Source organism: Pteropus medius, unplaced genomic scaffold (genome assembly GCF_902729225.1).
Source record: "Pteropus medius unplaced genomic scaffold, Ma_sr-lr_union100, whole genome shotgun sequence".
Classification (NCBI taxonomy): domain Eukaryota; kingdom Metazoa; phylum Chordata; class Mammalia; order Chiroptera; family Pteropodidae; genus Pteropus; species Pteropus medius.
In genome coordinates, this window is record NW_024354875.1 from 26,699,813 (window position 1) to 26,843,991 (window position 144,179).

At 35.2% G+C, this 144,179-nt stretch overlaps 1 protein-coding gene across 3 annotated transcripts; it reads right to left on the minus strand.

Moving 5' to 3' along the window:
• Window positions 1-6,940: 6,940 nt before the first annotated feature.
• GRB14 (growth factor receptor bound protein 14) lies at window positions 6,941-119,261 on the minus strand. 3 transcript variants are annotated; one of them, XM_039855291.1, is made up of 14 exons: window positions 118,551-119,261; window positions 117,164-117,296; window positions 49,311-49,467; window positions 32,065-32,186; window positions 30,148-30,222; window positions 27,176-27,313; window positions 22,318-22,428; window positions 22,029-22,124; window positions 16,065-16,145; window positions 11,271-11,387; window positions 11,108-11,180; window positions 10,883-10,970; window positions 8,596-8,689; window positions 6,941-7,307 (listed from the first exon to the last, which is right to left on the minus strand). In XM_039855291.1, the coding sequence occupies exons 1-14, from the start codon at window positions 118,739-118,741 to the stop codon at window positions 7,161-7,163; spliced, it is 1,623 nt and encodes a 540-aa protein (XP_039711225.1). In that variant the 5' UTR covers window positions 118,742-119,261; the 3' UTR covers window positions 6,941-7,160. The 3 variants fall into 3 exon arrangements, with proteins under 3 accessions (XP_039711225.1, XP_039711226.1, XP_039711227.1); XM_039855292.1 differs by lacking the exon at window positions 8,596-8,689 and having other exon boundaries at window positions 118,551-118,912; XM_039855293.1 differs by lacking the exons at window positions 117,164-117,296; window positions 118,551-119,261 and adding an exon at window positions 67,313-67,613.
• Window positions 119,262-144,179: the final 24,918 nt, after the last annotated feature.

Consider the following 144,179-nt stretch of genomic DNA (forward strand, 5'->3'; position numbering starts at 1 on the left):
GGCAACAAAAGCTGTGGCTTGATCTTTCTCCTTGGCAATCATCACCATTTGGTTCTGTTGCTAAAAATAATGTTGCTGTTATGCATCTTCTGCCATTAGGTCACCTTGGTGTTCTGGGCAGTCTACTTCTGACTACAGGTCCTGCCACAGAAACCAATGTCTCTATTCTCAAATACTTAGAGTCTAGCTCTCAAGCATCCTCCAATCATCCGCAGAGCTGTGGGTAAGAGAGACATAGATTTCTGCTTCTCAAGCAACCCAAAACAACACCCTGCTTCTCAATTTCAGCTAAACTATATTTTGCTCTCCTTTGGTTTGCCCGTTTCCACTTCTTGCAAAATTAAAATCCCTTTTCTTCTTTTTGGATAACCTAGCTCTTACTACCCTTCAAAAGTCCTAAAATACAAGGTTTTACCACCCCTTTTCAGGTGGATAGAATACAAACGTGTAAGGGTAGCTCAGATGTTTACAGTCACAATGTTGGCCTCTGCTTCCTGAAGTAACGAAAGGAAAAGAAATAGTTTCTTCTTCTCTGAAAAGTTCTCAGCAACAACAACAACAAAATAATTTTAAAGTTATTTCAATCATTCTTACTTTACGATACATCTTAATATCTGTGATAGTAACACCCCACCATTTCCTAAGTGCTCTCGGCTAGTTTTGTATGTTTATTCTTCAAAGAATCACAAAGTTAGAATCATTACATCAAGGAAAAAAAACCAATAGGATCTTGATGAGAGTTGTATTGAATTTACAGGTTTGGTGAGTATTGAGACTAAGCAATTTTTAAAGCAGAATGGGAGAGATACTATGCCATTGGCCTAGAAAAATATGATGGGAATTCTTGTATGTTTTCAATCAAATTCAGTGTGAAAGCAATTTTTATGAGTATAAATTTTCAATGAAGTAAAATAAGAATGGAAAGAAACCAAAATGATTATTATGCTTAGGTGAACAACCACTGGGTATATACAAATTCTGATTTTTATCTTACAATGTTTGAAACCAAAGAGATAATAGATGATGATGATAGATGATAGATGAGAGACAGACAAACAGACGGAAACAGAGTGACAGATTGATTTTTATTTCCAAAGGCCTGGAATCATTTCTTCATGGATGTTCCACAGAAACTCCAGCTTTAGCAGTTCCAGAACTGATCTCATATTCTATTCCTTCTCATCATTGAATTGATTCATTGAACAGATCTGTATTGAGTACTTTATATTAGCCTTCGACATTTAGCTAAGTTCTGAGGCTACCACCATAAACAAAACAGTCCTTCCTTGCCAGGAACTTATACTTAATAGAAAAAACAAAAATGACTTTGTCAGATTTAGGAAGATAAAAAATTGTTAAATTGTAGAACCACAGAGTAAACACCCTAAAAAATATATGTACTCGATATCCACGTCTGTAAGGGTCTTCTTGCAAACTGGTCTCTGGACTTTCTCAATGTTCATCCTTTTCCTTAGCTTCAGCCTCCCACCATCTCATCAAGTCTATTAGTTCATCCACTCACTGCCTCCTCTCTCCACTTCCATGCCCAAATTCTTAACTATCTATGTTAAATGAAGTCCTCTGTACTTATTTCTTTCAGCAAAAAGACTTCAGGCCCGACCCTCCTATATAAAGAAGTTCTAAATATAGATAATTATTTCTCTAAGAATTCCAATAACATCTGTTAAAATCATAACTTTTCACCCTCGTAATTATCACCATCTTCCTAGTTTCTCTGGCCCTTAACCTACTAATCATTTTTGACTCCTTCCTTTGCTTCTCCCTCATCCCTTTCATCCAATCACTGATGATTCCTCTTTCACAAAACCATTTTTTTTTCCATGCCCATGGTTCTAGAGCTGGCTCTCCTGATTATTGCCAAGATTATTGCAATGGCTTCTTAATGGGTCATCTTTCTTTGGTTGCCTTCCTCATCCTTAGTCACACACAGTTGTCCTTTTAACTCAGACATCAGGGTACTTCTACCCTCTAATGTCATTAATTCATTTCATAGACATTTCTGAGAATTTCCAATGTTCAGAGCAAAGATAAAAAAGAAGAATACGGCCTGTTCCTGACTTCGACCAGGTAAAACTTTAGCGGGGTGACACATTCAGGAATCAATGGCTTTCCTTAACTAAAACATAAACCACTTTGCTAAGCGCTGGCGCTCTCCCTAATGCAGCAGGAGCTTGCCTTTCTAGTGTTATTTACCGTAATTTTCCTCTCTGTCACAATACTCTGTATACTTGTTACAATGAAGCTATCATTTGCTGAAAAACTCTTGAATTCAATCTATGCCCTTTCTATGCTGCCTAGCATTGCCATTGCTCCTTTGATGACACCGTACAGTTCTTTCTCCAAGGTTTTATAAATGTAACACTTACAGGCCTTCCAGAACGCACCATCATTCCTTCCATTTTTCAGCAAATGTTACCAATATGTCTCTTCCATTGTATTTATAGATAACACTTACCCAGCCTAGCTTCTAGGACAGGTACTTGTACATCTATACTATTATTCAATTTTGCATCTCTAAAAGTGCCTTTCAAATAATACTCAATACATGTTGAAGTGAACTTAAAAAATACACAAGAACATCATTTATAGCTCTTAATCAGATCACTAACATTACATGAGCTTCTGAGGGGAGAAGAATCCACTCTGAAAATATGACCAGAGACACATTCGTTCTGTCAAAGTTTATTAATTTCTCAGAGATGCATCAACCCCCTCGTAGTCGCTTTAATTTTCTCCACTTGGCCGTGTATTAGCCCATTTCCTGTGTTGTACGGGATTCTTTAGCAAAGAAAATGCTGGAGAAAATAGAAAGCAGCATGAAAAGAAGGACACGTATGAGATGACTAACTCCATAAAAGAAGCCATAGGCATGAGTCTACAGGAGCTGAGCAGGGACACTGAGGGCAGGACATTAAAGACATCACTCATTCATAGACGCCAGGAGTTGGAACCAACTCAATAGCATGTAACATACATGTATTTCCTAGTAATCAGTGTTAATTGAGGGAGGGAGATGGAAAGTGTGAGATCTCAAATCTCACTTCATATTTTTAATCAGCAAGAAGAAAGCCGGAGGGTCTGGAGGACCTGGTACAGGTGAGGACAGTTGTCCACATAGTTCCTAGAGATGGACTGGGCACACCCTTCCTCCCCCACCCCCACCGCCGCCCCTCAGTGTACTGTGACCATGGCTACTTCCATAAAAGCAGTTTTATAGAAAGGACTGAAACCAGGGCAGAGGCACAATGTATAAAGCACACTGTATTATTCTTGGCAGGAAAGGCACGCAAGTGGAGGCAGAGCAAAGGCACTTGATGTTGAAAAGGACAATGTCCTGGGGAGGTGGAGTTCTTAAATGTACAATCACTGATGTAATTAAGAAAACACACACACACACACACACACACACACACATCAATTAAGATTCTAGACCATGTGCTACTTTACAGGCACGATTTTATTTAATCTCCGCACCTTAAGAGGTACATGATGATGGTGATGGTGACCTCCTCTATAGAAACGAAGAAACTGATTTGATCAGGGCTACATAGCTGCTATATAATGGGCTGGAATTCAAGTCCACAAAGTCTACTTCAAAGCTATAATTTTAACTCCTGTTTCTAATGTTTTGTCTTATGTGGAGTTAAATCGGGTAGCGGCAACTTTTAAATATAATTACAAGGAGAATTGGCACAAAAAAGAACTAGTCAGTCACCTGATAAACCAACTGCAGAAACAAATATTTATGGTTAGAAATTCACTTGGATACCTTTCTCAAGCTGGAGGATCTCTGCAATGGACTTTTGGGTGAGCATAATCATGTGCTCATCCAAAGCTGCTTGGCCTTTCTCTTGTACACATCTATAATTTGTGGCCTGTGGTATATGCAGTTAGAGACATTATAAGCAGTGGCCTGGTTACAAGCATACCTAAATGTGGGAGCCCGAACTGGCAGGAGATTCCACATCCCAAAAGAGGCAAGAATGAAGGTTTGGTTGAGTGTTCAGTGTATGAGAACTCTGCATCTCAAGCAAACTACTCTGTGCCCCACTGGTATAGGTAACAGTGACTGACAATCACCTACTGTATTCCGTAGAGAACACAAGACAGAACACTGGAGGCCTTTTATGAGCAATAGTCAACACAGCCAGGAGACATAGCAGGCTTCCCACCTGAGGTCCACCTACATACACAATTATAAGTTATATTTCTATAATTAGTTTGTTTTGAAATTCTATTTGTTTTATTTTATGCTTTTAAAGACACATTCTGTGATGGAATCCATAAATTTCATCAGGCTGCAAGACAAATCCAAGGCACAAAAAACTTAAAAATGCCTGGCAATTGTGAGAAGAGCTTTCTAAACATTGGAGTCAGCTTGAAATAACAAGTTGTAATCATTACCAGTGACAACCTTTCGTCTTCAGAGAAGTTTAATCCAGGGACTAGTCTGATATCACTACCATAATACAACTACCATATGTAGAGTTGGCATTGTTGGCAATCAGAAAGCAGAGACCACATGACAACTCTGATTAATTGATGTTGACCAGCGTAAAACAAGGCTAAAACAAAACTCTCCACCTAATATACTCAAATCAGTCAGGGTTTATACCATTATACATGTGAAACAAGTAATTATTCTGAACTGAAACACTCCTAATAATTTTATCTTGTTTGATTAGGTTTTCTAAATGTTTCAAAATAATTACTTAATTTTTCTACATAAGGAAATTTAAGAAAACATGACAGGTGGTCTGCTAGGTGTGCTTTTTTTTTAGGAGAATGAAGCATGCTAACTCCAACACATGAAAAAAGAAAACAGCTGATTTGTCCTAATCTCTATCCAAAATGGTGCAAGATAGCAGAACGTGGCTAAATCAAAATAAAAAATAATTCAGAAGTAATTCACATTTTTCTTGGAAATCCATTTTAATACTGTACTGACACTGAATGTATCTGTTTCTGATTTAATTTCGTATTAGATTTACACACATGTACATTCAAAACCCTTTATCAGAAGGAATCAGAAAGGATAGTGTCAACTTTTCTTCAATAATTTTTCTTGATTCATAGTTTAAGATCAAAGTAAGCAATTACATACAAAATCTGGGCTCTACATTAATAACCTGAGATAATGAATGAAGTTAGAGACAAAAATAATAAGATCAAGCATAAACTGGTCGATTTATAAGAATCTAGTATTTAAAATACTATATTTTCTGATACTGTCAATTTGAACTGGGTGTAAATGGGAAAATGCATTTCAAGCTGAAACACAAAGTATTTTTATAAATAAAAAATAAATCACAAATAGTCAAGGCTATTCTAAAGGACTGAAAGGGCCATGTGTGTTTACTTCTTGCTTCTCCATTTAGAGGTCCTATGTAACTTCCAAGCCTCCTTAGACACCTGATTGATATAACATCAGATTTATGTTCTAAGTTTCAGTATTTTAAAAAGTCGGTTTGTATCAGCTAAAAATAAATTGAATAATTTTAAAATGCCATGAATAATTCTTTTTCAGTAGTAATTGATTTAATTAGCATTTTATGTTTTTAGATGCTGTTATCAAAAATGTATAGCTTTTATTTAAAACTAAAGTGTGTAATTTTAAAATATTGTTTTAAAAAACCTCCCTAACTTTCCAACAATGTTGTTAAAAGGGTCAATTAAAGAAGATGGGTAATATTTTGTATGGTTTTACTGTTTATTTGATGTTTTGTCTCTTTTGTCATTTTTTTTCAGTTACGATAAATATCTTTCCCATAAAAAGTGGGAAAAACAGAATCATAGATTACCAACAAAAATCTCCCAGATGATCTCAGAGAGGTGAAAAGAGAGGTGAGTGTCTTATGTTTCCAAAATCTTTTACTTCCATATTAATGTTGCCTAGGTAAGGAACTGAAATGAAAACAGGATAGGTAAAAAGAAGAGCACAAATTTACCTGTTAGAATCTTAACAGATTTTGAATCTTTGATTTTACTGATTTTGATAAGGTTAATGATCTAGTAGCATAGTAAGAATCTAAGGAGCCTTCATAAAGTTACAGCATGGGGGCAAATGTGAAATATTAAGCTGATAATGTAACATAGTCACAGGTTATGTGCCACAAGAAAGCATAAGCAAATTATATAATTCCCCTCTATACTTTGATCATTTTCTTAAAGACAGTCATGCACCACATAACAACGGTACGCATATATGATGATGGTCCCGTAAATTTATAATTGAGCCGTAAAATTGCATTCACCTACTGGCATCATAGCTGTCATTAATGTCAAAGCAAATTGCATTACAGGCTTGTAGCCTAGGAGCAATAGGCTATGTCATATAGCCTCATTGTATAGTAGGCTATACCATCTAGGTTTGTGTAAGTGCACTCTACGATGTTTGCATGACGAAATCGTCTAATGTCACATTTCTCAGAATGCATCACCACCATTAAGAGACCTACGACTATAGATAATTCTAGTAAATCATTAAATGAAAAAAAAATGCAATGAAAAATGTGTCACTACTAGATGCAATACCAGTATAAATATTATAGTATAATCAATAATTTAATAAGTCATCCTGAAAAAACCAAAATATTTCAAATTAATTTTAAGCTGCTACTTCAAAACATGCTTTGATTTTTATGTTATAATAAACTCAGAAAATGTATAATTCAAAATAATTTTTAGTTTTACTAACAAGTCGTGGGTAGCTTCTTTTAACTGATTGCTTGAGTTTTTATTACTCTTAGGTTACAAAAAAATAGTATAATTTAAATTCATTCTGAACCTCAATTTCTGCCCATATTTTGTAGTTAAGAATTCTAATGCTGCCATATAGTAAGGACAGGAAGATATTTAAAATATGCACATTCAAAAGAAAATAATATAGTAATGTAAAATCACACAAGAACACACCAAATTATTTTTTTCTGAGGTTTAATTTTAACTAATGAATTTTAAATGATGAATGTAATGTCAATCCAATTCTTCGCTTATTTGCAATGCACAAACTATTTTTTCTAACTTTGAGGTGAAACAGATTCTTTTCATCACGGCAATACTTTCACCGTTATTTATGATCTTTTATTTTTCCTTGAGTCTTTTTTCTTCAACACTTTAACGAGTCATTTCTAGTTTGGCTAAAGTGCAATTTTAGCACAATAATGTTTCAGTTTGCAAGGAAGAACACCCTTATTAAGTTGATAAAACTCCACCAGCTGGATTAGATCCGTAAACCTTGTGTGGCCATCGTCCAGGGTGTGGAACATTTCACCATCATCTTCCACCTACGAGAGAAAAAAATAATGAACTGGTAGGATGGGCAAAATATCCAGAACAATCATATTCTATTGCATACTGGGTCTTCATATACCAAAATTGACAAGTTATTAAAACTAAAAGACAGCAAAAAGAATGTCATGGCATGTCTACTTCGTTACTGTCATTCCACTTTGCATTTAAAAGAAACAGCATCTGATCCCAGGCTAAGCAAGTGGCTCTACCTTACCTATAATTCTCGCAATGTTTTGTAATTAGAACAGTACGACTATTTTGAATCAATATACAGTGAGAAATCTGCGCTATTCAGTGTAAAAGTAAACAAAAGGTTTTAATGCTCCCATTTACAGACATTTCCATTTCTAAATGTTATCTCCCTAACAGACTCACTTAGTATATTAAAAATGAATATTCACATAATTTATGTCAGTAAATTGATTCTGAAGCAATCAAACATTATGTTAATGGAATGATAGTTGTCTTTTTTTCTTTTTTGTCCGTGAGATATTCTGGCATTAAGCAATTCATACTTGCCAGAGAAATCATTCGCATAATCAGTGAAGTAGGGAAGATATTTCACACAGACTTTAGGTAATTCCAAAAACAACCTATTCAAAAGAAAACACTAGCAATTTAGCAATCTCATATAATACTTTTCCAAAAGTAGATTGATTCCCTATTTTACACTATCTGGTTCCAATATATAGATCACATGCACGCATGTGTGCCGACACACACACACACACACACACACACACACACACACACACACACACACACACGTAGCAGAAGCAACAAAAATCCCAAAATAAGTTATGCGATCCAAAAGTAGAATTACAAAAAAATTTTTAAACTTGCTTAGAATAATTTAAATGATATTTAGTTCTGCAGCACCTGTGTATCTATCCACAATGATTAAAAACAAAACTATGAAAACAAAAAAAAATTCTTGAGACAAGGAAGAAGAAAGGGCTTTAAAATAAAGGGTTTTTAAAGAATCACTAGTAGAATTCAGGAAAAAGAATCTTTAGTGGCCTTTTAACAATAGGTGGCATGAGGTCTATACAAATATTGTTAAATCATGTTTCCTGAGAAAAAGAAAATTTAATTTTTACAATTCCTGTATTTCTTATATTAATTCAGACTCATAAAACCATTTCTGCCAAACTTAACTCTAGTCAAAGCACAAAATCCCAAATTATATTTAATAAAAGAACTAAAGAAAACCAAAGTTTCCAAAAGCTTATGCATTAAGATCATCTCTAATATACGAATGTGAGATCACAAAATACTTACTGGTATAATTTGAAAATGCTTTATTTTTTGTGCATGACTCATTGACAGTACGAAAGTTTTGGGGTTACTCTGACTATCCCGTACCAAGAAAACTCTAAAGAAAGAGAAAGAATTGTAATATGTTTCTACATCTATTCATGGTTTTCATAGAAATATAGCATATAATAAATCCAAAAAATATAAAAATAAACATAGCCATAGTTTTCCTTTGCTGTGCATTCAATGATAGGATTATCCAACATGGTAAACTCTATGGTACAACACTATCTTACACTATAAAACCGTCGTCAGTGCTAATTTAATTTTAATAGGATAAATATACAGCTCATTTGTCAGATTGTTTGCTCACAATAACCAATAAAATGCTATGCTGGCATCAATAATTAGTGCTGTGTCCTTTTTCCACTGGGAAATTGGGTATTCACATGTAACTGTTTTGTACAGAGAATGGGTCATTAGCATATTGTTATTTTAACTTCTGGGTCATGTGAGGCCCTGAAAGAGAATATTATTTCGAATGAAATCATTTTTTAACCACCTCTTCTCCACCGAATATCCTTTTTTCTTTTGTTTCTGGTTCCTACTATTACACGCACAACAGCAAGTGAGAAATGAATATATTTTTAAAAAATCAAAGCTGCAATCATTTATTAAATGTTTGAGCAAAATGTTTTAAGTAAAAGAAATACCCAAACGACCTATCTTTAACCTTGAAGAATGCAGCAGAAAGTCTCTATAATGTCAGGCTAGAAAAGCAAGACATGGCTTAATGGTGTAAGAGAAAAATGCTGCCAGACGTATACTCTTATTTATTGACAATGTAGTGCAAAACCAGCTTTGTATTAATTGCTGGCAAACAGACTATGCGAACAGTTTCTACTGGCGACTCCAATATTAATCTCACTGTGCCTGGGCAAAGAGGCAGCCAAATTTGAGCCATCACAGATGTCTGATGAGATTATCCATTTCATTTATGCTGTGTGAGATTCCGACATGACATCACTGGGAGATGGGACAAAAGGGAGTTTCACTGGTAAATCAAGCTGTAATTCTCTCCCCATTCCCAAGTAAATCACCACTACCACCTAGTGGACTACTTGGCATCATCACATCTTTCCAAAGGCAAAGCAAAAAGAAAAAAATTTTAAAGAAAAAAATTTTTTTAAATTACTATTCTTTATGTAATGATTTCATTCAATTTACAAAAACTGGACACAGCAGTAAGGGAAATTATAAACCCCCAAAACATTTTAACAGTTCTTTGTAGTTTCTTTTTTTGGTCTCATCAGATTGTAACTCTGCTGATTATTCAAATTTTTATCTATAAAGACTGTGCTCTATACAGAGAAGCATATTAAAATCTTTTCTTATTTACAGTCTAGTGAAATTCTGACTTGTTATTAATAATATTGCATGTAAAGATGCATTTTATCCAAATGTCAATATTAAATCACCTTGAAATCTTGTCATCATCTTAGGCCAACCAATCCCTGAAGATATAAGATTTTGTCACCCCTTAAATTGACACTGGTTTCACTTCTCATCCAAACCTCAATACGACCTTCTTAATTTGTATTACATTTGGGAAGATAATTAAGCCAATATTATAGGAAGTATCTGAAATACTGAGTACTTTGAGAAAAAAAAAAATTCTCTAGATTATAAATCATTCATAATACATTTTATATTTCTCCTACATCTGTCATGGCACCTCACTAAAAGATAACATGAGAAACAGTCAAGTATGCTTTTCATAGGTTTATATTGCTTTAAGCTGTTAAAGTTTAAAGAAAATCAGGATATAATCAGAAAGAAAAAATATATGAAACAAATGGTCTAAATATGTAAGAAACAGCTTTTTACTTAACACGCCTTGCATCAAACTTTACAAAAATATAACATATGATGTCATCACACAAACCATACTTTGCAATTATATGAACTATATTTTCAAATCAAAACATTGATACCCAAGACCAAGTTAAGCTTTTTCCCCCATCAAGTATAATTTAAGATGCTAATATTGGCAGAGAGTGAGTAATATTAGTGATGATTGGTTAAGAACAGAGTATCCTATTCAGTTATCTGTTAATTTATGCACGAAAACTAAGCATACATTATGAAACAGGTATTTTACAGATATTGCTAGGATACACTGACAACTTTCCTTCTAGAACAAAGTCACTTCTGTTTTAATAAACCAAAGTCAAAACTCTTTGTGTTGTTGAATAAGTAATTACTGACTATAGAAGAAATCAAAATCACTACCATTCAAAATCTAACTTACCCATCCACAAGTCCTTGCTGAATAATCAGTCGTTGAGCTTCATCTCTAGAAATTTTGTGGTGAAACCATGGTTGGGATCGGTGGATAGCTGAAGAAATGAATGGAGGAAACGAAGCTTTACATGAAATTATCACAATTACATGACTTTCCACCATAATCCCTCAGTAACTAGACCTAAATGCACATATATCCATCCATTCAGTCATAGTGAAGATGCAGACATACCCAAGCTGGTGGCAGAACTCTGTGAAGAGGCAGTGGGGCTACCATGATTGCCCAGGCGTAGGCATCCTTTTTTCTGCATGAGGAAGTGAAAACAAATTTAAACTTTTTGGGTGAAATAAACTCAAATCATAAATATTTTTGAAGAATATGAACCTATTTATACCCTCCAAGCGAGTCCTTCTTCAACTGCAACTGAAAGGGCTTCTGTGGGATTTTCTATAACTCTGCTTTTCTGGCCTGAGAAGTCCATTGCTACCAGTGAATTCTCTGATATACTTCTCTGGAAAAACAAAAAACAAAAAAAAACAAAAAAATGACTCTTTTTTAACTATGAAAATATATTTAAAGTTATATTTCAGTGCTTTGCTGGCAATATGTTTCTATTCTATGATGTGGTTCCAAAGGTGGCTAACAGGAAATTAAAAAGTTAAAAATATATATTCAAGATAAAATGGTGCTATAAAATATTTTGGTTAAATAAGATATATAGCTATTAGTTAAGCTCACTGAATAAAGGGATTAAAAGCTTTCAAGGTAAGTACGCCTTTCTCCTAAAACAGCCCCCTCTTCATATTCTCCAGTAAAATGGGAAAATGCCAATTCGGAAAAGAATTTTTAGCCCTTCCTGAGGTAAAAAGATACATTACTTCTGAACTCATCTCCCTATTATGTTTTGAGATTTATCAATTATCTTTAAGTGTCAATCTCTCTCCTTATGAAGCAGCTATTTATTAAGATTCAAAATACACTAAAGCTATAACAAAATGACTTCTTTAGAAAGAAATAGAACTCACTTTATAACAGAACTACAATATGTATTTTAAGTTTATCATCTCAACTTTCATCTTACTTAGAAAATAAAATTTAGTGAAATAATTCAGATAACTTCACATTATTAAAATTTCTATGACTTAATATGTAGACATTTTTTCTTCTTGTAAAGATGAACATGGCAAAGTGAGATCTGCAAAAATAAGTCAATGACCAAAGAAGAACTGATCTAAAAGGAAGACATCTTTAAACAAACAATTTAAAACAAATAATTTTTTTTGCCAATTACTTTTTGTATTCATATTATCTAATGTGAAAATAAAATATCCAAAACCTGGACTTTATATTTACTTTTTGTTTGGTTAGGGCTCTACCTCACAACAATCTTTTTAAAAGTATGCCATCCCAAGTCATGCATCTTAAAAAAAGACAACTGTCAAAACCTCCAGTCAAGAGTGTCACTCAGTTTTTAAGGATCAAAACTCTCCAAAAGAAAAAAAAATATTCGAAACCAGCAAGGACAATATTTCACAGTTATTCTCCACTCGGTAATAGAGGAACAAAACCAAACCAAAGGTCTAATGGTAAAGGAGGAGCCAGCATGCATCTGGAGACTTGTGGCTTACAACCACTTTATAACTCCCCACATGGATCCAACCACACCTAACTTCGTCTAACAGAATACAGTTACATGTGTGCTTGAAATAAAATGTCCACACACAAAAACTGGGGTGCTCATTTATCACTGCATCACACATGGCACTTTATTAGCATTTGTTATTTCCTCTTCAAACCATGCTGCAGTGGTCCACAATTTTATTTAGTTTCATCTTTATTCTGGACATCTGGCGTGTAATCTTTCATATGTTACAGGAGACTTTATAACTGACAGCTGCTCTTTCCAGACAGATGCTGTCTCTGTAATCTCTATTTGCTGTCACACCTTACTTTGCCCTTCTCACCCCATGATCTTCTGTGCTAGACTGTGGACCAGTCGGATATACTTTTGCTTTGCTGACATTAATGTAAAGCCTCTACCTGCCCAAACCATGGAATAACTAATCTCAATCATAATAATGGTTTTATCTTTATAATATCTCTACTTCACATGCCAAGATGGGCTCTGTAACTGTAAGGTCCCGATAACATAAAAATACTGTTAGAAAAGAAAAATAAATGTAACCAGTTGTTTTTATCCTTTTTTCTCCTCCTTAATATGACAGACTGAATGCAAAACAAGATCCTATGTTCCATAAGTACTTGACATAAGTAGGGAGTTTACAATACAAATAAGTATTTTTATTTGCTACATTAACTACACTAGAGGAAAACACAGGAATACAGCAAATATTTTCTACTGAACGGCAGGTGGTGGATGAAAAATTAATAGTTTACCTTTGGTGGACAAAGAAATGGAAGTGAAGCAAAATCAGACTTGAACTCAAAAGGTCATTTTCAGCTCAATTTCTTTCACATAGAAAAGCAATGTTGATAACATTCAGAATCAGTGTGTTTTTCAAATACTTGTCCCTTTTCTAGCTTTCTTTTGGTGGGATAAACAGGGCAAGCCCTAAGAAAGGGCCCATGATTTTAAGGGCATCCCTCTTTTTTTAAGAAAGAAGAAGCCTGAGTACACCTTGGATTATCCAGGCCACACTGAAATCAGATCCAGTCACTCTTAATGGAATAAATGTTTTTCAGGAAGTTTAGCTAGGTGGCAACTTGTAGCCATATACTCTGTCGCCCCATTTAAAAGATTGAAATAAACCTACAGCACAGTCCTTAGCAAGAGGACACAGAATTTCCTTAGATACTGTTCTCTCATCTGCTTGATATAGGGCCACAGGACATCAAAGATGCAATTGATTCTAGATATTATGCAACCATCCCCTGTATTTTACACTGCAGGACACCAGTGACTCGACTAAAGTCACACAGACAGCATATAGTAAAAGCAGTGACAGACTCTAGGGTTCTTTCATATATCACAATATTGGGGGGTACAGGGAAGAAACTGTAGTTTGGAATGTCTAGCACAAGGTCAAAAGTGAGGAAGAATAAGAACTTGCTTAGATTTGTTTTTCCCATCTCCTCATTCCAGCTGGGGCCATGTTAACAGATGCTCCTTTCAGTGAATCCACTGTTTGCCCTAAAAAGGACCAACTATATTTGGCTTCCTCAAATATCTGCTCATGATCCTCATTTCAAAGGCTGATAGGGGTGCCTATTATGTGCTATATATATGATGTTCATTATGGCATGAGAATTTTTTCTCATTTCTCTTCTCCAAATGTATCCTGAAAAAGTTAAGATGATAATATTGTTCCTTTAAAAACATAACAAAAATATACTAAGTTTTCTGTGCTGCTCACTGAAAATAGTACCTGGATGAAAACCAGCAAGGGTAGGTGAGGGGCACTGGTCTATTATAGAACTCACTGATAATCTAGAAAAGTACAATTCTGTATATAGACACCAAAGTAAATGTAAATACTTTCCTAAACTTCTTAGTTTCCTTCATGGAAATTAAAAAGAGTAGAGCTAAAATTATCAAATGCTATTCTCTGATCATGACAACTGCCATACAACCAACAACTGACAGGTCTTCACCACACAGGCACCTAAAGCCCTCCTCCTTCGATCCTGATTTCCAACCAAATTCACTCAAGGACTGTCTTTTTTCCTATACATGGTGCTGAACAAGGAAAGCTACACTAATCAAACTGTCCTATACATACTGACCAACGGTACGATTGCTTTCAACAGGAGGATGTAAGGATAGTACCATACCTGTATGCTAATGACAGTGATGAGAGTAGAAAGTACTTTATGACAATTTTTCCTGTGATTAAGTAGACACTAAACAATATTGGCTTCCAAATGCATGGCTGCTATTAACATGCTCAGCCTAATAATTTTAGACTCTAACAGAAATTTAAAATGATTTAGAAAAGGACTAAGATAATAAAATTTATTATATATATATAATATGGATTGAAAAGATAAGGATAAGCTGACAAATTATACAAATACTCACCTGAAAGTTAACTGCTTTCATAAAAATTCATTACACTGCTGTTTCTTATTTTAGGGCTTAAAAGCAATATGATACAAAGATGAAAAGTTACTCTTCCATAACTAATAGTTAAAGCAACATAACTACAGAATTGGAGTTCTTTTTCCATATTAGTCTATCAGGCTTCATAATCAACATTATTTCATGCCTCATTCTTACAACTGAGCGTTTTACCTGCTACATTACATGTAGGGAAATGCACCTTATTTGGTCACAGACATGAGGAGCGGATTTCTAACCTAAGTGGAAATGCAGCACGTTAGCTGATTTGTAACACAGGCACATACATCTGAATTCCTAATATACTCAATATTAAAAAGCACAAGCAAAAATAGCAGAACATAAACTTTAAGTTAAGAAATAAATGTCTTGTGTTAATGCATGGAAAATTAAAATCAAGTACTAAAGAAGGGAAAAGATGTGTGTATCTGTGTGTCTGCAAATAAATACCCAAGTTGCATTCAGTTTAAATGTGAAAAGTGGTGCAAGACTTAATGTAATGCACGACCTATATTTTTGTTGGCAGTTTTTGAGTTTCCTGGAGAGCAGTTTGCTTTTCAAGGACCTGGAACTTTAAAAATTTTATCGTTAGAAAGCCAATGCAAAAGAGCTCACATGTGTATAATGCAGCTTTTAAAATTCAAAACCATTGTCATCTTTATACTCGGCTATGACAATCCCAGAATTAATATTAAATTAAATAAATAAGCCCACAATCAAAATCAATAATTAAGAAAACATCTACAATCCCACAGAAACTATTCTATAAATTATCTTAAGATCTAATCCTCAATGTAATGAGACAGAATGATTCATGTAATTCTTTCAAATATTTAAAAAAAAAAATTAACATATAGAAATCTATTTTAATTGAATATTTCATGTATACTCTACTGCTGTGCTTTTTATCACATAGGCTGCAATCATATAAAATCCAAGAATAAGTAATTCAATATAACATTATGGTAGGATGGTGCCAAAGAGAAACTTTACTTGGCCAAAAGGAAAGAATGTAACTACATTATAATGCATATTTAGAATGTAATGTACTTGCAAATTAATATAATATAAATATAAAATAAAATATAGGTTCAAAACTTTGTTCCTTACCATGGGTGATATACTCTGAGAACTGCAGCCACTTCTACCTTGATAAGGATGCATGTAATTCTGGTACAGCTGCATGCCATACTGCAGAATAAAAAAAAAAAAAAAAAAAAACACATTCTCACCACTTTTACTACACGATTTGTGAAAATCGACACTTTTGTTAATTACACATTATCAGCATAAGAAATGAAAATTGTAAACGTTCCTTAAAACAAATAAGCAAAGCACCAAAATTTTGAAAAGTAAACTTTTAGCGCATTAGAATGATACATTTGAAAAGACAATGTTTTTTACTTGGACTCACACTTAAGGTCTAGCTCACCAGTATAAAAATCTGGAACTGACACTTATACTCATTATTTTGAGCACCAATAGCACCAAAACTAAGTGGAGTGATATACCGCCTAGTGGTATAAAAGCTCACTTGGGAAGGGTGGCAAGCTTTATGGTACAAAGAATATGTAAACCCTATATACATCCTAAGCAAAACCAGGTAAAATTCACCATAACTCTTAATGACTGATAGATGAATTACATTGTCTTTGTCAGTAAATCCATAAGCTTGGCCCTGTGTTAAAGATTCTTGGCATTGTATTATCCTCTGGTAAAATACTCTTACGGCAGTGTTTACTATTTGGCTTTAAAATCAGTGATCTCATAATGATGGGGAATTAGGCTGATTTCAGACAAAGGGTCACAAAATATAAGGTAAATGACAGTAGATAAGAAATGTAGAGACTTTACTTTCAGAAGGTAGCATCTTAATAAGACTTGGGCTGCTAGGCTACAATTGGAAAATGGGTGTAGATTATAATACTGGAATATTAGTTTGAGAAACATTAAGAATGCCAACTGCCACGACCAAATTTATCTTGGAGGAGTCCCAATGTGAAACTAGAAGATGACCCCCTTAGACTGAAGTCATTTCATTTAAAAAAAAAAAAAAGAAAGAAAGAAAGAAAGGAAAGAGAAAGAAAAAGGAAAGGAAAAGGGAAAGGAAAAGGAAAAGAAGAAACCAACGGGACACACAGGCTTTTCTGTCCATCTCCCCTCCCCCCCTTTTTTTGACTATAGTCCACAATTCTCTACATTTCATAGAGTCATAACCATAGAATCCAATCATACTCTCAGGGTAAATACCATTTAAATATTCCAACAGAGCTGTTTCCTCTACTAAAGACTATTTCCTTGAAAGCAATTCCAGCAAAGTGGATATATTTGGTAATTAGGCAGAAAATCAGAGGTGGTTAAGGAGAGTCACTATTTTCAAGATTTTGCTTTTAACATAAATACAAACTCACACTCATTTAAAATTCTCTATATTGACTTCTTTATCCAATTATTTCCCAACTTCTAAAAATTATTTTTAACCTAAGGTTTGACATTAATGAGACCTAATAAAATTTATTTTAAATCAACTCTAAGCCTGCAACAATTTTGGAAAGAAGACAATGGGGCTAAACTCCTAGTCGAGTTCAATTTGGAGACTATACAAGAACCTCCAACCAATACTTTCACAAGGAACATGCTGCTTGTCCACCTTTTATTTATCTGCAATGAAAAGCCTGCTACCAACTAATAAGACTGTTTTCTTCAAAGATGTATTGTCCCTGGTACCTGTGGTGTTAGGTAGTTGCTTCTGTACTGTTAGAGGCATTTAACTCTGGCTGAGGGGTAGGGCATGGGTCACTTTAACATTTCCCTGCCCCTATGGAGGGGCAGATAAGAGACCAAAACATGTTAGAGTGTAGCTAGCAGAGTTTTAATTGAAGGAAAGGGAAGGAGACAATGTAACTAGGGCAGTGTACATGGGTAAAGCCCTGAGTCTCAGATTTTCTATGATTCTATATGTAACTGGAATTTCTCCAACAGATTTTCTATGATTCTATATGTAACTGGTATCTCCATCTGATATTAAATGAAGAGTTTTTATATGTATGTGAAAATGAAAGGGAAATAAACATAAAACAAGAAACCAAATTTTGGGGGAAGGCTGTCTCTAATTAGTATATAATGAAAACAAGAGGGACACTTCTGGTCTAGCCAACACTACATAAAGACTAGTTTCTCCTTGCCCACTAAGTAGAGCAGGTTCTCGAATAATATCATTTTGTTATAACATTGATGAGAAAGAAAAAATTGATTCCTGGCTGGGCCCACTGTCTGCATAGAGTTCACACGTTCTCCCCATGTCTGCGTGGTTTTTCTCAAGGTACTCTTGCCTTCTCCCACATCCCAAAGCTGTGCACATGAGGCGATGGGCGTGTCCACATTGTCCCAGTCCGAGTGACTGTGGGTGTATGAATGCGTCTTGCGATGGAAGGGTGTCCTGTCCAGAGGGGTGCCGACCTTATGCCCTGAACTTCTGGGATAGGCTCCGGCCACCCTCAAGCCCAAACTAAAATAAGTGGGTTGGGAAAGAATTCTTTTACTCGTTTTTATTAATCTTTCTTAAATGTATGTACAATTTACACTTATTTCGATGTTTAGTATTAGAAGTATTTTGGGTCTTCATTTAGAAGTTTGGTGATTTTTTTGTGACCAGAAATATGCCGTAGGAACTTAACTCTTGTTTTTATCTGTTACCCTAAGGTAAAATGAGTTTTGTTATACCTCGTTTCACTTAAACTTGCAGTTTCCAAGAACCTATCAACAACGTTAAGTGAGGATTTACTGCGCAATGATAAACTCTGGAACTAACATCACAGACAACCAAAAAAGACAATCAAGAGATACCTCTAACACCAGGAGAGCCCAGCTGGACCAGCCAGGGAGATCAAACAAGTGTCCCACTGACAACGAGGTGCCAGGGGAAACCAATGCAGTTCCCTATTAGAGTGCCTCAAATGTGTCTATGCTGGCAAGCCCAGGTTTCCTGTATCTGGATATTTTAAATTGTCAAACAGATCATATCACTTTCCTGTTTGAAACCCTTTGGTGGTTTCTCAGGATAAAGATCCTCACTGATGCTTGTCTCTCTCTCCAATTTCATCTGGAAAAGCCCTGTCATAATTGAAACAAACAGGGAATGCCAATATAGTAGCAGAATAATGGCCCCCATAGACATCTACACCTAAATCTCCAGAACCTATGACCATGTTAAACTATGTGGTAAAGGGAAATTAGGTTGCAGACGGAATTAAAGGTGTTAACTGGGTGACCTTGAAATTAGGCGGTTATTATCCTAGATTATCCAGGTAGATCCAGTGTAATCACAAGAGTCCTTATAAGTGGAAGGAGGAGCCTGAAGAGACAGAATCAGAAATATGGCAGTGTGAAAAGGACTCAGCAGACATTGCTGGTTTTGAGGGCAGAGGAAGAGACCATGAACCAAAGAATCTGGGCAGCCTCTAAAGGCTAGAAAGGGCAAAAAATGAATTCTTCCCCAAAACCCTCCAGAAGAGAATGCAGCCCTGCTGTCACCTTGTTTTTAGTCCAATTAAGATCCATTTCAAACTTCTGAATGGCAGAGGTGTAAGATAATAAATTTGTATTGTTTTAAGCCACTATTTTGGTGGTGATGTGTTACAGCAGCTACAAAACTAATACAACAGAACATCTTTAAACAGGGCATTTATGAATTGAAAGTGGCTTTGAGAAGAGTCAGATGAGAGAAAAAAGTGAGGAGATGATCTTTCAGAAACTAAGCTTGGTTTATGGAAGGATCAAAGAAAGCTTTTAGTTGACTTCATCAATTCTTAGACACACATTTCTTTTCAGATTTCAACATCTATAAATTTGTCTTATAATCTATGGCACCTAATATTCACAGTGGAACAGGTGGCTTGTCATTGCTTAAAACCGGTGAGATCAAGAAATCATTAGCATCAAACCGTGCAAAAGGGATGTTAATGTCTAGAAAAACAATCCCACAGACATATCAAGGCACTGTCTGTGAAGTTCAGCCTCTCCCAAGTTTTTGATGGTACAGAGCAGGATGCCCTGTGGAAAATATGGGTATCCTTGGGGTGGTTCCACAGTGTAGTGGTTAGCATGTCTGCATTACATGCAGAAGGTCCTGGGTTTGTGCCCCAGGTGGAGCCACGGACCATATATCCTGGGTGCACCAGACCCCGGGTATACGCCGCGAGTGTGAGAGGAGACGCCCTGCCTTCAGAGATCCAGTTCTTAATGGGAAACTGCAATGTCCACAGGTCAGGGGTGGAGGTGGGGAAGAGGGTAATTAAAGAGGGAAAAAAAGAAAAAGAAAATATGGGTATTCTTGACTCTGAGATGAAATTGATTCAGAAAAGCCAGACTTAGAGTATGAAGAAGTTTTAAAGATATCTCAACTAATTTATTTCACATCTGTATCTTCCTACATATACTTATATATCTCTGTGTATATATAGAAAATTGATAAATGATGAAAATCTAGGTCTATAAGTCTAAATAAATCTAAACTATTTAAATAAAAATAAAAATTATAAGTGATATGAAAGCATATCATAATTTTATTGGCATAATTCTTTCTAGTTACACTAAAAAAAAATAATGGAGTATCCTAGTAAAATCAGTGGTGTGTTGGGGTCACTGAAAGACTGATCACAGGAAGTGGGTGCTTCTGCGTTGGCTGTCTGACTTTGAGGTCAAGTTGGAAGAGGGGAATACTTGGTTGGATGCATCTCCTCTACCAGTCTAGCCTAATTTACAGAGTTCCGATAAAAGGGGAGGAAAAAAACAGAGGCCTCAAGGTATTTTCCCTACTGTATTCACAGTAGTCAAAAGGTAGAAACAACTCAAATATCCATCAACAGATGGATAAACAAATTGTTTATTTAACATACATATACATGCAAGAGAATATTATTCAGCCGTAAAAAGGAATGAAGTACTACTGACTTATGCTAGAATGTGGATGAACCATAAAACATTATGCCAAGTGAAAGAAGCCAGACATAAAAGGTCACCTATTATATGATTTCATTTCAATGAAATATCCGAATAGGTAAATTCAGAGAGAAAATGAAGATTGGTAGATTCCCGGGGCTGAGAGTAACTGCTTCATGGGTACAATTTCCTTTTGAGGTGAAGAAAATGTTTTGCAGCTAGATACAGTTGGTGATTGAACAACATTTTGTTCAATGTTGTTCATGTACTAAATGTTACTGAATTGTTCACATTAAAAGTAGCCAGTTTGCTTAATTTTATGTTATGTGAACTTCACCTCAATTTAAAAACTTAAAAATTAGAACACTCTTCCAAACTGTTATGACAACTGATCTGATTCTGATTATTCTGCCCTTTTTCAAAAGGAAATGGTTGATAATTTTTATAATCATAAATTTAAAGTTGTGTTAAATTTACTAACATCCAAGTTTTGAAAATAAATGTTTTCTATATATTCTGGAAGAAATCAGTGTTGTATCTCTCTTCCCTAATTACCTTTAGAACATTCTTACTCTTTGCAAAATGCTTACCAAGAAATTAAGCTTATGAAAGCTATAATATCTACTTAGCACAAAGGTGGATGCTTTAATAATAGTAAACTTTATATAATAATTTGAGTTATACTTAAACTAGAAAGCAATTTATATAACACATCAATAAGACATAAAACAACTGCACTAAATATATCCAGATGGGCACATTTTAAAATGTTCTTCATATCGGATTGATGGCAATGTTTTTAAGATGTAGACTAAGTTGTCTATAGAAGTTTCGGTTGTACTGACTATATATGTAATATTCTTACCAAAAAAAAAAAAAAGAAAATCAGAACATTTCTAAAAATGAAATAACTTACTCCACACACAAAAGATAAATGTACTAGGTTATTCTACTTGGCTCTGCAAATGTTTATCTTTTAGATAAAATACACACATTGGGTGGTGGTTATTCTTCCTCTTATTCACCCACCCACACAGATTAAGAGTGAGCCCTTGTGTTTTAAAATACAGCTATTTTCAAACCTCGATGGTACTGCCAGTATTTAACAAAAATGCACAACTGCAGTGAGATTACCTTAAGCAATCTAATCGCGGTCACCCAGCACGTCCTACTCTGCTCTTCTTCTGCACAGAGCATTTTCAGGTCTCGGGGCCCTCGCGCTTTGTTAGGCTAGAAGGCCACAGCACATTGTTTATCGTTAATGCATATCTTGAAGGTAACACCTGTTGAAATAAAAGCCACTAAAATTCTCCCATATATGTAAGAGAAAGCTGTCTCTTTTTAAAAGAAATTAAAAGAAACTCAAGCTTACCTAAAAGGCTGAGGCTTGCTTTATTCATCTATCAAAATATTAAGCCTGTACCTTAAAGCAGAATCCATAGTTAGCTGGTGCTCCATGTTTTTTTTTGCCTGCCAGTGACACATAAATATCACTATTGCCAAAATCGCTGAAAAACTGCAAATGCCGTGGTTCCTTAAAAAGAAAATATATGCAAGTGTTGACATAGGTACATATTTTGCACTATCTCTTTTGTATTTCTATTACATTACATAACTTACACCTTGGCAAAAATTATTCCAAATAATGTCACAGAAACAAAAGGGAAGAAAAACTAAGTCACCATTTCTTTAAATAACCAGGACCTTGATACAATATTATTTAAATTGAGAAGTGGCAACTTGTTTATAATTTAACTTCTAATATACAAAAATGTACACCTTCCTATTCTAAACTTATTCTTTAACCACCATTTCAAGGATTCTCAGGAAGAAAAGATAGAATGGCTTTTGAAAATGTTTTCTTTGCCTGGGTTTCAAATAATGGTGGTTCAATAAAGGGAAGAAGGTGGGTTTAAGCTTCCGCAGCAGTTAGAGAAGAAAAAGGAGAAACAGGATGATTCCTGCTTCATTCAGAAACGACCATCCCTCACATCTGTGTACTGCCTAACACACCACGACAAGCAGTGAGATAGGCAGCATGACTATCTTCCTTTACAAAAAGAAGGAAGCCTGTACCAAAGAGTTCAGGGAAATTACCTGGCAGTGGGGTGTGTCTGATTTTCAAGGCAAAGTAGAATCATGAACAGCTATTTCTTCTCTAGGAAATCCATGAGATTTAGAACTGGTCATGGGAAATCACTGGGTCATATTATTCTGCGGTAGGTTAATAACTTGGAGAAATGCTTAATTCCAGGGTTGAATGTATAATGAAAACTGACCAAAATACATTTGTTCTTTAAAACCTTGCTACTAGTAGTGTGGTCCTTGTCCAGCATCACCTGGAAGCTTATTCGAAATGCAAAATCTCAAGGCCCACCCCAAGACCTAGTGAATCAAAATCTGCATTTTACCAAGCTCCCAGGTGTTCACATGCACTGAAATTTGAGAAGCAGTGGGAAGGAAGGAAGGAAGGAAGGAAGGAAGGAAGGAAGGAAGGAAGGAAGGAAGAGGGAGGGAGGGAGGGAGGGAGGGAGGGAGGGAGGGAGGGAAGGAAGATAGATAGATATAAACAACATTCAGAAACTTGAGTAACCCATTCAAATTCAAATCCAGAGAAATTTCAGTCATTTACCAGCAGGCTATTCTCTGATGACTGGTAGAGTGAGAGTTTCTATGTACGTCACTATTTCTGTGTGTGTCAATATTCTTAGGCATTTTGATGTAATGATTAAATATAGTTCTCAACTCCATGAAAGAATAAGACAGAAAACAAAATTTCTAAAAAAGACCCAGGCTAGGGCCCATAGAATAAGGGAGGAAGAAGGAGAAAGATACTCTTTTTGGCATGGCCTTTAAAACTTCATTTCTTGATAGAAAGTGATTTGCTACTAAAAATATCTTATTTCTATCAAGATGGAATAAAACCAACCATGTCCACTAATATTGTAGAAGTCAATGTAACTGAGTCATTTGAATTTCAGGAAAAAGTGGCTCAAGAAACACTGGAAGGCCACAGAGGCATGATGTTTCCTCTCTTGATTGCTCTTAGATTTATTACTGCAGACATATCGAGGCTTATGATACTATAAGTCTATAAGGCTACAAGTTGGTATGTTTAGCAATAGTTATGCAAACATATGTTTATATCAGGGGGTAGCTGGAGAAGAGGGTACTTAGATGTCTCTCTGTAAATGTAAGTCACAGCCAAATCTTCAAGGCTTGCAGCAATGGTTATCTAATTTCCATGCAGCCTACACCTTTAGAAAGTAAAATAAATTGAGACCCTTCTCAGAGGAAAACAAAACTAAACAAAACAAAAAAACAAAAAAAAAAACATTAAAAAAACAGGAAATGGTCTCCTTGTCAGGTAGAAATGTCAATATTAGACATTAGATAACCTACATAATTTGTATAGGTCATAATTCTTGAGGTTACCTAATATCTCAAATTTCTTTTTGAGGGAAAGTTAAAATCATTTTCATGTATAAACTATTTAACATGAGCTCATTAGATACAGGCTAAAAAAAAAAAGAATATTATGTACTGATGTACAGCAAAATAAGACCCTGTTTTGAAAAGATGTAAGGTCTGGACTGAATGGAGATTTGATGCTTAGAATCTTGCCTAGCCAAAGAGATGACCATTGTATAGATAAAAGCATGGATCTAGTAGAAGAAAAAAGAGTTGTGTTGTATAATGGGTGGAGGGAGAAGTAAAATAGAACGGGCAGTTGATTTTAATAAGAAACCTGTTGAAGAAGTAAGAATTTAGGAACTAAAGAGACAATATCATATTCTCCAGTGAAGAATCACTGAAAAAACAGTAAGATAAACATGATTACTGAATTTAGAAATTACTTTTCTCTCATTTCAAAAGCAAAAAGATGATCCAGAACACATTTGCTCAAAAAAACACCTTATATGTAACTTCATATACTAGGAACATTGGGAAAAAATGAAGCTCATTAAAGTGGTCACAAAAAAGCCTAAAACCTTAAGTACAAAAATGAGTAATTCTTCAATATGATATAAAACAATATGATATAAAAATTTGAAAACTACATTAAATGTTCATGAATAATTAGTTAAATGCATCTATATGATAAAATACTAGCCGTCAAATAATATATACTTAAAGTAAAAGATTTCTGTAAGAGGATGGGTTACTAAATGAGTAAAGCCCCATTTCAGAAGCATTCAACCACTTACAAATCAAAAAACAAAAACAAAAAAACATACACATACACATTTGTGCACACATGCATAAACAGCCACGAAGAAAACTATATACAAGGGAAAGGTGGAAACTATGCAAGTTGGGGAAAATATGGAAAAGAGTCAAATATTATTCCTTTGCAGCTTCTGTTAGGTCCTTTAGGACAACCACCCAAATATCTGTCCCCATCATTAACTGTGTTCCAGGCATTTCTATTTAGATGCTTTACTCTCAACCCAATATATGTAGAACTAAGATCATTAGTATCTTACTTCTAAAATAATGATCTTCTAGCAAATCTTCTATTCCTGTTTATTCTAGTAAATCATTTTCTTTTTCCTTCCTTCCTTCCTTCCTTCCTTCCTTCCTTCCTTCCTTCCAAGAACATTTTTAAATGCTTTCCTCTTCTCACATATCAATCAACAAAACCTGGCCCTTTGCCATTTAATCTGACATCCATCACTTTCTTCTCCTTCTACTGCTCATCCCAGGTTAGATCCCATCACCTCCACTCTGCATTACTGAAATTATCATCTAATTATCATCATCTAATTATCATCTATGCTTCTCATCTCCCCCTGCATCTCTCCACTTCCCTCTCCCGCACTCCCTGCCTCGCTTGTTCCCTCCTCACTCTTTTTCTCTCTCCCTCCCTCCACTTGATATTTTTAGCTCATTATTGCCATACTAATCTTATAACTTGATCATTTCACTTTCTTGCTCAAAATTTTTCACTTGCTTCCTTCAGTGAGTTGAATGATAGTCCCCCAAAAGATATATCCATGTCCTTACCCCCGAGAAACTGTGACTATGACATAATTTGGAAAAGGGGTCTTTGCAGATGTAATTAACAATTTCAAGATGAGATCATTTTAGATTATGCAGTTAGGACCTAAACTCAATGACATGTCCATATAAGAGATACACAGAGATTAATGAGAAGGCTATGTGAAAACAGAGGTAGAGACTGGAGTTAGGCAGCCACAAGCAAAGGGGCACATGGAGCCATAACTAGCCAAGACAGCTGATCCTCTTGAAAATTTAAAGGATCAAATAATGAGAATGAGAAATAAATAATGGATGAACATTTCCAGCATAAAAGAAAAATAGGAATTTAAAGTTTGAAGGCATATGTTGAGAAGCAGCAAGTTTTAGCAGGATATTTTGAATCTACTAGAAATATGCCAGGGAAATTACCAAACAACAATGATTATAATAATATTTGAAAAACAACCAGAGAAAAACGACAAATTACCCATAAAGAATCAACAATGCTGTCACTGACAACAGATGCATGAAAATAGAGTTAAAATAACCCCTCTTGAAAATTCTCAAAAGTAGTTTTACTTGAAAGGTATCAATGCATTGCATAAAATGTCAACACTTATAAAACACAGACCATATGGCATAGTCTACATCAACCAGACTACAAAGAAACACAGGATGCATAGTGCTGAGCACTGTGGGAATTACATGCATAAGTGATTATGTACGGGTGTATAGACACCTGCACATGTACTTCTATGTAACTGTATACATAGATATACATACACAAACACGCAAATAAACATATCCAGCCCAGTCACAACATGACTTCTTCTAGGAATTTACAATCTAGCTAAAGAGACAAAACTAACATACACGAAGGAATGGAAGAGCAATTGGACTCGGCTAAGTATTACTAACGGCATCAACATCAATAGATGTTCAGAAGTGAGCAAGATCAGTAGTATGACCTGGGGTAAAAAGAAAAACTGTGAATTATATTAGGCCTCAAAATTTGTACCCTAGCTTAAAAAGAAAGGTGAATTCAGAGTGAAGAGATGAGCAGAGTATGTGGTACTGAAATAAGAACATCTAGATTCCAACAAGGAATGTATTTCGAACTAGTGGGAAATAAAGCTGAATAGTTAGTTTTTCAACAGATTATGGCAAATCTTTGGAGTCCAAAAAAGAAAATTACCAACTCCTGAGATCAATAAAGGTAATAAGTAAAAGAAAGTAAAACTCATTTTAACTTACAACTTATTTATGACTCATAACACATCGTTGATATTTTCCATTACCTTTGATGTCCCTTTAGTAGAAAAATATAAACCAGATCTTCTTAGAAGGAAGTAAATCTTTTTCCAGGACTTCTTTCCCTGTTCTTTTGCATGTAAGAAGCCATGGATTTCAGGATATGTGTTTGAACTCAGAAATATCTGGAAGAAAAATCAGACACTCTCATACTGTTTTTGAATCAATTAGATTATAGCCTTATACTAATCGTGTTAAGATTTCAAATACGAACATGTAAAAGCTAACAGTGTCAATACCACTTATATATACCACTACAAAAATGACAATAGGTATACAACAGAAAATAAATCAGTTTTTTTGGTAACATGAGGCAAATTCCAAATGAAAATACTTTCACAAAATATACATTCTAAGTCATCAGTACTGAGTCAAACACCAAAATTATAAGCTATTTGAACGTCCATCTGAAATGCTGAATTTCATCTACAAAGTCCTGATATTTTTCATCCTTTTCTATGATTTTCCCTGAGAACCCACCAACCTCAGCTTCATATGGTGTAAGACCACAATCCTAAAAATTAATAAGAGATTGAAGCCACGTTCACCCTCCTTGATAAGAGTAAAGCAAACAATCTCTTCTTTGTATACTATGGTTCTCAGTTATGAGTAGGTATGGCAAGTTGTGTTTTCCAGAGAGAATTACAACAAAACCTTCAGCCCCATGTCTTCTTCTGCAAAGCAATCTTGGCCCCGAATGGAAAAGAGGTGGAGTCTGTTTCTCCACCCCACTTGAATCTGGCCAAGGCTGTGGCTGCTTTCACCAATAGAATATGGCAGAAGTGACAGTTAGCCACTTCTAAAATTACAGTCCTTAACTAGCCTGATGGCTTCTACATCTTAACTCTTGGAAGCTAGCTGTCCCATAAGAAATATGAATACCCTGAGATAGCTATGTGATGAGAAGCCCAGTGTAACTAGGAAAGCCTTGGAGGCTGAGACACCACATGGAGAGACAGATAGGCCAAGGAGTACCAGGCACGTGTAATGAAAAGCCAACTTATAAGGGGTTCTTCAGTCCCTTTGTGAGTTGAACAGCCATCTTATAAGGGGTTCTTCAGTCTCTCTGTGAGTCACTGTGTCTCGGAGATGATCCACCCAGCTAAACCCTTCCCAAATTCTTGACTCACAAAATTGCAGGCAAAATATGAGCAAGTACTTAAGTTATTATGGTTCAGAATAGTTTGTTACACAATAATAATTAACTGAGACATGTGTTGGTCAGAAAAACAAGAATGAAAAGAAATAATTTTGAGTAGCTGTGCTAAGCATCCTTAATAAGACAGTGAAAATGCATTAGCATCTCATTAAAAGAAGAAAATATAAATCCCTATGAATAAACAAACGCAAAATGGAAAAACTGAAAGTAAAAGAAATTATTAGCTAAAACAATGCAACATATTTTAAAAGGCTATTCAGGGAAATGCTCATAGCGGATATTTATGGTTTTTTAAGTAAATTACTAAAAACAATTTTAACTTAATGAGCCACCGATATTAATTAATTGACATGCAAAACAGGCAAGAAGGTTTTTTAGTTTGAGTGCTTTCCAAGTTATTAAACCAAACCAATTAAATTTTAAAAAGGGAGTCATAGAGGTCATACTAGAAAAAGAAGAAACATTTTAAAAACTGGAAACATTGCCTCAATGGAAAAAAGAGGTCAGGGGCACATGCAGGACTATCCGATTCCGAAGCTATGGCTTTCTTTCTTTTTATTATAATTTAATATTAAAGTAATATAACTAAAGTAATATAACTATTATAGAAGAATCGAAAAGGAGGCAGAAGAAAAACTCCAACCCAGCACCCTGTCATACTCTAGTGGAGAAGCAATGAGAAGGCCTAGAGCTGGGGTGCTGGGCACGGCTGCTGTTATTTATCCTAATATGCTGATGGGATATCTCTGAAAACCCAGTACCATATAAATAGCTTTTTAAAAATCTCTTGAGATAATCATATTTATTAAAAAATTCTGAAGTACAAAAATGAAATATAACCTACTAAAAAGCCCACAGAAAACAAATCTGTGATACTCAATATATTTACCAATATATTTATATACCAACATATGTAAAGTAATATCTATATTGAAAGTATTTTTAAAAAGAAAATATTAAAAGGTTTCTTCATTAAAGATCAAAGAATATTGAGTTAGTTTGGCGATGCCTAGGACTTAGATCAAACAGCAACCATTATAAAGATACTGCCCAACATTATAAAGATATATAAAGGTAACAACTATAGAGCTTCTGATGTAAAACCTACTAATCTATCAAAAAATAAAGCAAAATAACTAAAATTCTTTTACTGCAATGAAAATGACTTGGAATATGATCACCTAACGCTACTTCCAGTTTGGAAGAAATGAACCCAATAAATGCAAACTAAGGAGATTTTTAATTAAATAACCGGTACTCTTAATTCAGCTAAGATATTTTACAATTCTACTCAAGTATTGCTATCATAGCTATTACAAATGTTAGTATATGAAATAGATATATTCTATATCTTTTTCTCCTTTCATTTAATTGCTAAATATTTTATCACAAGACTGAAAGCATTTATTATAAAAGTTAATACTAAATATATGTTAGTAAAATGTCTACAATTTACTGGGAATTTTGATTTTTCAAAAGACTAACTTTAAACCCATCACAGAGCAAAACTCTGTGAGTTTCCTTTCTTGATACACATTTTTTAAACGTTTAAAATCTTTTGACAATTGGCCAAAACTGGGAATAATCATATTGCTAGAGGGCCTTATTAATTTAGGGAATTCTTTATCCAGATTTTGCTCTTTTCTTTTCTTTCCTATTCTTTTCTGTTTGGTTTTACCTCCAGCAAAACTTAATCATTCAAGGCATAACATTTCAAAATCTGGGCATTTATAAGTATCAACCTTAAAGTTTCCCTTTATTATGTTATTACTTACATACTTTAATGAAAATATATTTTACCTGCAAAATCTGTGTAGGGGATATTTCACCATTGGTTTCAGTTGCAAAAGACACCATGTGCTCTGGAAAAAAATACTGACAAAAAGATAGAGGTTACATTATCCCAAAATTCATGCTAGGAAAGATTCAATTATGACCATTACAGTAATCTGAAACGAAAGTTCTTTAAATCGGTCTGTTGAAAATCTATCCAAAATGTTTTTTAAAAATGCCAGTCCCTGGACTCTACCTTTAGGTATTTTAATGAAACGCTAGGAGTAGGGCTCAAAGAGTAGCATGCTAATGATGCTAATGCAGAGAGATCCATGTAAGTAACAAAACAATGCCCTCAGGTTGCCAGTATGCTTGCTCCCATATCTCTTCCCAAAGTCCTGCAACCACTTTAGCAGGTACTAAAAGACTCACAATTTTATAAAGTCAAGAGTATACTCAAGGTCACAGCCCACAGTGTATAGGAGCCAGGACTTAAACTAGGACCAGGGAGCTAAAACTCTAGTCCATTCCACCTACTGTTTTTCCAAAGTTGTTTAGCTATACAATTCATGGGCAGCAAAAAGGAATTGTCTGAAAAAGGAATTCCTAGGCTTCGTTCCCGAAGTATCTGATTCAGTAGGTCCAGGTAGGTCCTGGAGCTATGTTTGTAACAAGCACTCTCCTCCTCCCTCAGGTAATTTTTATGATCAGACAAGTTTGGGAAAATATATTCTACTATATTTCCTCTAGGACAGGGTTTTTCAACAGTAATTCTATTAACATTTGGTCTAATAATACTGTATTGTGGGGGGCTGTCCTCTGCATTGTAGGATGTTTAGCAGTATTCCTGGCCTTCCTCACTAACAGCTCTCCCTAATCCAGTTATGACAATCAAAAATGTCACCAGACATTGTCAAATCGACCCCCATTTGAGAACCACTTCTCAAGGACTATAATATGAATGTACAGCCTTGTTTAAAAAAAAAAAAAAAAAAAAAAAACACGCAAACCCAAAATCAAGCACCAAATATGTGTCTTTATGACTTTTAAATTCTTGCTTTTAATAAAGATTCACAACAAGAAAACAGTTCTCCTTCAAATTCTAATTCTATTTAATTTTTATTAGGACTCTTATTTTCTTTGTCAAAGATCATCAATTACATTTCTACTAATAGGTTCAAATAAAAGAGAATATAAGAAGTCTTTAAGGATTTGAAAATATCCTATTATGGTGAGTATCATATATTTTTCATAAAGGATCATTTCAATCCAATTATCTAAAACAGTATAAAAATATGCTACAGCTACAAAGACAAAAACAATTTAAAATAATGAGCCCAGAGGCTATTCTGACTTCTCCAGATCTCTAGTCTTCATTAGAAGGTGACATACATTTATTTTCTTTTAAGGAGAACTACAATGAAAGTAGTAATTACTAGATAATGCACTGGTCTTTATCTCATTTCTACTTAGCTCAGTAATTATTGCACTGAAAACAAAATAATTTGGAACAGCAAGATTCATGTCAATCTTTAATTTCTGGATAAATGAAAATATACCCAACAATCATCAATCTGTTTTTACTTTAGAAATTTTCTTATTTAAATATCTTAAATCTTTGAAAAGTGTTAGTCTATAATATTTTGGAACCTGCTTGAGGATATCTAATAATTAATTCACCAAATCAAATGTATAGTTTTTTTTTTATTAAAAAAAAAAAGCAGCAGTAGTTTCCCAAAACTGTGTATCTGAATTTCTGTGATGATGTCAACTAATCACTGTTAGAGTAAGAAGAAATGAGACTATAATTGTACAGAACCAGAATTTTTACCTACAATTTATAAAATAAGGAATTGTATTTTATTTATAGTAACTCTTCTTCACATAAAATGAATTTAACTATTTCATTTATTTTCCATAACTATTAATGGGGATTTCACTTACCATTGGGTTTTTAAAGAATTCATATTTGGCATAATTTTTTCTAAAGTATAGCTTATTTTCTTCTTCCATTCCCCAATTAGATAGCACTTCAACCACCAGTTCATGGTCTTCTATTATTCTTTCTGTAAAGAATGCTCCAGTGAGTATGTACATGGATGGATGGATGGATGGATGGATGGATGGATGGATGGATGAAAAGACAGACAGACAGGTAGGTAGACAAATATATATATGGACATATATATCTCCATACAACTATATCAAATATATTATGTATGTATGTATCTTTAATAAACATAGCAAATTTCAACTCAATTCTGAAATAGCCAGATTGATAAAATTTTCATTTATTTTAAATTAGTAATGTTGATTTTTATATAAAAGCAGACTAACCTAAAGAGAAAAATAATATCAAATATCACAATGTACTTTTTGCTAATTCTCAATCTCTCAATCTTTTATTGCTATGTAAATTATTAAGTTTGATAACAAATCTGCATCGAGAATATTGAAGCTTTTCTTTTTCTTCAGTTCATCCTGTTGCCAAAATTAAAATCTGTGCCAAAATTAAAAGGTTGAACAATTCAGCCCATGAAGAGATAAGAAATTTTGGCAGGTTCAACATGCACTTAAGACACATAATCTGGATAGTTGAGTAAAATTAAAATAAATGCTTTAAAAGGAAAATGTTAATGCAAGTACATACACTTTATTAAGAAACGTAATTTCTTGTGGAACTTTATACTTTATACTTTCAAAACTAATGTTTAGGCAAATAATGTTTTATATTAACACCAAAAGTAATTAGGTAGAGTGGAAAGGCATTTAGGAGGAAAAGCACTTATATGAAATAATCAATGACATCTTTAAAGAGGTGAACATAACAAGTAAAATACCTATTTAATAAGAAATTGTGACATTCATAGCAGTACTATTCATAATAGCCGCAAACTGGAAACTACCAAAATGTTTATCAACTTAAGAATGAATAAGTTAATTGTGTAAAAGCACATGGTGGAATATATACTACAACAACATGCAAATGTATGAATAAATTTCTCAAACATAGTATTAAATGAAAAAAGTTGTACATAAAGACTACACGCTACATGTCCACTTATAAAAGGTTCAACGCAAGTACAATAAACCTGTGGTATTAGAAATCACAATAATGGGGATAGTGCGTGAGTGAGCGGAGACAAAAAGGGAACCACTGGGTGTGAAAAATATTCTGTTGATCTGGGTGTTGGATACTCAGGTATGTGCAACATATGAGAATTCATCAAGTTGTCCACATATGGTTTATTCACTTTTCTAAGGTATGTCACACTGCAACAAAAAGTTAAAGAAAAGTAACTGTGAAATTACTAACACAAAACAGCCAAATAAGGAATTTAGAAATCTTCTGCTTTTTTTTAGGTGCTTCTAGAACCTTTTTGAAAAGTCTCTGTCTCTCAGAAATTCAACACTCAGTAGTGATCTGTGACCTATAACACATGAACACTTGAAAGTAATTCATACTTAAATAGAAGCTTATTCATCTGAAAGGAAGTTCTCCTAAGAGTGCTCAGTGAACATGGATGAGTTTGAGCTAAGTGGGTATCAACACTCAGGTTCTGTTCCTAACTCCAACAGCTCTTTCTCTGTTTCATCAACTAGGTCCTATAGCTCCTTCTTCCTCCTAAGATGCAGTCCTTGGCTCAATTCTTTTCCTTCTTTTCCTCTAAATTAATTCATGTTCTCCTCTTCAGTCATCGTGTCTTTCAAGTTCCTTGAAGTAAAATCTCTGGCAACAGTTGCTTTCACTTATATGCCAGTCCTAACTGCTAGACTTTCCACCACCTCAAATACAGTTTTACTAAAACCAAAGTCATATGGAAGTTCCTCAAAATATTAAACAACACCAGCAACTCTACTTCTGGATACATAACCAAACAAAGTAAATGCAGGGCCTGGAACATATATTTTTACACCAGTATTCATAGCTGCATCATTCATAACAGTCAAAAGGTGGAAACATCCTACTGTCCATCAACAAATGAGTGGATAAACAAAATGTAGTACAGACATACAATGGAATATTTACCTTAAAAAAGAATAAAACTGAAAGTCCTAGCCAGAGCAATCAAGCAAGAGAAAAATAAAAGACATCCAAATTGGGAACGAAGAAGTCAAACTCACTTTTTGCAGACAATATAATTCTTTATATAGAAAAACCTAAAAACTCTATTAAAAAATAAAAAGACTATTAGAAACAATGAACAAATACAGTAAAGTTGCAGGATACAAAATCAATGTACAAAAATCCATTGCATTCCTATATACTAACAATGAAGCTTCAAAAAAGAAATGAAAAAAAAAGCAACAATTCCTTTTGCAACTGCAATAAAAAGAATAAAATACCTAGGAATATAAACTTAACAAAGGATGTGAAGGATCTATGCACTGAAAACTACAAGACATTATTTAAAAAAATTGAAGGAGACACAAAGAAATGGGAAGATATTCTGTGTTAGTGGATTGGAAGAATCAACATAGTTAAAATGGTCATGTTACCCAAAGCAATATACAGATTTAATGCACTCCCCATCAAAACCTAATGTCACGTTCTAAAGTAACAGAGAAAAAATCATCAGTTGTAGAGAACTACAAAATACCCTGAATAGCTAAAGCAATGCTGAGAAAAAAAGAACAAAGCTAGAGGTATTACACTCCCTGACTTCAAATTATATTACAAAGTAACAATAATAAAAACAGCATGGTATTGGCAGAAAAACAGACACACAGACCAATGGAAGAGAATTGTTCTCAATTCTCTCAAATAAATAAACCCATATATATATGAGCAAATAATTTTTGACAAAGAAGCCAAAAACATACAATGGAGAAAAGAAAGCCTCTTCAATAAGTGGTACTAGGAAAATTGGAAAGCCAATGCAAAAGAATAAAACTAGACTGTTATCTGTCACTGTACACCATAATTAACTCTAAATAGATGAAAGATCTAAATATAAGACCTGAAACAATAAACTGCATAGAAGAAAGTATAAGTACTAAACTTATGAACCTTGATCTTAGATAGAATTTTATGAATTTGACCTCAAAGGCAAGAGAAGTAAAAGCAAAAATAAATGAATGGAACTATATCAAACCAAAAGCTTCTGCATAGCAAAAGAAACTGTCAACAAAACAAAAAGGCAACCAACTGAATGGGAGCAGATATTTACAAACAACACCTCCAATAAGGGGATAATACCCAAAATATATAAAGAACTCATACAACTCAACACACACACACAAAAACAATCCAATTAAAAATGGGCAGAGGACTTGAACAGACACTTCTCCCAAGAAGACTACAAATGAGCAACAGACATATGAAAAGGTGCTCAACTTCACTACCTATTAGGAAAATCAAAATCACAATGAGATAGAATCTCACACCTGTTCGAATGGCTATTATCAAAAAGACAAGTAGTAACAAGTGTTGGAGAGGTTGTGGGTAAAAAGGAACCCTCATATACTGCTGGTGGAAATGCAAATTTGTATAGCCACTATGGAAAACAGTATGGAGGTACCTCAAAAAATTAATAATAGAACTACCCTATGACTCAGTAATCCCTCTTTTAGGTATCTACCCCATAAATTTGAAAACATTTATTCACAAGGATATATGTACCCTTATGTTCACAGCAGCATTATTCACGGTGGCCAACACTTTCAAACTGTTCTTTGAAAGATGACTGGAGAAAGAAGATGTAATACATATATACAATGGAATACTACATAGCCATAAGAATAGATGAAATATTGCCATTTGCAACAACATGGATGGATCCTGAGAATATCATGCTAAGTGAAATAAGTCACATAGAAAAAGTAAAGACCCATGTGATTTCACTCATATGTGGGATATAAAACTGAAAGCACCAAACAAACAAAAACTCATAGACACAGACAACAGTTTAGTGGTTACCAGAGGGAAAAGGGGAAAGGAATATGGTAGAAAAGGGTAGGGGAAATCAAACATATCATGACAAAAGATTTGACTTTGAGTTGCGAACACACAATGCAATTAACAGATGATGTTTTATAGAATTGTACATTCGTAATCTATATAATTTTATAAACCAATGTCACCCCAATATATTTAAATAAGTCAGTCAGTCAGTCAGTAAGTAAATAAATAAATCAAAGGAATAAAATTCTGACACAGGCTATAACATGGATGAACCTTAAAGACATTATGCTATATGAAATAAGGTAGACACAAAAGAACAGGTATTGTATAATTCCATTTACATGAGGTACCTAGAATAGACAAATTCATAGAAACAAAAAGAATGGTGGTCACCAGGGAGAAAGAAATGAGGAGTTATTGTTTAACTGGCTGAGAGTTTCAGTATGAGAGGATAGAAATGTTGCAAAGACAGATGTTGGTGGTTGCACAACAATACCAATATTCATAATTCCAGCGAACTTTACTCTTACAAATGAATAAAATGATAATATTATGTTATCTACATTTTACCAAAAAAAGGTCATCTTCCGTTTTCTTCTCAAACTACCTTTTCCTAAATTCTCCTATCTCCATTATATCTTTCTCCATATTCACTCCGATATCCTCCACTCTTGTGATCCCCAAATATCAAGAATTCTTCCTCTGTCTCTCATACAACCAACATCCTCTACCATTCCCAATATCACCATTCCAATTTAGACCTTCACCTTTTCTTAACTAATCTCCAGACCTCTACTTTGCTGTTCTCCAAACCTCTACTTTGTTGTTCTTCCAATCTAACCTAGACACTGATTATCACAGCAAACCTCATAAAACATTTGTATCAATGAGACCCCTGCTCAAAAAGCCTGTCTATTTCCTAATTTTATGAGATAAATCCTTGTAGTCTGGCAGTTATAACACATTCATTCATCTACCTATTAGATAAATATTTATTGAAGGCCTACCATGTGTCAGACATTCACCTTGGGGTTTGGAATTTTGTAGTGTATAAGACAAAAATCACTGCCTCATGGAGCTTCATTCTAATGGGAAGACATGAACAATAAATAAAATGTAAGTCTTAAAAGGTGACTATAAATACTACAGAGAAAAATAGAGCAGGGAAAGAGAGAGTAGGGCACAAAGGAGAAAAGTCTATTTTCATCAGCTTGCCAGGGAAGGCCTCATTGAGAACACAATATTTGAAAAAGACCCAGAGAAGAAGAGGGCATGAGCCAAGAAGACATCTAGAGAAAGAACAAGAATAAAGCTCTTGAGACAAGAGCAAGGCTGGTAGGAAGTACAGCAATGAGGTTAATGTGGCTGAAGCTGAGTGAGCAAAGAGGAGAGTACCTCTTTGCTCAATGAGTACCTCAATGAGGTTAGAGAAGTAACGGTGATGCACTGGGCAGACTGGGTGAAGCTGGCAGTTCATAGTAAGGATGTGACTTTTCTCCTGAGTTAGATAAGAAGTCATTCTGAGCAGAGCAATATCATGAATTGACTTATATTTTCAGTGGATCACACTGGCTGCTGAGTGGAGAACTCATTTAAAAGGCTTAAGACTGGAAGCAGGAAGACCATTTAATAGAATATCATAATTAACAAGGCGGGAGATGATGTGGCTTGGAATAGAGTAGTAGCAGTCCACATGAAAGAAGTAGGCAGACTATGGATATATTCTGAAGGTAGAGCAAACAGGATTTGCTTACAAACTAGATATGGAATGAAAGAGAGAAGGCAGTTAAGGAAGACAACAAGGTTCTTTGCCTACATTCTTGGAAGAATTGTGCTATTATTAATGAGTTTGGAAGGCTGTAAGAGAAATAGGTTGGGAGATGGGAGGGAATCCAACAGTCACTGAGATATTGAGTGGGAAGCTGAATCCCTAACAATCTTTCTATCTCTACTTTTGTCTACTTCACACACACAAACCCAGCTGGTATTTTCAAACTTATAAAACGTAGGTTCACGTTATTAAACATACTGTGTGCTGAGCACTATATCTATATTCTTTGCGACTACGGTGGGATAAAATAACAAGGTATTAAGCAAGGCATTTGCTTGTTTTACCAACCTGTGTTTCTTTGTACCCATTACCTCTCTCTAACACTAAGAAAACAGCATATGCCCTGCCCTCAGGATACACTATGCAGAGAGGATATTAATGTCACAGATGCATTTTCTTTACCTTTGAACTTCAGTAGACTTTATTGATCTTTGACAAATAGAACTGCTTGAGGAGAATCATGCTTAGCCAATGGCCACTGCCTCATACAGGGATCCACCCTCTGTCCTCTGGGAAAGAAGCCGGGGTTAAGGGGTGAAGAACAGAGTGGAGTAGAGACTGAGAGAGAACTAGATAGTAAGCAGAGAGTAATGGACCCAAGTGACCCTGTGACTTGCCCTCTTCTAGAACTAGAACACTTGCAGGGTGAGGTGTTGATGGTGATAAAATGCAAGATGTGATAAAATGCCAGATAAGATTAATGGTGGTGTGTGGCTCAAACCAGATTGTAGCCTTAGGAGACCTCTAGCCGTAAGTAGAAGCCCCGTGTCCAGCATGTTGGAGAAGCAAGAGCTGAGCTCAAGGTTGAGGCAGATGAGTCCACAGCATCCCAGTATGGGGAAAGAGCACTACAGTAGTACCAAGTCCCCAAGAACAGGCATGGAAGGGCCAAGAGAAGATCATGAACTTAAGCGGCTTATGGTCAACAAGCTTGAGAGAAGCAAGAGTTTCCAGAACATGAAAAGTTGGACAAAAGTTAGACAAACACACCCCCCACCCCTAGGACTTAAATGCCCCACGAGAATGTTGGAGGAGTGAAAGTAGGTCTGATCTTTAAATTGAAATTATCTTAAACTTGTATGTAACTCATTTATAGAAAATGAATTTATCATTTACCCCAAGAAGACTGAGAACAATCCATAAAGCAGACAACTAATCGAAGATTAAACCATCTGCCATTAAGAAGGCAGGAGACTGAGAATCAAAAATTAATTCAAGTTATAGAAATAAAGGAAATTACATCTCCGAAAGTCTCAATCTGAGACCTTTTCCATTACCGTACTTAAATCTTACAATATCTGCAGTAGTCCAAATAGAAGCTCCAAAGACATCGGGCCCCTCTCTGGAACCTGTAAATGTTACCTTATATAGGAAAGCTTTTGTAGATGTCATCACCTTGAAAATATTGAGATGAGAAAATTGTCCAGAATTATCCAGGTGGGCCCTAAATTCAAACATAAGTATCTTTATGAGAGAGAGACAAAAAGAGATTTGACACAGACAGAAAAGAAAAGGGCAATGTGACCACAGAGGCAGAGACTCAAGTGATACGGCCACAAGCCAAGGAATGATGGCAGCCACCAAAAGCAAGAAGCAGCAAAGAATGGATTCCTCCTAAATCCCCGCTAAAAAGTGTGACCCTGCTAACTCCCTGATTTCAGCCTAGTGAAACCAATTCTGGACTTCACCTCCAGCACTGCTAAAGATTACATTTCTGTTGTTTTAAGCCACCAGATTGGTAGTAATTTGTCGCAGCGGCCTTAAGAAACTAACACAATACTCAAATGAGCAAGTTTTATCTCCATTTTACAGAAAATGAAACTGAAGAGCCAACATTCAGGACATGAATGGCAGTCATGTGTCTGGCCTCAAGTCGATGTTCTTTCCTCTGCAGAGCATTGCCTCTGCCCCCTGGCCCTCTGCTGAGTCTATTTATATCCTATCCATTCTTTCTGTATCAGCTAAAATCTCTCTCATTTTCTGCAGTTCTCATGTTTCAATTGCCTCAAATTTCTTTATTTTGAAATGTGTTCAATAAATACTTGCTAATTAAGTGAAAATAAACAGTTTTAGTGGAAGGGGGAAGAAAATAATGGGAAAGATTTCCAATTATGTCAATCTTAACCCTACATGAAAGTAACACAAATCATATGAATTTGGACACATCAAAAAAGAAAGTAAAACTTAAAGGGTAAAAAAACACCAAGCTCCTATGTACGGATATGACAAATGTGCAACAAAAGAAGAACTAGCATAATATCTGTGATCACCAAATAAGCAGCAGTAAAATTAGGGTTTTTGTTGACTACATGCAAGTAAAACTAGAAATGAAAACTAAAGATATGTTATGTACAGAAAATTTCATAGAAATATAATACCAAATGTTTAAATAATGTAAGTTCTAACCTTACGAAAATGTACTGGTAATCTTAAGAAAAACTTATTTAAATAAAACTAGCAAAAACTGGAGTATGTGAAAAGTACAAGACATATTTTCCATTCCTTCAAAGACTTCTGGTCCTATTTATTGAAAATTCAGATAACATATAAGAAAGCAGATAAAGTTCAGAGAATCAAATGCAGCCACAGGTTCTTACTTCATATACTCATCTGGTAATAGAGATAAAACTCTCTTATTAGAGAATCTGGCATCTTAAAATTATATTATGTTAAAATAGTCTTTTAAAATGTATGCATCCCCACTCCAATTTGGATGTACTGTGACATATAATCCCCCAACTAAGTCTCATTACGTTCAAAGGATTAATGTTACAATAATCCAAATAACCCAAAGAAGCATAACTGATGATCAGTTAATCACATCTTACAGAAAATTAGTGGTTTTTTAAAAGGCAGATATCTAACTAAATGCAGACCTTAATAGGGGAAAAGTTCAATATGAGGATGCAAAATGCCTAAATGGATTACTTTGAGAGAAAAAGAAAAATGCTTAAAAGAAAAGGGAGAAGTTACTAAAGACCACCTTTGTTTTGCCTAGGCATAGGATATCATCACTAAGACCTAAGAAAGGGAAAAACAAAACAAAATACTAGTCTACATGGCTTATAGTACTTTCTCTTGATTCTTCTTTAACCCTATTCTAAAACCAAGCAGATTTTTAACCAATTAAGTAATCTTACTAAGCAATTTCTATTTTTTAAAAAGCAAAAAGAAACAAATCAATTCTATAACCAGGGGCTCTTTGCTGCAACATTTGAAAACAGTGATATTAGAAACTATCACCCAGAATGAACTCAGATACTTTCTCAGTTACCATTTGAGAAATGACCCCAGGTAATCTTCACATAGATTCATCATGATTATCTTAAAGACCTTATTTTTAAAACTTCTTAAATCTATCTAAAATAATACATTAAAATATATTGTCAAAACTTGAAAGATATATCTATTTTTTAAAACTTTTTTCATTTAAGAAAAAAAGTATATTTTAGGCATTGGAAAGTGGATTACAATGATCAATATCCCTCCTTTGTAGGTAGAAAAATAAGAAAGAAACCCTCTAAAATCACTTCAACATAGCAACTAAAAAGGAGGAAAAAAGAAAGCCTCCAAAAGAGTTTTTAAAATCTTTTTTTAAAACAAAAACAAAAGGTTCATATAGCTTTAAATTTAATTTTTGTTTCTGACAGATCGGTGAAGTCTTAGAGTTACAGAATGAAATATTACCGAATTATGATAACTACATATAATTCCATTTTCTATTAAATTTTCAGAAACTTTTTCTTTAAAGAAAAAAATGAAAAGAGAGAAGAAAGAAGTTTCTTCTGAAACTGTTGATTTAACCTCAAAGTCTTTTAAAAAACCTCAATCCTCCCAGTATGGAAAGTGTTCACCTGTGACCTTCTGCCCGGATTCCTTCACCGAATCTACTAAAAGTACGGCATGGGGCTCAAATAGAAACCTGAGTCCCTACTCTTCTCATCACTTGATAAGAGAAGAAACAAGAGTGGCTTTTACCTCTAATTCACCCAGAAAACAATTTTTTGTATACCTTTGTTATAGGAAACTCCAGGAGACAAATGATCCTTGTACTTTCTGTCCTAGATAGAAACTACATACATTTTGTCAATCTTATTTTCAGATAAAAATGAACAGCCTCTGATCAAACAAAACAAAAACTGGAGAAGCAAAAAATAAAACAGGGCTCAATTTCTAAAAGGTTTCTTAACCTAAGAAAACTATTTAATACTAGCAAGATCCCCCAGAAAATTGCCACCGCCAAATTCAGCTCGATAAGAGGAAAACCTTGACACTCCAGCTTAATGGGTATAAAGACCTTGTGGATCATTCTTCGAATTGAAATAGTCCTCATATTAACTCAGATTCCACAATCACAACCTATATTCATAGAAAGCCTTATTTTTCCTCAAGAGTTTGCATATATATTATCTCAACCCGAAGAGCTTAGAAACAGCTTCCATAAATTGGAAGTTACCTAATGCATCTGTTAAGGACTCAGTAAATTTCCACCTGGGCTTGGCATGTGATTTCTTTGGTTTCTCTTGCAAATCTCTTTCTTCTATGTACGTTGTAATCCATCCTAATTGATATTGTAAATAATCCTGCTTGCATAGCCTTATACCAATTTCTTGTCCAAATGTGTTTGATTCCCACACCCACCTATAGCATGTACTTGTGGGAGCATTATTCCCCAGGACACAATTCAGCACTCACTCCTAGTGCTTCTTGCACCACTCTGCTACTTTTGGGATTTGCAATTTCCTAATGAATGCATGAGAACGGGTGGTGCCAGTAAATATCCTGATTGTCCTAAGGAACAGTTTCTAAGCAGCAGAAGTCTGTGCCCAGGGCCTAGGTATATAGCAGGGACAGATGTATCTCCCCACCTGCTCTCAGATGGAAAGGACAACTCTGTTTCATAAGGCCGAGTATGGGATGCCTCCAACTGCTTTTCTCTGTCACTAGGTTAGCTGTCACACAGCTGAGGGTTTTCATCTTACTTTGTTTATACAGGTATTTACAGGAAACAACTAGTGGTTATATGTTATGGACACTTTTAACTAAAATTCCAAGTAAGCCTTAGAAGATGCATAATAGGGACCAGGTAAAGATGGTCAAGAAAGGACTTCCTGAGGATCTTAACGGCATGGGCAAGCAAAGCAAGGTGTAGAAATCATAGTGTATGTGGGCAACTACAGATGGTTCTCTAATATATAAACTAGAGGAGGGAGGGATGAGACACAAGTCTGGAGAGAGGAGGGGTGGTCAGTTCACAGGCGCTACAAGTCCTGAAAAGGACACTGGACCCTCACGTAAAAGGAGAATCAGGCCTGCATGCAGATGAATAACTCTGGTATAACCAGAGGCAAGAGGAAGAGTTGTAAGACTAAAGGAATACCCAAGGAGAGAGATGGTAAGACTTGAACTTAGGCTGTAAGGATAAGTACTGAGAAAGAAAAACCAGCTGGACCAGGAGGCAGATTTAGTGTGCTCCAACCTTAGTGTGCTACTAGGGCACCATGTCTCCTCACAGATCAGGTCAGGGCTACAGAAGTCTCCGTAGAGAAGGTAGCACAGTGCCACATGTCCTGAAGGCTTCACAGGTATTTCTCCTAGTGATGAGGCTGGTGGGTTCCAAACAGCACAGAAAGAACAACTACATATCAGCTCCAGGTAAGAGAAAAAACACTTGAGCTTATTTTGTAAAAAAGGAAAAAAGTGAAGGAGCAGCTTCAAAGCAGGTGGCTGTGAAGCGTTCCCTCGCCGCCGCTCTGCTTTTTTCTTGAAGAGATCCCGTGGATAGAGCTGCACACATAAAAACGGTATCATTAAAAGCCTCCAGTCATTCATTCTGCTTATTAAAGCCACTCCACAATGATATCAACAATGGAAATCTCAGCTGTCCCTAGCAATGACACTAAAATACAATTAGTTCCTCTTCCCGAGGAGTCTAGAGGAATGCGCTTGAGGTGTCGCGTTAATTGCCACCGCTTCATACCATGGCTTCAATTAGGAATCAAAATGGGAGCAGGACAAACATGGATCCCATTTAGTTGCAGAGGACTTAAAACTGAAGTTCCCCACCCCCCACGTTCCTCTTAACAATGATTATGAAAGCAGAGGACTCTCATCTGGGGAACTACACTGACATCCAGTGGCTATGAAGTAAAACACAGCAGTAACAAAACCTAGCTTATTATATCATGAGAGAAGGGGAAATATTTGTTGACAGGCTGATATTTTAAATTTGATGTCTATAAAAATGTGTGTACAACTAGAACGCATAATAACACGATCCAAAATCAGGCAAATCAGTGATTTATAACAAAATCAGGATGTTTAGCTGCCTTCAATGATTTATTCCACCTATCAAAATTCTCAGCAGTTTTTATTAATAATTATAATCAGAGGATATGAAATATTGATATTGTATTCAAGGTTCCAGATAGCATATTACTGTTTAGGTTGTATATAAATTCAAGAACAAGTCATTTCCATTGTGATCCTCCTGCTTAGCCAAAACAAATAGCTGGCTCTGTTATAAAGAAAGCCAGGTTTGCATCAGTTTGATACCAACAACTTCAATATGACCTTGTTAAGAAGAGTTATCTAAAAATGTTCTGGAGGGTTCAGAATTTAAATTTATAGTATGTATGAGAAATAGAGATGGAGAGTGAAACAGAAAAACCAACCACAGAAGCTCATGAATATTTGAGGAGAAACCAACGTGCTTCCATGGAAAACGTATACATTTTAGAATCTGACAGGACTTAGATTTGTGCAATGTTTGACTCTGAGCAAGGTATTTCACCACCGAGTCTTTGCATTACTGTATGTGAAGATATTGAGAGCATCTATCAAGATTAACGTAAAACCCCTCATCACTCAGTGCCTTCCTTGTAAATAAAAGATAGACGTTAATAGTAGCAATCACATATGCATTCATAATAAAAATACTAAGATTTAAGTGTCCTTTGTCACAGAAAATATCACTCTGAAAAGACTCTAGATTCTACAAAACTACCATATTTTGAATGTCATGTGCTCCTCCTTCTGACTTTAGTAATTTGGAATAGGCTTTAATGGGTCAGAAGCAATAACAGTAGCACAGCTACTAACAACATAGAACGTTTCTGAAACTTTCTCAAGCTTATCTTGGACATTAAAGTGAAACTAAAGTGCAGAAAAACTCTCAACTCTCATCTACCCAGTAAGTCAAAGTGTTCTTGCCTATAAGGCTAGGGGATCTCGCAAACACTAAACCTCATAAATGTGCAGACTATGAGGTGAAGAAGGTACAACAGGGCATTTACAACTAGCAGAAACAAGAGATGGGCAAGGATCAATCCAGGAAGTCACAGGTGGTTTGATGTAAAAGAAAAACGAAGTTGCTTAGCCTCCAAAGGTCAAAACTTACATTTTGGCCTTCTTAGTATTATACTTGACAAACTAAATCAGGTCATACTGCTCTCTGACTCAAAGACCTCCAATTTCCTCTCCACTCAGTGTGAAGGTCAAGTCTCCTCCATGGCCTATAAGACCCTCCATGAGGTGGCTCTGCAGCAGTACAATGAAGTCCCCTCCTGTTCCTTACACCTTACTGACTCCGAACACACAGGCCTCTTGGCCACCTCTTGAACAAAAGCATAGTGCTTCATCTGGGCCTTTCCGCTTAACGTTCCCTCTGTCTAGAACAGTGTTTTACTTAACTACAAAGCCTGCTGCTGTTGGCTTCAGGTCTCTACTCAAGTGCCTGTGTCACGGAGGCCTTCCCTGGTCCCTCTACTTAAAGTATATCTGTCCCTCACTGCCCCCAACCACCAAAACTCTGTCCTTCTTCCCTGCCTTTTCTCCCCAGTGCTTATCATCACCTAAAGGACTATAAAATTTTAGTTATTCATCTTTCTCTCCCCGCTAGAATGCAAATTCATAAGGGCGGTGCTTCTTTTCTATTTTGTTCATATGGTTGCCTCGGGAATCCACACATAAAATAGTTTTGGTAGAAAACAGTCAATAAATATTTGCTAAACTGTTTGAGGAAAGCAACACGGGAAGGCAGGGAGAGTTCCTAGTTTTTGTGAAGTTTGTAAAATGATTAAAAAAACTAAAAATACTCAGGATGTACTTTTTAGTGTACACACACACAAAGAAGGTAGTCTACAAAAGTGAATACATACAATATATAATTAGAGATTATGTTAAAATAGAGAAACTAATAAACGTCATCTCAATATTATAAAATTATGAATAATATTGTTTACTTCTCGACATCTTTATTTCTCAGTTATTTACAATGAGCTTAATTATTTTCATACTAAAAGTATTTTTTAAAATAATAAGTACCACCCCCTCTCTTTTAGAATTCTATTCACTGAAAATTCATTTATGTTAGTCAAAGAGAGGTTAAGAGTATTTCCTGAAAAATATACAGAGCTGACCTGCTGGTCACCACAGTTTTTGCGAATAGGTTGTCATTGGTTCTTTACATTAATAACACTCATAAAAGATTTACAAGTGAAAGTATCAGTGGTTCATTCTATTGACAAGAGCATCTATAGTTACAAAACCCATTTAAAGGAGGGAAATCCCCTCTCATTCTTTTCATTCATTTTAAGATGCAAATGGAGAAAAAGTTACTTAATACCACTATTAGATTGAACAAAGACTGCAAGAGTTTTATAACCTGCAGACACAAATATTAAATGTATGTAAATAAACATATTGGTTTTATATCACATGCTGAGGAAGACCAATAGTGGCTATTCTGTTACTGTTAGATAAAGAAATGAAAGCTAGTAAATCAATTACACATTAGTATTTGGGTAGCATTAGTGACTGTGATTCTCCTGCTGTTTTAAAGAAATAACCTGAGTAAAAACAAAAAAGAACACAAAAGAGCTCTAGAACTAAATTTCTTTCTCATAAGCTTTGGTCTAATGCATGGCTGATGAAGCCATGAGAGAATTTTCTCACACATTTGATTTTATTTTAGTAGTTTACAGAAAATAATGAAGAAATTTATTTCTATTTGATTTCTAAAAGTTTGATTTAGTATGTAGCTCAAACTAATTCTCAATGTTCCATCTTTAGCCTCTACATTAAAAGCCTTGTATATTTTATTCCTTAATATAACTTGTAGTAGTTTCAGTGAAAACTGCTGTTTGATTTAGAGTAGATTTTTATTACTGAACTTCAAGCTATTTGTTAAAGACACATTATACTGACTATAACAATAACAAAAAAGATGTTTTAAAGTCTCCTCAAAGGAAAAATTTAAGAGTATAAAATAGGTAATTATATATTATGCTAATTAAGAGCTATATTCTGATAAGCATAAGTGAAACAGTTTAGAATATGGCAGGTATCTATTGAGAATTAGCACCATATTTCTAGAAGGTGAATTATTATGACAGAAGTTAAATTAGTCACAAATGGCAATGAAGAAAGTATAGAGAGAGCTTTTTCTGCCCTAGGAAGGTGAGATAGTAAGTCACATTGGTCAGTATACCATACCTTTAGAATTTAGGTTTTCTAACTCAGCTGCCAAGATCAGCTGATACATTATTGTTCATCAACTATCAACTAAGGGTGGGGGAAGATGGACTGGGGTTCAAATCATTGTGGAGGCTGTCAAACTATAAACTTCTTTTTCACAGGCATCATTCTGTCTTCTTCCTGAGGTTCTGACACATTCTCCATTATATTCAACAGTCCTCAAATTAGAAGTACTGAAAACACTTTCTGAAGAGTTCATGAAATGCGAGTAGTTTTAAATATGTCACTTTCCAGAATCTTTTAAAAATGGATCCTCCCAAGAACACCTCTTTTCTGCCAATGTCATCTTTATTCCCTTTCATAAAACAAAGGCAAACCTCTTATCTGAACTGAACTTTACTTTGGCTATTGCTCTGAGGTATAAACCGTCTATGCATCAAACAAAGAGAACATTTTATATATTGCTAGCTAGCTTTGTAAGAAAGTGAGTGACATAAACTAGATATAAAATTCTCAATTCTTGACACAAATTGAAAAAAGTAATTCAGCTGTCACTGATAAATTATTTAAAATAACTGATGATTTATTACTAAAAGTTCTTTGACATATGATGCAAAGGAGTTTATGGTAGGCTAAATAATAGCTCCCAAAATATATCCACATCTTAATTCCTATAACCTGTGAATGTTACCTTTTTTGGCAAAAAATAAAAAAATAAAATAAGACTTTGCTTGGCCTTTTGAGCCATGCGTCTCTTGTTCAGGCCCACTTCCACGTCTGGAAGTGTACTTTCCCTTCTAATAAAACTTTTCTTTTCTACTGTTAAAAAAAAAAAAAAGACTTTGCAGATATGATTGAGTCGAGGATCTTGAAATGAGGAGGTTATCCTGGATTATCTGGGTTAGCCCTAAATGCTACTGTTCTTATAAAAGAGAGGGAGAGGGAGATTTGACACAGACAGAAGAGGAGAATGCAGCATAAACATGGAGGTAGAGATATGAGTGATGCAGCAACTAGCCAAAGATGGGCACCTGCCACCAGAGCTGGAAGAAGGAATGGATTCTCTCCAAGAGAGCCCCTGGAGGAAATGCATTCCTGATGATACCTTCATTTCAACCCAAGAGCCAGTGATACTCATTTCAGACTTCTGGCTTCCAGAACTATGAGAGAATAAATATTTGGTCGTTTCAAGCCACCCAATTTGTGGTAATTTATTACAACAGCCACAGGAAACTAATACAGGATTCAAAGAACTGATGGCATTGCTATAACTCCTTTCTCCTCTACTTATTACAGGAACATGTTTTTCAACACTAATATCTGTAAAATATAAGAAAGGAGAGATAAAATTGTTGCCAATCCTGTCTCACCCTAGTAGAAGAATGACACTTCCTTATTACTTATTAAAAGATATGGAAAAAAAAAATAATCAAAACTCTCTACAGTTCATAATACAGAGATGAATTTCCAGTAAAAAAATGCTTTTAAAGATGTTACTCTTTATATTTATGACTAAAAAAAAATGTGAAGAAGTTACTTATTTCTTCAAGGAAAATTTAGGGTGTATGATCTCATAAAGAGAAACACCACCGTAGATACTCCTCATGTCTGCCCTACATGCAATTCAAAAAATAGTCTCAATAACAGCTTATTTTATTAAATTCTAAAAAAAGTTCATTGTGCTACTAAAAATTATCATAAAATTTACCTTTCCATCAATTTGGACTCAATGTTCTAGCTCCAAAATTCCCATAAATTATTATTTAAACAAAAAGGGATGGTAAATTTGTAATATTTCTATCCTTATTTCCATTTTGTTCTATTATTTTTATCCTCAACCACGAATAACAAAAACAAAAAAGAATAAAGAAAAGATCTGTTCATAATTTTTTTTCCAACTCTGGAGAAAATTTTTGCCATATGATCAAAACTATAAAGGACAGAAAAGCAATGATGTGACTATGACTGTATCCTTACCTAGACCTATGTGAGGCAGGTGCTCAAAAAGGGTCCAGCTGTGGTCATCAACGTAATGATTCTTCAGGATCAACAGCTGGCACACATCTCGGGCGGTTATGTCACTGGGTACCTCTAAAGCCCTGCTGGTTTCATCTTCACTGTATACTTTAATTACCTGTGTAGGTAGAAATAAGAAAATGAGCTAAAATATTCTATTACAAATATGATCATAGTAAGTCATCAAAATCAGTGGCTGAGCTGATTGCAAATTCTTTACACAGTTTCCTGTACAGCAAACTTATTTATACACTAAATGAATGTTACTTTTCCCAAGACTTTTTTATAACGTGTCAAAGTCACTTTGTCCAACAACTTCCACTATCTGCTGGTGGTCAATCACCATTTAATGTCCTTTCCCTAAGACTCTGCTAAGTATTAAAAAGCTAAGTATCTCTTTTCAATATTTTAAATTTTCATGCCATAATTAAATCCTGTAAATAATCCAAGTAACATGAATTATTTATTCCTGGATATACTCAAATAGTAAAAGCAATAAATAGAATCAGACATTTTGAAAAGATTTCTCCATTTCAGGCACAGAAGTTTTGCCGAAGACCTGCTAGATGTTCAAATCTTTTTTCTTTTCTCCTTCGCAATTAATTGTGCATGGGACTGTGTTTTTATCAATGGAATGTAAGCACACACAATTTTGCATTTCCAGACCTAGTCCATAAAAATCTCCCACATATTGTCCTCCATTCTCTTTCGTCACTCTCCCATTGAATGGAAATGAGTACAAGGACCTAGAGGAAAGGAAAACCATGGAACAAAAGGAGGCTTTGTCCCTGAATGACCACATGAAAGGTGCCCAACTAGAAACAGCCATTCAGTTCATTGACATGAACAAGAAATAAACTTTTATTATGTTAACTCACTGTGAATTTGTACTTATCTACTGGAGCAGTTATACTACCCTAAGTTATACAGAATTAGAGTTTCATATACAGCACTTCTCTCAACATTTACCAAGCTGTGCCTGGTGCCAGAATTTTCACTATTAATTACATTATCTTATAGATTAATTAAAATAATTATAAAAAGATAAATAGCCATGTCAATTTATAATAAGATAAATACACCCACTTAAAAGTAAGAAAATTCAACATATACAAAAACGCAGCCATTTGAACATTTTTAGTAATTTGGACGAAGGCAAATGAAAGTGATTTATCAATTCTGTCCTATGCATTTTTTTAAATTACACTTAATGACAGTGGAATGAAACAGTTGCTCTCTTACAACGACAGTGATATAAACTGGAGAATTATTTTGTACACCTGTTGGAAAGTATTTATCGAAAGCATCGAAAGGTTCATTACTTTGATCCTGTGATTTCAGTTAGGCAAATTCTCTCAATAAGTCTATCCTAAATGTGGAAAATGAATGTAGGCATAGACATGTCCAGCAAAGCACTATCTATCTATAATTCTATCAACCTAAATATTCAACAATGAAAGCATGGTAAACTATATTCACAGAATGGAATACTATATGATCCTTATAAATGTTATTTTAAAAAATGATATGAAAACTTTAAAAATTTTTTAACTAAAATAAAATCAGGACCTAGAAGTATATGCTATGTGGTACTGTGCAAACTTACTTGTTGAATTTGGCTACCAGGCACCCACCCCTCTTCTAACAGTATTCTGGTTGCCTTTTACAGCATCACTTCTTTCCTCACTATAAGTCCTCGTGATTTGGCAGTTCCACCTTCAGCTAGTGACGGTGTACTGGAGCTGCTGGAATTGACTTGGAAGAACTGATTATTAAACATTTAGGAACTTTGCAAGCTAGGCATCTTGAAATCAGCCATGGTGAGAGTACGGATAGCAAAGAAATGGACAAATGCTACAAATAAGGCCTTTTTTTAAAAATTTCATTTTAGAGCCAGTTTTCCAGTGCACCACTGCCTCAGCTCCAGATAGAAGATATTATCCAGATTGATTCATCAGTATTCAGAATCCCCCTAGCAACAATGATTACTTCAGAGATGGGTAAATGATCTCATTAGAGCCAATCAGAGCCAATCTGGTATTTGCCCACACAGCCATATAGTGGGCTCTCTCTTCTGCTGGGCAGATGTAGGGTGATGCTGCCACTATTCACAAAGAGAAAGACTGGGAAAATGGGGCCCACATGGAATTAGGCATGCCAAGTTCTAAGAGTCCTGAGAATATCGTTGAGCTCCTAGATCGAGGAGCATTTGAATTCTTTGTGTTTTTATCATATGTGTCCTATGAGGCCATAAGCTTCTAATAGTAACACCTTCCTATTTATTTCCTTTGTTATAGCCATGGAGCCCTTCAATTCATTCTCCATATCGCTAGCAGAATAAATTTTATAATAGCCAATCCAATCAGGTCACTCTGCTAGTAAAACTCTTCAGTGGCTCTTCATTGTCATAACTCAAGCAGCTCATTATGTTTATTAAGATGCTGTGTAAGGTATAGGTCCTTTGCTAAGTGTTTTAATATAAACCTGTCACAGACAGAGATGTTTGTTCTCTTCAGAGAGCTTAAAGTCTAGCAGGGAAAGCAGTACTGAAAACAATAATTATAAAGTAGGCCATAAAAGTGCAGCATGTCACTAAATTATAAAAGGGGGGTTAGAGAAGGCCCAAAAAATTTCCGTGAAAAAATAACATTTAAGCCAAGACCTGAAGGAGGAGTGGACAGTAGCTAGGCAAAGAGAGGGTAAGAGCATTTCAGGCTAAGGGAACAGAAGCTGTGCAAAGTCCCTGGGACTAAAAGGAACTCAACAGGTTCTAAGAACTCAGCGGAGTCAGGGATGGCAGGAGCAGCAAACAGGGTGCACGATCCTAAGGAAACTGAGTAGTAAGCATGATGGTGGTGATAGGGATGTAAGAGCCTAAGTTCAAAACTGACTTGAGAATCATTGAGCTTATAGGTGCTAAACAAACTCATGGACGTAGATACATCTGACAAGGAAGAAAAAAAAGGACAAAGAGCAAAAGAGAATCTAGGACTGAACCCTAAGAAATTCCAATATTTAACAGTGAGTTAGAGGCAAAAAAAAGAAAGAAAAAAAAAAGCCTGAAAGATAAAGTGAGGTGGGAAGAGAACCAGGGAAGAAGGACCTCATGGAATAAAGTCCAAACTCTTTAGCATGCACGCTACACTCCCTAGCATACCAGGCAATGGAACAGGTCACTCTGTGATCTTAGCCAAACAGGACAACACTTGTAACCCATTCTTTCTTAGCTGCATATAAGGTATCCTCTACTTAGAATCAATGCTCTAACCATCAACAACATGATTTACTTGGCAAATCCCTACTCACCATTTGGTCTCAGCTTTCATGGCACTTCCTCTGGAAGGTCTTCTCTGACTACCCATAGCTTTGTAATAATGTGTGCTTCTTATATGCTCAAAGTGTTTCGCACATTAAGTATCTTCTGAATACTTGGAGACTTTAATTTAAAAAATATTCTGTCACAAAGTATAGGAGTAATTAAATTTTTATGTTCAGGAAATTAAAATTCTTCTCAATGAGCAACAGATATATGGTTTTTCATATAAATCAGCCCTGGTAAGAATCGACACATTATTGCTATTAGTGGACAGTTCTGAGTTATTAAGGTCATCGAGGCACCCATAAAGTTAGATGAAAAAGATCATGAAAATACACTGTCAAAATCAGATGTGATTGAGTTTTCATTTTGGTTCATTTATTTTGTGGTTAATATATGTAGTTCACTAAAATCCCAAGATCTGTTTGGAATCTCAGTGTCTCCCATGATTGCATCTGAGTAGGCTATTGTTAAGTGTGTACTTTCAGTATCTGTATCTGTGCTAGACAACTGGTGGGATTCTAAAGGATGCTATCTACTCTATACCATGCTGCTGTGGTTAATGACTGGGTCAAGCACTGGTAGGTGCTCCTGCCAAAAGCAATGAGAAGACAACCACACCTAAGAAGATAAGAGCCAGCCCTGGCGCTGCTCCATCATGTGAGGCAATGATGAGCCACTAATTAAGTTCCCTCCAAGACCAGCTACACATTCCATGCCAAGAAATGGGGGAATTGGGAATGGCCTAGAGGCTGCTCTTAAGGTTCCCTGTACTTGACTACCCCATGTTTTCTTATAGTAATCTCCCATTATTTGGGGTAACAGAAGCATGCCTCTTATTTTTTATGCTTTATCTTTTATATCAGAGGGTCTAAGAAAACGAAATACTGGAGACATTCTGAAGCTTAAGCCAAATTCAAGAGAGGGCAAGAATAGACAGAGAGGTAAACAGGGAATTTTAAAAAGCTATCTAACCAATCAGGAAAGTCATTATTTTCTTCACACTATGTTGCTGCAAATTTGAAAGAAATAAGTTGCTATGAATCAAGATACATAAATTTAGAAGGGCTAGGCCAATTTAAATTTCTGGACTTGGGTACGTGTATTTATTTCTAAAATAAATAACACCCAATGAGAGAAAAACTTAATACCTTTGTTGGAGCTCCATTTCAAACCTTTATTTAAAAAAAATCCTATTTAATGTTAACGTTTGTTCAAAATACACATTCACCTATGAATGGCAAAATTATCTTTTGGTTGATACTCCTCAGCAGAAAATCTCTGTCAATTCTTAGATCTATTCAGTAATTATGAAAAATCCTTATACTACTGAAAGGGATGCCTCTGTTAAAAGTCTTTTTTATTTCTATCTAGTTCTCCTTAAAATTTAGGAAAAAGGAAATGTTAATCTAAGCCTTAACTCTCTAGCAGAGTTGAGTATGCCTCTTGCCAAGGTATTATTACACTAAAACTTCTATTTAAAAAAAAAAAAAGTCAAGTCATCAGAAAAGCTACATGATTAGTGTAGATTAAAACTTAAGTTAAAAACTTCTGTGATCATGTAAAAACCAAAGAGCAGAACTATTCTGAAGAATCATTAGAGCAAACTACTGGTATCCTGTTTCCTCCATATACTGAGAGGTAAAAAAGATCTGACAATCATGTCATTATGCTGCTCAGTAAAGAGATACATTTCTAGCTCAGTGGCCCAAATTCTCAACTTATTTTATAAAGTAAAAAAATAGGGTGAGAAGAATATTTATCATGTCAATTTATTTACAAGATCATTTGAAATTGTACACGAGCAGAAAGAAATCCCACCTGGGCCATACAGAATAGAAATTTTCTTTGTGAGTACTTGACTAACAAGAGAGACATGCACTGATAAGGTCTGTCTATAACATCCCCACCAGCATAAACAGAAAGAGCACCCAAGGACAGCCAACAGTGTACACACAGGCTGTGTTTAGAAAGCCCTTCAGTGTCGCTGAAATTCTGACAATCAGATAGCCATGGCCTTTGGAGTGATTTACAGCTTCAAAAACTGCTCTTGGAGCATATGGTATGAGCAATGAAAATGTACTACACAGACACAACAGCCCCTGCAGGGGGTTTGCTGGAATGTGGGTAGAACAGATTTCTGTTTTGGCCGACATCTTTATCAAGTCAGTTTATACACTTCATACCTCAAACCTCCTAGACTGCCCTCCATAAAAAGGAAGTGGAGGCAAGAGATAAAAAAAATTAACATAACCTATTTTTAAAATAGTAGACACAACAATGTTCAAATACAGAGACAGCAAGAACTGGCTAACTTTTCAGTAAAAGGCTTGAGTCCTCTAAAGCCTTGAGACTAAAAGAGACAAAATATTTAAAATATAAAACAAAGGCCATTTCTGAAAAAATAAAATAAAGAGATCAAGTTTGAAAGTCAATTCAATATATAACTCTTTGCCCCCAAAGCACACCCAGTATTTATCTCTACCAACACTGGCAATTCTGATTCTCAGAACAGAGCATATGGAAAACCTTAAGAAAGCACTGGGCAAGGGCTAAATAGTCAGCCTTTCTCCTCCTGATTGTGGACTCCAGGAGTGTGATGGCAAGGAATAGCCAGGTCCTTTTCCAACCTGGTTCATACTAGGATATTCAAAAAAAAAAAACAAAAAACAAAAAAACTCAGGGCTGTAATCTGGTCATCTGGCAATGCCATCAAGCAAAGGGGCACTGGACCTCTTGGTAAGTACTTAGATACTGGAGAACTCCCTTGCTTACCCTTTGTTTCACCAGAGGAGGGAGGACAGAAGAGAAATAATCATTCATCAGGTAAAAAAAAAAAAACCAGAATATACATGAGCAAGTAGTCATAGGATGAAGTAAGTAAAGGAAAGAAGGAAGGAAGGAGGGAGGGAGGGAGAAAGGAAGGAAGGAAGGAAGGAAGGAAGGAAGGAAGGAAGGGGAAGGGAAGGAAGGAAGGGAAGGAAGGGAAGGAAGGAAGGAAGGAGGAGGGGAGGGAGGGAGGGAGGAGGAGGGTGAAGGAAGGAAGGAAGGAAGGAAGGAAGGAAAAGTAAAAGACTGTTGGGGTGTCGTTATCTTCTGTGTCAAAGTTTCTATTTTAGAAACACAAATTTAATTTTTAAATTAACTACATTCAAATACCATATTTAATTCTTTTTAATTTTTAGTTTAAAATAATGTAAACACAGTATTTAAATATCAAGATCTTGTGATGAAATGTATATAACTTTTCAAACAGAAAAAAATTTATGTCTATTAATTATATGTTGTTTATATATAATTAATAGAAAAAAAGGAACAAAGTCCAAAGAAATTTGCTCTCAACTAGGTCCCACAGTAAAACTTAATTCTACAGCTCTTTAAAAGTTTACCATCCAGTAGGATTTTAAAGACATCTTTTAATGTTTCAGACTTTTTTCTCTATTATTTTTAACAGATAGGAGATGTGCCTAAGTCATGTGAAATATTTTTATATCGAGGTCACAGGAGCCCTGGATTTTTACATTCTTCTGAAGAAGGAATGCAGTGTCCTAAGATAAGAGGAGACATTCTTAGATATTTTGAATTAAACAACTTAATGTGTTCCCTTGAAGGGAATGGAAAATAATATATTCATTATTACTTTCTCCAAATCTCTAACAAAATGTTATATTTTAAAAACAAACACTGTTACAAAAGATCTAACAGCTCAAGAAAAGCTGTTGCTTCTTTATTGCCATTCTGTATTATTTTGTTAGCTGTCAAATGCTTATTAAAAGCAAAACAGTACAGTTTAGAGAAATCAGTTAGTGGGGAGTCAAATTCTCTCTACTGAGATAGTCAACGACACATTTTACTTGAGCATGAACAGTACACATTTAATTAATTAATTATATGAACTCAATACAGATATTGTCACTAATATCAGAATTACAGGTCTATTCCATATCCTTATGCCCCTTTTTAACTTTATTCCCTACAATTCCTTCCTTACTCTCTAAGTCTAACCATGCATTTTTTTTCTCTTCAGTTTCTTGCAATAGCCATGCCCTTTCCTGACAGACACAGGGCCTTTGCACATACTGCTCCTGCTACCTACTTCTCATCCCACAGATAAACCATTATTATTGTGGAGAAGCTTTCAATCACCCTCTCAGTTTAGGTCCAGGCCCTTTGTTCTTTGTATGCATGTGTATTCGACTTTGTAATTTCTATGTACTGGCCTCCACTACTCAGAACACTGCATGACAGCAGAAATGATGTCAATATTTGCTTTCTGTTCTATCCCCAGCAGTTACCACTGGCACACAGTGGACAATCAAAAATATTTTTAGTGATGAATGAAACCATTATGTGCAGCCAGTAGGAGGTAATATTAGGGATTCCAAAATAGTAGCTCTGAAACCTCACAGGGTTTGAAAACCTCTAAGGCAGAAGAGATACACATGGACCAAAGGGAAAACACAGGCAAGGTTTCATGAAATTTGTGAACTGAATGAAGGTGGATTAGGTGACTTCCATGGCACATTTCAAGTTTGGGATTTTATGAGAATTCAGGGGGAAAAAAAGGAAGGAGGACATCTGGGTGGAATAAATATTATAAGCAAAGATACTGACGCCTAAAGGAGCAAAAATATGCACAGAACAGTAAACAAAGCACTTTGCCAAGATCAGAGAGACTAAGTTATGAGGACCAAGTGAGGACTCACAGGTGCCTGTGGAAGGAGTATCTTGGCCCAGCATTGCTGTACATTCATTTCCATAAATACAAAATAGAGGGAGGGGGCAAAACAATAGGGGATCATTTTTAAGACATACAAATGACAGGGTACCTTTTTTCAAGACTTGAAAATAAAGAATTAAGTTTTAAATGACAGCTCTATAAGAATATGATTATAAAGAGGTAAGAGAATAAAGATAAATGGCTACATGGTGACTTAATCATTTAGAAACAGGTTCAGCTACAAGTAACAGAAAAACTATCCTATAATGGCTTATTAACCAAATTCAGGTGGTTTTTGTTTTTGTTTTTGTTTTTTTTTCCCTCACATTTGAAACCAGAGGCAAACAGCTCAGGGTTTGGTGAGGCAGTTTCATCAAGTCACCACTGACCCTGGCTTTCTGTGGGCCCACAGTCCTCAAGGTCATGAGCTGGATTACTCTCAACCACTTCTGTAAAAACTCTGAAATGTATACAGTTTCATGTTATTACATTTCAACAGGAAAATTATAGGGCAGGCCTGGATAAAGAGAGGAACTAATTCAGAGTTAAAGGATGTGTGTTACTGGGGATCCATATAGATTTTCCGGAAGTTCTGGATATAAATTCAAATGGAAAAATGGAGTTTTATGATGTATTAATTTGTTGCCCAGCCAGCATCGGGTCAGGCCAAAGAGGCCGGGTACGGCCTCACCACTAGAAATGCCCCATACTTGGCAGGGCAGGGGACTTAGCACTGCCACACCTGGCAGCTTAGATCAGTGACACTGCCGAATCAGGGCACGTCTAGGCTTCCAACCAAAAGAAAGACAGTCTGCAGGCAAAGGGAGGCCCATGAAGTCTCCTTAAAGTCCCTCTACTTTACTCCATCTCCCTACTCTGTTGTTTTACTTTTCTGTTCTCTTTTGCTCAAGCCAAGAGCCTTGCAGACTGACCTTTTTTTAGACTTCCCTTCTCCCTAGAGGGTAGAAAGACCCTAACACAAATAGGGGCGCAACTTTACAAAGAGAGAAATTGGAAGCCCTTTCAGTCTGCTCTGTTATGTAGTAGAAAATAAGGCAAGAGAAACAGCTCCAATTTCATTATAAAGGAAGGCAAACGTTAAAAACTAAGTCTAAAAATATCCTAAACCATGGATGTACACATATACATACATATACATAAGTATATATATATATTTATTCTAGGACCTAAATCCAATATAAATAATAAAGAGGGTTAAAGTAATGTTTCCAATGACTTCATCAAAAGAGGGCTCTCTGAAGCCTCAGTGTTTTTAAAACTCACGTAATTCCTGTGAAGATGCCAGTGTTGACTACAGTCTTTGAAGTGAAAAAGCTTCACAAGTGCTAATGCTTATTCATATTTAAAGCAAAAAACCACCGGTCATGCTTATGTTGGCTGCAATGTTCTTCCAGTATCTTATTTCAGTTTTTAAGCAATCATTTATTCCCAGAATAACCATCAGACACATGCCTAAGCAAAAAAGTGAGAAAGAAGGACAAGTTGCGGAGGGGAGGAAGAAGTGGTTAGAAGAAAGAAGGGAGAAATAAGTGGGGAAAGAACATTTGTTAGAGCCCGGACATCAGACTTTATTATTAAAATTCTTGAGGTGACTGGAATCAACTGAAGCACTTTTAGGAACTACCTTATATTACTGATTTTTAAAAGCATGTTTCCTCATATTTAACTTCATTGAAAGTTGGATGTAATTTACCATAAATGGTATGTCATAGTTTAATTGGAAGCATAAAACATAATGATGCTTCTTGTAATTCAAAGTGCTACAGAATCAATGAATTATGTTATGTTCAATCTTTCTGGAACATTTGGAGGCATTATTTCATAAACATATAACAGCATACAAAATATCATTTTATAGACCTAAGACAACAATAGGAACAAATGATTTATATCCATTTTTGTAATTTTACCTTTGCTGCATTTTTCTAAACATTCAGTATAAAACACATTAAGAGAGTATTCCGTAAAAGAAATGAAATCAATACTGTTAGAATGATAAAATACTAATAGTTAGAAGGGCTCTTGGAGAATATCCACTAAAATCCTCTCATTTTACAAATAAAGAAGCCCAGGCTGGAGAGGGTGTGCCTTGCTCAGGGATCTCCAGCCTGTCACTGGCAGAGCCAGCCATGGAACCCTGTCTCTGAGCTCCTTACCTGATCCTGCTCTCTCCTTTCTGCTCATCCATCTTTCATGCTGCTTTAATCTGCTATTTCTACACACCATCTTGAATAAAAATGTTAGATAACTAAACACCAGTACACAAAAATGCATATATGTCCAAAAGCACCTAGCTTTTTGAATGTCAAAGAAGGTTGTTTTCTTTGTGTTTCACTTTTCTCAGCATAATTTGCCAGAAAAATTACATATACAGAAATAGCCAGCAGAGGGAGTCTATTTCTCAATGGGTACACATAGAGAAAGATGATGTTTCGAAAATTACAACTTTAACACTGTTAACCCTTCGGAGGTCCTGCTTAATATAATTATAAGCTTTTAACAAAGTTTAGATCTATTTCTAAATAGTCTCAACTCTTTGAATTTTAAAGATAAGTCATGTCTATATCTTCAGTAAAGGGAATATTTGGGGGCATATACTGTGTGTGTGTGTGTGTGTGTGTGTGTGTGTGTGTGTCCACTTCACCAGGAATCTTAAGTTGAAGGTTCTCCCTGGCATTTAGAACAGTGATGTCTAAATTTTTCTTCAATCTTGATAGAACTACCCAAACTAATTTGACTTCTAAAACTATGAAATAATATTCCTGATATTTTCATGAACACAACCAAATATACATCTCCAAATATACACTTAGAAAGCTATAATCACTTTCTGACAACACGGAACTTGCCAAAATGATTTTTGAATTTTCCTTTTGGAACTGTCTTAAGAGCAAGCATTTTTAATATCCTACGTGGGGTAAAAAAAAAGAAAAAAGAAAAAAACCTTTACCCTTTCTTAGGATTTAATAGCTGAAATTACCAAAGGTCTTGTTTCTTTTTTCTGCCAAAGAGAGATCTTTATTTTCTAGATTTGGCTTAGGGTGCTGGGGCACGGCCAGGAGAGCCAGCCCTAAGACTACCCCAAGCAAGAGTCTGAGACTGTTAATCAGCCGGCTATTTTTAATCTGTCTTCACTGCCAGACGTGAACCAGGCACTGTAGTTTACAAAATAATATGGGGCACAGCCCCTGTTCTCATGGAGTTTCGGTCCAGGTGCTCATGGCAAGTGTGGGCACCAGAGTCGCTCTGCAAACAGATCCCAGACCACCAGATTATCGGTTATGAGCCTTGGCTTCCTCATACTGTAAAATAGGCCAAGTGTTGGCAAACTTATAGTAATTAATATTGGAGATTATTATGATAAACCTTTGAAAGCAAAAAAAAAAACGCATTTATGAGTAAGACTGAAGAGACTCCTACAGTCCCACTGAGCTCTAAGGAACTAGTACATACAGTGTAGTCACTATGTCTTTGAGGCAAAATTGAACACACAAGAAAAAAATAACTAAAGAGATGAAATGCAGGTTGGCAGAAAGGCAAGATTTGTCCAACGAGTAGACTACAAGTGAGAGGAGAGCAGTGCAGCTGCGCTGGGTGACGAGCTCTGCAGCCCACGTGTGCCCAAGCCACTGTGAGAGGCAGCCTCCCGAGCTGGCGGAGCAGGCCGCGAGTTCGGTCCTGCCTCCGTCGTTTACTGGCGGTGAGTTTGGGGTAAGATATTTAACTTCTCCGCGCCTCACTTTCCATACCCCAAACTGGGCTTATCCACCAACCTTGCAGGGTTCTTATGAGGATTAATGAAAATTTGTAATCAGTGCTGAACACCTTATAGCTGTTTTTATTTTTACTGGTGTGTGTGGAGGGCAGTGAGTACATCAAATTGTCCAGACCAGCAAGATGGAGCTTATTTTTTTAATTGTTTTTATTGAACTAATAATAATTATATACCAACTCTGTGCCTTCCCTGTGCTGGGCACTTGAGTCCAGTGGTGATCAAAAGTGACAACGCCCTTGATGCCATACAGCTAATGTTCCAGTAACGTCATCTTTGTCTACTGAAACTATGTCTAAACACTAGGCACAATTTTACACCTTTCAAATATATGACCCAGGAGTCCCTGCTAGATACTCCCTATGCTAGTGAAAGGAGAAATAATCTTAACTGCCTATTATCATCTAACCACCACTTATCAGCATACAATAGTTGGATTTTTTAAAATTCAAATTAAGATCCACCTAAAGTTACAGAAAGGGAACAAGGATTTGAAAGGCATATTATCTTTCTCTCCCTGACTGCATTATGTCAAGGACAACTACTTTTTGTTTGATTCATTTGCTACATGGAAATTTTTGGATAACCACCTTAATAGGACAGAGCACAAAAATTTAAATTCATAGTAGCAGGGAGATTTTAAACAGTTTATGTAACTAGTAAAATGTGCCATTTTACAGATGAGGAGGAAAAAAGGAATTGACAGATGTTGTGTTTCAACCATGTGCCAAGTATTTCAAAATATCCATCCTATTTAAGCCTCACAACTGTTCTGTAAGGAAGCATTGTTATCCCCAAGATAGAAAAACTGATTCTCAGAAAGGTTTAAAAGAAGGCACCCAAAGTCACACCACTGGTCAGGGACAGAGCTGAGCTCGAACTCAGGACTTCCAGGATCCAAAACAAAATCTCTATTACATCACACTTCCTAAAAACTACTTCTCAGGAAAGGAAACATTCTGTGAAAACACAAAAACCATTCATCTGTGTGGCACCCTTCCTGGGTAGTTATGCCAGTAAGTTATCCTGTATAGAAATAAAAAGGGCAGAGAAAGATCAAGGTTTGACAAGAATGAGAGCTCTGTAAACAGCAATAACAATACTCACTATCACATTATGACCACTTTCGAAGCCAGCCAGCCATCTGAACTCAGGGCATCATCTGTGTATCTCTATTACCCTTCCCTACTCAGGAAACCTGATCTTTCCCTACTTAAAACACCTTTTAATATCGTCATACAAGTAACAGAATATATTTGTTCAAAAAACATAACCATGTTTCATATCTGACATGATAGTAATAAAAATCCAAGGTACAAATATATACCCATTGCCTAATATGTCCAAGGCACTCGCAGTGGGAGTGGCTAGTTGCCCACCAGGTGCCACCCTTCTCCCTTCCTAATAGATCCTGATTCTGATGAGAAGGGCACTGCATCGAGCTCAAGGCCTACATTTCCTGGATTCTCTTGTGTCCAGGGTTGACCACGTGACACAATCCTGATCAAGTTCGTGGTTATTTCAAGGTGGCACATTAACATCAGACGGAACTGGCCAGCATACCCTAGTCCTTCCCATTTTGTAGGAATGTGAACCGATTTGCATTTATCTTTCCATAAAAGGAAAAGAGAACCAACGACATTTAGGAAGATATAATGGAAGGCAGGCAAGCGGGAACTTAGTTGCCTCAGGACATTCTGGGGCTGCTACATTAGCTTTGGACTGATTCTTCCAGTGAAGTAAAAGAAAAATAAATCTCTTCCCTGTTTAACATACTGTCTTTTGAGTTTTATGATTACATGAAATTAAATTCAGTCTGTAACTAACAAAGTACTTTGTTTAAAGAGCCTTTCTCTTAAATATTTAAAACCTAGTTGTAAGACAGAGACAAATTTTAAAAACCAAATAATATAAAATATACAAAAAGAACCCCAAGATACACAGAGAAGACTAAAAGTCAAATTCGAAAAGCCAGAAACCCTAAGATACACACCTATGGAGACCTAATAAGACTTAAATATCATAAAAGGTAATAATAAAATTGATGTCATGACAGTAATTACTAAATTGAGTAATAACTAACAAAGGCACATCCACTGATACTGAATCAAGATACCATTAAGAGATGAGAAAGAGTCTTAGAAGACTTCAAGATGGTACCACAGCCTGAGCTGGGACACAGAAAACAACCTGTGGAAAAGCAAACAGGAGCCTAGAGTTGTCTATGGACCACAGAGTGAAAGACTGGGAGCAAAAGCACAGAGAGACAAACAGCAAACACTGGAGCGCAAGGAGAAAAACAACGTGCCGGAGTGGAGGCTGCCTACGAAGCTGGGGAAATTGCGGTACATCCAGGTCCTGAAGCATAATGAATGTTACAAACATTTGGACTGATTTTGTACATATTTAAGTTTCAGGACAAAATACTGATATGATGATCTGATTCATTCTTTATAAAATCATTTTTAAAGAACCATAGCAATGGTTGTAATTGTATGAAGGAAATATAACAAACTTTTATTTTATAGATGTGGAATTTGATCTTCTGATAAATGGCATTGCTCCATAATATACTTGTGAATTTCAGATTTTCAAAAAGACACGAATCTTAAGAAAAATATATTCCAAAAATTATTCCTTGCTTCTCTGAGATTTCAGAAGACACTTCAGGGTCTTGTGTGTTGATCAACATCTCTGCAACTGAGGTATGAATAAAGAATGTAGAAATGCTTGTAAGCATAATTTGTGAAACAGTGTTAATCTGATAGAGGCATGAAACATTCCTACCCACACAAACATCTGACCTTGCAGCCTTTCAATTAAAAAAAAAAATGTCAATTTTGTATTGTACTTAGTTTATACTTTACAATGCCTGAGTCTTTTGTTAACTCTCTGGGGCCTTAAAATGTTTTCTTGATGTAATGTACCATCTAGACTTCTGAGAATAAATTGTCTCTGTCTCTGTCTCTGTCTCTGTCTCTGTCTCTGTCTCTGTCTCTCTCTCTCTCTCACTCACACATACATATACACACACAATCACTCGTTTTGTTGCTTAACAATTGTTTTCAATACTGGAGCCTGTGGGACTTGGTAGAGGTACAAAGAAAGATGAACGGATTTGCCTAAGGTAATTCTAGACTAGAAGTTGAATGGCAATTATACACATCATAAGGAAATTTCATTAACATATTAATTTCAGGAGGTAACAGGTATCCAGGAGAAACACACTGGAAGTCACAAGACCTAGATTCTATTTCTAGCTTTGCCATTGACCTTCTGGGTGACCTTGCGTAAGTTACTCAACCCGCAAGAGACTCAGTTTTCTCATCTGGAAACACACACACACACACACACACACACACACACGAAAAAAAAGGCATAACCTAATAGTTATCTTAAAAAAATGCTGTAAGGTAAAGGATTCACTCAGAACCTTTTGTGAAGCTGTGAAAATTTCTGAGGGATATGATAAAACCTTCTTTACTAGAACCTTAATTCACTAAAATCAAGGAAATCAGTTCTAAATAAAATTAGAGGAAGCCAAAAATTTCTTTCTGATTTGCTCAATAGGGAAGTCTACCAAAATATTCTGTTTCTCATAGATCAAAGTGTTATTTGATCTACTACAAAAAAGATCCATACCTTGTTAAGGGCCCTAGTTCAAATTCAAGTTCCTAACCACTGTCAGGAGACTCTTATGGACATTTAGATCAGATACACTAGCTAATTAGAAATTTACTCCCTAATGCTACTAAGCATTGTCAGAAATGCCCTTAGCATTTCAAATGATTAGGATTCCAGTTGGCAAATTATTTTGTAAGAGCTACTCATTCAGGAGATGCAAACATTATGCCAAACCTGTGGGAAAAGTACCTGCTTTCTTGGGAAAATGAGAAGCTGCTCCAAAATACTCTGAGAAATGTTTGTAACTAATGTGAAAGACCATCATATTATGGTACATATAGAAAATGATGTTAATTACAAATGTGGAATAACTTCCTATTTTGGAAAAAAAAAAAAATGTCATGGTCTAACCAGAGTAGATGCATCCTTTTTAGTCATAAAAATAGCCAATTCCTAAAATAAGAGATACTAAAATTTCATAACAATCTTATAGCAATAGGTCCTTTGGAGTTAAGATGTCAGGTCAAAGAAATAGCCAAAGTAATTTCTGCAAGTCATAATGTGCTAAATTATATGAACATTTAATACATGTACTCAATGTTAAGGAATAACACAGATTTGGGCTTAGGGAATTTGGACTTATGTAATTATTATAATAGAAACCTGGCAAGAGTTTATTATAAAAAGACTAAGAGCAATCACAATGATGTGTCCAGTGGCAGCTCAGAATTAACATAAATTGTAATCACAGCTTTTCAGGGTAATCTTAGTTTGCCACTTACTAGTCGGTGCTGAAAGCTATTTTCTAGCCAAGTTTTACTCACACTGACTTCCCCTGGACTAACTGCTCAAAGTCCTTGAAAATGATCACATCTTTTTCTAATGTTTTATACTAAGAAAATAAGAGATGGTTTAAATACATCACTATAACCATGAAAATACAAACTATGTTATTTTATTCACAGAATTACAGATGCAAATAAGACTGAAGAGAACATTTAATGAAAATTTCTCAGCTGTTATCTTACAGGTGAGAAAATAATGACTCAGAGTTTAAGTGACTTGCCCAAACCAAGGTCACACAGCTAGTAAATGTAGAGTCCAAGTGGTATGCTTTCCACCACAGCAACATGTTGTTTAAAACAACGACATAATGAATGTTTCTTGGTCCATCTAAACTGTAATATTAACTTGATGAAGAACTCAAACATAAGAAGATACATTTGATATAAGTTAAAATACTTTTCATATTCCTAAAGAGTCAGGAAACCTATATGGTCATTCTTAATGCACTGCCAAGTCTAAATCAAAATAAAGATTCAAGCTCAGAGCAAAAGATTTTTCATTAAATTTGCTTAAAATGAGAGATAGGCATCAAGAAAGATAAAGAACAAATGTTGGCAAAATTACCATATACTATTTCATGCCAAGTAAAATGTCCCTGGTGAATAAATGGTGGATCTGATAAAAAAAAAAAAAGTTGAAAACCTAAAAGTTAAAAACAATAAAGAACAGACACTTCTTTTTTAAAAAACCACCTTAATTGTTAGAGTTGTCATTTTTGAATAAATTAAACCATGACCTCTGACTTAATGGAATACACTAATAGTTAACTAACAGTTAACTATTAAAAGCTGGGTATGAAAAAAAAAAATTACAAGTTTCTAGTGTCACCAAAACCGTTCAGAAAGAATACTGCCAAAAATATGTTTGGGTCCTTTCTTTTTCTGTGCAACGGATTTGATTCTTGAAAGAGTTCAATGTTAGGTTCTTATTTAGTGTATTTACAGGAAGTTTAGAATATTCAGTTTTACAGAAATGCTACATTACATGGTGTGTTTATTACCTTATAAAATACACTGCTACAAGGAAGACATGAAAATAATCTTTACAAAAAAATAATAGATAAAATATTTTCATACATAGGATTAGTTGCATTAATAACAGGAAACCCTTTTCACAGAGAAATTTAATGGAAAATTTTTCTTAAGTAAATAGGAAGAAACTCAATAGAAACGGGTAAAAACCAGACAATAATAAACTGGTGCCATATGTTTAAACAGTAAAACAATTACATACTCCAATAATGAAGATGGACGTATTATATATTATAGTGAAACAAAGAAATCGTTCCTCAGTAAACAAATAGAAAACGTAATAGTTAGCAGATTTCCTACTGAACTAAAAGCAAAGAGGCCTGAAGTTACAGTAGAAGAAGAAAAAAAAAGAAAAGCTTCAATACAGTCTCTAAATCACAATGTCCTGAGATCGAGACCAAACTGCTTTTACATGGAGCTTTTTTACTCTGTACAGAGATGTTCTAGTGCAGCATGTTTTTTCCCCTAGTCTAATTCCAATAATATACCCTCTAATTACCTGGAGCCTCAATGAATTACAGCCTCTCCCAGGATATGTAACTAAAATTTCCAACATATTAATAAACACACAATAATGGGGGGTTGGGGGGAGGCGAGAAAAAGAAAAGAAAAAAGGCAAAAGCAGCCACATACCCTCTTCTGTAGCACTATGGGCGTTATTGTAGGCAGAGTGACTCTTCTCGCACTTAAACTCATGCCTGCTCTTAGAACGATCCCCTCTCACAGACCATGGATGAAATGAAAGAAATCTCTTACAGTTACTCCTTAGGAATCTCAGGGCTCAGTGCAAAGAAACGACTAGGAAAGCAATAAATGTCACCCTGCTTATGTGATTCCAATCTACCCAAAGCCAATTAAGGATGGCTGTGGGACAGTACAAGGCAGCAACCAATCAAAGCCCAGAAAACTCTGCCTTTGTCCTTGGAAACACATTCTGATACTTTTGTTTATGATATTTAAAGAACCAGATTAACAGGCATCTAGTTCACTTAACTTTTTTTTCCAAAACAGTGCAATTCAATGCCATTTTTGTTGACGAGGCAGTTTTGTCTTTATTTTACTAAAACATTTCAACATATGGCAGAGAAGAAACTCTTTATATTGGTTTATTTAAAGTATATAAATAGGCAGATGAACTAAATTTACTTATGCTACTCACGAAATTAATAAATGAGTCGATTGGAATGTATTATATGAGGCACAAAAAAATCCTAAAGTTAGAGCTGGTCCAAAAGTGTTAATTTACATGTTATAATAAAAGGTTTCTAATATACATATACGCATTTCATCTCTTAAATAGCTAAAAGTTTTGTATTATAGACCTTTCAGCTATCCTTGAAGTTACACACTTAAATATTCTGGTTAAATATTACCTGAACAATCAACCTAAATAATAGTATTAAATATAAAAGAGGCATTAAACTATAATATATGAATCTCAAATGCTTATGTTTTTAAAAAGCACAGATCCGTGTGATTTAGCACATTTCATTCAATTAAAAGTATTTAAACAAAAATCACCACTCAAAGCAATCTCAAAATTTTCATGACCACTGAGCTTTTTTTCTTACAATAACTAAAAATTGTATTCTATGATTTAGGGAGTTAGAGGAGGGTCACAACTAAACATTGCTTGCTAACAAGAAAACTTTCAAAAAAAGTCTAAATAAAGAGTAAAAGAGACTAAAAAATGATTAAAAGGTATTGCAACAGTAAAGCTAATCTGAGTTTTGATAATTAGAATAGCTCTCCAGAACTGACATTTTAATTAGCACCTACTCAGTGCTCTTCAACCATGACACACAGAGGGATCCACCACCTTCAGCATGAGGGGAACGCCGTGTAATTTCTAGATTAGGCACGGCTGTTGTAGTCACAAGACAAAATGGAAGATCCTCAGCAACTCAGACAAAAACTTTCCACTTCATCATCTGGATTGCTATTAGGCAGAGTTCACTTTACTGCTTTACTTTTGGGTGTGTTTTATATGCATGGTGATATCATATTCCTCAAAAGAAAAATAGGAACACTCTCATGCTCTATACAAACTCTAGGGTTCCTTACTTGGAATTTCAAAACCTGCAATCCTTCACAATGGTAGCCTTTGGGGAAGAAAAGTCACTTAATATAAAAAGTCACTTGACAGATCCTTAGCCAGTTAGATCCTTAGCCAGTTAGATTTATCCTAGTCTTTTAAAACTATAACTACCAACAAAAATCTACTAATACTGGGAGGGAAGTTAGCATTTGTGAAGTAAAAGATTCTGATTTAACTTTGAGTCACTTTTTGCCAGGCCAAGAATAACAAAGCCCACAGTAACTACATAATTTCAATTATTATCTATAATATTTGACTTTTTCTTTCTTCTTTTCTCAATTTAGTTTTTGAATATTACAAAGCAGTATTATCTCTGGTCTCTGGTTCCACCATAATCAAAGCAATTCTTCTCACTAAATAATGAAGCTAAGTACCTACAATGTGCCAGGCACTGTGTTAGGTGGTAAGAAGATGCTGACGAATAAGGTATGGTCACTGTCTCATAGTGAAATAGAGATTTTTTTTTTTAAGTTAAACAAATCACACTCAGGAGTGGGCTAAGTGAGTCTAATTGTGATTAAATGCTAAGTACCAGGGGTGTACCAAGATAGAAGAGACAACGTATCAGAGGTGAGATCATAGATCAAGGCAGGCATCAAGGAGGAAATGGCATTTGTTTTGAAACGTGATAAGGGGAAAAGCATATGCAGAACTCGATAACTGATATGGATACAGAGTGAGGTTCTCAATGCTGACTCAAGGTTTGAGTCTAGGTGAGTGGAAATCAAAGATGCTGTTTTACATCATACTAATGAGCTTTTCAAACACTAAAATAAATCCTTCGAATCAAAACAATGCCCATATTTATGTCTGTGTTTATTACACAACATGCCTGCCCTATAAAGTCTTAAAAAACACGACAGACAACTTACTGCTAATTCAATACATCATGTCTTTGGTCCAAAATTGTTGGCCATAACTTTTATCCCCATTTTGCAGCAGCTGAGGAAATTAACTCTTATCCTTTGTTTGGTTCAAATAAATTTTTATAAAAATTCAAAAACAAACAGAAAAAAGAAATGGTCTTAGATAGAATTACTTATTGCAAAAGAACATTCCCAAGTTTACAAAGTATGTAAGCCAATAAGCCAAGGTGAAAACCTCATCTGGCCATCTCTAAGACATTCCACTATTCCACTCTACAATATTCTCTCCCATACTGTACTATATAATTTGATACAAAATTAGCATAATATGCCATTTTCAACAGCCCTTGTTTCTGATATACTTAAGTACTTGTTTTACTAATTCACTTAATAAATATGTACTGAGGACCTTACTATGTGTAAAATACTATATTATTTGCTATGGGAAATTCAGAGTTGATCAACTCCTGATTCCTGTTTACCAAGGCGCTGACATATGGCAACATGAAAGCAATTAGTCAAAGTAGTGTACAAGGTGGGATCCAGGCAGAAGAATAATGCTAACCAACCTTGGCACAGTCGATCTCTAGGTTCCAAGCCTGCCTTGTAAACCTATTTTCCCGCTCAAGATCAGCAAAAGGTTCTTGAAGCTCCCCAAAGCACATTCCGTATTCCTCACCTTTTTATTTATAATGTTCTCTCACTAAATCCCAAGACAAGCCACACTCTCGCTCTGTCCCTTCACTTCCCCCTGTGTACTGTGCTATTGTGCTACTCATCTGGGGTAGCTCATTGCCTATCCGGGTCCATTATCTCCTCAGATCAAAATTTACCCTTCCAAGAAGTCATTCCCCATCTAAATTACGTCATTCCTTGTTTTGTGCTTTTTTAGGACTTAAACTTTTCCATTTCTCATGCCTTGCTCTGTACTTACTAATGCATCACTTTGATAACTAATAAACCCTTTCTTAGGCCCCAGTTTTTTGCCTAACAAAAATATAATATATAATAGCTAGCAGAGTGTTCTTTATACACAGTCATGTTCACTCACAATCAATGTGGAAAAAGTAGTCACTCTTGTCACATGGCGGACAAGCCTCTTTTCTCATCTTAACAAATGCTAGCCTTACGATTTATTCTGAACAAAAGTACATGGTCTTCTTCACGGGAACATTTGAATATTCTTTTGCTATCTGACATAGTTCTGTTAGTGGTCAATAGTGTGAACACTAAATTTAACTGCTGTCCTAAAGAACACCAGTTTCAAAAAAATCTTAAAATATTTTGCTATAGCAATTAACAGTCTAAATCTTTAGACATAAACTCTGTACCTCTAGTTCTATCTGCTTATCTTACTCTACTAAGACCTTTCACTACCCTAGGCATATGACACGGCGTCAGTCTTCTTACTTGATGAGCTTGATCTGATCTACCTCTATCCTATTTTTACCCCTCCACTGTGACAGCCTTTTCCTTCTAACAGGAATTTCTAGAATTTCTCATTGATTTAAACTATAACTGGAAATTTCTTCTTTCAAAGAAATTCCTGAATTGACTTATAAGCCATAGTAATGAAACATTAGCAATCCATAGTTCATTTAAATATTAAAAAGTGCCTGTTATTCTACACCTGACACAGTTTTCTATGGCAGATGGACAGTTAAAAAATAATTACAGCAATGTGTTAAGTTTTGTAACCAACAAAGGATTTGGGAATGAATGTAATTCCAGGTTAAGAAAACGTATACAAAGATGAGTATGGAAAAACAGGAGGGAAGGACCAGTCAAAAATATTCATTCTATGTCATGCTGAGGCATCTGACTCTTGTCCTTGAGGGTAGCAATACTTGATAAAATGTGAATTTGACCTGTTTTGAAAACAAACTGTGTTATTTCTCAGAATGGTAACTGGAAGCAAGGAAAACAGAATAATCTATATGAGCCTGAGAGAGAAACTCAGATTTCCAGGTTAGAAGAAAGTCAAGGTTCTAGAGATGACAAAGAGGTAGAAACAATAAGATCAAAATTCACACAAAAGTCATTAATTTTTTCCTGTATATGAGAGTATAACATAAGTTATAATTAACAAAAGTATAGGCTATAAAAAGGTAAACAGCTCGTCTAAACTCTTCAGATCTCATATACTTTAAGGTTTTCTTAAGAAAAATAGTCATTAAAATTTTAGAGATTAGATCAAGAGAACAGACAGAAAACAAATGCCTAACCTTTCTTCATATCCCCAAAACCTTAAAATGACATGAAGAAGAAGAAAGAGAAGGAAAAGAAAAAATATTTTCTTGCTAAGAAATAAGTACCTTTTTTTTTTATTACCATATGGGAATATAAGAAAGATACCTTCTGTAGACCATTAATTAAAAGAATTTCTGGAATCTAGAAAGTCATTGGGATTAAATTGATAAGAATGCAACATAGACCTTCCAAAAGACCAAAAAAAACAACCAAAACAAAAAATATTTCTAAATAAGTAATTCCACATTAATAACAGACAACCAAGGACTGTTAAACATTTGAAGAAAACAAACATGGAAAACGATGTAAATATGAACTTCTTCCAAAAATGTAAGAGATAATTCAGGGGGGAAAAAAATTAGAGTTTTTTAAAAGTCTATCTAACAAGATGCCTCAGATGGTGTCAAGAATCAAGGAGCTATAGCACTGATAAAACAGAATGCTCTGCTGAGCAAAAGTAGTAAAGAACCACACCATTCTTGTATGTTATAAAGAGTATGGAAATATGACAATATAAGATCTTATTATTATAATGAACAAAGTCAAAACTAATAAGTAGTATAGGAGATAATGTTGAGAGACTGTCTCATATAATGTAAAGGAAAAAGTCAAAGAAATGAAAAGAGAAAAAGAAACACAGACGAACAATCCAGAAAGATCAACATATATAGAATTACAGAAAGAATAAAAAATAAAAGTGGAAGAAGAAAGAAGAGGTAAAAGTTCCCTGAGATGATGAAAGCTACAAGCCTTTTAAAGCAAATGGGCTCACAGATGATTAAGTAATTTGAATAAAAAAATAGTAAGAAATGTTAACATTTTTCAAAGAAAAAATGTGAAATTTTTTTGAAGAGAAAAAATAAAATTCTCAACACTTTCTTAGAGAAGAATTAATGTTTACATGCAAGGTATGAGAATCAGTCTGTTATCAGAGTATTATCTAATTTCTCATCAATATCCCTCATAAAAGTTGTCACAAAAAATAACAGAAACCAGAGAAGGTCAGAAATCTGTTTTGCAGGGAATGCCATACCTCTATAGAAGTGGGAAGTCATTATATTAAGAAAAATTTCACACCTTCCTATTTCCATCCGCTTAGAAGAATTAGAGATATATAGATATCTATATAGAGATATATAATGTATATCTATATCTATCTATATCTAGCTAGCTTCAAACACACAAAAAGAGGAAAATTCTTTTTAACTTAGTATGTGGACCATGGCTGTTTTCTTAACAAACCTCCCATAAATATGTTCCAAGAAAAACCCGCCTCTTTTAAAGATAAATAATAAAGAATAGTAAAACCATTATTGAATCTGTGCACACATACTATGAATGAAAAGAGAAAAGGTACAACTAAATTGAATGGCAGATCAGGACTACCTGCAAGATAAGTACTACCAAAGATCTGATAAAATTTAAGATCATACATTAAACCAAGAATAAAAATTAATGAAGCAAAATCATATCTGTTTACACACAAAGGAGAAAATTAAAAGCATAAAGAAGAAACATCACAATAAGAAGAGATGAAATATCAGCTGGTAGAGCTCAAGAGATTTAATTATTATGTACTGAAATGTATAGTGAAATCAGAGTTAAGGTAAACAGATAACAGATACAAGAAGTAAAACTTTAAGTATTAGACACAGAGATCTAAAGACAAGGAGGTCTATATTCACGTAACTGGAATAACCACAGAAGAAAACCAAATAATACAAAAGTATAAACATATAAAGATAAAATAAAAACCTTTTTAAATACTATTTTATTTGAAAGAGCACCGGTTCCCCATAGAAGCTCATTTTTAACAGTCAAGAGTAAGACACCTAGTAAAGTTACTGAACTTCAAATATAAAAAATCCTTTGGACATCAAGGCCAAAAAGCTCTAGTAGCTTATAAGTGGAGGGATTTCTCTACAACAGCACTCTACTACAGGTTTCAATAGACCCTGTTACAGTATTTCTCTACAACAGCATTCTACTACACGTTTCAATAGACCCTACTAACTTCTAGCTACTCTACTGGATGGACTAATGCCCATGAAATCCTTGGGGAAAGAAAATACATATGAGATTCTTAAATCTAGCCAAACTCATTAATTATAAAGGCAACAGTCAATGTTCAAAAGTTTTGAACATATGCAAACACACAAAATCTTGTTCTCATGGGATCTTCTTCAGGAATTTATTAAAAGATTAAACTGTAGTCATCCAAGAGATGGTTGGAAAAATCAGAGTAAAAAACTAGAATAAACACCAAAATTAATTATGAAACTAAATCCCTATGTGAATATGTTGTTATAATAAATTATAAGTAATATAAGCCTTAACAATGCAGAAATTATAAAACAAACAAAAAGAAAAGAGGAAAGAGGAAAGAGGAAGAACACAGAATGTTATGAGATCAAAAGATATTTAAAACTACAAATCATAGGAGAATGTAAGTAAATTATTCTATAATGCTAAAATTAGCTGGTAGCAGACTGGAAAAAAAAATATTATTCCTCCTGAGGGGATTAATAGATAATGTTTAAAGTAACAATAGGATTAAGGGTTTTCATACACTTATAGTCACAATGACAACAGAAATATAAACCTTTCAAAGTAAAAGAACACAAAGCTAAGAAAGCAGAACACATTCTGATTTTTTTCAAAAGCCATAAATTTAAAAAACACACTGTAAAATAATATGAAGTATTAATACTAAACTTTTATGTTATCTAAATAAATGTCAGAGAGCTAAACTCACCTATTGAAAAGAAAAAAAAAACCTTCCATTTCAATCATAAAACAAATTCCACTGTATTCTGTGGATAAGAGACCCTTATAACCAAATGATTCAAAACTTAGAAGAACAAAGGAATACGGTGGGGTGAGAAAGGAAAGAAAGAAGAAAAAGCAATGCACAGAGAATGAAAAGAGGAAGGGAAGGAAAACAGAAGAAAATATCTTGCAAGACTGAACTCAGGACAGAAAAGTTTTAAACAAGCAATAAAGAAAACTTTGCAATGCTAAATGGTATGATTCACAATAACAAATATATTGATTATGAATATCTAGGTAACTTATAGTACACATTTGTAAAACATACCTTATAGGAGCAAAGGGGAGAATCCGATAGAATCTTATTATTACTAAGTTTCAAATCATGAAGCATAGTGGATTAAAAAGTAAATATAAATATTAAATATTAAAAATATAAATAGGCTGGTATCATTAATAAAATTAATTTAACTGTTACTTATTGAACTCTAAGGTTATGTCAGGGAATATAATTTCTCTTTAAGAGAGTGGTTTTAAAAAAAAACATCAAATTTTAGGTCACAGATAAAAATCTCATTATACTGTAATTCATAGACTTAAGCACATATTTACTAACAAGAATGAATATAAATTCATTAACATCCAAAAATTTGAAAATATCATTAAATAGATAAAGAGCTAGTGAAATAAATTGGGGGGGGCAGGGGGAAGAAAAAAAATCCCAATATACAAAATAAGAAATAATAACCAAGAAACGAAGAAGCAATTAAAAAATATTAAAAAACTATTTGCCCCAATTTTATGCAAATAAAATCTGGATGAAATGAATAATTATCTAGGACAATATAATTTACACAAATTGAATGCAGAAAACAGAAAATTCAGAGACATCAATTATCACAGAATAAAGTTATCAAAGAGCTACTCCCCCCAAAAGTGGTCCAGTCCCAGGTAATTTGTTTACAGAGAAATTTTACAAAACTTTTAAGGAACGAATAATGTCTAAGCTATCCAAACTGTTTCGGAGTAAAGAAAATGTGCAATTATAGCAAGAAAGTTAGACGAATGAGATCAGTGAGGAGGGTTTTCCATAGCTGATATACCCAATATACTAGAAAACTGTGGTCATTCAATTTTTAAAAAGGTACTGACAAATCCACGTGTATATACAACAGTTGAAATCAATAGAGAAAAGATGAGACACTCAAAAACGGCTAACTATACCCGTAGGAGTAAATAAAAGATGTAAATTCTTTACCATTAAAAAGAAAACCACAGACCCAAAATGATGTCATTTGTGCTAAAGCCCATAATACCAAACCCAGACTTAATACCTGGCTTAACTGCAGTTCCGACCTTCACCAGGAAAGTAATATTAATTAACCAATCTGGAATTTTCTGGTTAACACCAATGAGGTAATCCATCTCCATGCCGCCCCTTGCCCCCTCCAATAGAAAGAAGAGATAATCTACAGGATAAACCCTTGCTCTTCCCTTCCCCCACCAAAAGATAATGACCTACTCTAAAAATAATCCTTTCTTTTTTTTTTGCTAATAACTCTCTGGCAAGCTTTTTTTATAAAAATCTTCCAATTTATACAACTCACCGAAGCACCCTTCTAGATGCTAGATGGGATACTGTCCAATTCATGATTGCTTAATAAAGCCAATTAGAGCTTCAAATTTACTTGATGGAATTTTGTTTTTGGCATTACCTAACATGACACACGAAAATGGACTCCGAAATTAGAAAATGAAAGAGAAGTTGCTAAAAATTAACTAATTTATACACATGTTGGAAGAAATAACCAAAGAATGGTCAAATAATTTTCTGGAGGTAAAAGCCTTCTTCAGTAAGACCTACAAGGCATTAAAAAAAAATTAAACAAATTTAACTCATAAATATTTTTAATGTTTATAGTAAAAGACTCCATACATAAAATTCAAATACAAGGCAGATTGAGAGAAAATATGTGCAACATGTTTAAGAAAGGATGAATATCCAGAATACATAGAGTTCCTAAAAAATAACAGAAAAAAGTAAATACATTACAAAAGAAAAATGAACAAAGGACAGATTCAACACACAATTCACACATACATTAACATATTATACCACTGGATATACAAATGGGAAAAGATATTCAATCCCACTATTAATAAGAGAAATGTACATTAAAGTTAGGCATTTTCATTTCTGGACAAAAATTTAAAAGACCGATAATGTCAAATGCTGGCACAAGTCTTAGGAAGACAGCGGTACTCTCAGATACCGATGGAAGTAAAATGAATGGGAACAGACTTCAGAAGGACATTTGGCAGCATCTATAAAATTTTTGATAAGCTACACCCTTCAACATAACTACTCTTTTCCTGGTTCTGTATAATACAGACTAACTAACATAAATATTTAGAAAGGCATCTGGAGAAATGTTCACTGCATCACTGTTTACAAGAGAAAAAAATTGAAAACAATCGATATATTGAAAGTAGTTACAGATTAAGAAAATGTATTGCATTCAGACTACAGAACGTTAGGTAGCAATTGATAGAACTAAGATATGAATTAATAAAAAAAGATTGCTAAACATACTGTTGAATTTTTTTAAATTATAGAACAGTAATTTTATGTGAGTCCAGTTGTATAAAAACAAAGTACCTATACTTTTTATATATAGATTAGTATAGCTAAACCCATAGAAAAGACCTAGAAGAATCTATAACAAATTTTGAATAATCTCAATTTCTAGGGAAGAAAGCAAAATTGAGAAAAGAGATGATCATGAAGTGGTTATTTTAATGTATTTACTTATATAATTTTTATAATTCACTCATATTCATATAAAAATTACAATGTAAAAACTATAAGACTAGTCAATTTAAAGGTCAAGTGGTTAATAAAAATAGAGTGCCATGAGCTCTGACTGCTCAAATATTGACCATGGCTCCTTAAGAATACTTACTGTGTTCTTTACTTCTGAGCAGTTATCTCTGGTATTGGCATGTAATGCACTCTGTGATACCTTATCTAATTCTTTAAAATATATTGTATGTAGGAAGTCCATATTACTTAAACAATAAGCAAATATTTGAATTGTTTATGAAGTCGTCTCATGTAACTTAGTATCCAGGAATCTTTTCTAAATGCCTCTGGTCAAATGGTCATTTAGCACATCCTCAAAACCTCCATCTACAGAAAAGAAATCAATACCATGTGTTGATATCTTTGAATCCCTGAGCCCACTAGGCTCCCAGCAGGCTCTTGTTAACTATTAGCTAAATGCAGGCATGCTCTAGTTGAATCTCCCCTCAAGCAAATGAAACATACTCCATTTTAAAGCGGAAATAGGAAACATCAGCCACAAAATGTGTATTTCCACTGCCTGATGAACAAACCACCTGTAGTTAACATGTGTTCTACCTTTCTTCTTTCCAAGTAAATCAGAAACTATTCTCTTCTTTCTTCTAGAGTCTATCCCTCCAACTACACTTTGCCCCCTGTGGCAAGCTGAATAATGGTTCCCACAAAAATGTCCATGTCTTAATCTCCAGAAACTATAACTATAAATATGTTATCATACATGGTAAAAGGGACTTACAGATATGATTAAACTAAGGATTTTGGTAAGGGAAGATTATCTTGAATTATTGAGGTAGTCCCAATCTATTCACAAGAGTCCTATAAGAGGAAGGCAGGATGGTCAGAGTCAGAGAAGTCAATTCATCAACAGAAGCGGCGGGGGGGGGGGCGGGGGCAGGGTAAAAGAGAAGTTGGGTCAGTTCTAAGAGCCAAAGAATGCTAGCAGCCTCTAGACGCAAGAAAATGCAAGGAAATGGAAACTCAGGCCCTGCTGAAACCTTGATTTTAGCCTAGTAAACTGATTTCAGATTACTAAAACTGTAAGATCAAAAATGTGTATTGTTTTAAGTGACTAAATTCGTTGTTACGGAAATAGGAAACTCATGCATCCCTCTTTCCTTCCCAGCTTCTTAGCCTTACTTTATAATCTCTTCTCCTGCATATTTGACCTTTTCTCAACCAGATTCCTCTCACTGGCTTTTAAATATACCCAAACCCCTGGATTTAAAAACAAAAGATACTAAAATGTGCCCCCCTACCCAGCTAAAACATCTATTTTTTCTCTTTACCAACAAACTTCTCCAAATATAATTTAAGATCTCTACTCTAAAGGTCTAGTCCAACTTTTTCACTAATAATCTCCTTGAAGCTAAGTAAAATGGACTTTTCTTCATCATTCATTCTATTTGCTCTTCAGCATTATGTTGACATTCTTGGCTAGCCTTTCTTTGTTGACTCTCCTTTAGTCAGTTATTCAGACCAAAGACTTCAATTACCACCTTATAAGCAGATGCTCACACACTTAAATCTCCTTCTCAGATATCTCTGTGAAGCAACAGACTTATATATTTAATTGGCTAATTCATATTCTCATTTAGATGACTCAAGTGCACCTCAAACTCAAAAAGTCCAAATTAAACTCATGATGTCAACACCTGCCACCCAAACCTGGTCCTCTTAGCTCAATAAATGGCACCACCATCTATCCAGTTGCATATACCACAAATTTGGGAGTAATTTTTTATACACCCCAATTGTTCACACCCCGTATCCATTATATTGCCAAGTCCTGCTAATTTTATTTCTTGAATATCTCTCAGATCAATCTATTTTCATCTCTTATAGATAACGCTAGGAATGAAGTGGAAGCTTCAGATCTCCATAACCACACACTTCCTCTTCTACACTGGAATAGCTAAGAGAAAAACATAGAACATTGTGTGCTGATTCTCCCTCCTTACAGTTGTACCATAATTATTTGTCCGAGTTCCTCTAGACAAGTCTTTTTATACCCCTTTTCCTGTTTATGACAGCCACTGCAAGCCCGACTCCCAGGTCATCCACCCTCTGGCCCAGAATCTCTGCTTAGGACCAATACATCACCTCCTCTGACCTCATCACCCACATTTCCCTAGCTACTGAAATCCTTTTACTATGCCTCTGGGTCTCAGTTAGTCATGAACAGAATCCCATAAAATTCAACCTCTTCTCTCAAATTCCCCTTCATTCTAACTGATTATCACTGAATTTTGATTATCACAGAGGATCACTGTTTTCCATATGGCCCTCATCTCATGGCTCTAATCTCTCCCACATTTCTCATGGCCCTGGACCTAGTGGTGGGCAGAGGTTCTTCTTGTTCCTCATTGTTATTTTTAGACAGATCTCCCTTCCTCTTAACTAAATTTGCTTAGCTTTAAACCTTTTATCATTAAACTATATCATCCACTACTTCCTTGTAGCAGTTATCTTTGGTCATCTAAACTACTCTCAAGAATGGACTGAGCTGATTCATCCAATCAGAGAATAAAATGAATATCCTCAGGAAGATGATTTCATCTAAAACTTCTTCAAGTTTTCATACACAATGTCCAACATTTGATTTAAACAAGTCAACTGGCATACGAATAAACAGGGTTGGGAAGGGGAGAGGAATGAGGATAGAATAGACCACAGAAAAAGATCTAGATATTAGAGTTATCAGATGTAAACTTCAAAATAATTGTAATTAGTTTGTTCAAGAAAACAGATAACAAAATGAAGAATTCAAAAAGATGTCAAATCTGTAAAAATGAATGAAATGGATATCCTAGAACTGAAAAGTACAAAAGCGAATTTAAAAACTCAAAATCTGGCCTTAACGGCAGATTGGATATAGCTGATGAGATTAGTGAACTGACGTATTGCTGTAAACTAATTCAGACTGATATAAGAAGGGAAAAAAGGGAGGAAGATAAAAGAGCATAAGGTACATATAAGGCAAGGAACAAAGACTATAAGGGCAAAGAGAAAGAATTAGGAAAAAAATATTTAAAGAACTTTCTTCTTATGGTAAAAACACTCCAAAACTGAGGACAGCCATCAAGTCAAAGAATTATGAAGCACTATACATATAAAATCAATCAATAAAATAATAATAATAAATAAAAATAACTAGACCCAACTAAAGACAAGGGGAAATCTGAGAAGTAGCCTGCGGGGGGCGGGGGGCGGAATATCTTTGAAAAACCAGATTTACAGCTGATTTCTTAACAGATATGGCAGAAGTCAGAAGACAATGGAAAGACATGTATGTTAACAGAAAATAATGACAACTTCAAATTTTACACCTAGTGAAAATACCCCTTAAAATATATTTCCAGACAAAGAAAACCAGAGATAATTTGTCATAAGTAGAACAGCATTAAAATAAATATTAAAGGAACGTCTTCAAATGATAGAAAATTTATTCCAGACTTTTTTTAAACTGGAGAATGCAAGAAAAGCAGTGAAAAGGTAAATATATCAGTAATACAAAATGATTTTTGAGTGAACATATTAATGTCTATTAAGTTTAAAATATATGTAAAATTATAGTACATGAAATTGCCACAGAGGATGGAGGCCAATAATAGATTTAACTGGTCTGAGTAACAGTGATAGTATGTATCACTTCAATGAGTAAAGGATGCATGTTACAAAGTCTAGGATAAACCCAAAAGGAATAGTAAAATAGTGTAAAACCACAATATAATAGAGTAAAATAGTCAAGTATTTTTTTAAAAGTTCATTAGTCCAAAAGAAGGTAAGAAAGGAAAAGTAAACGTAAAATAGATGGGAGAAATTGTAAAAGGCTATATAATAAACCACCTGAAACTGTAAAAAATTATTCACATTTTTACCTCAAAATTGAAATAGTTACTTCATAGATTTGATTATAAATATTCCACCTTGTGGAACTTATCTTATTTGAAGGAGTCTCCTTCTTTACTGGTATTGAAAATCATACTTGTTTAGTCTTCCTAAGAATCTAACATAATTAGGTGATCTCACATGCACTTAAGGCATTATAATCAAATTCTATATTAATACCCAAAGTTTAGAATGAATTACATTTAATTTGATTTATAAACTATTATGTTTGACTCTATTTCAATTTCCATCATATCTTTATTTTAAATAAGAAAATTTTTCAGCCCCAAAATAAAAGTTTTATTCTGTCTTAATGAATTGTGACATAGGTATGCTCTGAGATGAAATAACATTTAGGAAATCATTTTAATGCTAATGTGATGTTAGATTTAATGTTAACCCTTATTTTCTTAGAGAGTGTATACCTACTCAAAAGCTTCAGTAAAAAAAAGCAAATTTTCAGACTGTCACATCTCTGGATTATGCTGAGAGACTCTAAAAATGACCCATATTTGAACTCTGACTGTATCACTTAATGATGGTGAGTGATCTTGAGCAAGTTACTTAACTTCTCAATGCTTCAGTTTCCTTATAGTGATAGTATAAGTGAATAATATGCATTATACATATTAGCTGCTAGTATCATTATTATTATGTATATTGTCAGTATTGTAAGTTGGAAGGCTTTTTATTCCCAAGTCCTCTACCAGCTTTCAGAGCATGTACCCTTATCTGCAAAATGAATTACTTGCACAAAGTGATTTTAAGTATTTTTTCCATTTATAAAGGAAAAAAATATTAATATAAACTTAAAAACACATTCATGTCCTGAAAGAAGCTAACACGTGTATATTTAACAGGAGGACAACTAGGAGTAAATTCTTAGAATTCAAAAGTCCTTTTCAGGAAATTTAAGAATTCTTCTCTTAAATATCAACAAAGTTGCAAAAATAGATAAAAATACATTGACTTGCCACAAATTAATGTCATCCGCTGACTAAAGACACAAAGTTTTGGCTGCTTTTCTTGAAAATATTATAAATACACATAACAAACCCCATGGAATGTCTTGCCCTATTCCTTTCTTCACACCTACCAAGAAATTGCTAGTGTTGATAAAAGTTACACACTTCCTTGCATGGAATTCCGTTAATTTAAAGAATAAGATCTTTCAGTAGCTTCAAATTCATCAGTAAAAAAGAAGACAGAATATATTTTAAAATAGGCCTCAACTCTCAGCAGACTTGTTACCATCAATCCCAAGTAACAAGGCGGTTTATTTTCAAATTTCCACAAGCAAACAAGTGAGATAGAACAAGAAATTTCATTAAAATGCATACAATATATTCTATCACAAGCAGTATTACACTTGATTTTCATTTTTCTTTGCATATACTCTTGAAAAGAAAGGACTAGAAGTTAAGTAACTGATTTCCCCAGTATCTGACAGTATACTTGTGTCATTAGCAAGTGATTATAGTTACTCATTAAAATCAAAAAATGATCATACAGATAATATAAAAACCGAAAATCAAAATAGTCAACAAAGCACAATTTAGTCACCAGTCAGCTCCATCAAAAAAAAACCCTCCAAATTTACTTTTCTCCATGTAAAACATTACAATGCAGTGTAACTGAAATGCATTCATTCATTTATTTATTCAACCATATTTACTGAGCACTAATTACACATGAAGCACTTAGACCTTAGATCAAAGATAAGTATGGCATAGTTCCTACCTAAAAGCACAAGGCATTAAACGTTAGGTGCTATAAGAGATGCACAAATCATGTGCTTTGGGCCATATAGAGAAAGAATTAAAGAGATTAACAAAGACTTTGTAAAGGAAGAGGCTGTAGACCTTAAAAGGGAAGGATTTCACTAGCGTAAACAGGAAGCAGAGAGAATTCTAGGGATGGAATATATTCCGGGCATGGAAAAGAAATAGCATAGGCTAGATTTGGGAAACAGAGTAATACATTTTGATTAGACTGAATGAATATGTAGAGAACAGTAGGATACCAGATTAGAAAGTTTCACTGGAGCCAATATTTTGGACAATTTGAAAATTAAGTTTAATTTTAATTAAGTTAATTTTGTAGGCAATGAGGATCCAATGGAGATTTTTAGGCAGAGTGACATGACCAGAGCTGTCCCTCTGGGACACTAATCTGGCAGCTATTCATCAAATGAATCCATATGGAAATATTGTAGCTCCCACTGTTTTCTTTTACAGACATCTACCTTATTACAAATTGTTAAGTGTCACCCAGTTATTTAACATTCTATCTCCCATTTCCATATATGCTTTGGCTTCACCTTATGCTGACCTCTGAGTCTGCCACATAACACAAGCTACAGTATCCAAAGAAACCTTCAGAAATGAGCCAGTGCTACCTTGAGGAAGACCAGAGTCATGTCCAATAACCTTCATGCTAAAAACAGCCCAGACATCACTTTAAGAGCCAGAAGTCTATATTTAGATTCAAGTGCCTTGATCAAAACGATAAGCTTAGAGGCTCAAGGCATCTGAAGGAGAAAGAATAATTGCCATATTGGGGTACTGGCCTCCATGGGATTATAATTTCCACTTTATAATAATGCAACTGATGATCAAATATGTTACAGGTTAACTTGCTCAAAACCACAATGCTGACATAATGCTTGGCAAAATTGGGACCCAGAAAGAAAAAACAGAAGAGGAAAAATAATGAATAGCTGAATAAAAGGCTTGAGATTAAATGAACCTACCAACTTTACAGCAGGAATCGTGGATGTTTTAAGACAACTTTTAAACATATTTTAGTGAAATATCATAACCCCAAATAAGAGAAAAACTTCAAAGCTTCCAAAGTTCAGCTTAAGAACCAATAAACAAATCAAAACAAAAGTCTTACAAATAAACAAGAATCAGATTGGCAACAAACTTTTTATCTTCAAAACTGAATGCTGAGGGACAATGGATTAATATCTTCAAAGTTCTGAGAGTAAAATTATTTTGAACCTGAAATTCTATACCGAGACAAATTATTAAACAAGTTAAGGGGTCAAGTAACAATACCCTTAAGAACCCTTTCTTCTATTAATTATAAATGAACACCCTGTTTTAGGCATGGTACTAAGCATGCATTATTGCAAGAGAACTACTCTGACCAAGACAGGTTTTCTGCATTAAAAAAAAAGCTGTCTTTTAGTTATTTTCTTTTAATTTCAGTTATTTGGAATGCTGTATTCCCCAAACATCCTCATCTCCAATATTTCCACAGATGGATATTTTTTAATACTGGATTTGACATAGTAATGTACTATTGTTTATATCTATAAACTCTCATATCACAGACTAACAAATAACTTTACTAACAATAAAGGAAAGAAAGGAAGGAGCGAGTCAGGCAGTCAATAAGTTGAAACTCCAATAAATAATTTAAATCGAAGATATTTAGTCACTTTTATTTTCTCCAATTCAGAGTCTGCTAACCTTACTAATCAGAAACTGACATTTCGTATTATCTTCCAAAGCACAATTTCATTCTAGATATTAGGACCAATTATAAAGAAAACAGCATCTGACATAAATTTTTTCTCACTGAAGTAAAAACACCACATCAGACAAGGGCAAAGTGGAATCACTGCAGACAACACTAGAAGGAGATGAGCGTGTGAAGGATCTCTTCAAAGATGGTGTTTGTCTTGACAACTTCTGATGTAAAACATCCAGTTCCAAAGAGAGTCCCTACATTCATTCAGGACTTCACTTCAACTCCTTCCAATCCTTCCACATTAGAATCATGGTAGTCACCAAAACATTTCAGACGCCGCACGTTAATTGTTTGCAATCTTCACAGTCGCTCTACACATAACAGCAATGGTCCTCAACCTTTTTGGCACCAGGGACCGGAGCTCCCATGAGAATCTAATGCCTGATGATCTGAGGTGGAGCTGAGGCAGTGATGCTAGTGCTGGGGAGCGGTTACAAATCTGCAAATACAGATGAAGCTTCGCTTCCTTGCCTGCCACTCACCTCCTGCTGTGCGGCCCAGTTCCTAACAGGCCACTGACCAGTACGGGTGTGCAGCCTGGGGGGCTGAGGACCCCTGGACAGGATTTAAACCTAGAACAACCTTTAAAAAAACATTGTACCACATGGGAAAATACTTTCACTATTTAAATGATTCATTTAATGGTTTTATAAAGGTAAGAAAACTATTGACAACACCCAGCCAAGGGAAGGCAAGAAATGCAGAAATGTTGCCAACGTACCTCATCCTAACAGCAGCATCCTTATGTTCCCTCATTAGACTCTCCTGAGCAGACTGAGTAGAACTACTGAATTAAATGAGAGCCAAGGAATTTCTCTGCTCAAATCAACAGACCATCTGGTTTGCTATGCTGTTTCTGCCAGTGGTCACAGCAGAAACTTAGAGAAAGCAAATGTGGACATCATTATGAAGTTATATGTAGGTGGAGAGAGAAAAATACTCTTAACTATAATTGTGGACAAATGTGCATTTTGGACCACAAGTTCAAATATTTATGAGGTGTGACTATGTGAAAATGATACCAATTTAACAAATACACCAGAACACACAGATGCAGCAAATGAGCAAAACCTTCAAAAGTGACTGTCCCAGAAGTTATTCAGGTAGATCTTATCCTGGGCTGCTTCATTCCAAATTGTTTAAAATAAATCTATATTTTCATTTTCAGCCATCTTTATCCATCTGACAGTTTATTAACAAAGGAGAGACCATTATTTTCTGGCATAAATGGGGAGGAATTTCGTGCTATTTTAGGTAACATGGTTCTAAAGTCAATGCAGTAATTTTGAATGTTCAGCTTGCTGCAGGGAAAGCTATTTTGAGAAAAAGATAGCTTCTGTTTAAACTTCCCAGACCCTGTATTAAAATTCCCAATTCAGATAAATCATTCAAAAAATTTATTTTAGATAACATTCATAGAGTGGTACATAGTTACACGACAAAATCGATGAGGTTTACATGCTGAACGTACACATCACAGTACACAGAGGTCTCTTCTGAAGTCATCGTGTTCATTTACAGACGTTCTATAGAAGCTGAAAGATGAGACTGGATTCTTAAGATGTTTATAGGGATTTATGGGATGCGTACAGTTCAAATTACAACTATAATAATACCTTGGCCTTGGAAAAAACACTATCCTAGCTAAAATATTCTACTTGGCAGTTCACAGAAAATGTGACAGAGAAAGTTTCAGACATCCTCTACCCTTATTCTAACAACGTTTGTCCCCATGAGCAATTTTTCATTCTTCATAATAAGTACCAAAGTGTTCAAGTCAAGCAAGAAACACTGAGCCTCATTAACGTCTTCATATATTTCCTAGTTTGAGTGCTCATGTCGTTCTCCAGAAGTGGCTCTAAACTTTTTTCTCTTTCCTCTTTCTCAAGATCAGATAGTTATAAAGAATTAAGATCAGGCGTTAATGGAAATGTTTGTTAAAAAACTGTTATAAATCTCTAAAAACAAGTCAGTTGTTTCAAAATTACCAAGTAGTGACATCAGCACTAGAATCAACATCCTCTCCCAGTGACTACTTTGAATGAGACTGCATTCATTCTGATGTACCAGTTTTGGAATAGAGTAAATAAATAAATTGGGTGACCTTAAGCCACATCAAAAAGAAGCTAAATTCAATAGTTTTGAGGGAGGAGGAGCAACAAAACTATTACTTGGATTATAATCTAGTGAAAATTGACATTTAACTTATGCTCTATATATAGCACATGGCACCCTGACTCTGGATAAATCCTACAAGACTAAACATGTCTTTCCCATAGCATTGTTTCATCTGTAGCTATGACTGAAACTACTTCGATAGTGCTTTGCAGAAGTAGTTTCATTTTTTTTTTTAATTTTACAAACAAGACACAATCACAAACTTCATTATATAAAAATATTAACTCCATTATGTTGCTATTATAATATTCTATTAAGATTGGTCATGGTGATCTGATCTATTCTAATGGTGATCAGCTCAATGATTGCTGCTCTAAAACACATCTGCAAAACTACCACTTGATTTATTTTGCAAACAGCTACATCACATGTGTAATAACATGGCAATACTTGGCTGTAATTCTAATCAATTATGCAGTTTGTTAACCCAGTAAAATTATTTGGCCTAATGAATTTCTATCAACCCAAAGAAATTACTTTGTTCTAATATTAAGCTGATTGGAATAATACGTGGAAATTTCTGGGTTCTCAAGCCCAGCAGTGAATGAAATAAATTGATACTTAAAAATACTCTTTTACATCAGTCCTCTGTGTAGAATGTGTATTTTCTAGGTGTAGGGATGGAGAAAAGAGTACGCAAGGAGATTACACCAGCATTTGAGTCTATTGTCATCATCTTACTGGGGTGGCCTTCCAGTACAGTCCATTAAGTAAGAGGCTTTGACCAAAACATTCAATTGAAAGTGTCTATTGAGTAACAAAAGTCTTGGGGTGTTTCAAGACTAAAAAAAAATGTATCATTGTTTCTTCCTTCTCCTTACTTCCTCTTCCTCCAACACATCAATATCACCTCAAGCAGAGCCTTGGGCTCAAGGTGTCTTAATAGTACTTACAATCTTCAACAAAAGAAGGAAAGGAAAATGCCATTCTTCTGAGGTCCATATGGGTCCTGCAGCACCAACTTGTTATTTTTCTAATACTCAGAGAACTAGAGGATTGATATTGGAAGGCTTGGTATCCTTCAGTCCTTTCGGTTGTTGGTCTGTAGACCAGAGGTTTCCAAGGGACTCAAGGCAGTTTACTTCCTTATCATCCCACTAATCCTCAGAAACAATTTTCTGATTCCACTGCCATGTCCAAAGCAGTATCTATTGTTCTAGGCAGGTGGGCGGACATGCTCGCTAAATCTGGTCCAGTTCTCTGCTTTGCAGGATACTGATACTGATCTCAGTGAGGCCTTTGGGACTCGACCCTGAACAAGCCAGCTCCGACTTCAAGGCCCTGCCTCTTGGGCACCACCGGGCTGAGACCCAAGCAGGTGGCTGGCATCAGCCACAGGGCACACTGTGTTCATGCAGCCTTAGACTTCAGTCTGGCATTCGTGTTCATGGCAACCTGCTAACAATCTGAGAAATTAAAGGCAGAATGAGACCTGCATTTCGTGACACTGTACAAAGATCATGAGAAAACTGAAGTTCTCCTATTGCCTCCTCTCTGTTTGTTAAAGGATTATGGTAAAATACTGGCAAGTAATTTAACTCCTTTGGATCCAACTCTACATTTGTAAAAGAAGGAAACAAATCATTAATAGGGCCCCCTTCCTACTAAAAGCTTATGACTCCAGATCAATATACAGTATTTGACCAAAAAATTTTAAATTATGTTTAGATGTATTTAAAAAAGGTAGAATAAATGAGGTACTCGAGACATTAGCAAGAGTATTTCTTGCCAAACAAAGGGATTGTGTTTTTAGTTTTTGTTCAATGCACTTAGTTTTATCTTTGGTTTGTATATAGTTTCTAGTTTTCCATAAAATTTAGTAGTTAAAATAAATTATTTAAATATAAATACTAATTTTAAATTAAAAATGTAAAAACTTATATTATTTCTCAAGTAAAGATTGATGTTAAAAATCAGGCAAGATTTTTCTAAATTACCCAACTTTTTAAATATTATTTTATGCTGTTTTAGTAGAGCTTTCTCATTTACACATCCACATTCAAGCCTGACAGAACTATTTCCCCAGCATCAATAACTAAATTCCAACTAACAACGTCTTTGTGTAATTGTTTTTGTAGAATGTTGATATAGATGCCCGAAAAATAATTTCCTTGAAGGTGTCATCCTCATTTCGAATCACTGAATGCATATTTATTGCTGAATATACATGCATAAGCCAAAAGTCACAGAAATCCTCAAATAGGCTCAATTCTATCGAAACTTTTCAAGATGTATACAAATTTGTATTCTCTTTAGGAAGTGGCAAAACTTTCTGATGCAAAATTTGCTATTCACTACAGATATTTTGGGAAGCATATAGTAAAACTAACTTTCTTCCGTTTGTTTACATTGGATGTGCTTTGTATGTAGTGAAAGTGTTGTACTATATGATTTTTCCACATGTAGAAATACACTTCAGTTTCTGAAAGCTGGCCTAAATACTCACCTCCATTTTTCATATTTCCTTCCATTGTGCTGCTTCTCTCATTTCATCTTAGTTCTGCCTCTATGCCCCTAATGTTTTGATCTGTTATTCCCCAATCTTTTGTATTTCCCCATGATAAGCCTTGAGTTTCATAAATATGTGATTACAAATGTGCAAGAACCAATCCCAAATTATAAATTAATACAAATCATTTTATGCTATATAGTGATTTGTACTTTTAAAGTGCTTTCATGTAAAGACATTCAGAGAAACTATTAAGCCAAAGGCAAAGTAAGTAGGGCATGCCTATAAATAAACATATACTTATAATTATTAGTATTTACATAAATGAATACAGGGGAATGGATAAGATATTAATAAAACTGGATTCCTGTAGTAACTAGGGGAGAAAACAATGGATTCAAGAATAAGAGCAAGACTTCTTGAATAATTTTAATACATTTTTATATTGTGAAATCTGTTACATCTAATCAAAAGAATAAAATTAAAAATTATTAATTAATAGATAAATGCATTTTCAATAGTTTTAAAGTTTCAAGACTGTAGAGTAATGCATTTTCTCCTGCTTTTCAAATTCCCCTGAACAAGAACAATAAACAAAAACACCAACTCCATCTATAAAGAGACTAGGAAGTAGATTTAACCATGAACTTTAATATATAAAAACATAAAATGGTGGGAAGAATGGTAGATGACTTAGAAGAAATTTAGGTCAAACCTGAGAGCAAAAGCAAAGAGAAACAATCCAATATGTTCTGCAAACCACTGAAATGTTCAGAAACCAGAAATATAAGACACGTAGAGAGGAGGTGTTATTACTAGATATATTTAAACAAAAAAAAAAGTCATGGCCTGAAAATAAAGGGTCTTTAACATTCCCAAGTCTTCCCTCCCCACTGTGCAGTCAGGGCACTACTTCTATCACCCCTCTAAGATATAGTCTTAAGAGAAATGGTTTTGGAGAGGCTCCAGGACCAGAGGAGGCTAGGGGTGAAAATTTATATCCCAGCTAAGAAGACACCCAATATCCAAGCACTCTGTCCTTACCTAGCTCTCACATACTGGCCACCAGGCTCATATCCCCAAGCGACATATTAAAGGATCCTTGTCTGGATGAACTAAATGGATTTGGATAAAAGACATATATGGTCAGGAGGATTCTCCAATAAGCTTGATCTTTCAATAATCAGTTTATGGCCTCATTTTTAAATATAAATGGGCAGTGAAAATCACCAGACATTGGATAAATATCTCTATCACAGAAGAAAAGGAGCACAATAGAGAAAAGAATCAGATAGAATAAATGGGACAGAAGATAACTTCAAAGAAGTCTTGAATAATATCGAGAAAATGGCAGGAATAGCAACCAGATAATAGAAAAATTAAAAAGAAATGTTTAGAAATAGGAAAAGAGTTCTTAGACATTAAAGATATAGTTACCAAAGGAAAATGGTTGTTTTAAAATAGAAATATAAATTGAGAAATCACTCAAAAAATAAAACAAAAACAAAAAAGGATGAAAGTAAATAAATGATTAAAAAATTAGATCAATAGCCTCAACATATGACATGCAATTCTAAAATAGAAAAGAGAAAACATAGAGTAGCACTATACCACAGAAATAATACAGAAAAAAATGCAGAAGAGAAGGACTAATTATAATCTCTAGCTTAAAAAGTTTACAAAGTGCCCTACACAATAAATTTCTTAAGAAGTTCAACATCAAGACATCGCATCTTGAAATTATAGAACATCAGTGATAAAGAGATGATCGTAAAACTTCCAGAGAGGAACAAGTAGGTCAAAAGGAACTGAAATAATGAATGAACGAACTGGAATGCTCAACAATAATCTACAAGTAGCAAAGAATAGGGAAATGTCTTCAAAAGAGTAAAAAATGACTAGAATTCTATATTCGACAAAACTAATGCTGAAGTGTAAGCCTAATTATAAAGGCATTCCAGAACTGCAGCCTCAAAAAAATTACTCCTCTCTTCCCCAGCTATGTACACCATCACAAAAAGAGGAAAAAATAAATCATGAGATTCAGGAAATAGGGATCCAATACAGGAAAGAGAAAAAAGGAATTCCCACAATAAAAGTGAAGCAAGGTCCCACAGTAACAACAGTTCTGTGGCAATCCTGGAGAGTAATCTTTCCAGACATAAGCAGAACAAGAACAGAATACAAAGTTTCAGAAAGAATGCCTTGGGTGGGGAAGCAACTAATGGACTACCTACCTGCACAGCTGACCACTTGGTAGGCTGTCCTGAGAGCCTTTTACCAGCTCTCAGAATGGGCGAATAAATTTGGTCATAAGATCAAAGAATAGGAAGCAGATTTTTAAAATGAGGCAATTACTAACTTCAGAAAAAACAACAGGTTCTCACAACAAAAGAAATGTGATCATAATACACTATGTAGTAGTAAATGACACTTACATAGTCATATTAAGGGAATTACCAAAAATTATGATGTGACTATGTTGTCCGTAGGGAGGAGGGGAGGACAGGCTTCCAAAGAACTAAAAATCTTCAGCTGCCATAACAGGGAGTCAATAGATAACATCTAAAATACCTTGTGTTTATAGTCTATCAAAAAAAAAAAAATATCTGTCTTGTGCTGACTCACAAGACCTTTGTTTATATATATATATTGATTTAAAATACTATATTAATTAACAGGGGAAAAGGACTAAATCCTTAGGCAGAATTTGTTCCTCGGGTAGGAAGACAAAAGAGGCTTGGTTTTATTTTTATAAGATTAACTTTTTTACTTTTTAAGTTATATGTATATATTATTTTGATATAAAATAACTTCATGTGTCCACATGACTAATTTCATATTTAATCTTCATGACACCATGAAGAAACATGCAGTGTGTCTGCTGACTTCTGAAAAACTATCTAGCTAATCAGAGCCACAGGCAGAACCAACTTTCTTGCCTCTTACTCTAGAATGTTGTCTACTATATTCTTTCTCATCAAGCTGAGATGTGTCATGTAATTATTTACCATGGACTTTTGAGTAATTTCATTACCTATCACAGGTACAGGGGAACTTTGGACTCACTCATAATTTGACTGTCCCCGAGGTATTAGTTGAAGTAGCTATACATAAGGGCAGGAAGAAACAATCAATTTATTCTTAAATTTCTTCATTAAGTGATTCTATAGCTATATATTTTTACCATAAATATTTTGTATGTTTTAACTTATCTACTAGACATTTTCCTGTTAACTTTTATAAAAAGAAATTTATAAAAGTAAAATCAGGGTTTAGAGAAGGAAAAAGAGGAGAGTAACCCTATTGTTTTCAAGGTAAACTCAAACTAAACCTAAAAATCAGTTTCTGCCAGGCTCAGCCAAAGGTTTTTTTAAGAAAATGGTTTTAATCCTCAAATGCCAAATTACAATATCAGATGATTAATATGTCCATGTCTATTTCACCAGAGCCCAGCTGAGGATCTATACATATAGGTAACAAAACATGTACTTATTAAATGAACTAATGAAAGAATAGAACAAGCCCAGATGCTCAAATAACTTGAGAGCATGCAAAAGGTTTTATAATAAGTCAATGTGTATGTAAGTCAAGTGGACATTTTTAGTTTGATAAGCCTGTCTTTCATTCAATAAACATTTTTTAAACCCTAATGTGCCAAGGACTATGTACTAAGCATTCATGTATGAGTAAAACATAATCTCTAATCTCAAGAGCCTGATGGTCTGGTGGCTGAAAGAGGCACATATGAAAACCACAGAGGCACAGATGGTATAGATACTATGAACACAAATGCAAACCAACAGTGGAACCCAAGGAGAACATAACCCATTTTTTTTGATAACAAGACATCATTTTTTAAAATTTGCTTCCTATTCTTTGATCTTATGACCGAATTTATTAGAAAAAAATGTTCATTAATTCTGAGATGGCAAGCTATGCTTGGAGGGGAAAGTAAAATGTGGAGAGAGCAGGCAAGGGGAAGGTTGTCAGAAGTCAGATTACAAAAGTCCTTGTAAGCAACAGTAAAGAGCTTAGATTCTATTCGATAGGCAGTAGAGAGTCATTCAAGAATTAACATAGAAGAAATGTCATTTTCAGATTTATGTTTTTAGAGAGTACTCTAGAACTAACAGAAAAAGAAAAGTATGATCGGGGAGACCAGTTGATGATATTTAAAGACTCTTGCAATAGTGCACAATAGGACCATGAATCTAATCAGAATATGCTTAGTGGAAAATGCAAATGAAAGCTGCATTCTATATCTAGTACCTACATATCAACTTCCACTTTGGAATATACTGTAGGTATTGCACCCATGCACAAATGCAAATAAATTTTTCTCAAATATAAGTGATTAAGTAGTGATAGAAAGAACATAAAGCTGTTTTTTATAAAATCTATAATATTAATGTCATTTTAGTAAAGCAAATAGTTAAGTTCAATCTTTTTAAATACAGAGTTTCTAAAGCATTTGCACCCAAATGGATATCCAAAGAGTCCTGTACCCTAACATAAGAAGGTAATTTATATCCCTCAAGTTGTTAAAATGCCAATTTTCTTAAAAAAAAAAAAAGGACTTAGAAATACAGGGATTCTTAATAACGAGTTTGCTTACATATTCTAAGCTTCTCTTAAAATTACTCTTTGGGATTCTCTCATAGCTGTGTTTTCTTTCTTGATTACTTGAGAAATTATTTAAAGTACATTTGGTCTAAGAAGATAAAAATAGCAAATAGTTTAGAATAGCTAGGGCAAAAAACTGATAAATGCACAAAGATAACATTTTGTAGAATAATATGTTCTTCAACTTGGGACTTCCTGGCATCTTTTTTTAATACTTCAAATCAGGCTCAAGGAAACATAAAACAAAAATTACCTTGAACTTTTCAGCATAATTTTGTCTTATCCTTGAAGAAAGCTGGAACTGTCACAGTGCAAATTATTATGTATGAATAAAGAACTAGAGTTCACTTGGCATCAAAAAACCAGCTGAAAAAATATATTTCCTGTATCTAATCTTTAATCCTTGAAATAACCAACAAAACCTCCATTTATTTCATCTTACTCTAAGAAATAGAAATAGAAATAATGTCAGATATTTCTCTTATTAGTGAATTAATTGCACTACATCTTTGCCTTTATACAGCTCCACCGTTTGATGGTATCATAACAAGGGAGTCAAGCAGTATCACCGGGACATCAGTGAAAGTGAAAAATAAAGGCAAAAGAGAAAACCAAGGGCAGAAACTAACTAAAAGTTCACATACACTTGCATTAAACATACAGGTTAGAAATGCAGGAAATATGCAAGCATTCATAGTATTTTAAAGTAATCTTTGGTGTACTTCACCTTCTGTCTAGCATGTATATATAATCATAGAAAGAGGTCATAATTGTGATCTTTAATCTTTATTCATTTACACAATATTGCTAAGTATTTCAAAATTATGTGTTAATAGATTATAGAAAAAAATAGATGTAGTCCTTCCTATCAAGTGCTTACAATTTAGTAGAAATGCCTATAATTTGTCTTGTTATATAAGCAGCAAAGGTGCCACTCGCCTTCCCTAAATCTAAAAATAAACTGAAGGATTTAATTAACTATACCAACTAACAATTCCCACGGCATAAAAGAAATTAGGTTGATTTTAAGAGAATAGACAATGATGAAGAGGAAGGCAGGCAGGCAAGCAGGAAAGAAGGAAGGAAGGAAGGAAAGAGAGAAGAGGAAAGGAGAGCAGAGGAGAGAAAGGGAAAAAGAGAGAAGAGAAAATAAAGGAAAAGAAAAAAAAGAAAAGAAAAAAGAAAAAAGATGACTGTCATTTTTAGAAATAGGAAAGTGTAGAAAAATGGAAAGACTTCATTTCATCCTGTTGTCTAGTGAGTTTAAGAACTGATACCTTATAAGAAGGAAGCTATTGGGAAAGATGGAAAGGAAAACAAGTACACCAATCTCTAGGATATTCAGAAAAGAGGGGGGAGGAAAAACAACAGGAGCTGACCTGAACTAAGAAATTTAACCAATGAGAAGTCCTGAACCATGCTGTTGCTCCCATTCTCTTTTTCAGCACCAAGTAGAGCACACTCTCCAACTACGAGGAACCCTGAGAACCTTCTCTCCTTCATCCTTAGGCATAAGAAGACATCTGCCACTGGTGCTGAGATCAAGGTAAACTGCTCACTCCCACTGCTCACAGGAAGAGTAGAATCCGGCTCCTCTGCCAAAGTTAAAGGAATAAGATAGACTGATGGGTTCACAGATACCAAGCTAAAATCAGGAAAGCATTTTCCCATAAAAAAACTCATAAATATGGTAATTATTTAAAGTACTATATACCTGTTATAAGTTAAATCGAATTTTGCATATCAATGCTTCTATGGGAAAATGCATTCAAAGTTTTCAAATTTATTAAGGAATTTTTGGAATATAAATTGCATAAATGTTGAGATTGCCAGCATTACTGGTATGCATGCTCACTTTTCTAGTATTATTTACAATATTTGAACATTAAGTGAAACAAACATTTATACTTGAATATAACTTTTTATAATTGTAGTTAAATAGTACAAAATGGTTGGGCTGGGTATTTCTAGAACACTCTTTTGGGGTCCTTTTTGAGGTTGCAAAAGTTCTAGTAGGTCCTTAAATGTTCCTAGGCTATATCTATATGTCTTTATATACCAGTTACAAAGTGTAAAATTAATGATCTTACAGAGTCTTCCAGAGGCAAGGGCAACAAAGACAGATTAGGATTCTGACTGTGACCATAACTGTCTGGATGACCTTGAAGTGAGTATGTCACTTTGTCTCTCTGGAATGTAGTTTCTCTCAACAAAAGGGTATAGTTGAATAAGATGTTCTTCAAGGTTCCTTTCATTTGCCTCCATCTATTCTTCTCCCAGGTACTTTGCCTGTGTTCTGGTTATTTTACTGCTGCATAACAAATTGCCCCAAAACACAGTGACTTAAAACAACAACCCCTTTATCGTACCTCACGATTTTGTGGATCAAGAGGGTAGGGTTTGGCTAAGCAATTCTTCAGTTCTACATGGTGTCAATGAAGGTCACATGGCATTCAGCTGGTGCATGGGCTGGTCTGAAGGATCCAAGATTGCCTCACTCTTGTGTCTAGTATCTTGACAGGTATGGCTGTAAAACTGAGCTTAGCTGAAACTGTTGATCAGAGAGCCTATACATGGCCCTTTCAGCATGGTGGTCACCATACAGTCAGACAGGGCTCAGATAAGGAAGCTCAGGCTTCCAAAGAGAGTGCTCCAAGGAAGTATGGGAAGCCGTCAGTCTCTCAAAGCCAGTCTCACAAAGCCTTGGACCAGCAACTATCACTGTGTCACTTCCACTGTATTATTTCGGTCAAATAATCAGATCCCTCCAAGATTATAGAGGACAAGACATAGATTCCAACCTATAGCCATCCTTGATCCACCATAGCCTGTATCTAGAAATTACCACCAGTGGTGACATTCATAACTTTCTCCATCCAGTGTTTCACAGTAGAATGTGAAGAGAGTAAAAAAAAGAAGAAAAATGAACAGTCTCTGCCTTCAAAAAAGGTCATGATTCGACAAAAAGAATGGCAATAGAGGCATTCTTTTCCTGCTTAATGGCACTCAATTTGATTTATTCTATTGTGACTCATAGAGTATTTATTGATAAAAGCATGTGTGGACATATGCCACATAAAAATGCCACATATCAAGTCATAAACAAAGCATTTACATGTGCCCTAAGTAAGGAAGAAAAGAGAAAAAAGTTTTAGGATTATGGGATTAATTTTCAACTTTTTAATGACATAATATGGTCTGAATTACATGTCTTCAATTCTTAGGCAAAATACTATAAAACCTTATTCAACAAATAATCTGTAGGATGTATCTGTCGATCAATTCTAGTTTTATAGTCAACTAACCCTTTAGCATGTCATATTTTTACAACTAAAAATAATAACCCAACCTTTAAGGGTTGGTAGCTAGAACCATTGTTCATAATGTAATATGAAAATATGAATAGAAATCAGAATTACTTAAATACATGATCAAAATACTTTTCTTCAAAATTAACTTATAAAAGCTTCTGATCACATGGTTCTATCTTAAATAGATCATTGTCTCAAGAAATTATACTTCTCTAATAGTCTAAATGAAATGAATTAACAATGCAATCTAGAATAATTCATACTAAAACAATCAAGTCACAGATTCTTTGGGTCATTTAAAGCATGCTCCCTCTGCTGTCTGTTATTGGTACTAACACAGACAAACACATCTCAACAGCGCCCCCCTGTGTGATCTTCTCCAACAACTACTTTTGCAGTTATGGAGCCCTGATATTTCCCATTGCCATAGAGGTTCATTATTAAACAACAAATACACTTTATTTTTAAAGGCAATGCAATTTAAAGTACAAGCAAAAGCTAATCAGGTATGAGGGGAAGTAAAAATATTTAGACAAGCTTAATCTTTTAGAAAAATATTATAGAACCACAAACGTATATAAAGCATATGAGTGTACTAGTAACACCGTCTCCAGAATTGAAGGTGAATTGCCCAATTCTTCCTTTATAAGGGAAATGTTGTTCTTCCAACTCCTGTTTCAATCAGATTACACCACGGTTTCCTCAACCTGGAACCTGCATAGAATCATAATCTCATGGCAGGTGCTCGTTAAAAGTTCTAATAACTCAGCCCCACTGCAGACCTATGAAAAAAGACTCCCCAGGGTTGAGGCCCAGGAGCCTATGCTTATATCAAATACTCTAGGTTTGTGACATGCCCACCGGGTTTTGAGAATTGCCAACCTAAAGCATTACAAATAAAACAACTTTTCAAAGACGGAAGGGTAATCACACTGATGAGTACATTGCTAACTCGTCTTTTTAAAAAACGGAATTTAATTCAATCTCTAAATGTTTGAATCATTTTTGATCGCATGCTTTAAAAACCAGAATTCTCTGCACTAATATTTATAGCCCCATAATTATTCTGATTGGTGTTAGAGCTGCTAATAGTGACCTTGTAGTGGCAGGACAGGTCAACTATCAAATCTCTATTTCTGAGGTGACTTGAGTTCTAAGGGGAAAAAAGGTTGAGAAAATAAATTCCTCTCCACTTCATCTACTTTGTCCAATTGTTCTAGGACACAGGGTGGGACTTTTATCAGCTTAAATCACAATTAAATCCCAGGCAAGGGTCTGTCAATGAAAATTAATTTAATATCCCACAGTACAACTAAGTCTGAAAACAACCTGATTTGAGAATGATCCAATTTCCCTGGTAGTTTCTAAAACTCATTCAAAATCCTAAAAAGAAAAAAAAAGTTAAAATGTAAAATAATATTAATAATAATAATGATTTCTGACACGTCTTGAAACAAAGTTGAAAAAAGTTTTAGTTTCCTGAAAGCAATATATTAATACCATAGGAAAAACACTGGAGGTAGAGGGAGATCAAAATACATTAAGGTTGGGTTTCACGTGCAGTTTCGAGAACAACTCTTTTTATTATTGTCACAACCCATGTTTCACTATACAAAAATCTGCAATACTGAACACAAAGGAGGTATTCTATGTGTAGTATTTAAATAGAATGCCACCTATCAATTTTGTGTTAGGTACTCAGGGCTGTAACTGAAATCTGAAAATCTGGGTTCGAGTCCTGGCTCTGTTGTGCAATACTCTACGATTTAACCCTTGATCTTTGACCCTCTCTCTTTCCGTCTTTAAAACTGAGCTAAAACTAACTCTTATACTTACTACAATCAGGTATTAAAAGGATAAAAATGATAACATATTTGAAAGTACCTTGAAAATTGTATCATCATTAATATAAAGGCAGGATATATGTGCCCTTAGAAACCAACACCAGAGAAAAAAAGTCAGTGTTTTACCACTACACAGACTCTCACAATCCAGGATAGAGTCTTAACAGTTTTGAAGAATCATCTTTTCAATGAAGCAAAAAACATTTTTATATTTAAATTTTGTGATTACTGTAATTTTAAATATATCTAGAACTAAACTAATGAAGTCCAAGGTAATGCTGAGTGAAAGAAACCTCTGAATAAATCTAAAATTGGTTCTGTTATACCATGTACAAATAATGTCTCAGCAATGCCTACCTCTAGAATTCTACCTTTTAATGCTACTCACTGTATGGACCTGGTCTATTAAAAACATTCCATTTTTGTTTTCAAAATGCTTTTTAAAATTTAAAAAAAAAAGTAATAAAGAAGGAAAGAAGGAAGGAAGGAAGGAAGGAGGGAGGGAGGGAAGGAGAAGGAAAGAAGGGCAGAAGAAAACAAGAAGGAAGAAAGGAAGAAAATCTCACTAATACCAGGCAATGTGGGTTTGGATTCTGCCTCTGTCACTTCCCATCTGTGTAATTTTAATCAAATAACATAATCTTTCTCAAACCAAAATGTCCTCCTTTTAAAGGTGGATATGATGACAGTGTCTACCTCACTGAGATATTAGGAAAAGAGGATATTATAAAACTTATCTTCTCAGCAGAGCACCAGTGCATTGAGTAAATATTACTGATAACTATTACTGAGTAAATATTACTGATAACAGTAATAATTGCTAAGTTATTATATTTTAAGTAAGTCTCTATACTGGTAGGTCAAAGAAATGTCTAGGCCTGAAGATAACTTGATTTCTAAAAAATAGAGAAACACCTCGTGACATTTTTGATGAACAAGATGAAGTAGGACCAGAATAATAACACAATCATATATATACCAAACACAATGACTAGTACAAAGCAGACATTCAATAAATATTTGTTGAATGGATTAGCAATGTGCTGAGAAAATTTAATCAAAGTATTGGCTAATCCACTAGCATCTCCCTTGAAGGCAGGTTAAAGTGGCGAGTTCTGTCTCTCTTGAATGAAGACAGTTGTATCATTTATACCTTAAGTGCAAATAAAGCAAAGTTGAGAGGAACAATTACTATAATAAAAGAATACAATTAGCAATGTCCTGACATGCTGGAAAGTGAATCAAAATTATTATTTAAATAAGGAAAGGTAAAATCCTGCCAAAATTTTTACAATTAATTTTTTTCTAGCAATTATACACAATCTTACTTTACATGTAGTTCATAAGAAAGCATTTATTCAGAGATTTTACTGATCACAAGCAAAATAAGCTCATTATTGAAAATGCTCAAGGAGACTATATGGATGATCATCTATCGCACACTTCAGAGATGAATCCTACTTTAGGTAAAAGTGTCATCTGAACCATCTGTTCATTCAGCAAGTATTTACAGAGGACCTAGAACAAGCCAGGCACAATGCAAGGGTCTGGAAATGCACTGATGTTCATTGGTTCCTGCTGCCCTCGAGAGCTTCCTGGATGGTGGAACACTGATGAATAAACAACCTGATAATGCACCTAATGCAGATCTGGTAGAGGAAGAGAAGACTCGGCTGAGTCTTCAAAGAAAGGCATATGAAGCTAGCTATTTAAAGATTAAGGAGAAAAGAGATGCAGGAGCATGGAACATCGTATGTACGGACTATCCTCTCAAGGCCAAATAAGAAAAAGAATGAGATACTAGGAAACTAAAGGAAGTTCAGTGTGGTTAAAGCAGAGTTTAAGAAACAGGATCAGAGAGGTGGTCCAGCTATTCAGTACCCTGAAAGCCCTATTAAAATCAGTATTTGAAGAATGATGGAATTCACAGAATGGTTTAAGAGAAGAATGACATAATCTGATTTGCCCTTTAAAACTGTCACTTTGCTATAAAAAAGAGAACTTGATACATGATCAAAGAAATGTTAAAAAGCTTTGGGAAAAGAAGAGGTGATGACTTTAATAAATGGTACTTTTATGGGTAGATATTCTTTTGGAAAAAATTAGATTCCTATCATACATAAAAATAAATCATGCTGAGTTAAAGACCCAAGTATGAGAACTAAAATGTTAAAATGATTAGCTGAAACTATATTAAAGACATAAAAGAAAGAAAAAATTTCTTTAATAAGATACACAAAAGCACAAAACTATATTTAACTGAATTAAAACAAAAACATTCTGTATCATGAGATGCTGTAAACAAAGACAATTCACAATTACTGAGAAAAGATCATTGCAATGTTTATAATTATAAAAAGATTAGTATCTATGCAATAAAAAATTCTTACAAACCAATAAAATTAAAACACAATATAAAATATAGATAATTCACAAAGGAGAAATCTGAATGGCCAGAGGCAGAAGATGCTCCACCTGAAAAGTAATCAAGCTAATGCAATTTAACACCATAATTAAATTTCATTACACTCACCACACTGGCAAAAACTTTAAAATCTGAAAATACCAGCTACTGATGAGAAAGTGTGGAAATGGAGACACATACATTGCTGCTGGGTACAACCGCTTTGGAGAGCAACTGGGCAATGTCTAGTAAAATTGAACATGCACCTGCTCTACAGCCAAGCAATTCCACTTCTACATATGTCGAGTAGAGAACCCATTGCACACAGGCACAAGAATGTACACTACAGTGTAGTTTTTAATGAAGGAAACTGAGAAGGATAAATTAATTGCAATGTATGCATTCAATGAAATAAAATTAAAATAAACTAATCTACATTTATTAACATGGATTAATCAAAATGTTCAATGAAACAGCGAGTTGAAGAGAAACATATATTTTTACATAACATGTACATAAATCATTAAAACACAGTACAGTGCTATATATTACAAAAGTATAAAAACATGGAAGGATACATTCCACCCTCAGAAAAGTGGCTCCCTCATAGTAGGGGGAAAAGAGAGAAAACACAGAATTGAGAACAAAAGAATAATGGGAGGTAGGAGGTGGGCTACCATGTATAAACAGCCTCCTATTTCTTCAAAAGAAAAAATATGTACTTCTCTACATGTTTGGAACTATTTCATGTTTTAATAATATTAAAAGCATATTATTACATAATATGATGTGGATGAACTTCTAAACATTAATTAAAAGAAACCAGACACAAAAGGCCACATATGATATGATTCCATTTATATGAAATATCCAGAATAGGTAAGTGCATGGGGACAGGAAGTAGATTAATGGTTGCCAGAAGCTGGGGGAGGGGAGGATCGAGAGTGACTGCTTAATGGGTACATGGTTTTCATGTGGGGTGATGGACTTCAATAAAGATGATGGTTGCATAACACTGGAAATGTACTAAATATCACTGAATTGTATGCTTTGGTTAATTTTATGTTATATGAATTTTAGCTCCTCAATAAAAAAATATTTTTAAGCATAGGACTCTTCTAGGAGTAGAGCAAGACGAAAAATAGAGAAATCAGTGAGGAGACTCTCAAAATAATTATGAGAGAGATGATTTGGCCTGAACTACTGCAATGGCTGAGAGTTTGTAGAGAATGGATAAATTCAAGAGTTAGTTTTCCATGATTCTGTAACCAACTGAATGAGGAAAGAGATGAATAGAAGGTAACCAAAGATGAACTGAGATTTCTGATTTTCTAGAATGAGAAGAGAGTATGCTATTCCCAGTGAAGAGAAAATAGGAGAAGGAGCAAGTTTAAGAGGGACAGTATTAATTTGGCTTGGAAAATGCTGAATTTGAGATACTATGGACTATATAAGTGCGGGTATCTAGCAGATAGCCCAGGATAAAGATCTAGTCTAGACTTATATGTATACTGCATTTGAGGCCATGGGGGGAAAAAATGAGACCACCGGCAGTAAAATGAAAACAAAAAGTTCTTAAACAAAACCCTAAGGAAGACCAACAAGATCCTACAACACAAACTTACAAGTAGAAATCAAGAAAACGTTTCTAGAAAGAAAGAGCAGTCAAAACCATCCAAAACTGCTGAGCTATTCCAAACAAGATCTGAAGAAGGTCTTCAAGAATAGGTGGTCTTCAAAGACTTTAATGAGCGCCATGTCCTGCCAAGCTGCAGGTGAGCAGAAAAAACATTTCAAATGTTTGACAACTCAATGTCCTCAATATTAATGACATAAGTACCAATTAAATAACAGAGGCTTTAGAGAGAAAGAACTTTGGTTAGAGAAGTGAGAAGAAAAAAAAGAGAGCGATAATAACCAAATCTCCTGAGGATTATAAAGAGCCACCTCCCACAGAACTGAAAACGACATTAGTGTTTCTCAAATTTTTCCACCAGAACTACCAAAAATGCGAAGGAAAGTAAGTGCACAGCCCTTGCCACCTCAGGGTAGGCGATGACTCTAAGGTATTTAATTTTTTCTAAAAAATCCATGTAAATTGTGCATTCTACTTGTAAAAACAGATTTTATTTTAATACAAAAATGTTTTTCCCCTAGTTCAATTAAAATTATTGTTCCAGGAAGGTATTCCATGTTAATCGTACAGCTTCCCAGATGGCCCTCCCACAATGCTCACACATCCCATATGGATAAATACATCATATATTCCCACTTGGAGAAACATGCATGAGATGCTTCATTCCACAAGAGTGACGTCCTCTGGAAATCTCTGCAGAAAGCATCAGCCAGGGCACAAGTCCCATGAACTGCTCCATGACCTATAACCATTTCTTCCTTTCATTTTTCTTAAAACTACCTCCTTCAACCTTCAAAGTATGTTTCAGATATGGCCACATCCATGTTGAGGAGACTTTAATTATGCCTACTCTTTGTCCTTTCTTGACTAAAGAGTCATAAATTATCAAGCACTCTTTATATGGAAGTTGACTCAATGCCTTCAAATATTTTAGTCACTTTTCTCTAAACCTCTCCCATATATTTCCCAAGGTGCAAACCTGGTTTTCTAAAGGGGCCCTTATGCCTTTGGAACAAAGGCAGGTTCAGCCTAAATGAGGTCATTAAAACAAAACATCAAGTTCCCAGTGCCCTAAGATTCCAAGCCAATGACCTACAGTGTGTTCCAGCTGATCTTAATTTCCCTGGCACAGTACAGTAAAGTACTGTAATATAATGCAAAACGTCTCTAAAGAGAAATTAGATACTGGCCCAAGTCTTGCCAATAAACAGTTGAATAATACCAAAGTATCCCTTTCATCTGAATACTCGGCTTCACACGCACATGTCACTCTTCTCAAGAATGAAAGTAATCTTCCACTGTGAATGTGAGTTGATTGAAAAGCTTTTACTGGACTCAGTCACATAAAGTATACATGCTTTTTAACTAGCAGACATGGGGTGGTAAGACTGAACATGTTTACAAGGGAACCAAAGAGACAAAGAACAGAACTTATTCTGAGCAAGGGTAATCCAAATTTAGAATGTATTAATAGTGGTAAATCAATACTCAAATGTTTATCCTGACTACGATCTCTTTTGACATCTTACAATATCAGACACCTCTTAGTAACTAAACTAAATTTTGCTTTTCTAAGTTTCCTTGCAAACTCTTTATCATTTATATTAAACTATTAGTACATTCCCAAATATTCCTTCACTCCTTCTCTTAACAATGACCACTTCTCTGGTCATTCCCCATTCACTTATTCATTCATTTATTCTTTCATTCAGCAAAATGCACTGAGGGCCTAGTAAGCACCAGGCATTGCATCATCCACTGGAGATTGAGCGGTATATAAAAAAAAGTCTCTGCCCTCACAGGGCTTATGTTCTAGTGGGAAAAGACAGAAAATATACACAGATATGTGTGAACATATACTATGTAAGATGATGGTAAGTGCTAGAGAGAAAAATTAAGCTGGGTAAGGGAAAAAAGAGAATGCAGAGGTGGTAGATGGCAACATCAATCTTTTGATTCCATCTGGGCTAAAACAGTTTTTAATGATCCATCATCTGGTAAACCAATTAGGGCCTTTTACAATGTCATAGAAAACAACAAACTAGAAACCACCTAACTTGAAAAATATTTGTTCCCCAATCGGATTCATTCACTTTCTCAATTTCTGCAGAGTTTATCACCAAGGCTTTACCATTAATGATATATTCCTCTTTCACTTAAATGTACTTTGTTCAAACTAATACACTCAGAAAATTTTAGGGAAAAAGTGTGAATTATCACACCTTGGCCAAATTGACATATGGTGAGGCTTTTGTATGACTTCTTTTCAATTTTTTTTTTAAATAAAATGCTTTTGTCTTATTATATGCTTCTTATATATTTTTTTCAACAAAAGAGTAAGGCTTAAATACAGTTTATTCAATTTAAAGAAAATGTCAACCATATAATTGGAAAAATGAGTCCTCATTCTCAAATCAATCAGCCAAATCAGACTACTTATATGCTACCAGAGAAAGTCCAACTTAACTGTTCCATTCGAATAGCAGTATCAACATGCATTCTGAGAAAAAAATTTAAACACTGAAAATTAATTATCGATTACATCTTATGAAAAATAACTGAAAGCTGTCAAAATTAAAATAATACAGAACTAAGAGTTCTGAGGAATATAACAAAGTGCTAGGAAGGCATGGAATTCCCTTTGGTAATTGTGTGAATGCAATTTCCACCCTGACTTTCAGCTTTTAGATGTAAATTAAATAAAAAGCAAGTATAAAATTCGAAATAGCTCCATTAGTTATAATTTCATCATGATAAAAATTTCTTATGTTTTTAATGAAAGCAAATGGTGTATAACTTAAAACAATTAGTCTAGCAGCTAGCATACTTTTTACTAAGAAAAAGTAGTATTAAAAATATTAAAGAAATATTAAAGTATTTTATATAATAGGATGAGAACTGACTGGCATTGGACTATTTCACGATATGATTTGATAAAATAGGTTTTAACCACAGCATTAAAATAACACACAAAAAAAATCTAAAATAAATCATGTGCAAGTTATTTCCTTGAGTTTATACAATTTATCTTTAAAAAAATTGGTAGTCTCAGAATTTGTTAGATTTAAAAGAAGCAGTTACTGTTGTAGGTGCTGTGGCACACCATCCAAACCTGCCCCTTCAAGACTAAAGCACTTTTCTTCCAGCTGTTAGTATGGCAGCCACTAAGACCTCCTGGCTCTGTCCTCCCTGCCAGCCACTGCACTCAGCTGAAGAGAGCTGCCACACCACGGCCAGCCCCTTTCTGGGCAGCCAAGGCCCTCTGCCCTAATTCTGAACAATTCTGTAGGGCCATCACAGCTGCAGAGTTCCTATGGGACTGGCTAAAACCTCTGGGATGGCTGCATTGTCTCCTCCCTGAGTCTATTTTCACAGGAACTGTGAAAATAGGAGCTCTCCCCAGTAAACTTCCTACAGACAAACTTATGCTCCAAGTTGGCTTCCCAAGAAACCTCATTGCAGCAGTAACCTACATCACTTCAGGTGTCTGTGGGTGTATTTTCTTTCAGCTACTGATGTGCCCCGAGTATTGAGAAGAGTGGAAAAAACATTTCAATACATGACAACAGGCCATTTTCGGCATTCAATATTTCTCACTAATGCACTATTTGCTTTGTTTTTAGGAACCTCCCCCTCAAGAGTTACACATTGTCTGACAACAGTCAGGAGAGGGAAGAACTGAAGTTAATAACTGAAGATTGAAAAATAAAAACTGTCATTACTCCCAGCACACCATTATATACCTAAATTCAGAACATTTCAACACTAGCCAAAATTCTCATTTCTAAGTATATCTACCCTTAACAGAAATATGTTTCAAGTATAAAAAGACAGGAAACCGTTTTGATTTGTGGTGCTTTGATTAATCATTAAAGGCAGCTTGCCCTGTGCATGATGCCCTGGAGGTTTACATGCCCCAGGGTAATGTACCAGGTGAGAAGGTTATTGTGAACACAGGTGGGTTCTCATGAGGGTAGGTTTTAGGAAGAAGTGCATATGGAAGATGAGGATTTAGAAACTGATTCTCTTAAACCTATGAGTTTGTATATCCCTTGGAAAGTCTTTGTATATATTCAAAGAGTATATGTTTCCCCATTTCCACATGATTTGAGCTCTGGCCTAAATCATTCACCTATGACATTAATAGTTAATAATTAAAACATTTGCTAACATCTACCCCTTGCTTTGACACTCATATTATAAACCCAATTGATATTTCCACTTAATTTTTTTCTAAATGTGTGGATTTTTAACACACAGTAAGTTGGAAGAAAGTATATCAGTTCACCAAGCAATTTTCACTGTAATTCCATTTAAAAAGAGTAATATATAAAATCGGAAATATATCCATTAATTTCATTACACATGATCAAAATTTCCTATGCATGTAATAAAAGCGAAAGATACATACTACAAAAATCCAATAGATCCAGGATTCTAGCATATAATTTTATCTTTGTTAATAAAATGTGTTAAAAGAATCAGAAATTTTTTTTTAATTTGATGAAGAGAAAAAACTGACTGATCATGATTAGAATATGTCAAAATATAATTTATTAAAATTGATTTTAACTACCTTCAATAATCCAGTTATTCATTCTTTTAATGAAAGAACTCATGAACAACAAACTTAAGATATTCTTTTCAGAGGGAAAAGCAATAAATAATTAGATAAAATAGATAAATAAGACAATTAAGGTTATGGTAAGCACAGCCAAGGAAATACAATCGAAAATGTGATGGGATGGGGAGGGGGAACAGGTGTAGAGAGATACTTTAGGTAGACTGGCCAAAAAAGGCCTCCTTGATAAGATGATCTTGCGATGAGACCTAAAGAATAAAGAGGAGTCAGCTAGGTAAAGAGCCAGGAAAAGAAGTTCCAGGCAGAGAAAATAGCCAAGCAAAAGGCTCTGGTAGTAAAAAGCTTACCAAGTTCACAAACAGGTAGGACTGCCCCTCCTCCATGGCTGGGTATAATGAACAAAGAGTAGAATGCAGATGAGGTTTAAGAAATAGACAGAAGCCAAACCATGTAGAGTCCTATAAGCCAAGGCGAACATTTTTGGATTTTATTCTAAACTTTCAAAACTTTTTTGCCAGAGTGACGTGATATAACCTACATTTCTAAAAGTTCACTATAACAAGTATATGGACCAAAACAGGCTACAATAGAAGCAAGGCCATTTATGAGGCTCCTGTACATGAGAAGACAGTGGCTTAAAGTGAGATGGTAGCAGTGGAGATAGAGAGAAGTTTAAGAATTCAAGTACACTGAAAAAACATGCAGTAGTACTCCACAAAGACCAGAAGGAGGTGTTCCAAGTTTCTGGCTTGAGCAACCAAATAAATGGCTTGAGGGTGGAGCAAGAGGAATTGAGAGAAGGATTTAGAGGCTGTAACAACCCCAAACTCTTTAAGCCAAGCAGATCCTAGTACATAGTGGACCTATGCCAGCCTCAAATACTCACTTCTAATCTCATATCCTTATTTCTATGTTTAAATACAACCATACCAACCCAACCTGGCCCTTTCCAGATATATCTTTTCTGACTCACTAATATTTGGACCTTGACTCTGATGCACAATTTCTAGTTTAACTAGTCCCTCCTACCCACATCATCTCCATGAAGGTGGCTCTCATGATCCTTGCACCACTGCACCCCAAATGGGCTCTTTATCAAAGAAGGTGTGGTGATCATGTGGGAAGTTCTGAACAAAGGCTGAGAAATAATTTCTGAGACCAACGGAACCAGAAAAACCTCCCAAGACTCCTGTATCTACTAAACAGTGTCATTAGTACTTCAAGAACCATCAGAATCGCTTGCTCTCGGAACCAGATGAAATTGTTGTGCTCAAAGGCTCAGAAAGTGTATGCAATGGGCTCATATCACATCATCACTTATTAGCAAGACCATATTAAAAACTAGGCTTGCTGATTTCCAATCTAATATATTTTAATCAAATCGTATTGACTCACATCTCTTCGTGGAAACAATATTAAAAATGGCACACAGGATGTTGTAAATGTATTACTCTCTGGAGCTATTATGGATTTAAAAAAAAAACTTTAACCGACTGCCCTAACAACCTAACTACTACAAGTAACATTATTACATCTATGGAAGAATATGTGTGAATAAACAGTCAAACTGTAAAATATTTTTTGGAACAGACAGAAGCATTTGTAAACTAGTTAAGAATATTAATCTTCCTATTTGTGCCATTTTCTCTGTGGCTTTGAAAAATACTAAATAAGTAGGACCAAAGAAAAGGACAAAAGTGAAGGATGCTCTTCCCATATCAGCTCTCCCATTTCTCTTCCAAATTGATTCCGAAAGCTTCCCTTCAGCTCCTTTACCTTGGCAAAGGCCCGTGGGTACTTTCTAGGTTCTCCCTTGAGCTTCTTTTATCTAAGAGCCAAAAGAACAATTCCTAAGTCTGCTTATCCCTGATCAAATACACATCGGTGTATACTTACAAAACAGAATTTATTAATATTCCATATAAGCTGACATTTTTGAAAGCAACATCCATAAGACTTCCAAAAGCTTTTTTATATTAATTAAGATGCACATTTATATTGAACCATGAATGATTCCAATTTTCCTTCTCTTGATAGATAATATATATATATATATATACATATGCCCCTAGGGAAAAGCAAGCCAGAAGCTGAGCTTCCAAGGAAGTGAAAAATAAAACCCGTATTGCAGACAAAGGTTGAACTGCAAATGTACCCTCCAAATTAACCAAAAATTAGAAGCAACTTTCAAAGTGGAAATAAAACCTTGACAAACAGAAGACCTGCTAGGGAATCGAAGTTTTAAAATAGGAAGAAACAGCTGTCTTCTGCTACAAATGAAGGTAACTAGCAAGAAGTAGAAAGAATCTGGAGTTGGTAGCTCCTGTCACTGGAGGCTAAGGGACCTCACTAAGATGTGAGCTCAAGACAATGGTCAAAGAAAGTCACCATCACTTAAGGGTGACATCAACTGAAAACACAAGTAAGTACGCTTCAAGTGAATTAAGTAAATTGAGGTGAAGGAAATGGACACCGTGAACTCTCTAGGCTAATTCAACTAATCAATGGATCATCGTATATCATAGACATAAGAATTTGTTTTTGCGCCCTCTTATTTTCGTTTGAGATCATTTTTTCCTGGGGCACTCACTAGCTGTCCATTGTTTCCTCTTCACTTCTATATGCCATATCTACTGAACCTGCACTTCCTTGTTGAGAGAGGAGTGGTCCCGGTCTCTGTGCCCCTTGGCCACAGCTGACCGAATAAAAGCTGGACACATTGGGCTAATACCTCTGCCCAGATACAGACTCCTGTCAGTTACCAAGTGCTGACCCACTAATAGGAGGAAATATTTATTCCAATAGGGGTGGCCATTGGGGTCATATACACTGACACACAGGCAATACTGCAGAGAAATGTCAGGGAATGAAACAGATTGACAAGAGGCAAAGGCTATGTGCTGTGCTGGTTGGAGAACAAAAGAGAAAAAAATGGAGAAAGTGGCTGCCCTGATTTTTGCTGATTTTCTAATTCCCAATTCCAATCTCTCATGAGATCTGTGAACTTTTGTCCTTTAGGTACTATAACATTACCTTTCAGGCTACTTCATGTCAGGTTCTGTTTACTCCAAATGATCGATACCTTGATAAAATATCAACTAAAGTCCATTTCTAATATCCCTACCTTTTCTCAAATAAATGTAATTGTCCACAATTTTGAAGCAGCAACGATAAGAGAACCTGATTTTGTACATAAGACAAAGAGAATTTTTTAAAACTTGAAGTCCTATATTCTTCACCAGGAAGTTACTATTCAGTGGGTTTTGCAAGAGGCCCAAGTACCTTTATTTATACTTTTAAATTAATAAATTAATTTTTTTTTATGGTCACATTGGTTAACAAAATCCAGTAAGTTTCATCTGTACACTTTAACAGTAAGGCATATATGTATTTACACTGTGTGTTCACCTCCATAGTTAGATTTCTTTCTGTCACCACATATTTGACCTCCTTTACCCCATCTATCTGCCCCCTCCCCCACCTTTACCCTCTGGTAACCACTAGTCTATTGTCCATGTCCATGAGTCTCTGTTTGTTTGTCCCGTTCATTTGTTGCTTTTAGGTTTATATTCCACATATAAGTGATATCATGTGATTTTCAACTTCTCCTGTCTGGCTTATTTCACTTAGCATGATTATCTTGAGGTCCATCCATGTTGTTGTAAATGGCAGTATTTCATCTATTCTTATGGCTGAATAATATTCTATTGTATATATGTACCACAGCTTCTTTAGCCAATCATCTATTGTAGGACACTTCGGTTGCTTCCATGTCCAGGCCACTGTGAATAATGCTGCTATGAACATCGGTGTGCAAATATCTTTTCGGATATGGGTTTTCAAGTCTTTGGGGTAAATACCCAGTAGGGGGATTGCTGGATCATATGGTAGATCAATTCTTAGTTTTTTGAGGAGCCTCTACACTGTTTTCCATAGTGGCTGTACCAATTTGTAGTCCCACCAGCAGTGCTTGAGGGTTCCTTTTTCTCTGCTTCCTCTCCAACATTTATTATTACTTGTCCTGTTGATTATAGCTATTCTAACAGGTGTAAGATTGTATCTCATTGTGGTTTTGATTTGCATTTCCCTAATAGCTAGCAATGTCCAGCATCTTTTCAAATATTCGTTGGCCATTTGTGTGTCCTCTAGGGAGATTTTTAACAAGCATCCCTGCTCATTCTGAGGAAGGCTGGTCCAGTGACTACACTTTGAGAAGTACTGCTCCAAAGCCTGTTTCAGTATTGCTACAAAGATCTGTGTACTTTTAAATTCCTCTACAAGTAAATGATATTCATCAAGTGCCAACATTCAAAAGTAGCAATTGCTGTGAGAAAGATATTTGTTTGAAACCCTAATAGGAGCAAGTATTGTTGCTATTATTCTTTCTGCATGATATTTGCATTTCATTTTACATTAAATGGGATTTTGCAAAATGGCTTGGGGGCCTAAATAAAATTTACGATGTTGCTTCATATGAAAATGAACTTAAATTTCCAAATAGCTAATTTAAAGGCTTTTGAAATATAATCAGCTTGTAATTTGAGGATTTTGTCTATCTTTCCAACTGAAAAAAACCCCAAACTTGATTATGAATGGTTTTAAATAATGCCAAAAAATTAATACTTCTGTTAGGGAATAATGGCATTTTGGTTATTTAAGAAAATGTATTTTTCAGAAATTCATACAAAACTAGGTAAGGATACAATAATAACAAAAGGTACCAAGTTTACTTGAAAATGCTTCAACAGAGACAATAAAAAAATTTTAAAGGAATAGATGAAGTAAATGAGGCAAAATCTTGATAATTGTTAAATCTAGAAAATAAGAATATGGGGGTACAGTTAATTGCTTTCTACTATATATACTAGAGAAATGAATATATGAGAGTTTGGATAATGGAGTAGCCACATGAGATTCCTATAGGACTACACATACAAGTTCAGTACTATACAGATTGGAACAATTACTGACATCACAAAAGACTGGCATCATAGGCTCCTTAATTTGAAGACAGAGATGAACGTATCTTTTTATAGCCCCTGATATGTGAGAGGAAAAAATTCCAAAGGCAGAGCATATAAAAAAGCAATTTCTTAATTATTTAGAAGATTTTTTTATTTTTCTGAAATGATAAGAAGGCTTAATTCAATACAGAATAGACTAGAAACAGTGTAGTAACGGGTAAATCACACTAAGACATGATCATCTTTTTGATCTCCCTTCGTTTAAACTGGAATTATGGGCAAACCACTTCTGGCTTTTGCACTTTCTTTTTTAAAGCTTAAAAATGAGTGACAGACTCCATTGTGTGTGCTTGTGAGATAATATCCTGTAAATTGAAACTACTCGCAAAAGCTGGTTTATTAGTAGTACTAATAAATCTTAGTTGGTGATATAACCAATTATTTGATAGATTTTTCCTATCAATGTTAAAGAGAAGATGTAGAAGAAAGCTAGAGGAAAAAAAAACACAAAGAGAAAGTTGTATTTGCAAAAGGGGGAAGAAAAGAGGATTCTCAGTGCTTAGATGAATATTCACAAATGGTATATGTCACTCCTGCTCTTAAATTACGGGCAGAGTTATAACTAATAACACCGATATGAGTTTGCTACTTGCACTAATCTCATGGTTCTAGATTTCTTTGGAAATTGTACCTTCCCAAAAAAAGATTGTCAAAGCCTCAAGAAATCTAGATTTCAGGTTTTGGCTGTGCCACTTTCAGACACACGGCATTTCTTCGCTTCCATTACTCATCTGTAAAAGAAGAGCATTCAACTAAATGATCTCAAAGATCTCTTCCAGCTCGAACGGTCCATGACACAGTTTTTCATAGGTATCTTTTTATTTTTAAAATCTTCAGAAGCTCTATTTTGAATGTTATACTACATAGTCCTGGGAAGCAATTGGACAGAGCTACTACACAAAATGGGTCCAAGCACAAAAATTACCTGGGGATTGACAAACTCAAGACCAGAACTGATTGTGCTGGAAGGGCTAAAGATCGCTTATTCTTTCCCTTTCTTCAAATAACAAGTGCTCAGGGATGAGTTCCTGGTACATTTCAATCAGAAATAGAAAAAAAAAAAAGAGAGAGAGATATCTAAATGCATAAGGTAAATCACTTTTAATATAAAAGTTAAATTGCAAGTAACTTTTCTGGACCATGTATATAAAGCAAGGTACACTATAAATCTGTTTATTTGTGAACACAAAGAAATGTGCCTGAAAAATGTGTCTGGCTAGTAATATAAAAATACTAGAAGGGAGAAGGAATAAAGAATCTAGATTCTACCTCGTTCTAGCTCTTGTTTTTAAATGAAAATGCTAGAAGCCAACCGTATTGTATACTTTGGGACATGCTATTTGCAAAAAGAGATAAAGCATATCCTATTTGTGGCTTGAATGTACTTTACCACTCATGCATTATGTAGGCATCTCGAATTGTAAAAAAAAAAAAAAAAAAAAAAAAAATTATGGCCTATAAAATGGTTTTTGACTGTGGTTTTGAAAAGCCACATGAAATTTAACATTTCAAGTATGGATTCTTTCGGACTTTCTGGTCATTTATTTGTACATAACTGCAATTTTTCACTTCTTCTTTGGGGAGAAAAGAATTGCTAAAATGACAGGAATGGTTAAACAAACCAAATGAAAGAGAGAATATAAAAAAAAGAGACAATCATCTCCTATAATGTTTCAACCATAAATAATATTCAATAGTACCTATCACATACTGTCATTTACATCTTCGCAATCAAAGGTCAGAGACAACTGGACCAGAAATACCATCTTGTTAAAGGGTAATCTATGTCACCAAGATACTGACCTTGAATAAATTACTGACATAGAGTCATCTGTTCCTAAAACCTTACTCATTCCAAAGAACTGAGTATATTCAAAGGAATAAAAACAAAGGGTAAATTCTAATGCAAAGTCCACGTGGGGAAAAGAAACATAAAAAGAAACCTTCCTCTTCCCAACTTTGGGTCTTAGAGACCCCAACTCTTGGGCCAAAGGGAAAGATAATTAGAAAAGGGCCCTTTTCAATGGGAGCACCCCACTCTGGGAATGGTCTCCAGGACTCAGGCCAGAACTCTCTGCTCATGAAACAGCACAGCTGTTTGTGTGGGTGCAGTGCTCTCTGTGAAGGCCACTGTGGAAACAGGACACAAGGCCTGAGCAGGAATGAGTCGAAGTCAATAGTAACAAAGCACCCTTTTCCCATTTTGCCAATTTGCTAAACTTGACCTGAAGAAATGTCATTCCCCAAGATAAAATGTCTTAATCTAAGATGATGACTATCCACACTTAGGGCACAACCTGACTTGACCCTGACATTGACAACCCACTCTCTTTCTCTTTTTCACCATTAACATAAGCATACAACACTTATTCTCTCTCCAGTTTCAAAAGAAACCTGCCCCATGAACGCATCTCTTAGACACAGGCATTTTCCCAGTATCTATGTACAAAATTAAAGGCAGAGTAAGCCCAGGCCTCTCCCTCTGCTCTCCTTCCTCTGTTCAACTCCTAACCCATAACCCAAACCCAAATAGAAGCCCCACCTGCTTAAACACCCTTCAGAAGGGATTTTTGCTTAGTTCAGTGCCTCAGAGCTTAGGATGGTACAAAAAACATAATAGGCCTTCCACAAATAGGGAAATCTATTAAACTCTCTAGGTGACTACTGTGTCATCCTCAGACATTTCCTTTCCCCATTCTGGGTCACATAGACAATCCAGAATCAATTTTTTCCACTACAATTACACACAGTCAAATCTATCATCTATACTCCCCCATCCATATCCCAAAAAGCCAAGCTTGCAAAGGGCCCAGACATTCCAACAGGGCATTTTTCCTTTGGGGTAGGACTTTAAACCTCACCTTGATAATAAAGCTCTCAAGAAAGTCTCTTCCTTGTTCATCTTACCATTCAAAGTCACAATCTCCCCAAATTAAATAAGGACTTGCCTCCCCTAACGAAGACTACCTCTGCTCCGGGAATACTTTCTCCTACTTTCTCCAATCCCTGTCCAAAAAGCACACACACCCATTAAATTTCACCCCCCCACCCCCCCAAAAAATAGTACATATGTCTTGTTATATCAGACTTCCATCAAAACACAATATTCCATGGAATGTTTCCCTAATGTCTCTATTACTGCTGTACGTTATCAAGAATTCACCTATTTCTTAGGGTATTTCCTACATTCCTAAAACTATAAACACACATTATTAAACCCATCACAGGCAGTAAAAGTACAGAAAAAGAAAAAGGAACAATAGATGGGGGGAAATGATCAACTGTCTTCTCTGTGTTCATTATCCCTCCCCTCACTGCAAGCATCTGTTTAAATGTATTACTTCTATTCTGCAAGAACAAGGTACATTTTGCCTAGTGAAGCCTCTATTTGTTTTGTTGATTCAAATTTGGAAGGGAGAATATTAAAAGATAGGATTATTCTAGGATACATTGTTGTGTTTTGTTTGGTTTGGTTTGGTAAAATGTGTGATCATGATGGATCTCTCCATAGTTGCTTCATCCTAATCTAATTTGTTTAAGTCAGTCTCAAACTAGAAACGTGTAAACAAAGGAAATCATAAAAATAAAGTCTATCTTCTAATCATCCCCTGCAAGTCATGTGCCTTCTGACTCCAGAAGCCTCCAAACTGAGGAATTCACTGAAATAAAGAAGACATGTCGAGTCCTAAATTCCAATTACCTTTGCCACACTCTATCACTTGCCTTCAGTAAATGAAGTTGGCTTGAGCTGAAACGTGTGAAAGATTAAAGAAGGTATTAAAGGAACTAGCCAATCCCCTTCTCATCCCAATACCACTGCTCCTCCTTCCAATTTCTGACTTAAAATTGATAATCTATTATCACATAGAATTTACCTACCAGCTCTGTGAATAGCTCTGACTGTGCTTTACTATATTCTTCTCATTTAACTCATCCCCCAAAGCCTAACAGGTAAGTTTTAACATTCCCATTATAGAGCTGTGAAAACCAAGGCCCTTAAAGGAAAATAATGCCAAAGAACTTATGTCCGTCAATAGTTATTTAAAATAGGCCATGATAATCCTTTGTTAATATTGTTAAATTAATGAATATCTTGAAGCCCATATGGATTTAGAACACCTAAGATTTCTGAATTAGAAAATTTTTAAAGGCATACCTGTTTTTTCCTTGAATTTGCTTTGGGAAACAGGCCTGCTGACAGCACAGATGTAAATGGAGAACAGCACAGCTCAGGAAAAGGATTCGGAATAGATGGCATTTCCAGGACATCAAGATCTTTCTTTTTTCTCCTACACCAAGAGAACATAGGATGTAATTTACATAAAACAGGGCGTAAAATATAATTGCTGTGAGGACTAAAAAGTTCAGGCCAACACGTACCACTCTGTGACAACACTAATATTATATAAAGTACACAGCAAAGACCTGTAATTTACTTTCTGTGGGTCAAAATAAAATATGTTAATTGATATAAGTCAATCATCTATAGTATCCTATCCTTTTATTGTTCTTGTTTTTGGCCTTTAAAACAAGTCACCAGGCATAGAAATCCCATTTCCAGCACTTTGATAATTTTCCTGAAGCCGAATTACAGACTTATAATTACTGGTGCAAAAAAATCATCCCAAGGAGTTAGATATTGTGCATCCATTAAATTGACAAAGCCTATAAAAATTTAGTGAATTCACCCCTATGCTATTTTACTAATCACTTTGGGAAGTTATGGTTTATTAATTATAGCTGTGGTTCATCTCACTTCAAATTTCATTCACAATGTTGCCCACACACAGTCTGTTGATTTTTCAAGTGCTTATAGATACTAAATCACAAGGCAGTGTTTTTGAGGAGGAAAGTGAATAGAACTTGCTCGTATAAATGTACTCTAGTCCACTGCAGAGTAATTTTAACTTCTGTAAAGTTGAAGCACTTTGAAAATCTGGGGGAAAGAAAGTACCACTTAAATATATGACTATAAAAGACTATAGATTTTTGTATTATTGCAGCCTTTTTCTTTCCTAAAGTAGGTGCAAAACAGAGAACTCTACAGACACTTAGTGCTGAATGCTATGGAGATTGGGAAACCTTTTAAAGCCCCTATTCTTTCCTGCTGAACAGCAAGACTGCTCAAATGTCAATCCGTGCTTTGCTTTTCCAGGGTCGCAGTAAGACTTTATGTGGGAGGTAAACTCATTTATGCTACGATTTTTAAGATACATAAAATAAAAAGGGGTGCTTGTTTGTTTTTAAAATACAGGGCCACGAAGAAAGGAGGAAGATGGGTGGTCAGCCTGAAGCTCGGCCTCCTAGTTCACACCGATGAGACCGCGAGCTCTCAATGAAACGGTGATGCTATTTATAAGGCTCGGCGAGATCGCAATGTCCTGCTGATCCGGTAGAATCCAGCTCAAAGGGAATTGTCTTCAGAGACTTTCACAAACTTGGCCCAGCTCTGGGCACATGGCTCACCCCCCAGGACCGCCTCCTCACCCCCTCGCCGGCTGCCAACCCAGGACACTCCCCCGCGCCCTCGGAGGGCTGCCTACCTGTCTGCAGCACAGCCGCGGGTCCCGTCCGGAGGGGGCAGGAGCGCTCGCGCGTGCAGCCAGGGGGCTGGCGCCAGGTCACGGGCGTCGCCCCTCCCCTGGGCAGCGCCGCACACCTGGACGGCCAGCGGAGAGTCCCGGGCAGCCGCCCTACCCGCGGCTCTCTGCCCATCTTGAAGGGAAGTGGTCATTGTGGCCGGTGGGGGATCTCGGGCGTCCTAGGAGACCTGGCGCGGGGGAGAAAGAGGTCGAGCGGCAGAAGGCGAGGTGCCTGTTCGGCTGCCCGTGCGCGCTGCAGGTGCGGTGGCCTCTCCGCCTGCGCTCCGGGCCCGGGCAGCTTAGAAGCTCGGCCGAGCAGTCGGCGAGGCGGCGGGGGAGGGGAGGGGGCGGAGGAGGAGGGTGGTGGGGGAGGAGGGAGGAGCGGCCGGTGGGTGGGGGCCGCGGGCGGCGGGGCGACGCGCAGAGGGGGCGGGGAGGGCTCCCGGAGCCGGGCTGGCCCGTTGCAGGGCCCGGGGCTCTGGCGTCTGTTCCCAGCCGCCCGCTCTAGGGCCTCGGCTGCTGGCGCCCCAAATCCGGGCCGCCACCTCTCCAGGTGGGCGCCAGAGCACGAGGCTGAGCCCAGGGTCCGGGCGGGGACCCAGCAAAGCCAGCTCTCCGGCCGGCCTTGCCTGGCGGACTGCAGGCTGGGTAGCGGGTCAGGGCAGCGCCGACCCCCAGACCCTTCCATTCTTCCTTCTCTGCAATCCGAGATCACCTAAACTGTGGCTGGGCCGCCATTACAGGCCCCACGGTGCCGGGAGGCCGGGGGGCCATAGGGCTAGGTACGCCCCAGCCCTTCTTCCACGTGCCTCTTCCTCCTTCCACTCCGTAGCCCAAGACAGGGGCGGGGGTAGCGGGGATAGAGGAGCAGGGAGTACGATCAGAATAGAAAACTAGAGATGTTTGAAAATTCTCAGGCATGAGTAAACCCGAAGGTGTCTTGGGAATTAGAAAAATGATTTTCTTTTAATAAGAGCAGCTCTCATTTAATGAGTCCCTTCTCTACTTTGTCATAGTCCCCCTCACAACAGCCTCATAAATTATTTATCCCATTTTACAGATAAGGAAATTGGGGTTCAAAGCCATGGAGTATCTTGAACAATATAGCATTAGTAATTGGTGCAGTAGAGCTTCCAACCCAGAAGATTCCTCCTCAAAACCCAGACTATTTGAAATAGTAATTACATTATGCTCACCCTCTGAGATGCATCAACTCTGAAATTTTGGGTGATACTATGTTTCTGCTCTTCGGTGCCCCCATCGCAGTACACTGCTGAGGATTTCCAAATGTTATACACACTGTTTTTTCTTTGACCAAATTAGGTAACATCTGTCCCTGGCATCTGTTTCAACAGGTTTTCTTAACCTCTACAACATCTACCCAGGGAAAGGGAAACTGCTGCCTCCTGCAGAAACCCACAAAACCCCCTCCTCCTTATCCCTGCGTTCCCCTCACCCCACCCCACCACCACACACAACACACGTACACCATGGCACCAACCACTGCTGACACCCAGGGGTCGCTAACTCCCAGCTTTTGAGGAAACCTAGAGTTTCCATGGATGCAGAAAATCTTTGAGTCAAAGAGCTTATGGAATCCAAATTCTTCATTTTCCTGATGTCAAAATTAAGAATGAATAAAGAGTAGTACTGGCCTAAGTCACACCGTAGGTGTGGTCTCCAAGACGCTTTGTAATAATGCAGTGGCAAAGCCAAGATGAAACAGTAGTTCTACTGAGGGATAAAATTAATAATACTAATCATAATGATCGCTAACATGTATTGATGCTATGTGCCAGGCAGAGCCCTCACTCACATCCAACTCCTTGAATTATGGTCTAGATTCTATGTATGGGTTTTAAAAGAGTTTGATGTAAAAGCATACAGATATGTGGAGGTTATTCCAGCAAAATAAGTTATGTATTTGCAGGTACTTGAACTAGAGACATAATGAAAGAAACTTTTGACATCATCATCATTGTCATTATCCCTGTATTCATCCAAAACTCTTGCAGGCAGCCATGTCTGCTCTCTAAAAATGATATAGTTTGAGCATTCTAACAGGAGAGGCAATCAATGGCTGAAGTTTCTCTTCTCCATACTCCCAACCACCCCCGCTACCTCCACACCCCTCCCCCGCCCCCCCCCACACACACACACGGGGCAGACTGGTCTTTTTTTTTAGAGAAAAGGATAAGTGAAAACCGCATATCTTTGGAATCACTGGAAGTACTTTTTCTCAATAGTGTATTGTGCTCTGCTTCCCAGCTTAAATTTTTAACCTCAAGAAAGAGTATTCATTGATTGGAATAAGATCTTAATTGTGTCTCCCCTCTCCTGCCATTTTCTCAGTAAAAATCCAGGGAGTATCCATTTACAGGCTTTACACTCTTCCTCTAACCCCTGTGGGAAAAAATGATAATACCTGTAGTCATCAGTGGCCAAAAAGAAAAGAAGTCTCTGAGGAATAAGAACCTAAATAGTTTTGTCTTGTAGATTAGCATTAAATATTTAATTTTCTCCCAAATACCTTGAGGATCTGTACCGAGAATTATTAGAATTAGCTCATTCACATTTTTAAAGCAAGCCAACGGAAGAATTAGATTTTGAATCCAAGAGATTTACAAAAAATAATTCTAAATAAAGCACTATGCTATATAAAAGATAAAGAATACTATCAGACTTAGTATAGCCTAAGAGAATGCAGAGGCATTTTTCTATCAAAAGGGAAGTTAAAAAAGGAGATTTTCCTTCCCATAACTGACAAAGATTGCTAAAACGATAAGGCTGATATCTTGGTACCAAACAGCAGGTTATCCCTAGGGTGGCTCTTGTTTCTTTTACCTTGAGGCTTTAAAATCGCAAAGGAAACAATTTGTCTCCTGATTCCTCCCCAACTATGAGCCTTTTCTGCCCCCTTTGCACCTCCCTTTCTTGTCTCTCTCCACAGATCCTAGCCTTCCTAACCCTCAGGAAAAATGTGTCCTAGCTTTACTCTCCCTTTCTTATCAAATGAAATTTCTTAACCCTTTATTCTGGAAAAGATAATACACATACAGAAAAGAAGTTCACAAACAAAAATGCATAATGACATCACAAGGCAAACACTGATGTTAGGTCATGAAATGTATTATTGCCAGCCCTCCAGAAGCCCCTTGCACCAATCCAGATTTTCATAGTAACCAACTCAGTTTGACCATAAGTATCCACTCCTAAGCACAATAGAGCAGTTTGTTTGGTGTTGACCTTTATATAAGCGGAATCATACAATATGACCTTTCTGTGCTTGACTTGGTTCCCTTAACATATTGTTTGCGATATTTCGTGCTATTACAAGTAGCTGTAGTTATTTAATTCTTTTATTGTTTTTCCGTTCTAAGACATAAACATCTGGGCTAGTTCCACCTTTTGAGTATTATTAATACTGCTACAATGAACATTTGGTATACTTCTCTTGGTGCACAAGTCCATGCATTTCTGTATAATATATATGCAGGAGAGGCATTGTGAAGTCATGATATGTGTATGTTTAGCTTTACTAAATACTGCCAGTTTCTCAAATTAATAGTAACAACTTTCACCACCACCAGCAATGGATGAATTTCCCAAGTTCTTCACATGCTAAACATTTGGAATATTATTAGGATTATCACAATAGACATGCTGGTGAGTGTATAGCAGTATCTTATGGTGAAATTTGACTTTTCTTTATGGCTAATGAAATTGAGTGCTTTCTCACATGATTATCTGCCATTTGGACATCTTCTTTTGATAGGTACTAATTCAAGTCTTCTGCCCATTTTTATAATGGATTGTCTTTTTTTATTCTTTTTTAGGGTTCTTTTTACAGTCTAGTTGCTGGTTCTTTGTTAATTATGTTTTTTAAGTATATTCTCTCATTCTGTGCCTTAACATCTTTTGGTAAACAGAAGTTCTTAAGTATAATAATATAAGCAAATTTATCTTTTTATAATTATACTTTTATGTACTGCTTGGAAAATTTCCCTAAATATTCCAAAAATTTATTGTTTTGCCCTTCACATTTAAATCTGTGATCACTTGAGACTGATTTTTTTTTTTCCTCATGGTATGAAGGTGTGAAGGTATAAAGGTTGGTTTATTTTTGCCACATAAATAGATATTGTTAGAGCCTCATTCATTTAAAGGATTATCCTTTCCTCACAACTTTGTAGTACCTCTTTTGTCATAATCGAATTATACATCTACCCATGGGTCTTTTCTGGGCTCTTATTTCATTGATTTATTTATCATTGTTTATGTCAATATCACATTGCCTTAATTACTATAATTTATAAAAAGTCTTAGTTTTCAAGAGACCAAGACTTTTCATTTTGTTTTTCTTCGATTTATTAATTGTGGAATTGTAGAATTAGCTTCACAGTTCTACAAAGTCCTGCTGGGATTTCAATTGGATTGCATTAAATTCATTTAACTAGTTTAGAGAGAGAATATTTTGTTAAAGACTAACATTGCTAATCTATGAAATTGCTATATCTTGCCATTTGGTAAATAGTTGACCCTTGAACACCACAGGTTTGAACTGCACGAGTTCACTTATATGTTTTTTTTCAATCAACAATTTGAAAGAACTCCCAGAACTGCATAGCCTAAAATAGACCATGTAAACCAACAGCACAGATAAATACAGTACAGTATTTGCACAATAAATATATTTTCTTTATGATTTTCTTAATGTCATTTTCTTTTCTCTAGTTACTTTAAGAGTACAATATATAATATGTATCCAAAATATGTGTTAATCCACTGTTTATGGTATCCGTAAGGCTTCCAGTCAACAATAGCCTATTAGCTGCTAAGTTCTGGTGAATTTCACAGGGTTGACTCTAATTTGTTGCAATCATGTTTTGTGTTTTTTTGCATAGACCCTTGCACATATGTAGTTAGACAGGTTCTTAGATATTTGGTATTTTTATACTATTTTGGATACCTTTTTAAATTTTGATTTTCTTCATTTGTTGTGATGAGAAAACAACTGATTTCTGTGTATTAATCTTTTTATCTACAGAATTATTTTCACATTTTAACTCTAAAATTTAACTGAAAACATTTTTAGGTTTTCTATATACATGCTCATATTATCTATAATTAATGACAATTTTCTTTTATTTCTTTCTAATTTTTATATCTTTTATGCCTTTGTGTAGCCTTGCTATACTGCTTAGGAATTTCAGTACAACGTCAAATATGAGTCTTGGTAGCACAGATTCTAGTCTTATTCCTGATCCCAAAAGGACAGATATTAAATATAATATTGTCATATCTTTATTATAGATATCCTTTATCCAATAATGGAGGAAGCTTCTTTCTTATTTCTTGTTTGCTAAGAATTTTTATCACCAATGGGTATCGAATGTTATTAAACAGCTTTTCTGCACCTACTGAGTTAATTACATGGTTTTGCTTCTTCATTCTACTAAAGTAATGAATTATGTCAATTTTTTAAGCCCTATCTCGTCTGATCTTGGAAGCTAAGCAGGGTCGGACCTGGTTAGTACTAAGAATACCAGGTGTTGTAGGCATTAAAAAGTAACAATAATAAAATAAAATGGTAAACTAAACTTATATTCATAGAATTAACCCTAGTCATTTTTAATATATTTTTGATAAGTTTGCACCTATGTTGAAATGAGAGTGGCCTGTAATTTTCCTTCCTCATAATATACTTATGAGGTGTTGGTATAGGGTTATGATGGCCTCATTAGAAGTGGAGAGTGTTCCTCTTTTATTCTTTCCTTAAAGAGTGTACATAATACTAGTGTTACTTGTTCCTTAATAGCCGATACACTTTACTTGTAAAGCCATCTGACCCTGTGGTTTTCTTTGTGAGAAAATTTTTAATAAATGACTCAGTCTTTAATAGTTTAAGAGGACTATTCTAAAGTATTATTTATTCTAGTGTCAATTTTGACAAGTAGTATTTTCTAGAAATATATCTCATCAAAATTTTTAAATGTTTTAGCAGAAAATTATTCATATTTTACTCTTAACTTTTAATATCTAAAGGATTTATTGTGTTGCCCTTATTCCTAACATTGGATATTTGTGCCTTCTCTCTTTTGTTCTTGATTATATGCACCAGAATTTATCAATTTTAAAGCTTTTCAGGAATGACTTTACTGTCTGTCTGTCTTCTATATTATTTCTATTCTTACCTTTTCTATTTCCCTCCTTCTGCTTTGGTTTTATTTGCTATTCTTCCTCCTACCCCCAAATTTTTGACATGAGTGCTTGTAGCTCATTAATATTTAGCTCCTCATATTTCCTGATATTCAGATTTAAAGACATATATTTCCTTCCAACTATGATCTTAGCTATATCCTTCAAGCTTTAATAAGTTGTATTTTTATTATTATTCATTTCAAAATATTTTAAATTTTCCATTGTAATAGAGATTTTTCTAGGTGTCTTCTTGTTTTGTTTTATTTTGTTTAATATATAGTTCAATTACCTGTTATCACAGAATATTCTATGATTTTAACCTTTTGAAATTTGTTGAAACTAGCTTTATGGCCCAGCATTTGGTCAGTATTTATATTATGTGTGTGCTTGAAAAGAAGGTGTTTCCTGCATTTGTTACATTCATTGTTATATATAATATGTCAATTAGGTCAAATGTGTCAATCTTGTTCAAATTCTCTGTATTTGTACTGATATTTTATTTGTTTGTTCTATTATTTGCTAAGAGGTGTTATATTAAAATATCCCACTATGATTGTGACTTTTAAATTTATTTTTACTCTATGTTTTATTTTTGCTTTATATATATTTAAGGCTGTATTTTTAGAAATTAATTTTAGTATAGTAGTTTACAAATTTAGAATTATTAGTTCTTCTTGGTAGATTGAAGCATTTAACATTTTAAAATGTGCTCCTTTATCCCTAGTAACTTTTCTGCTTTCAGGTCTTTCTCTGATATTAGCACAGTTTGGCTGATATTTTATGGTACATCTCTTTTCCATACTTTCAGAGTCAACATTTTTTTTTATTTCCTTGTTTTAGAAGTGTTTTTTTTTGTAAATGACATGTGATTAGGGCTTTTTGATCATTTGGTTTTTATCCAAGCATACCACCATTGCTTTTAATTGAAGCACTTAAACATTTTGGGTTAAATTTCTATTCCATTAAGTGTTCTCTCCTTGTCTAACCATTTCTTTGTTCCTTTTCCCCATCTTTATTACCTTCTTTTGGATTATTTTTATATTACTCCATTTTTCCCCCTTTGCTTATCCATTTGTTCCATCAGAGCCACTTTCCATCCTTCTCCAACTGCCCTGGGCCCCAGGAAGGTCAACTTTATCAGATGATATCAAAATACTTCCTTGCTCTCTGACTTCTAGTTGGTTTTGTTCAGTAGAGGGCACCAGCAGGAGACTGGACAGTAGGAAGAATATGAAGTTAGGATATTTATTCTTTTTTTCTGCTATCTTCCAGACTGCATGGTTTCTCTCCTGCAATGCAATCCACCACATGCGTGGATATTACCTAAGCCTCTTTGTGTCACCCTTTGGGAATTTAAGGCTTAGAGAACTACACAAATGCTGATACTCCAGCTACTGCTATTGATGTAAGTGACAAACTGTCCTTTGTCTCTGACGCAGGAGTCTTATGTCTTCTGCCAGCATCCTTGAAACGATAGCAGAATAATTTGTCAGCTTGCAGGTTAAGTAAAATCTCAGACCCTTCGTAGTTCTTGACACACTGAAATTCTGCACTATTTCCTTTTGTTATATTTTATTTTGTTTTGTTTAAACTTGCTCACATCTTTATAAAGATTTCCTTTATTAAACTCTCTACAAATTACCTAGTGCTAGTGTGCCATCTGTTCTTTGCTTTATTAACTTAGAAGTAATGCATATTTTTTTAAATTCTTTTTGTGATTGTATCAGAGGTTACATCCTGTATTCTTGACTTAACAAAACATATTTATTTACTTCATTATCTTCCAGACAATGCAAACATCTTAGAACACTTTATTACCCTCCACTTAATTTTTATGCCACTGTTGTGTATATAAATCTCTGCCTGTGTTCATGTGTATTATATCTCTATAAGGTATCATTAATATTGTTTCACACAGTTAGTACTCTTTTGTTTTTATTCACATATTTACGTTTTCATTGGTCTTCATGCTGTCTAAAGCCATCCAATTTTAATCTATAATTCTATCTCTTCTACTGATGAGTCTGCTGCTGATTATCTGTTTTGTTTGTCTGAAAATAGCTTTATTTCACCCTCATTTTTTTCTATATATAACAACAATGAGATATAATTCATATAGCATACAATTCACCACTTAATGACCTGTCTTTTGATAAGAGACATTCCAGTAGGTGCCTAGTGGTTTAAAATTGCATTTCCCAGATGGCTAATGATGTTGCACATCTTTTTGTGTGCCAATGGGGCATTTACATATCTTCTTTGCAGATACGTCTGTTCATATCCTTTCCCCATTTTTTAATTGGGTCATTTGTCTTTTTAATTATAGACTTAAAAGTTTTTTACATATTCTGGATACAAGCCCATTATAAGATTTGGGACTTGCAAAATTTTTTCTCATTTTGCGGATTATATTTTCATTTTTTAATATCTTTGAATCACAAAGTTTTTAAATTTTGATAAAGTCCATTTTTTTTTTAACACTCGTGCTTTTGGTGTCAGAGCTAAGAAGGCCAAGGTCACAAAGATATATTCCTATATTCTCTTCTAAGAAGAATTTTAGCCATTACATTTAAGTCTGTGATACATTTTTTATATGTTGTAAGAATGGCATTCAATTTGATTATTTTGCATGTGTATATCCAGTTGTCCCAGCATCATTTATTGCAAAAACCTCTTTTTCTCCATTGAATTGTCATGGCATCCTTGTCAAAAATCAATTGACCAAAAATATGAATTTATTTCTCAACTTTCAATTCTATTCCATTGGTCTGTATCTTTTTCTTATGCCAATACTATACTATTTTTATTATTGTAGATTTGCAGTAAGTTTTGGAATTAAGAATCATGAGTCCTCTAACTTTATTCTTCTTTTTTAAGATTGTTTAAGCTATTCTGGGTCCCTTGAATTTCCTCTTGAGTTTTAATATCAGCTTGTCAGTTTCTGCAAAGGAGCCAGCTGAGATTTTGATAGGGATTGCATTGAATCTGTGGTTCAGTTTTGGAGGTATTGTCCTCTTAAAAATATTGTCTTCCAGTCCATGAACATAAGATATCTTTTAATTTATTTAGGTGTTCTTTAGTTTCTTTTAACAATGTTTTATAGTTTTCAGATTATAAATCTTATATTCCTTTTCTAAATGCATTACTAAGTACTTCATCTTTTCGAAGCTAATGTAAATAGGGTTGTTTTCTTAATTTCATTTTTGGATTGTTCTTTCTTAGTTTATATAAATAAATTTTATTTTTGTATGTTGAGCTTGTATCCCGCAACTTTGCCAGACTCATTTATTAGTTCTCATAGTGTTTGTTTTGGTTTGGTTTGGGATTTTTAGTGGGTTCCTTAAGAATTCTATATACAATTTCATGTGATTTGCGAATAGTGACTATTTTAGTTCTTCATTTCCAATCTGGATACTTTTTATTTTTTGGTCTTTCTTTTTTCTGTTTTTCTTTTTTGCCTGATTGCCCTAGCTAGAACCTTCAATACAATGCTGAATAGAAAGAGTGAGAACATATCCTTGTCTTGTTTCTTACAGTCTTCAGCATTTAATGTGATGTTAGCTGTGAGTTTTCAAGATGATTTTTATCAAATTGAAAAGTTAACTTCTAGACCTATTTTTGGAGTGTTTTTATTATGAAGAAGGGTAGATTTTGTTAATGTTCTTTTCTGCTTACCTACATATTTAAAAAATTTTTTTTTGGCTATAGAATGCTTAGTTGGCAGTGCTTTCTTTTTAACACTTTAAATATAGCCTTCAATTGCTCTGGCTTAATTGTTTATATTGAGAAATCGACTCAGTATAATTGTCATTTATTTTGAATGTAATTTAACTCTTATATACCCCCTTAATATTTCCCTTTTTCTTAGTTTTCAGCAATTTTACTGTGATGTGTGAAGGTGTTTCTTTTTATTTATTCCTCTTGCAGTTTGTAAATGTTCTTCAGTCGTGACATATTTTTTTTGTCAATTTGGAAAGGTTTTCAGCCATTATCTCTTTAAATTGTGCTTCTTCCCCTTTTTCTCTTTTGTCCCTTTCTGGGATTCTAATTATATATAGCTTAGACCTTTTATCACTGTGCACTCCTTGTCTTTTAACCTTTTTCATGTATTATCAACTCTTTTTTATTTCTTTATGCTTTATTCTAGGTATTCTTTTCCTGACATATCTTTATTCAGCTGAGTCCAAGATATTAATAAACTCATCCATTCATACATTATTTTGGTTATCTTATTTTTAGTTTCTGAATACCTGATGAAATCTCAATCTTCTTTCATCTCCTTGAAAATAATAGGTATTATTTAGAATGTGTGTCTGATAAGGCCAATATTTGAAACTCCTGTGTGTCTCTGTTGTCTGCTGTTTCTGCTGTATTTTATTCACATCTTATATTCCCTTTGAGCACCTGGTTATGTATTTTCATTGCTTACATTGATTTGCAAAATAACTTTTAGAGATTATTGGAGGCCTAGGATGATGCTAGCTTCCTTTAGAAAGGATTATATTTGCTTCCACCTGATTCTTGGAAGTACTAGCACTCTGGAGTTACCTCACCTGGAGATGATGCAAAGCTGAGCTCTAGGTCTTCTAAAATGTTACTTACTTCTGATTTGTCATTACTGCTGCAGCACATTCCAAGCAGATCCTGTTAATTAGGTCCTCTTCCTCCACCTTGATAGTGCCCTATCGTCACAGCCCTCATAAGAGTATAAAAAGTTGTTCAGCCTTTCTACTATCTGCTAGAGTTGACAAATGCTTTATTTGATAATGTATCTCTATCAAATCTTAATCTATTTTATATTTTATTACTTAAACAAGACTTCCGTAGCCCCCTTGCTTATAGCTAGCTGTGCTAGCAAAGCAGTTTGTAATTGTGGAATAGGCTTAAGCATCTCGCATCTAATCTAGGAGCCATACTTTTTTTTTCAGTGACGTTCAGAAGATAAAGTCCACACCTGAGTAATACAAAGCATGGGAGAATAATACTAACAATTTAAGTTCTTCTTACATAGGAGGGTAGTGCTGTGGCCAGCTAGGGCAGGATTTATTTTATAGGAGCACAACCTATTGAGGATCCCATCATCTTCTTGTTAAGTGGCCTTCTGCCATAAATGGCCATTTTAAATAATCTTTGTGTTTAATTAAAAATGAAACTTCTAGGAGCAATAATTGGTTCATACGCAAAGCTACCTGCACTTCTTATACACTTATTCGTTTGTCTCCTACCACAGACTTCAGATGCTCAAACTCACTCATGTAAAATTTTTGGCATGCTTATGAATTCCTGTAGTGCCCCAGTTAAGTCCCATTACTAAAAATGTTTTAGCGAATTTATAATATTCCTGCCTGTGTTGCTCTTGCTTTGTGGGAAGAAATTTGCGGCTCCAAAACGATCACTTCTATGAACTACATTCAGTACGATACCATTTTTTTTTTTTTTAAGTGGGAAAGAAAACCACAACCGTACTCCCGGGAGTATACTTTATTCTCCAGCCCTGAAGCATAACTTTTAGTGAGTGCCTATCAGCACACCTGTGCATGCCTGCCTTTATTAGATCAAAAATGTGCACTCTCTTAGACTCCTCAGCTCCAGATGGGTCACAGAGGTTTCTGCCACCAACTTCTTATATGAAAGTGCAAAATGCAGCTATTTTATATTTTAACTTGTTTTCCTTTCAGTGGCTGGATGTAGTTCTCTTATTAATTTTTTTAAATATTTAACAAATTAGATATCTCTTATTTAAACAACAATGTCAGTAACGCCAAAGGCTAGCCTTTGAATGAATGTCTTAAGTGATCATCAGGATTTTTTTAAAAGCAAAAGCAAAAAGATTGGAATAGTGGCAAGTTATAGAAATGAAAATTTACTTAAAGAACATTCTGAAGGAGTTGAAATCTCAAATAACAGTTTTTAAACTAGCAATGCACCATTGATTTAGGCCTAAGGAAATCTGACAGTATACCTAAAGAAATGCTAATATATCCTTCTTTTTCTAAAGATCTTCTTTTGCTCACATTCTAAAGAACTTGGATTTTCCAAAGAAATCATAATATACCTGCAAAGTTCAAATGCTTGTGTAAGAAGGCTCAGTGTCACTATTTTAGTCCATTCTAAAAGCTTGCATTCTATATATGATTGTTACTCCTGGCTTTAGTTTCTTTCGCTTTCCTTATTCTCAGCATTGTATTTGACTTCCTCCTGTATATTTTGGTTGTTGCTATTATTTTTATTGTTATCTTGCAGTATGTTTGCAAGTCACCTCAAATAATTTCGGAATGAACCTAGTAATGGGTAGATGGATATATAACACTATAGTCATGTGCTGCTAAATGATGGGATACATTTGAGAAACAAGTCACAAGATTATTTCTTTGTTGTGCAAACATCACAGGGTGCACTTGCACAAACCTAGATGATATAGCCTACTACTGTAATTGTATGTGCTATTCTTCTATACACCTGGCAGAGTGAAGGTAGATTTGTGTACAACAGCATCACCACAAACACTCAATTGCAGTGTGAGCCCTGACTTTTTCCTTTTGCAGAGCGAGTGCCTGACTTAATCTTTCATTGCCCAGGCCTTTACTTCAAAGGAGCATCCACTCAATAAAAGCTGTCTTGAATAAACACATTTCCAGCCACAGGACTCAATAAAGAGCCAGGCTGCCTCCCCCACTAAGGCTCTTTTGTTTTAGATCTTGGTTGATTTGATAACTGACCATTTGGGCTACTTATTTTTTTCTCTTCCTGTGCTTTAAATTACCAATTTTATGTTTTAAATTCACCAATTAAGAGTTTACCTGAGAGACTCTAGGCCCCCAACTTTGAGCCCAATAAAAACAGAACCCCAGGCTCGTGCTCATGTGTGTGTGTGTGTGTGTGTGAGAGAGAGAGAGAGAGAGAGTGCACATGCGTGCATGTGCACTCACACTCTATATCCTCAACTTTACTGTGTGCCCTTGGCTTGCCTTGTACACTCCTGGCGCTGTAAGAAATTCTTTTTGTCTTCAAAGTTACCTAACATTTATCACAGAAGGTTGTCTTGTAATCAAAATATAAGAACTACAAGGGGCAATCCTGCTGTTACTACATTGGTTTGGAAAGGGGAGACATCTGTGGAAGCTCACCAGTTCCAAGTGAGTGACCCCAGACGTTATCATGGATAGACTGAGCTGAACGAAATAGTAATGCATGTGCTAGCACATTTGAGTATGGTTACGTCACAAGGCAATAGGAATTCTTCAGGTCCATTATGATTTCATGAGACCACCATCTTATAAGCAGTCCACTGTTGACCAAAACATTATGTGGTATATGATTGTAATAATTAACAGCTTATGATGATTACTATGTACTTTACAGTTTTGTGAGGGGCTAAATGGCCAGCAGAAGGGTATGGACAAAGCCAGAGAAACATTATTTTGTTAAGGCTATTCTGACTCTATATTTTCTTCTACACATGTCCAGTCAATGTGTCTTGGGGATCTATTTTACTGGACACTCGAATATCAAAGGGATAGGAGGAAGCTAGAGATAAGATTTCAACCTCTTCTGGGGCCAGCCTAGTACTACTTAAGTGTTATGCCATCTAAGGCCTGCTTTCAGTCCCAAAATGTTTGTTTTATATGGGGACCCAATGTACGCATGATGCCTGGACAATATGTATGCACTTTGTTTAAAGATAAGATGGGTCATTCATTCCTTTCTTAAGCATTGATGCAGAGTGTGTTGTCTATTGGGTATAGTTCCAATAGAAAGGCAAACCAGGCCCTGTCTCAGCCTTCAAGAAATTTAGATAATATATTAACAAACACATCATTAAATAGGAGCACAGTCCACAACTTAAAAATGGGTGTGGAAATAATGACATTTCTTTTGGCTTGAAACTGAAATGTAGTCCTTGACCCTGAGCTGCTGTTTTGCCTGATGGCAGATACTCAGTTGAGTGCATTCTTTCTTTTCCCTTGATTTCTCTTTGTCACATGATGGTTCATAAGTCCTGCTCAAATTTAGTTCACAGTTCTGTTTCTTTCTTTCATCATTATCCCTTCTCACCGTGAGATAACAGCTTGTGCAGAGATCTGTGGCAAGAACTTTCATCCCTACCTAAAATATCCATAGGAATATTTGGGAACATCATCTGCTAGTCTTTCTGAAATTGAGGAAAATAGGAGAAGGGTATCATTCTGGATATCATTCTCTTGAACTCGATATTCCAGGTGCCATCTCTTTCTACACATAAATTATTATTATTTTTTTTTTTGTAAAGTCTATCTTCCTGTTGTGGAGATTGACCTGTCTGGCTATCAGAGCCCCAGTCCACCAAATATTTGAATCTTTTTTATTTCTTTTTCTGATTCCATACAAGTGCCTGGTTAGACCATGTTGAAGGGTCAGTTTGACAGTTACGTTAAATGAGACATTGTTTTTCTGGTTTCCTTCATCCATGTTAAAGGTGTTGTTAGCAAGAGTCACATCCATTAATCCAATCAATTCCAGGTTATCTTTGAATCTGCAAAGTAGAGGACTAGACTCTGGGCTGAAGGGAATTTAAATTCTAGTACTTCTAGCTCCGTGAAGGCTGAAACTGTGTTTACCTTGTTTATCATATTCTAAAGTGCTTGATCCTTAGTTAGCATTTAATATATCTGAATGAATGAAAATTCTACCTTCTCAGGCTTCTTGGTAGCATTCAACTGGCCTATTTTCTGATGACATCCATCACACTACACAAGATTTCTTTTGAACTTCTTGGTAAGCTGTATTATTCCCATTTTATAGATGCAAAAACCAAGACTTAAAGTAATTGAATAACTTACATATTGTCCCAAAGCTATCAGGATGATTTTGGAACCTAGATGTAGATAATTCCAAAGCCCACATACTTTCTATTACATCATGGTGCCCATAGGAATAAATCAACAGAGATCACAGCTAAGCTGGAGCTATCAGATAAAGCTTCTTAGCAAAGATTAATTTATCTAGGTTTCGAAGATCGTGCAGTACTCCAAGCTAGAGACAGGATACATGATATTAGCAAAGGTAAAGAGACAAGATACCACATACTAAACTGGGAAAATATTAAGAAATAAAGTTTAACTTTGTTTATAAACTGTAAGCAATAGGACAATAAGCAATGAACCTAAAGTGTAACATCCTTAAATTCTTGAATGGCAGACTGGGGGATTTGAACATTCTTCTATAAGTAATCAAATGCAAACAAAGGTTTTTAAAGAAGATATGAAACATTTTTAAAGCTATGCTTTAGATTGCTTCAAATTGACATATTCCTCAAATGGAAATAAGAATACTAGTTAGGATGTTATTGATAATAGAGCATGTGATGATAGTAAGGATGGGACCAAGAGAGAGAAGGCAGAGGATTCAGAGTCTCAAGGCAACATAGGTAAGGAGCATTAACAAAAATAGAGGAGTTAAATCGATGGAGGAAAATCATGCTTTTGATTTTACAGACATTAAGTTTGTATTATTGGTAGTATATCCACATGTAGATGACCAGCAGAAAGTTAGAATGTGAGTCTATAATTTGAACAGGCTCAGCTAGAGTCACTTATTTGGGACCCTTTCTGCAAGGAGTCAGTAATTGAAATCATAGGGTAAATGAGATTATCAGAGGCAAGAGTATGAAAAGTAAAGAGTGAAGACTTGAACAAACCTCAGGCAGGAACATTAAGGGGGCGCAAGGAGAAAAAAGAAGCCTCAAAGTAAACAGAGAAGGCACAGTCAAAGAGGTAGGTAGTTATTACTTCCCTCAGGGGGTTATTTCTGCTAGTTTCAAGACTGAGAACTACTGTTTTAGTTTAATGATAGAAGATGATAGAAATAGCTAGGAGGAAGTAAGTTGGTAAATATGGATTAGGCCAAGGCAAATTTGATGAGCTGAACAGAAATTTTTTGTGGTCATTTACTTTTAAAACATTTTTACATGCTACTTCAAAACTGGTTTATTTTCACAGGCTTTCCCTCTCCCCCTCTCCCCCGCCCCATTTTAAATAACAGTAATAGGCAATACTAAGGGATGATGGAATCTTAGTAAATTTTTAAAACATTCTGGAATATTCTTCTAAGCCAAGCTTTAGATATGATTCAAATGTGAATTAGATTACTAGCAATTGATGTTATAGTAAACTTTGAATTGAAAATAATCAATTAATTGAATGACTGTATCTCAGCTATTAATAAAACTTCTTATATTTAGACTTCAGTTTCATAACTGTACCCTCTTTGTTTCAAAATAAGCCATGCATGAGGACCAGATATACTTTATGAGGTAGGGCTAACGCACCACAGCACATGCGTTTTCTCCAAATATTTCCTCAAAGATAACATCTTCCTGTTCGCAGGTTGGTAGGTTCTTCACAACAGCAACCAGGACAAAAGAAAGGAGAGAACATGGACCTGAAGAAGCTACAACCTAGGAACAGGTGAACAACAGAAGGAGAATATATGCAGATACTACTAGCATTAACAAACAAACAACAAAAACAGGTACTGGGGGAGAGGGGGTGTCCAACCTTTAAATTAAAAGTCAAACTCCTTGTCCTACACGTCTGAGCAATCGCATGCTCTTCTCTCTCGTCCCCTACACATTGCCCCTTTGCCATGCTCCTATCACACTGGCCCTCCTACTGTTCCTCAAACACAAACATACTAAGCTCACTCAAGCCTAAAGGCCTTTGCCAAGACACACATTCCCACATTAGGGTAAAGCTGCTCCCTTGTGTCATTTAGGCCCCTGCTTGTGTGTCACCTCCCCAGACGGTCTTTCCTCTCTACCCTTTCCCTTACTACTCTGTCAGAGCATCCTATTTTATTTTCTTAGCATTTACCACTGTCTCAATCTCTTGGTCATTTATTCATTTATTGGCTATCATCCCAAATGGAATATAAGCTCCATAGTAGAGAGGAAATGTCTGTCTTGTTCATATGTAGCTCCTTAGTGCCTAAATTAGCACCTGGCATTCACCAGATATTTACTGGATGAATAAATTGAGCTTAATTTAACAGCTACTTCAGTCCCTCCCTCTTTGCACTCAAGCAGCTCACTTCATCATTCTGACTACCACGTGAACTTTGCTTTATAGGAATGTCAAATCTAACTCAACAACTAGTTTAATAAAATATAACCAAAAAGTACAATCACAACAGGATACAGGATAGTGCAGTACAGATAGGCAGCTGAGGAAAACATACCCAAACATTTTAAATATTTATATTAATTGGTGCCAATATACTTCACATGCATACTTATCACAACATTAACAAACTGAAACTCCATTGTTACATAAAACGTCTTTATGCCGCATCCATAACTTAGGTGACAGTTTGAATGAAACACAAAATCCATACAATGTACCTAGTGATAATGTATCCGCTTCTCAAAAGTGGATGCACTAGCAGAGAATATAATGGCTTATTCTTAAGATGTAAACAATATCATTTTTAGAGTCTTTTCCTGTAGCCGCTTGGAGCTATTCCCAAGCAGGAAAGTGTTTGAAGTGCCTCATTGCCTATTTTCATTCTCTATAGGGGACAGATGTGGCAAGCCTGCTGTCAAATGGACACTAACTGGTAATAATCAGCTTTAAAAAAATTGTGGAAAATTATTTCAAGCCCCCATCCCCAGAAACTGATTTTTAGTTCAGTCATGAGTCCTTCTGCTGGAACCTCTTCAATTTTCCCTTTTCCCTAATCAAACTTTACCCACCCACCCACCCACATAGGCACTCACAAACTAATCAACCAAGAAGATTTACTTAGTGCTGATGGTGTGCTCACTACTGTGTCAGAGCTTTGGGAATAGGGAAGTGAAGTATAAAAAAATCATTCCTGTTCTTAGAGAATTTATAATCTAGATAAGAGACAAAATTATTAGGCATAAAAAAAAGCATTGATAGATGTTCGCAAGACATTGTGGTGATCATTTCTCAGTGCATATGTATGTTGAATTACTATGTCGTATACCTTAAACTAATATAATGTTATATGTCAATTGTATCTCAATTTTTAAAAAGCAATGATAAAATAAAGTGAAATCAACAAATTTTTTAAAAAATTGAATCTTAAAGGACAAAATACAACTACAGAGAGTGGACCTAGAACTCATTCTCCAAATAAGAGAGAGAGTATTTCAGGCAAATGGATAAAGGCATAAAGAAAGGAAGAATATGTCTTGTTTGTGGACTTTAAGAGACTTGATTAAATGGAGTTTATATCAGAAAAAAAATAAGTGGGAAATGCTGTTAGCAAATGAGAAAATATCAAGATGTTGAATGGTAGGCAGAAGCATTTAGATTTGTTTGAATGGAAAACTTGGAATTATATTTACTCTCATCTTTCCATGTCTCAAATTTGTAGAGAAAATAAAAGACTTCTGTTTTTTGATAATTCTTTCCTGGATGTCTTCTATTTGTAGTAATGGCAGTTAAAACTAAAGGTATGTTAAGAATAGTGGCTAAAACCTCAAGCTGGCATTTTTAGCATTTATGTGTTTTTTCATAAAGTCGTTTCGCTATTTTTAAACTTAAATAATTTGGTTTGGAGGAATGAGAGAAATGATCTTTAATAAAAGGTGACTTTTTTTCTGACAGTGAATGGATTTTTCATTTCAGCTGGTCTTAGGACACAGCTACTTTCTTAACTATCAAAAACTGCTTCGGGTTTGTCTCAGGATCTGCAGTAAGAATATATTCTATGCAGTTGGGCAATGCCCTACATTTTAATTTTTTTTTTAATTTAAAGTTTATTTCTATCACCCTGTGACCTAAATTATTGCCAAAGGAAAGAAGAAAATTTGTGGAGCATATATTATGGACCAGTGCATTAGTCAGGATAGACAGAATAAGATAAATTGCTGTAAAAAAAATTTACTCTCAAATCCCAATAGTTTAACAAAACAAAGATTTATTTCTATTATAGGTTGGCAAGGGTCCTTTTCTAATAGTTGCTCAGAGACTGAAGATAAAAGAAGCTTCATCACCTGCAGCTCCACCATCTAGAACACATGGTATCCTTGGTCCTCACATCAGAGAAAGAGAGCATGGAAAATCACATACTGGCTTTTATGTGTTTTCACACATTGGCCAGAACTAGTCACATGGCTCCACCTAACTGCAAGAAGTCTTCCAAGGATCCGGAATGGGCAGGAGAACCAGATTCTAATAGGTACTAGCAAGGTCTACCATGATCAGACATTGGGCCAATGTGCTTCATGGTTTATTTAGCCTTCACAAAAGCTTTAAAAAGTAATAGTATCCTCATTTTTTCAGATTTTAAAAAAAAGTTTGGTGAGGTGAATGAGATTTGGGTCAGATGTCCCGGGTTGGCAATCTCAGTTCATTTATATACTAGTTTTAAGACAAATAAGCTGACACATCACTCCTGCCCAGTTAAGTTGTACACATCACAGGTTGGATGGTTTTCATGACATCTTTGGTTTTAGATGCCCCTCCTCTGTCTTCCCATAGCAATCTCTGCTACTCTCCAATTATCATATTTATTGTGTTATAACTACTGTTATAATAGTAAATTTCTTGAGGAAAATGGCTATTCTTATTCATAGTTTTACCCCATGTGCCTAGTCTGGTACCTGGTACCTGCTCAGTGCTTAATATTTATTGAAGGAATAAATTTGAGTACTTAACTTTCTGGTCATTTATTGGATTATGATGTCATTTAAACATGGATATATTGATAATGACACAAAGTAACTTGCCATACTCCAGAAAAGCATAGCCAAAATATGTATTTTTACAAATTCTGGGTTTTTATTTTATCTGTGGCAAGCTATATATAAAACTCAGATGCATATTTATTTACCATTAACTTCCTAGGGCTGCTGTAACAAAGTACCACAAACTGTGTGGCTTAAAACAACAGAAATGTATAGTCTCACAGTTCTAGAGGCTACAATTCAACAAGATTCGTTCCTTCTGAGGGCTGTGAGGGAGAATCTAACCCATGCCTCTCTTCCTGGCTTCTGGTGATAGCTGGCAATCCTTGCCATTCTTTGGTTTGTAGATGCATTATTGCAATTTCTGCCTCCTTCTTCACATGACCTTTTCCCTGTGTGTTTCTTTCTTCTCTTCTTATTAAGACACCAGTCATATCATATTAGAGCACACCCTAATGTCCTCATCGTAACTTGATTATATCTGCAAAGACCCTATTTTGCAATAAGGTCACATCCACAGGTACTGGGGGTTAAGATTTCAACATATCTTTAGGGGACACAGATCAACCCATAACAACTATGAATAGTACTTTTAAAATATTTGAGCCACCATTGGTAAGTTCTGTAGATTTCAAATAAAAATTTAGATTTCATTCCTACTTTTCCTGAAAAATCAGATTTTGAAAGAAGATCTACCTTCCCACATGGTCATCAACCCCCTGGAACTAACAGATATCTTCCCCTTTATACGAGGTCTGTGCTCTCCAGTTTGCCACACTCCTCACTGATCACTAATGTCTCCATGGACAAGTTTCAACTTCAGTTAAAACTAAAGGCAAGTTTCAACTCAATACTAAACTTTAATTATGACAGCATCAAAATATTGGAATTCTAACACTCAGCCACTTCATTCACTACATTACCTCTCTGGCCCCAATGATTTATGATTTTGCAACTCCTGTTAAAAAAAAAAATTAGCTCTACAGATAGAGACAAAACATTACTAAATTAATTTTCTTGTATAGTTTTTCTTTAAGAATTACAAAATTATTTACTACTAAAAAGGAATTTATTCATGACAAACTGTTACAGAATGACTTGTTTAGAGTCGAATACAATCAGATATAACCCATGAGAAATGAAAAGGTAGTGTCAAAGGAGAAAATAAGGTCAATAATCAGTCACTTTTCAACAAAAGCAGCTGCAATGAAGCTGGCAATAATTAAGAGAAAGAGACACAAATGAACTGTATTATATGACCCACCCATGGGCAAGATAAAAAGATGTGCTGTATTCAGAAAAAAATTAATACTATTAAGAGACATAAAAGCCAACTTTTAAGAAATACACAAAGAGGATTTATAAGTGAGAAAAGAAAATCCCCAAAGAAACTCATGAAATGAGGGTAAAATGTGAATTTGTTCTCAAAGTTGTTGTCTTGTTTATTACTAATAGAAAGTGATAACTCTATACAGCATTCAGGAACAATAGATCTAACAAAATGGAGCAACAATAGATCTTTAGGCCTGGATAGACATGAATCTCTGCCTCTCAGTCATTAAACTTTACATTTTCAAAACCCATTTCATCACTTTTTATTTCATCCACTAAATTCAAGCCTGTTTCTCCCATTGAAATTCCTGAGTTAAAAAAAAACAACCCTGTTTTCTGGTCACCTGAGCTACACATACCCCTGCATGCCTTCTCCTTTACCCTCAACCACATTCAATAAGGGATCTGGCTCTGTCCGTTTTTACCTCAATAATATGGTGAGATAAATCTATTTCCTTTTTTCCATCTTCACTGTCTCCGCCTTCTTAAGGCCCTCTTCACCACACACCTTTTATAAAATTGAGTTATGAATAATCGATGAATTCATTAAGGTATTTTAGGTCTTTGTCATCCCTCACGTGGACTATTTATTGCAATTCCTGGAAATTGGTCTCCCTGCCACATGCCTCCTCCAGTTTGCTGTCTTTTTTCCACACCCACACCATGGCCATTCACATTTCTGTGTCCTACGTAAAATATTCACTCTACTCAAATGCATTTATTACCTTCCTTCCATCTTCTATTTATTATTCATCCCTCAACTCCATCTCACTCTGTGGAGCCTTCTTCACCGAGTTTAGTTCTTTTCTTCTGTGCTACTCTAGCATCTGTCTGTATACATCTCAATGTACTTGCGCCTCAAACTGGTTCATTGGTCTACAGTCACCACAGCCTGGGAGGATGTGAGAAATGCAGAATCTTAAGCTCTACCCAGACTTACTTAATCACAACCTACATTTTAAGGGGATCCCCAGATGATTCTTATGCACATAAAAGTTTGAGATATGTGGCTAGAGATGATTTGGATGTCTCTTTCACACTGAACTCTGAGCTCCCGTAGATGAGAGCCACATATTTTATTTTTGAACTGCCTAACACAGCGTCATTGTATACTGGGCACTTAAAATATGTTAATGAGTGAAAGAGAAAATGGAAACAGATGGTTCAGTGGTTACCTAAGGAGTAATGGCAAAACCAGGACTCCTTGGCACCTATGTACCAGAGCCTTTCTACCACTTATGCTGTGCCACTTGTGAAATGTCTTTCTTTTCCATTTCTAAACCTCAGAGATGTTGGATGATGCACGTACAATCATCAGGCTATTTTAAGTGGCCAAGAGGACTCTAGAACATGAGTTTTTCTCTTGACACTTAAGTTGAGTTTCTTTCCACTGTGTCATTTGACCTCTATCTGTCAGAAGAACGAATGGGAAATTAATATTAATTGAACTCCTTTCTGTTCTCACAATTCAAGTTTCAAAGAGCATCAGCCATGATATAAAAAAATATACTTGTATTTCTCCAGTGTGCTCTGATTCAGTTGGTCCCAGGTTACAGTCCAATAAGCTGCGCTCAATGAACATGTTTATTTCAAAGTTAAGGGAGAGGTCCTAGCTGAAAAACAAAAAAAGTAAGAAATAATTATAAATAGAAATATAATTAGTCAATTTGCCAATTTGATGTTTTTTATCTAGTGCAGTAATTTGTAGCGTGTAATTTAAATGTATTTTTATAGTACATTTTAAAAAATGTTTGATATATAATGGTTACATACTTTAATTTTAAATAAGACATATTTATACTCCAAACGTCACATTTACTGGTATATTTCCAGTGTACTTGAATATTTTGGAAAGGAAACAAGTAGGATGTTTATATACTTACCACCAATATGTTTTGCTTTGCTTTGTTTCGCTTTTGAAATAACAATGGTATTATGTTATAAATGACCTATTTATTCATGAAAGCAACAAATATTTATTGCATGTACGCTATGTGCCAGTCACTGTTACAGGCTCTGAAAATTCTGCCTCTAAGAATCTTTTGGACTATTGTGAAAAATAGCCAAAGAAGCAAGCAGTTACAATGGAGTTTTATGAAGACAGGTGTAAACAGAGGTACTACAGGGCATCTGGGAAGAAAGAATACCTGCATCAGGCTTAGGAGACCAGAAAAGACTTTACAAAGATGACCATTAAGCTAAGTCCCAAAGGAGAATAGAATTTAATCAGGCAAATTATGCAGGGTGGGACTTTTCAGATAGAAGACCAGCTGTGTGTACAAAGGCCTAATCCAAGAAAAAGAATGGAAAGTTCGAAATAGCTGCAAGTAGTTCAGTATGGCTAGAGCAAAGAGTTTCTGGTGCCAAGAAGGGAATAGTACATCGAGGGATGAAGGTTAATGCTGGACGAGAAAGCAAGGACAGGTGACGAGGGGTGCTGGATGCCCTAAAAAAGAATTTGGGTCATTCTAAATAATGAGAGTAATGTGTAATACATTAATACATTTCTAGTGCTTACTATGGGCTCCCCATTGTTCCGAAATTATCTCGCTTAATCATTACAACTGGTATATACTTCTGATTTTATAAAAAATGAAACTGAGGCGCAGAAACTAAAACTACTTTGCCAAAGCTGCACAGCTCAGTGGCAATGGAAGGCAATGGGAAGGGACGTGGTGTAATTGTTTTATAAAGATCATTCGGGCTCAAGTGTTAAGAAAGTATTTGAGAAGGCATTTCGGTAATCCAACTGAAATAAGGGAAAGACTTGATCTAAATTGAGGCATTGGGGAGAGAAAAAGTAAATGAGTAGAGAGATGTTCAGGGGCTAAGATGGGATTTAGTGATGGGTTGATAGAGTGCGAGGCTGAGTGTATGACCAGATGGGCTTCTCCAAACGGTGTGAGCACCAGATTTTAGGACATATACAATCAAATATGCCTTTGCCAATATAATATTTTTATTAGCATTACTTAAATAAACATCAACTAATCTCTAAGTGATGACATAAATTAATTCAAACAATGACATAATTTAAATGAAAAAATTGAAAAACCTAGGTTTCGCTTTATAAAAAATAATATATAATCTATGTATGGTGTTACTCCATTCATATGCTCCATATAGTACAGCTCTTTTTTTTTTTTTCCTGCCAATTCTAATTCTCTGGCAGAAGGACCTCATCTGTGACTGTATTCTTCCAATGCTGTCAGGAACTCAAAATTCAGGTGATTTCATTGCAAGTTTCACTATATCCTTGATAACTCATATTCCAGGTTCTGAGTCTTTTTCTTAATCTTATTCCTCTCTCTATTTTACCTCTGATTATCCTACGTTGTGTGTCAGTTTCTACATTTAGGCTTCTCACCTGGCAGTGCCTGCCATTCGCATATCTGTGAACCTTGGCCTCTTTAGCTCAGGATCCTTCCCTATTACTAGCTGCCAAGTCAATCTATCAGCTCAGGAACTTGTTCGTACCTAGTGGTCTCTTCTCTTCTGCTGTGATTTTGTGTGTGTGTGTGTTTGACATTGGTGATGTTATGAGAAAAAATAACATCTTTCAAACAGAATGATACTTATGAATATTACCCATAATCTGTATTAAAATGTCAATTAAGTACTCTCTAATTGTGTCCAATGGCCTAGACCATCCCTGAAAAGATACCTACAAACTTTGAGAACTTTTGTCTCTTATACTTGTGATGTACCTGTCTTATTTTCATGGGCATATGGCCAAGTTTTGAACTTTCTTTCAACATCATACCTTTACCTCCTCAACTTTAAAACAATTATCCTTGTGGGTTTATATTTCAAGTCTTCACCCAACTTATAGTCCTGCCTGTACTTTTGGTTCCGTTCTTCCGTATTCCGACCAGTTCCATCAGGGCCAATATTATAAACAGCCATTAATCCCCATTTTAGATTAAATTATTCTTAGAACAGCCAAAATTATGATAGTACATAGTCACATTTTAAAGATATCTATCAGTAGAGGGAAAGGGAAAGGAAGAAAATGTTATATGAATAAAAGGACAGAGGAACATATATTGCATTTATAAAAACCTAAAACATAAAACGATGCCTTTCATCAGGACAAGGATAAAGAAGAAGCAACATAGTCTTTGTTAACATTTATCTCCCTGATACAAATAATAAGAATATAGCAAACCAAAGCAGGTTTGGAAGAATATAGGATCAACAGTTCAGTGGTTGATCGACAGTAAAAAAGACAATGGATTTTGAAAATATTTAAGTTCAGAAAGAGTAACAAAAGAAGAAAAGTGAATTATGAGTTTAAGATGAAAATTCCCAGCGGAAATAAAATGTAAAAGTAAATTCAAATGTTTAAAATGTCACTATCTTCA

Bases quoted from the DNA above. Each gene is read 5' to 3' on its own strand.
- GRB14 (XM_039855291.1), bottom strand. From the start codon at position 118,741: ATGACCACTTCCCTTCAAGATGGGCAGAGAGCCGCGGGTAGGGCGGCT. The intron at 30,223-32,064 runs GTAAGTGAAATC...TCTTTTTGTCAG, and splicing joins AATTCTTTAAAAACCCAATG to TATTTTTTTCCAGAGCACAT. The intron at 27,314-30,147 runs GTAAAATATATT...TTTTTCTTCCAG, and splicing joins CCCCTACACAGATTTTGCAG to ATATTTCTGAGTTCAAACAC.